Here is a 144,179-nt window from a genome sequence, read left to right on the forward strand (position 1 = left end):
TTTCTACCATAAAGTGCCTCAAACGGCGCCATCTCAATACTAGAATGATAACTGTTGTTGTAGGAAAATTCTGCTAACGGTAGGTGTCCATCCCAACTGTTTTCGAAATCAATAACACATGCTCGTAGCATGTCTTCAAGCGTTTGTATCGTCCTTTCGCTCTGCCCATCAGTTTGTGGATGATAGGCAGTACTCATGTCTAGACGAGTTCCTAATGCTTGCTGTAATGTCTGCCAGAATCTTGAAATAAATCTGCCATCCCTATCAGAGATAATAGAGATTGGTATTCCATGTCTGGAGACGACTTCCTTCAAATACAGTCGTGCTAACTTCTCCATCTTGTCATCTTCTCTTATTGGCAGAAAGTGTGCTGATTTGGTGAGACGATCAACTATTACCCAAATAGTATCAAACCCACTTGCAGTCCTTGGCAATTTAGTGATGAAATCCATGGTAATGTTTTCCCATTTCCATTCCGGGATTTCGGGTTGTTGAAGTAGACCTGATGGTTTCTGATGCTCAGCTTTGACCTTAGAACACGTCAAACATTCTCCTACGTATTTAGCAACATCGGCTTTCATACCCGGCCACCAAAAATGTTTCTTGAGATCCTTGTACATCTTCCCCGTTCCAGGATGTATTGAGTATCTGGTTTTATGAGCTTCTCTAAGTACCATTTCTCTCATATCTCCAAATTTTGGTACCCAAATCCTTTCAGCCCTATACCGGGTTCCATCTTCCCGAATATTAAGATGCTTCTCCAATCCTTTGGGTATTTCATCCTTTAAATTTCCCTCTTTTAAAACTCCTTGTTGCGCCTCCTTTATTTGAGTAGTAAGGTTAGTGTGAATCATATATTCATAGATTTTACTCGAATGGGTTCTCTGTCCTTCCTGCTCAAGGCGTCGACTACCACATTTGCCTTCCCCGGGTGGTAACGAATCTCAAAGTCGTAATCATTCAACAATTCAATCTACCTACGCTGCCTCATATTCAGTTGTTTCTGATTAAATATGTGTTGAAGACTTTTGTGGTCGGTATATATAATACTTTTGACCCCATATAAGTAGTGCCTCTAAGTCTTTAATGCAAAAACAACCGCGCCTAATTCCAAATCATGCGTCGTATAATTTTGTTCGTGAATCTTCAATTGTCTAGACGCATAAGCAATCACCTTCGTTCGTTGCATTAATACACAACCGAGACCTTGCTTTGATGCGTCACAATAAATCACAAAATCATCATTCCCTTCAGGCAATGACAATATAGGTGCCGTAGTTAGCTTTTTCTTCAATAATTGAAACGCCTTCTCTTGTTCATCCTTCCATTCAAATTTCTTCCATTTATGCGTTAATGCAGTCAAGGGTTTTGCTATTTTGGAGAAATCTTGGATGAATCTTCTGTAGTAACCAGCCAATCCTAAAAATTAACGTATATGCTTCGGAGTTTTTGGGGTTTCCCACTTTTCAACGGTTTCGATCTTTGCCGGGTCCACCTGGATACCTTCTTTGTTCACTATGTGACCGAGGAATTGAACTTCTTCCAACCAAAATGCACACTTTGAAAACTTAGCGTACAGTTTTTCTTTCCTCAATACTTCTAGAACTTTTCTCAAATGTTCTTCGTGCTCTTGATCATTCTTTGAGTAAATAAGTATGTCATCGATGAAAACAATGACAAACTTGTCAAGATATGGCCCACACACTTGGTTCATAAGGTCCATGAACACAGCTGGTGCGTTAGTTAATCCAAACGGCATAACCATAAACTCGTAATGACCATAACGCGTCCTAAAAGCAGTTTTTGGAATATCGTCCTCCTTTACTCGCATTTGATGATATCCAGAACGTAAATCGATCTTCGAATAAACCGACGAGCCTTGTAGTTGATCAAATAAGTCGTCAATTCTTGGCAGTGGATAACGGTTTTTGATGGTAAGTTTGTTCAACTCTCTGTAGTCAATACACAACCTAAATGTACCATCCTTCTTCTTGACAAACAAAATAGGAGCTCCCCATGGTGATGTTCTTGGTCAAATGAAACCACGTTCTAATAGTTCTTGCAGTTGGCTTTGCAGTTCTTTCATCTCGCTGGGTGCGAGTCTATAAGGAGCACGAGCTATTGGTGCAGCTCCTGGTACAAGATCTATTTGAAATTCAACAGATCGATGTGGAGGTAGTCCCGGTAATTCTTTCGGAAATACATCGGGAAATTCTTTTGCGACGGGAACATCATTGATGCTCTTTTCTTCAGTTTGTACTTTCTCGACGTGTGCTAGAACAGCATAGCAACCTTTTCTTATTAGTTTTTGTGCCTTCAAATTACTAATAAGATGTAGCTTTGTGTTGCCCTTTTCTCCGTACACCATTAAGGGTTTTCCTTTTTCTCGTATAATGCGAATTGCATTTTTGTAACAAACGATCTCTGCATTCACTTCTTTTAACCAGTCCATACCGATTATCACATCAAAACTCCCTAACTCTACTGGTATCAAGTCAATCTTAAATGTTTCGCTAACCAGTTTAATTTCTCGATTCCGACATATATTATCTGCTGAAATTAATTTACCATTTGCTAATTCGAGTAAAAATTTACTATCCAACGGTGTCAATGGACAAATTAATTTAGCACAAAAATCTCTACTCATATAGCTTCTATCCGAACCCGAATCAAATAAAACGTAAGCAGATTTATTGTCAATAAGAAACGTACCCGTAACAAGCTCCGGGTCTTCCTGTGCCTCTGCCGCATTAATATTGAAAACTCTTTCGCGGCCTTGTCCATTCGTGTTCTCCTGGTTCGGGCAATTTCTAATAATGTGGCCCGGTTTTCCACATTTATAACAAACTACATTGGCATAACTTGCTCCGACACTACTTGCACCGCCATTACTCGTTCCGACACCATTTGTTCCTTTCGTTCTGTTAATCCCTGGTCCGTAGACCTCACACTTCGCCGCGCCATGACCATTTCTTTTACACTTGTTGCAAAATTTGGTGCAGAACCCCGAGTGATACTTTTCACACCTTTGGCATAGCTGCTTCTGATTGTTGTTGTTGTTGCGGTTGTTATTGTTGTTGGGACGATTGTTGTAGTTGCTGTTGTTGTTGTTGTTGTTGTTGTTGGGCCGTTTGTTGTAGTTGCGATTGATGTTGCGATTGTTGGGATAATTGTTGCGATTATTATTGTAATTTCTGTTGTTGTTGTATTGGTGATTCTTATCACCGTTTTCCTCCCACTTTTTTTTTGACTTGCTTCACATTGGCCTCTTCAGCCGTCTGTTCTTTAATTCTTTCCTCAATCTGGTTAACTAGTTTGTGAGCCATTCTACATGCCTGTTGTATGGAGGCGGGCTCGTGTGAACTTATATCTTCTTGGATTCTTTCCGGTAATCCTTTCACAAACGCGTCGATCTTCTCTTCCTCATCTTCGAACGCTCCCGGAAACAATAGGCACAATTCTGTGAATCGTCTTTCGTACGTGGTAATATCAAATCCTTGGGTTGGTAACCCTCTAAGTTCTGTCTTGAGCTTATTGACCTCGGTTCTGGGACGGTACTTCTCGTTCATCAAGTGCTTGAATGCTGACCACGGTAGTGCGTACGCATCATCTTGTCCCACTTGCTCTAGATAGGTATTCCACCATGTTAACGCAGAACCTGTGAAGGTATGCGTAGCGTACTTCACTTTGTCCTCTTCAGTACACTTACTTATGGCAAACACCGATTCGACCTTCTCGGTCCACCGTTTCAATCCGATCGGTCCTTCGGTTCCATCAAATTCCAAAGATTTGCAGGCAGTGAATTCTTTGTAGGTGCATCCTACACGATTTCCTGTACTGCTAGATCAAAGGTTATTGTTGGTATGTAGCGCAGCCTGTACTGCGGTTATGTTTGAAGCTAGAAAAGTACGGAATTCCTCTTCATTCATATTCACGGTGTGTCGAGTAGTCGGTGCCATTTCCTTCAAAATATTCAAATGGAACAAGTTAATCATACAGAATATTAAGAGTAGTTAATAGTATTTCGTAGCATAATATGAACTCATTTATAAAAGCTTTTTCTTCATATTAGTATTTTATAAGTTTAAATTCGGGTAGTACCTACCCGTTAAGTTCATACTTAGTAGCTAATATACAATTCAACTACTACAATTCTATATGAAAAACTGATTGTAATAATATTTCGCGTTCAAACTTTTATACAATATTTTACAAACTTACAATACCGCTTATTTTACATAAAGCATGAAATATAGCACACAATAACTTTGATACAAGATAGTTGTGAAGATAATTCTAGCTAGTACACAAGTCGTTCAGCAAAGGCAATAATTCATACATCCAGAAACAAGTCATGCATTTTGGTTTTACTAGGGCTACTTCCCATCCTTGGTCTTGTGGAACATAACCGTTATGGCCGTTGATAAGACAGCGTGTTGTAACGTCGTCAAAGGGACGAGGGTTACGTAATGACCAACAGTCTCATAATAACCTAAAAACCTCATTTCTTACCCCAATTACCGACTCTGTCACTTGTGGGAACGTTTTGTTTAATAGTTGTAGCCCGATGTTCTTTTTCTCACTTTGGTGAGAAGCGAACATTACTAACCCGTAAGCATAGCATGCTTCTTTATGTTGCATGTTAGCCGCTGATGTTATGCGAGGTGTATATAAAATAGTTATTAATTTTAGCAGGAAATACTATTAAATACGATACAATTTTACACAAGATATTTATTTATTTATAGAATGGATATACTTAAACCTTGCTACAACACTTATAGGCAGTGTACCTAATCGTACAGTAGTGTAGTTTTTAGTAAGTCCGGTTCGTTCCACAGGGAAATCTTTAAACAAAGCTCAACGCTATATTAGTTTACTTTTATTAAAAATACAAATATATATATAAGTAATATTATTATTATAAAGGGGGGTTTTTACCGTTTAATGACCGGTTTGTCGATTTTAAGACTTTAGTCGCAGTTAAAACCTAATGTAAAATATAAAATAAATACAAGACTTAAATTAAAGCGTAAAGTAAATAACGATAATGAAATTGCGAATAATAAAAGTGCGATAAAATAAACTTACGATAATTAAAAAGTACGATAATTAAAAGTGCAATTAAATAACAATAAATAGAAGTGCGATAATTAGAAGTGCAATTAAATATAAAATAAAGGAAATTAAATATGAAATAAAAGAATTATGCTTATTTAAACTTCCGTAATCATGATGTTCGACGTGTTGATTTTAGTTTTATGCCCATGGGTTAATTGTCCTTTGTCCTGGATTATTTAATATGTCCGTCTGGTTTTTGTCCATAACAGTCCATCAGTCATAAATATAAAGTGCGAGTGTCCTCGTCAAATTATTATTATACCCGAAGTTAAATATTCCAATTAATTGGGGATTCGAATTGTAACAAGGTTTTAATACTTTGTTTAATGAATACACCAGGTTATCGACTGCGTGTAAACCAAGGTTTTACTACTTTGTTAACAATTACACCAATTAACCTTGAATGTAATTTCACCCCTGTTTTAATTATTCTAGTGGCTATTAATCCATTCCCGTGTCCGGTTAAATGAACGATTATTCGTACATATAAATACCCCGCCCATCGTGTCCGATCGAGTGTATATGGTAATTTATAGGGACGCCCAATTGTAAATCTTTATAATAACATTAACAAACTATCATTTAGTTAAACAAATATAAAGCCCATTAATAGCCCATAGTCTAATTTCCACAAGTGTCGTTCTTTTGTCCAAACCCCAATTATGGTACAAAGCCCAATTATGGTACAAAGCCCAATTACCCAATTTTAGTAATTAGCCCAACATCATGATTACTTCGTTTTAAATAAGCATAATAATAACTTAGCTACGAGACATTAATATAAAAAGGTTGAACATAACTTACAATGATTAAAAATAGCGTAGCGTTACACGAACAGAATTTCGACTTACACCCTTACAACATTCGCTAACATACCCTTATTATTAGAATTATAATTAAAATTAAAATATAAATTATATATATATATATAAATTTTACGTATGATAAGAGAAGAAAAAGATGATGGTTTTTGATCAGAATTCGGTTGGCTTTATAGGCAGTTTTCAAATTTGGGGCTCCGCGACTCGCGGCAAAATCCTCTTCAAACTCCGCGAGTCGCGGAGAATGAAATTACAGCTCAGTCCTTGGAGTCTTTCTCTGCCGACGGTTTTTTATTTATAAATATAATATATATATATATTTAATATAATTAATTATATATTATATTATATTTATATACATAGTTAACTTGTAATTTTTAGTCCGTTGCGTCGAGCGTTAAGAGTTGACTCTGGTCCCGGTTCCGGATTTTCGAACGTCCTTGCGTACAATTTTATATTTTGTACTTTGCGTTTTGAATCTTGTACTCTTGTAATTTCGAGACGTTTCTTATCAATAATTGGAACCTTTTTGATTGTCTTTTGTACTTTTGAGCTTTTTGGTCGTTTGCGTCTTCAATTCGTCGAATCTGTCTTTTGTCTTCACCTTTTATTATTTAAACGAATATCTCTTGTAAATAGAACAATTGCAACTAAAAGCTTGTCTTTCTTGAGGAATAATGCTATGAAATATATGTTCGTTTTTAGCATTATCAAATATTCCCACACTTGAGCGTTGCTTGTCCTCAAGCAATATCGTCTTGAAATACTAGAATCACTTCTTTATTCTTCACACTTTGTACATCAGTGATTTCTATACGGCGGTATAAACAATGGTAGTAACGATATGGTTTACAGTCCCACATGACTATAAAAATTTAGATCCATTAAGGAAATTGGATCTTTATGAAAACATTTGATCTTTTGAAATCTAGTTTTTACCCTAGATAAGTTTTCCGAAATAACCCTTTACCGGTGTTTGCAAAATATTTTTGTGGGTTTGATGGGTTTCAGATTTGAAAATTTTAGCTCAAAACTTGCGGTTTTGTGTCACCCACTTGCTAACCTTGTATTTGGAAAGCAACACGTCCAGTTTACTTGTCCCGTATATTACCTTTCGGTAAACTACCGTCCGGTTGTAAAGGAAAGCGTTGAACAAGCAACTGTTAAGGCAATGTCCCCTGACATGCTTTTAATTATGGTCTATAACGTGTCGGACGCAATTACTATCCTTGGTAGGAGCAATAGTAAAGCTCACCCTTATAATTTTTTCGGTCTGGCACAAGGTCCTGTCTTTGACCACTATGCAACCACCGTTCTTACGGTTGACACCCGATTTGGTTCAGGTGACCTAATGAATTCCAGGTGAATTCCTAGGATTTTACGTTCAATGGTAATGAACGCATTGAAAATAGGGTTTTCAGAAAACAAATCGGTTTGTAATTTTGATCAAAATATTTTCTCGTTTAAGCTCGAGTTTAGATATCATTGAATTCCATGAGTTTGAATTCTCAATCTTTAAGGTCAATCTCTAGGATTGAGTAATATCAGTCTTAAAAGCTGATTTTTAATCTTTAAGGAGATTATCCTTTCTGGGGATCTGATTCATTAGTCTTATCCAGCTAATTTGCATGGTGCCCCCCCATTGTACGAGATAAATCCTTCTCATGGTTAGGATAAATCTGACCACTTGGCGACCCTGTTTAATGCTGAGGTCCGTGGATTTCCTGCTGATTTTAGTGATGACTTTTCTAGATTTTTCGTCAACCTACAGCTGGTCTGGACGACAACTTCATGACCTAAATCAAGAAGCGCGTTTCTTTTTCGGAAGACTTTACTTCCTTTTAATGATGGAATTGATTCATCATGTAGATCCATCTCTTCTTTTCTTTCATCGGGTAAAACAGTTTAGTTTAGTCCAAAGCAAAAGTATTTTCAGTTATTTGTTACAGATATATGTGACATATGTTTAAAATAACTTGGTAAATTTTCCCACACTTGGTTTTTTATTTTTCTTTTTATCGTCCTCTATTCCATTTTAAATGAATTTTGACATTTTAGTTTGTTTCTTAATTTATGTTCTTTCTGAGATAACAATAATTTCGGTGTTAAAACCTAGTTTTATCGTTCATAAATATGTATAAACATGATTTGAATTCATTTAATTGAAAAATTTTACTAGAATTGGGTAGTCAGTATATAAGACTAGGGCTGTTCTTTTTTATCAGAGAGCACTAGATTCTAATACAACTACTGCTTTACTAGTATTTTTAATGGTAACCAAGTGTATAAAGTAAAAAATTTTAAAATCCGAAAGAATTTAACCCCTTCCCACACTTAAGATCTTGCAATGCCCTCATTTGCAAGAAATCAGTAACAATTTAAATTATTGAGGGTGATTTGTGTGAAAATGATTAAATTTTTACCAAAGTTTCCAAATATATTGGCGTTTGTTTGCTGAATGATAAATGGTGCACATCATTTGTTCATTCCGTCTTGTTGTTATTTCACATATATTTTGCATCTTGTCGTCAAAATTAGTTGCTTTTGCTGAACTTAATGCCAGTCTTTGAAAATGCGTTGTTTTACCCTGTTGTGTACATAAAATAAACTGCAAACATATATACATATTTTTGAAGTTTGGTATATTACCCCACATTCAAAAATTATTAAAATCTAAGAATAAAAGTTAGATAATTATAAAAATGATTACAATATTAACAAAAATATTAAACGTATCAATAATTACAAATTACAAAATAAAAAAAATAATAATAAGTAAACTAAGGATGATATTGGTACCAATAGGGGTTCCAGGCATAACCATAAGTGCTATAGAATGCTTCGGCAGGGTCATACGTAGGATATGGTGGCTGCATCTCTATAGACCAAGGAGGGAAGACGGGTTTCGGTGTAGGAATATAGTTTCTACCTATATGTTGGCAATGAGCTATGATCTGGTTCTGATGAACTTGCCAATCTTCAAATGCTCTCTGTCTAGCATTTTCGTATTCCTGAGAAGCTATAAACCTATGCATTTCTTGCATCTCATTCCCCCCTCCTACATTACCTTGCTGCTGGTTTCTCTCCACCTGTGGATGTCTACCATGGTATCGTACTGCGGCGTTATTTCGCCTCTTCAAAACTTTCGCACCATGGTATACATTTAAACCTATAGTATCGCGGGGTTCTGGTTCTTCTACTAATAATCCCCCCCGACTTATATCCACACCGAGATATTCACCAATCAAAGTAATAAAAATTCCACCTCCTATTATGCTATGTGGTCGCATCCCCCGAACCATAGCTGATAAATAATAACCCACACAATATGGTATACTTACAGCGCTTTGTGGGTCTCGAATACACATATGGTAAAACAAATCCTGTTCATTTACTTTTTCCTTGTTTTTACCCCTTTGTGTAATCGAATTAGCTAAAAACCTATGTATCACTCTTAATTCAGTTCTATCTATATCCAAATAAGAGTAATTTCCCTCTTTGAAACGGTGATGGCTTGTCATTTGACTCCACACACCGTGTGTATCAAAATTCTCATCTATCTTTCTACCGTTTAGTATCAATCCTCTACAATCGGCAGACGCTAACTCCTCAGGCGTATATATACGTAAAGCCTGAGCCATGTCCAGTAAAGACATGTGGCGCATCGAACCGCCTAACAAAAATCTAATAAAAGAACGATCGGTTAAACTAGCTACCCGATCATTCAACTCTATACTACATAACAATTCTTCACACCATACTTTATATACAGGTCTGCGTATGGTGAATAAACATATCCAGTCATTAAAAGAAGAATTACCATACCTCTGTACAAGTAATTCCCTAATTGGCCCGGCCAATTCTACAGCTTCTAAGGGTCCCCATTCTATGACCCTCGGTACCTCAACAACCTTAGAATGAAGAGTATGCAAACCCCGTTGATATTTTGGATAATCTATCCAAAGTCTGTCAAATCTCAGGTTCGGGTGCAACTCTTCCAAGTGCATATCGGAAAAGGTCATGACTGGATGAGGTATATCCTGCTTGTAGTAGTTATCTACCTCCTGTTGTTCCAAATTCTCAGCAGGAGCATTGCGGGCTTGGGATGAAGATTCACCCCTTTCATTCTGCAAAACACATCAAACACAATTTTTGTGCATCCAAATATGCATTAGTGTCAGCAAAATCATCAATCAAAATAATTACAATGACATTATCAATTTATATCAAACTTAAGCTTATTTTCACATTTTTATCAAATCTACACTTTTTCAAATAAGCATATACGAAAATTTTCGCCAAGTTCATAAGCATTCAACTCAAATAACATGTCAAAATAATCATTACTAGCAATCAAACAAGTCTCAAATGGCATTATCTTTCAAAAATCAAGTTCATGAATTTTAGACTTGAAAAAGTCCACTTGAATTCTCAAAATCATGTTTAGGCTCAAAGTTTGGATTATTTAACTACCTAGACATGTTACACTACTCAATTTAGCAACAATTCATGACAAAAATCGGCCATAACCTGTTTATATCAAAAAGCCCCAATTTTGCTCAAGAACACAAACCCTAGATTATTCAAAATTTGAAGTTTAAGGCTTCTAATTATGTTAAACAGCATCAATCTAGGTTATACAAGCATAATACATAAACAATTTAAGTCTAATTACACTAAAAAGCATCAAAATCAAATTGGGGAAAAAATGACTCAAGAACACCAAATTTCGAATTAAATGGTGTTTAGGTGTAGAAATTTACCGTTTTTCTTGAGTAATTCTTAGATAGCATCCTTCTCAACATGATTTTAGCAAAAAATTTGGTGATTAACGGTTAAAAATTGGGATTTTTGGGGGTGTTTTTCGGGTTTTTTCGGAGTATTTCGAGCTGTATTTTTGGGTGTGGAGTGTGAAACTGAGCTGTTGCAGCTCTTATTTTTTTTTCTGTAATCCGGTCCTCCCGCGAGTCGCGGGGATTTACCCTCCAAACTCCGCGACCCGCGGAGTTTTTTTTTTTTTTTTTTTTATAATCATTAATTTTTGAAACAATTAAGTACTTAATTTTAAAATTTTGTTTCCCTTGTTATTTAGGACGAGGTCGTTTCGGATCGATGTCCTAGTCCGTCCTTCGACAAAATTTTAAAATTTGTCTTTTTGTAGCGATTGTTTTAAAAGCTAAGATTTTTGGGTTTTTTAATGTTTTTGGCATACTTTAAATCAATAAGATTAAAAATAATGATAATAAAAGTTCTCGTCCCTCCCTCGGGTAAAGCAATTTCGGTTCAAAGACCTAGTCTTCAACTTACGACGAATTTTAAAAATCATATTCTTAACTTAATGAGATAAAGTAAATTTTTGTTTTTAAATTCACACAACTTAAATATAAAATTCAAAATTAATATTAAAAATTCACACCAAACTTAAAATTTGAAATGCATAAAATTAAAAATTTATATTTTAAAAATTAAAAGTTCACACCAAACTTAATTTAAAAATTTATAAATTCATATCAAACTTATATTAATTTTTCAAATATTTACAATTTTAAATATATTGTTTTTACAGAGTTTACAATATTAATTTAAGATTTAAATATTAAGATTAAAAACATGGTAAAAATAAAATTAAAAATCTTTTTGTCTTTTTATCCCACTTTAATCAATCAAATATTATCAAAAATATGCGCCCCTCTTTTCGGTAAAGTATTTTCGGTTCCAAGACCTAATTTAACTCATGACAAATTTTTGAAATATTTTGGTTTGATTGATTAAAGATATTTATATCTTAAGAATAAACGTTAAATTTCGCAGTGATGTAATAAATTTTTGAATGATATCAATAATTTCGGTCGCCAAACCTAATTTTATTTAATACCAATTTAATACTTTTTAGCGAACAAATTAGCGTTTATTATCAAAAGGTTAAAAATAAAAATAAAAATAAAAACTGTACAGACATACCTGTGAAATAGATTTCTTAGTTATATGATCTATCCCATTCATAAGATAGTCGGTTTAATTGGTTTTCCATGGCTACATAGGCGTAACCTCGAGCATTCAGTATCTTTTCTTCTAAACATATGAACGGTCCGTCTCTGCATAAAGTAACAAATTCGGTATTTGAATAGGTTTGATTATTTGAACATTTACCTCCATGTGACCATTTTCCGCATTTGTGACATCTTTCTAGGTGTCGTGCTCTTCTTTTCGCTGCGGATTTTGATTTTCCTTTACCAAATTGTAACTTATTATCTTCGCATCTGGATTCTTTTCTAACTCCGTCCATTCTTTCTCTGATTACTGATACTATTTCACTCGGGAGTATGTCATTATTACGTTTAGTGATCAAAGCGTGTAGCATTAGACCATGGTTTAGTTCACAGGCAGTCTTCATTTTGTAAAAACCTAAAAAAAAATAAAAATTCAGAATGGGGGGAGAAGACTAGTTCTTTAGGGTCTGCTAGGGAAAGACCATTCGGGTTCCATTTTCGAGAACTACACGAAAACAGACAATCTAACTCTAACAGAAATACATATTATCCTTTAAAGACTTGATTCTCCCCACACTTAGTTAGCTGTGGTGTCGAAATTGTGATTAACTTTGTTGTCGACTTCCATCGGACCATGTATGTAATGTTTAACTCTGTGACCATTAACTTTAAATTCAATCCCATTTGAATTTATCAATTCTATCGTTCCGTATGGGAAAACTCTTTTGACTATGAATGGTCCAGACCATCTTGATTTCAATTTTCCAGGAAATAGCTTGAATCGTGAATTGAAAAGAAGAACTCTGTCTCCTTCTTTAAATTCTTTTGAACTTCTGATTCTTTTATCATGCCATTTCTTCGTTCTTTCTTTATAGATTAACGAATTTTCGTATGCTTCATGTCTTAATTCTTCTAATTCGTTTAGTTGACTTAATCGTAGACGTCCGGCTTCATGTAAATCAAGATTACATGTTTTCAAAGCCCAAAATGCTTTGTGTTCAATTTCTACTGGAAGATGACATGCTTTTCCATAAACAAGTCTAAAAGGTGTGGTTCCAATTGGAGTTTTGTAGGCTGTTCTAAAAGCCCAGAGTGCATCCTCCAATTTAATGGACCATTCCTTCGGATTTGATCCTACGGTTTTCTCTAGAATACGTTTTAAAGCTCGGTTTGTATTTTCAACTTGTCCACTTGTTTGTGGATGATATGCGGTGGAGATTTTATGAGTTACTCCATATCTTTTAAGAACTTTCTCAAGTTGATTATTACAGAAATGAGTACCCCGATCACTTATTAAAGCTTTCGGTGTTCCAAACCTTGCAAAAAGACGTTTTAAAAAGTTGACTACAACTCGTGCATCGTTAGTTGGGAGAGCTTGTGCTTCCGCCCATTTAGATACATAATCAATGGCTACGAGTATATATAGATTATTATGAGATTTTGGAAATGGACCCATAAAGTCAATACCCCAAATGTCAAATACTTCACATACTTGGATGACATTTTGTGGCATTTCATCACGTTGACTTATTTTTCCGGCCCTTTGACATGCATCACAGGATTTTCAAAGAAGGTGTGCGTCTTTGTAAATTGTTGGCCAATAGAATCCAGCATCATAAACTTTTCTTGCTGTTAGTTGAGGCCCATAATGCCCTCCTGTTGGTCCTGTGTGACAATGGTTTAAAATTTTACTAGCTTCATCTCCAAATACACATCGGCGTATTATTCCATCGGGACAACTTTTAAACAGATGTGGATCTTCCCAAAAATAGTGTTTTATATCACTGAAGAATTTCTTTCGTCTTTGGTACGATAATCCTTTTTCAAGGAATCCACAAACTAAGTAGTTTGCATAGTCTGCAAACCATGGGATTTCTTTATAATCTATCTTCAATAGATATTCATCAGGAAAGTTGTCTTGTATGGCTGATTCATTTAGAACTTCTAATTCGGGATTTTCAAGACGAGAAAGATGATCAGCGGCGAGATTTTCTGCTCCTCTTTTATCTCGGATTTCAATATCAAACTCTTGTAAGAGTAAGATCCAACGGATTAATCTTGGTTTAGCATCTTGTTTTGAAAATAGGTATCTAAGAGCAGAATGGTCTGTATAGACCACCGTTTTTACTAGAACGAGATATGATCGAAATTTGTCAAAAGCAAAGACAATAGCAAGGAGTTCTTTTTCCGTAGTTGTATAGTTTGTTTGTGCTCCTTGTAATGTCTTACTAGCATAATATATAGGTTGAAATCGTTTTTCAATCCTTTGTCCTAAAACGGCTCCCATTGCAAAATCACTTGCATCGCACATTAGTTCAAATGGTAGATTCCAATTTGGTGTTATCATGATTGGTGCATTAGTGAGTTTCTCTTTAAGAATATTAAAAGATTTGATACACTCATCTGAAAAGATGAATGGAGCATCCTTTTCTAGGAGTTTATTCATAGGAGTGGCAATTTTAGAAAAATCTTTTATAAAACGTCGGTAAAAACCGGCATGCCCTAGAAAACTCCTAACTCCTCTAACATTGGTGGGATGTGGAAGTTTAGCAATTACATCTACTTTAGCTCTATCCACTTCAATTCCTTCTTTTGAAATTTTATGTCCAAGAACGATGCCTTCTTTAACCATGAAATGGCATTTCTCCCAATTAAGTACTAGATTTGATTTTTCGCATCTAATTAGCATTCGTTCCAGATTAACTAGACATGATTTAAATGTATTACCGAAGACTGAAAAGTCATCCATGAATACTTCCATGCATTCTTCTATCATGTCGTGAAAAATCGCCATCATACACCTTTGAAAGGTTGCAGGGGCGTTACAAAGTCCAAATGGCATGCGTTTGTAAGCAAAAGTACCATAAGGGCACGTGAATGTGGTTTTCTCTTGGTCCTCGGGTGCTATTGGAATTTGAAAATATCCGGAAAATCCATCTAGAAAACAATAGTAACTATTTCCGGCTAATCTTTCCAACATTTGATCTATGAAAGGTAAGGGAAAGTGATCTTTTCTGGTGGCGTCATTTAATTTTCTATAATCAATACATACACGCCATCCTGTTACAGTCCTAGTAGGAATAAGCTCATTTTTCTCATTTGTAATGACAGTCATGCCACCCTTCTTAGGTACGCATTGAACTGGGCTTACCCATGGACTATCAGAAATTGGATATATCAAACCTGCATCTAGCAGTTTAATAATCTCTTTCTTAACTACATCTTGCATATTAGGATTTAGTCTTCGTTGGCGTTGCACATACGTTTTATGACCTTCTTCCATAAGGATTTTATGTGTGCAATACGAAGGACTTATTCCTTTAATATCATGAATCTTCCATGCAATGGCTGGTTTATGAGCTTTCAACACAGAAATGAGTTGTGATTTTTCATTTTCAGTAAGAGAAGACGATATTATTACAGGTAATTCAGATTCACCATGTAAATAAGCGTATTCCAAATGGTTTGGAAGTGGCTTTAACTCTAATTTCGGAGGTTCTTCTATCGATGATTTATATCGATATCTGTCTTCTTCTTTTAGCATTTGAATTTCTTCTGTTGTTGGTTCATATCCATTAGCTATAAGTGTAGCTAACATTTCAGCTTCATCAATTGGTTCATTACCTTCTCCTAAAGAACATTCTCCTGTTCCTTGTAATTCTGGAAATTCTTCTAATAATTCTGCATGTGCATCTATAGTTTGAATATAATAACATGTATCATCTGCAGATTGTGGTTGTTGCATTGCTCTATCAACTGAAAAGGTAACACTCTCATCCTCTATACTTAGGGTCAGTTTCTTACCGAACACGTCTATCATTGCTTTAGCCGTGTTTAAGAATGGTCTTCCTAATATGAGAGGAACTTGAGAATCTTCTTTCATGTCCAAAACAACAAAATCTACTGGAAATACTAAAGTACCAACTTTAACTAGCATGTTCTCCATTATCCCTCTAGGATATTTTATTGATCTATCGGCTAGTTGTATGTTTATTCTGGTTGGTTTTAATTCTCCAAGGTCTAGTTTAGCGTATAGTGAATACGGCATTAGATTTATACTAGCACCTAAGTCTGCCAATGCTTCTATTGAACTAAGACTACCCAGAAAACATGGAATTGTGAAACTTCCTGGATCAGATAGTTTTTCTGGTATCTTATTCAACAGCACTGCTGAACAATTAGCATTCATAGTAACAGCCGAGAGTTCTTCCATTTTCTTTCTATTTGAGATTAGATCTTTCAAGAATTTAGCATATCTGGGCATTCCTGAAATCACATCAATGAAAGGAAGATTTACATTTATCTGTTTAAACATATCCAAGAATTTGGATTGCTCGGCTTCAAGTTTCTCTTTCTTCATTTTACTCGGATAAGGAAGTGGTGGTTGGTATGGTTTAACATAAGGTTTATCCTTAACTGTGTTATCTTCATTAACCTTTTCAACTACCGGTTCTTTTTCCTTATCTTGATCAGGTTGTGGTTCTTGTGGAGTAGGAATGGTTTCATCAGAAGTTACAGGTATTTCAGGTGGTTTAAGTGTTGTACCACTTCTTGTGGTAATAGCTTTAGCTGTTTCATTCCGGGGGTTAGCATTTGTATCGCTAGGTAGACTTCCCGGTTTTCTTTCACCTATTAACCTTGCTAGGTTACTCACTTCTTGTTCCAGATTTTGAATAGAAGCTTGTTGATTTCTAAATGCTTGAGCATTTTGTTCATTAGTTTGTTTTTGAGATGTGAAAAACTGTGTTTGAGTTTCAACTAGCTTCGTCATCATATCTTCTAAATTCGGCTTTTTATCATCGGTTTGTTGTGGTGGTTTGTTTTGAAAATTCGGTCTTTGCTGATTATAAGTATTATTGGATACTTGTTGATTGCTAGGACCTTGTTGGTTGTTGTATGGAATATTTCGGTTATAATTCTGGTTTTGATTGTAAATCGGTCTTGGCGGTTGATAATTATTCTGATAATTATTTCCAGGCCTTTGGTTTATGTATGAAATATTCTCTCTTTGTTCCATTGTTAATTCAATACTGAGACAATCTTTTGTCAAATGTGGTCCTCCACACTGCTCACAACTAATTCGTATTGAGTGAATATCTTTAGTCATCTTTTCCATTCGTCGTTCCACAGCATCTATCTTTGCGGAAATGGAATCTAAGTCATGGCTAGAATCGGCTCTAGCTGCTTTAGATGATCTAATGATATCTTTTTCTTGGTGCCACTCATGTGAGTGGGAAGCAGTGTTATCAATAATTTTGTAAGCATCAGTTTCGGTTTTCTTCATAATAGAACCACCAGCTGCTATATCTATGTCTTTTCTTGTAGTGATGTCGCATCCTTGGTAGAATATTTGTACTATTTGACAGGTGTCTAAACCATGTTGCGGACATCCTCTTAATAACTTTCCATATCTTGTCCATGCCTCATATAGAGTTTCATTTGGTTTCTGTGTAAACGTAACAATTTCTGCTTGAAGTCTTACGGCTTTAGATGCAGGAAAGAATTGTTTAAGAAATTTGTCAACTAAAACGTCCCATGTATCGATCGCCCCTTCAGGTAACGATTCCAACCAATCTTTGGCTTCTCCCTTTAAAGTCCAGGGAAATAACATGAGATATATCTGTTCATCCTCCACTTCTCGAATTTTAAATAGTGTGCAGATCCTATTAAAGGTACGTAGATGTTCATTTGGATCTTCCTTCGGCGCACCACTAAATTGGCATTGATTAGTCACCATGTGTAGAATTTGTCCTTTGATTTCATAATCTGGCGCATTAATGTCTGGATGAGTAATTGCGTGACCTTGGCCAGTGCGTTTAGCTCTCATTCGGTCTTCCATACTTAGAGGTTCTAGATTCTCCATAATTGAATTTGTTGAATCGGAATCACTAGAGGATTCAGATTTAATGGTTCGTTCCTCAACAATCTCTGTTTGAATGATTGGTGGCTCCGGAGGAAAGTTTAGTGGTTCAGGATCTATGAACCGTTCCTGAATATTTTCCGGATTCTCAATTGTGATGTTGGGTTCAAAAAATGGATTATCGGAAATTTGAACTGAAGTACTTGGTCGACTGGATGACGATTCTAAAGAAAAATCAACGGCGGTTATATTTGTTAAACGATGTGTTGATCGAGTTACAGGTGGTGAACGTACAAAAGGTGATGAACGTCTTGCTCGGTGCATTCACTGAATATCCTATTAGTTTTTAAAAGGAAAGAAAAATTATAATAAGTTATCCAATCAATAGACTTTTCTGATTTTGCCCACGTTTCGAATAGCCAAAAGATGCAGCAGAGGGGCAGGATTCGTTTGGTCTCAATATAATTGAGGACTGTTTGGCTCCAATAACCCGGTCCACGTACAAATCCAACTATTACTACGAACCAGAAAATTTTGATGTCTATTAATTTAACCACTTAAAATAAATTTTCGTAATTTTAAGAAAATTTAGATAAGAAGTAGAAAAAATTCTAAGTCCTAAAAACTAGAATGGCGAGAAATAAGAGAGAAAAAGAGTTCGTCGCAAAAGGTCGAAAAAGATAAAAAAAAATGGTTGAAAAATAAAAGGTGACGGAAAAATAAAAGAAACTTATAAAAACTTAAAAATACTTGACTAACCTAACCTTATTACTACAACTAACTTAAAATTATAATCGCAAATTGAGATTACTAATTGGAATGATAATTGATACATAGTAAAAGGTCTAAAATTATTAAAGCTTACAAGGAAAAACTAAATCCCAAATGGAAATAACTTAAAAAGAAACTAAAACTTAAAAAGGCGTCGCAAAATTCTAAAGCACCTAAATCTTAGTCTAAAGAAAAAGCACTTAAGGAATTCTACGGCAAAGCCTAAAAATCTAGGAGTAAAAATAACTATAGCAAAAACTAAGTTTAAAATTAAATATGAGCTAAAAATACAAATATTACGCTACAACGATTAAAAAGGGACAAAATATAAAAATATACAAAAAGTTGTAAAAAGTACAATTTTTATAAAAATATTATTTTTATATTATTTTTTTAATAAAACTACTAATTTTACAATTTAATAAAACTAATTAATACTAAATACATAAATTAAATAAAAAGTAAAAATAAAAATAAAACTAATAATAATAATAATAATAATTAGGTTTAAATAATAATTATAATTAATACTAACCCGTAATTAATGCAGGATTAGGGTTTTTTGTCGCCTGTCAGAAAGGCTCCGCGAGTTGCGGTAATTAATACATCAAACCCCGCGACTCGCGGGGTTCAGAAATTCAGTTGACAGATTTAAATTCGACGCGTTTTCTTTTTTTATTTTTTATTTTTTTTATTAGCGTTGTGCTTCCGGCTTTTAAGATAGTTCCCCGGCAGCGGCGCCAAAAATACTTGATGTTATGCGAGGTGTATATAAAATAGTTATTAATTTTAGCAGGAAATACTATTAAATACGATACAATTTTACACAAGATATTTATTTATTTATAGAATGAATATACTTAAACCTTGCTACAACACTTATAGGCAGTGTACCTAATCGTACAGTAGTGTAGTTTTTAGTAAGTCCGGTTCGGTCCACAGGGAAATCTTTAAACAAAGCTCAACGCTATATTAGTTTACTTTTATTAAAAATACAAATATATATATAAGTAATATTATTATTATAAAGGGGGGGTTTTACCGTTTAATGACCGGTTTGTCGATTTTAAGACTTTAGTCGCAGTTAAAACCTAATGTAAAATATAAAATAAATACAAGACTTAAATTAAAGCGTAAAGTAAATAACGATAATGAAATTGCGAATAATAAAAGTGCGATAAAATAAACTTACGATAATTAAAAAGTACGATAATTAAAAGTGCAATTAAATAACAATAAATAAAAGTGCGATAATTAGAAGTGCAATTAAATATAAAATAAAGGAAATTAAATATGAAATAAAAGAATTATGCTTATTTAAACTTCCGTAATCATGATGTTCGACGTGTTGATTTTAGTTTTATGCCCATGGGTTAATTGTCCTTTGTCCTGGATTATTTAATATGTCCGTCTGGTTTTTGTCCATAACAGTCCATCAGTCATAAATATAAAGTGCGAGTGTCCTCGTCAAATTATTATTATACCCGAAGTTAAATATTCCAATTAATTGGGGATTCGAATTGTAACAAGGTTTTAATACTTTGTTTAATGAATACACCAGGTTATCGACTGCGTGTAAACCAAGGTTTTACTACTTTGTTAACAATTACACCAATTACCCTTGAATGTAATTTCACCCCTGTTTTAATTATTCTAGTGGCTATTAATCCATTCCCGTGTCCGGTTAAATGAACGATTATTCGTACATATAAATACCCCGCCCATCGTGTCCGATCGAGTGTATATGGTAATTTATAGGGACGCCCAATTGTAAATCTTTATATTAACATTAACAAACTATCATTTAGTTAAACAAATATAAAGCCCATTAATAGCCCATAGTCTAATTTCCACAAGTGTCGTTCTTTTGTCCAAACCCCAATTATGGTACAAAGCCCAATTATGGTACAAAGCCCAATTACCCAATTTTAGTAATTAGCCCAACATCATGATTACTTCGTTTTAAATAAGCATAATAATAACTTAGCTACGAGACATTAATATAAAAAGGTTGAACATAACTTACAATGATTAAAAATAGCGTAGCGTTACACGGACAGAATTTCGACTTACACCCTTACAACATTCGCTAACATACCCTTATTATTAGAATTATAATTAAAATTAAAATATAAATTATATATATATATATATATAAATTTTACGTATGATAAGAGAAGAAAAAGATGATGGTTTTTGATCAGAATTCGGTTGGCTTTATAGGCAGTTTTCAAATTTGGGGCTCCGCGACTCGCGGCAAAATCCTCTTCAAACTCCGCGAGTCGCGGAGAATGAAATTACAGCTCAGTCCTTGGAGTCTTTCTCTGCCGACGGTTTTTTATTTATAAATATAATATATATATATTTAATATAATTAATTATATATTATATTATATTTATATACATAGTTAACTTGTAATTTTTAGTCCGTTGCGTCGAGCGTTAAGAGTTGACTCTGGTCCCGGTTCCGGATTTTCGAACGTCCTTGCGTACAATTTTATATTTTGTACTTTGCGTTTTGAATCTTGTACTCTTGTAATTTCGAGACGTTTCTTATCAATAATTGGAACCTTTTTGATTGTCTTTTGTACTTTTGAGCTTTTTGGTCGTTTGCGTCTTCAATTCGTCGAATCTGTCTTTTGTCTTCACCTTTTATTATTTAAACGAATATCTCTTGTAAATAGAACAATTGCAACTAAAAGCTTGTCTTTCTTGAGGAATAATGCTATGAAATATATGTTCGTTTTTAGCATTATCAAATATTCCCACACTTGAGCGTTGCTTATCCTCAAGCAATATCGTCTTGAAATACTAGAATCACTTCTTTATTCTTCACACTTTGTACATCAGTGATTTCTATACGGCGGTATAAACAATGGTAGTAACGATATGGTTTACAGTCCCACATGACTATAAAAATTTAGATCCATTAAGGAAATTGGATCTTTATGAAAACATTTGATCTTTTGAAATCTAGTTTTTACCCTAGATAAGTTTTCCGGAATAACCCTTTACCGGTGTTTGCAAAATATTTTTGTGGGTTTGGTGGGTTTCAGATTTGAAAATTTTAGCTCAAAACTTGCGGTTTTGTGTCACCCACTTGCTAACCTTGTATTTGGAAAGCAACACGTCCAGTTTACTTGTCCCGTATATTACCTTTCGGTAAACTACCGTCCGGTTGTAAAGGAAAGCGTTGAACAAGCAACTGTTAAGGCAATGTCCCCTGACATGCTTTTAATTATGGTCTATAACGTGTCGGACGCAATTACTATCCTTGGTAGGAGCAATAGTAAAGCTCACCCTTATAATTTTTTCGGTCTGGCACAAGGTCCTGTCTTTGACCACTATGCAACCACCGTTCTTACGGTTGACACCCGATTTGGTTCAGGTGACCTAATGAATTCCAGGTGAATTCCTAGGATTTTACGTTCAATGGTAATGAACGCATTGAAAATAGGGTTTTCAGAAAACAAATCGGTTTGTAATTTTGATCAAAATATTTTCTCGTTTAAGCTCGAGTTTAGATATCATTGAATTCCATGAGTTTGAATTCTCAATCTTTAAGGTCAATCTCTAGGATTGAGTAATATCAGTCTTAAAAGCTGATTTTTAATCTTTAAGGAGATTATCCTTTCTGGAGATCTGATTCATTAGTCTTATCCAGCTAATTTGCATGGTGCCCCCCCATTGTACGAGATAAATCCTTCTCATGGTTAGGATAAATCTGACCACTTGGCGACCCTGTTTAATGCTGAGGTCCGTGGATTTCCTGCTGATTTTAGTGATGACTTTTCTAGATTTTTCGTCAACCTACAGCTGGTCTGGACGACAACTTCATGACCTAAATCAAGAAGCGCGTTTCTTTTTCGGAAGACTTTACTTCCTTTTAATGATGGAATTGATTCATCATGTAGATCCATCTCTTCTTTTCTTTCATCGGGTAAAACAGTTTAGTTTAGTCCAAAGCAAAAGTATTTTCAGTTATTTGTTACAGATATATGTGACATATGTTTAAAATAACTTGGTAAATTTTCCCACACTTGGTTTTTTATTTTTCTTTTTATCGTCCTCTATTCCATTTTAAATGAATTTTGACATTTTAGTTTGTTTCTTAATTTATGTTCTTTCTGAGATAACAATAATTTCGGTGTTAAAACCTAGTTTTATCGTTCATAAATATGTATAAACATGATTTGAATTCATTTAATTGAAAAATTTTACTAGAATTGGGTAGTCAGTATATAAGATTAGGGCTGTTCTTTTTTATCAGAGAGCACTAGATTCTAATACAACTACTGCTTTACTAGTATTTTTAATGGTAACCAAGTGTATAAAGTAAAAAATTTTAAAATCCGAAAGAATTTAACCCCTTCCCACACTTAAGATCTTGCAATGCCCTCATTTGCAAGAAATCAGTAACAATTTAAATTATTGAGGGTGATTTGTGTGAAAATGATTAAATTTTTACCAAAGTTTCCAAATATATTGGCGTTTGTTTGCTGAATGATAAATGGTGCACATCATTTGTTCATTCCGTCTTGTTGTTATTTCACATATATTTTGCATCTTGTCGTCAAAATTAGTTGCTTTTGCTGAACTTAATGCCAGTCTTTGAAAATTCGTTGTTTTACCCTGTTGTGTACATAAGATAAACTGCAAACATATATACATATTTTTGAAGTTTGGTATATTACCCCACATTCAAAAATTATTAAAATTTAAGAATAAAAGTTAGATAATTATAAAAATGATTACAATATTAACAAAAATATTAAATGTATCAATAATTACAAATTACAAAATAAAAAAAATAATAATAAGTAAACTAAGGATGATATTGGTACCAATAGGGGTTCCAGGCATAACCATAAGTGCTATAGAATGCTTCGGCAGGGTCATACGTAGGATATGGTGGCTGCATCTCTATAGACCAAGGAGGGAAGACGGGTTTCGGTGTAGGAATATAGTTTCTACCTATATGTTGGCAATGAGCTATGATCTGGTTCTGATGAACTTGCCAATCTTCAAATGCTCTCTGTCTAGCATTTTCGTATTCCTGAGAAGCTATAAACCTATGCATTTCTTGCATCTCATTCCCCCCTCCTACATTACCTTGCTGCTGGTTTCTCTCCACCTGTGGATGTCTACCATGGTATCGTACTGCGGCGTTATTTCGCCTCTTCAAAACTTTCGCACCATGGTATACATTTAAACCTATAGTATCGCGGGGTTCTGGTTCTTCTACTAATAATCCCCCCCGACTTATATCCACACCGAGATATTCACCAATCAAAGTAATAAAAATTCCACCTCCTATTATGCTATGTGGTCGCATCCCCCGAACCATAGCTGATAAATAATAACCCACACAATATGGTATACTTACAGCGCTTTGTGGGTCTCGAATACACATATGGTAAAACAAATCCTGTTCATTTACTTTTTCCTTGTTTTTACCCCTTTGTGTAATCGAATTAGCTAAAAACCTATGTATCACTCTTAATTCGGCTCTATCTATATCCAAATAAGAGTAATTTCCCCCTTTGAAACGGTGATGGCTTGTCATTTGACTCCACACACCGTGTGTATCAAAATTCTCATCTATCTTTCTACCGTTTAGTATCAATCCTCTACAATCGGCAGACGCTAACTCCTCAGGCGTATATATACGTAAAGCCTGAGCCATGTCCAGTAAAGACATGTGGCGCATCGAACCGCCTAACAAAAATCTAATAAAAGAACGATCGGTTAAACTAGCTACCCGATCATTCAACTCTATACTACATAACAATTCTTCACACCATACTTTATATACAGGTCTGCGTATGGTGAATAAACATATCCAGTCATTAAAAGAAGAATTACCATACCTCTGTACAAGTAATTCCCTAATTGGCCCGGCCAATTCTACAGCTTCTAAGGGTCCCCATTCTATGACCCTCGGTACCTCAACAACCTTAGAATGAAGAGTATGCAAACCCCGTTGATATTTTGGATAATCTATTCAAAGTCTGTCAAATCTCAGGTTCGGGTGCAACTCTTCCAAGTGCATATCGGAAAAGGTCATGACTGGATGAGGTATATCCTGCTTGTAGTAGTTATCTACCTCCTGTTGTTCCAAATTCTCAGCAGGAGCATTGCGGGCTTGGGATGAAGATTCACCCCTTTCATTCTGCAAAACACATCAAACACAATTTTTGTGCATCCAAATATGCATTAGTGTCAGCAAAATCATCAATCAAAATAATTACAATGACATTATCAATTTATATCAAACTTAAGCTTATTTTCATATTTTTATCAAATCTACACTTTTTCAAATAAGCATATACGAAAATTTTTGCCAAGTTCATAAGCATTCAACTCAAATAACATGTCAAAATAATCATTACTAGCAATCAAACAAGTCTCAAATGGCATTATCTTTCAAAAATCAAGTTCATGAATTTTAGACTTGAAAAAGTCCACTTTAATTCTCAAAATCATGTTTAGGCTCAAAGTTTGGATTATTTAACTACCTAGACATGTTACACTACTCAATTTAGCAACAATTCATGACAAAAATCGGCCATAACCTGTTTATATCAAAAAGCCCCAAATTTGCTCAAGAACACAAACCCTAGATTATTCAAAATTTGAAGTTTAAGGCTTCTAATTATGTTAAACAGCATCAATCTAGGTTATACAAGCATAATACATAAACAATTTAAGTCTAATTACACTAAAAAGCATCAAAATCAAATTGGGGAAAAAATGACTCAAGAACACCAAATTTCGAATTAAATGGTGTTTAGGTGTAGAAATTTACCGTTTTTCTTGAGTAATTCTTAGATAGCATCCTTCTCAACATGATTTTAGCAAAAAATTTGGTGATTAACGGTTAAAAATTGGGATTTTTGGGGGTGTTTTTCGGAGTATTTCGAGCTGTATTTTTGGGTGTGGAGTGTGAAACTGAGCTGTTGCAGCTCTTATTTTTTTTTCTGTAATCCGGTCCTCCCGCGAGTCGCGGGGATTTACCCTCCAAACTCCGCGACCCGCGGAGTTGTTTTTTTTTTTTTTTTTTTTTTTTATAATCATTAATTTTTGAAACAATTAAGTACTTAATTTTAAAATTTTGTTTCCCTTGTTATTTAGGACGAGGTCGTTTCGGATCGATGTCCTAGTCCGTCCTTCGACAAAATTTTAAAATTTGTCTTTTTGTAGCGATTGTTTTAAAAGCTAAGATTTTTGGGTTTTTTAATGTTTTTGGCATACTTTAAATCAATAAGATTAAAAATAATGATAATAAAAGTTCTCGTCCCTCCCTCGGGTAAAGCAATTTCGGTTCAAAGACCTAGTCTTCAACTTACGACGAATTTTAAAAATCATATTCTTAACTTAATGAGATAAAGTAAATTTTTGTTTTTAAATTCACACAACTTAAATATAAAATTCAAAATTAATATTAAAAATTCACACCAAACTTAAAATTTGAAATGCATAAAATTAAAAATTTATATTTTAAAAATTAAAAGTTCACACCAAACTTAATTTTAAAAATTTATAAATTCATATCAAACTTATATTAATTTTTCAAATATTTACAATTTTAAATATATTGTTTTTACAGAGTTTACAATATTAATTTAAGATTTAAATATTAAGATTAAAAACATGGTAAAAATAAAATTAAAAATCTTTTTGTCTTTTTATCCCACTTTAATCAATCAAATATTATCAAAAATATGCGCCCCTCTTTTTGGTAAAGTATTTTCAGTTCCAAGACCTAATTTAACTCATGACGAATTTTTGAAATATTTTGGTTTGATTGATTAAAGATATTTATATCTTAAGAATAAACGTTAAATTTCGCAGTGATGTAATAAATTTTTGAATGATATCAATAATTTCGGTCGCCAAACCTAATTTTATTTAATACCAATTTAATACTTTTTAGCGAACAAATTAGCGTTTATTATCAAAAGGTTAAAAATAAAAATAAAAATAAAAACTGTACAGACATACCTGTGAAATAGATTTCTTAGTTATATGATCTATCCCATTCATAAGATAGTCGGTTTAATTGGTTTTCCATGGCTACATAGGCGTAACCTCGAGCATTCAGTATCTTTTCTTCTAAACATATGAACGGTCCGTCTCTGCATAAAGTAACAAATTCAGTATTTGAATAGGTTTGATTATTTGAACATTTACCTCCATGTGACCATTTTCCGCATTTGTGACATCTTTCTAGGTGTCGTGCTCTTCTTTTCGCTGCGGATTTTGATTTTCCTTTACCAAATTGTAACTTATTATCTTCGCATCTGGATTCTTTTCTAACTCCGTCCATTCTTTCTCTGATTACTGATACTATTTCACTCGGGAGTATGTCATTATTACGTTTAGTGATCAAAGCGTGTAGCATTAGACCATGGTTTAGTTCACAGGCAGTCTTCATTTTGTAAAAACCTAAAAAAAAATAAAAATTCAGAATGGGGGGAGAAGACTAGTTCTTTAGGGTCTGCTAGGGAAAGACCATTCGGGTTCCATTTTCGAGAACTACACGAAAACAGACAATCTAACTCTAACAGAAATACATATTATCCTTTAAAGACTTGATTCTCCCCACACTTAGTTAGCTGTGGTGTCGAAATTGTGATTAACTTTGTTGTCGACTTCCATCGGACCATGTATGTAATGTTTAACTCTGTGACCATTAACTTTAAATTCAATCCCATTTGAATTTATCAATTCTATCGTTCCGTATGGGAAAACTCTTTTGACTATGAATGGTCCAGACCATCTTGATTTCAATTTTCCAGGAAATAGCTTGAATCGTGAATTGAAAAGAAGAACTCTGTCTCCTTCTTTAAATTCTTTTGAACTTCTGATTCTTTTATCATGCCATTTCTTCGTTCTTTCTTTATAGATTAACGAATTTTCGTATGCTTCATGTCTTAATTCTTCTAATTCGTTTAGTTGACTTAATCGTAGACGTCCGGCTTCATGTAAATCAAGATTACATGTTTTCAAAGCCCAAAATGCTTTGTGTTCAATTTCTACTGGAAGATGACATGCTTTTCCATAAACAAGTCTAAAAGGTGTGGTTCCAATTGGAGTTTTGTAGGCTGTTCTAAAAGCCCAGAGTGCATCCTCCAATTTAATGGACCATTCCTTCAGATTTGATCCTACGGTTTTCTCTAGAATACGTTTTAAAGCTCGGTTTGTATTTTCAACTTGTCCACTTGTTTGTGGATGATATGCGGTGGAGATTTTATGAGTTACTCCATATCTTTTAAGAACTTTCTCAAGTTGATTATTACAGAAATGAGTACCCCGATCACTTATTAAAGCTTTCGGTGTTCCAAACCTTGCAAAAAGACGTTTTAAAAAGTTGACTACAACTCGTGCATCGTTAGTTGGGAGAGCTTGTGCTTCCGCCCATTTAGATACATAATCAATGGCTACGAGTATATATAGATTATTATGAGATTTTGGAAATGGACCCATAAAGTCAATACCCCAAATGTCAAATACTTCACATACTTGGATGACATTTAGTGGCATTTCATCACGTTGACTTATTTTTCCTGCCCTTTGACATGCATCACAGGATTTGCAAAGAAGGTGTGCGTCTTTGTAAATTGTTGGCCAATAGAATCCAGCATCATAAACTTTTCTTGCTGTTAGTTGAGGCCAATAATGCCCTCCTGTTGGTCCTGTGTGACAATGGTTTAAAATTTTACTAGCTTCATCTCCAAATACACATCGGCGTATTATTCCATCGGGACAACTTTTAAACAGATGTGGATCTTCCCAGAAATAGTGTTTTATATCACTGAAGAATTTCTTTCGTCTTTGGTACGATAATCCTTTTTCAAGGAATCCACAAACTAAGTAGTTTGCATAGTCTGCAAACCATGGGATTTCTTTATAATCTATCTTCAATAGATATTCATCAGGAAAGTTGTCTTGTATGGCTGATTCATTTAGAACTTCTAATTCGGGATTTTCAAGACGAGAAAGATGATCAGCGGCGAGATTTTCTGCTCCTCTTTTATCTTGGATTTCAATATCAAACTCTTGTAAGAGTAAGATCCAACGGATTAATCTTGGTTTAGCATCTTGTTTTGAAAATAGGTATCTAAGAGCAGAATGGTCTGTATAGACCACCGTTTTTGCTAGAACGAGATATGATCGAAATTTGTCAAAAGCGAAGACAATAGCAAGGAGTTCTTTTTCCGTAGTTGTATAATTTGTTTGTGCTCCTTGTAATGTCTTACTAGCATAATATATAGGTTGAAATCGTTTTTCAATCCTTTGTCCTAAAACGGCTCCCATTGCAAAATCACTTGCATCGCACATTAGTTCAAATGGTAGATTCCAATTTGGTGTTATCATGATTGGTGCATTAGTGAGTTTCTCTTTAAGAATATTAAAAGATTTGATACACTCATCTGAAAAGATGAATGGAGCATCCTTTTCTAGGAGTTTATTCATAGGAGTGGCAATTTTAGAAAAATCTTTTATAAAACGTCGGTAAAAACCGGCATGCCCTAGAAAACTCCTAACTCCTCTAACATTGGTGGGATGTGGAAGTTTAGCAATTACATCTACTTTAGATCTATCCACTTCAATTCCTTCTTTTGAAATTTTATGTCCAAGAACGATGCCTTCTTTAACCATGAAATGGCATTTCTCCCAATTAAGTACTAGATTTGATTTTTCGCATCTAATTAGCATTCGTTCCAGATTAACTAGACATGATTTAAATGTATTACCGAAGACTGAAAAGTCATCCATGAATACTTCCATGCATTCTTCTATCATGTCGTGAAAAATCGCCATCATACACCTTTGAAAGGTTGCAGGGGCGTTACAAAGTCCAAATGGCATGCGTTTGTAAGCAAAAGTACCATAAGGGCACGTGAATGTGGTTTTCTCTTGGTCCTCGGGTGCTATTGGAATTTGAAAATATCCGGAAAATCCATCTAGAAAACAATAGTAACTATTTCCGGCTAATCTTTCCAACATTTGATCTATGAAAGGTAAGGGAAAGTGATCTTTTCTGGTGGCGTCATTTAATTTTCTATAATCAATACATACACGCCATCCTGTTACAGTCCTAGTAGGAATAAGCTCATTTTTCTCATTTGTAATGACAGTCATGCCACCCTTCTTAGGTACGCATTGAACTGGGCTTACCCATGGACTATCAGAAATTGGATATATCAAACCTGCATCTAGCAGTTTAATAATCTCTTTCTTAACTACATCTTGCATATTAGGATTTAGTCTTCGTTGGCGTTGCACATACGTTTTATGACCTTCTTCCATAAGGATTTTATGTGTGCAATACGAAGGACTTATTCCTTTAATATCATGAATCTTCCATGCAATGGCTGGTTTATGAGCTTTCAACACAGAAATGAGTTGTGATTTTTCATTTTCAGTAAGAGAAGACGATATTATTACAGGTAATTCAGATTCACCATGTAAATAAGCGTATTCCAAATGGTTTGGAAGTGGCTTTAACTCTAATTTCGGAGGTTCTTCTATCGATGATTTATATCGATATCTGTCTTCTTCTTTTAGCATTTGAATTTCTTCTGTTGTTGGTTCATATCCATTAGCTATAAGTGTAGCTAACATTTCAGCTTCATCAATTGGTTCATTACCTTCTCCTAAAGAACATTCTCCTGTTCCTTGTAATTCTGGAAATTCTTCTAATAATTCTGCATGTGCATCTATAGTTTGAATATAATAACATGTATCATCTGCAGATTGTGGTTGTTGCATTGCTCTATCAACTGAAAAGGTAACACTCTCATCCCTTATACTTAGGGTCAGTTTCTTACCGAACACGTCTATCATTGCTTTAGCCGTGTTTAAGAATGGTCTTCCTAATATGAGAGGAACTTGAGAATCTTCTTCCATGTCCAAAACAACAAAATCTACTGGAAATACTAAAGTACCAACTTTAACTAGCATGTTCTCCATTATCCCTCTAGGATATTTTATTGATCTATCGGCTAGTTGTATGCTTATTCTGGTTGGTTTTAATTCTCCAAGGTCTAGTTTAGCGTATAGTGAATACGGCATTAGATTTATACTAGCACCTAAGTCTGCCAATGCTTCTATTGAACTAAGACTACCCAGAAAACATGGAATTGTGAAACTTCCTGGATCAGATAGTTTTTCTGGTATCTTATTCAACAGCACTGCTGAACAATTAGCATTCATAGTAACAGCCGAGAGTTCTTCCATTTTCTTTCTATTTGAGATTAGATCTTTCAAGATTTTAGCATATCTAGGCATTCCTGAAATCACATCAATGAAAGGAAGATTTACATTTATCTGTTTAAACATATCCAAGAATTTGGATTGCTCGGCTTCAAGTTTCTCTTTCTTCATTTTACTCGGATAAGGAAGTGGTGGTTGGTATGGTTTAACATAAGGTTTATCCTTAACTGTGTTATCTTCATTAACCTTTTCAACTACCGGTTCTTTTTCCTTATCTTGATCAGGTTGTGGTTCTTGTGGAGTAGGAATGGTTTCATCAGAAGTTACAGGTATTTCAGGTGGTTTAAGTGTTGTACCACTTCTTGTGGTAATAGCTTTAGCTGTTTCATTCCGGGGGTTAGCATTTGTATCGCTAGGTAGACTTCCCGGTTTTCTTTCACCTATTAACCTTGCTAGGTTACTCACTTCTTGTTCCAGATTTTGAATAGAAGCTTGTTGATTTCTAAATGCTTGAGCATTTTGTTCATTAGTTTGTTTTTGAGATGTGAAAAACTGTGTTTGAGTTTCAACTAGCTTCGTCATCATATCTTCTAAATTCGGCTTTTTATCATCGGTTTGTTGTGGTGGTTTGTTTTGAAAATTCGGTCTTTGCTGATTATAAGTATTATTGGATACTTGTTGATTGCTAGGACCTTGTTGGTTGTTGTATGGAATATTTCGGTTATAATTCTGGTTTTGATTGTAAATCGGTCTTGGCGGTTGATAATTATTCTGATAATTATTTCCAGGCCTTTGGTTTATGTATGAAATATTCTCTCTTTGTTCCATTGTTAATTCAATACTGAGACAATCTTTTGTCAAATGTGGTCCTCCACACTGCTCACAACTAATTCGTATTGAGTGAATATCTTTAGTCATCTTTTCCATTCGTCGTTCCACAGCATCTATCTTTGCGGAAATGGAATCTAAGTCATGGCTAGAATCGGCTCTAGCTGCTTTAGATGATCTAATGATATCTTTTTCTTGGTGCCACTCATGTGAGTGGGAAGCAGTGTTATCAATAATTTTGTAAGCATCAGTTTCGGTTTTCTTCATAATAGAACCACCAGCTGCTATATCTATGTCTTTTCTTGTAGTGATGTCGCATCCTTGGTAGAATATATGTACTATTTGACAGGTGTCTAAACCATGTTGCGGACATCCTCTTAATAACTTTCCATATCTTGTCCACGCCTCATATAGAGTTTCATTTGGTTTCTGTGTAAACGTAACAATTTCTGCTTGAAGTCTTACGGCTTTAGATGCAGGAAAGAATTGTTTAAGAAATTTGTCAACTAAAACGTCCCATGTATCGATCGCCCCTTCAGGTAACGATTCCAACCAATCTTTGGCTTCTCCCTTTAAAGTCCAGGGAAATAACATGAGATATATTTGTTCATCCTCCACTTCTCGGATTTTAAATAGTGTGCAGATCCTATTAAAGGTACGTAGATGTTCATTTGGATCTTCCTTCGGCGCACCACTAAATTGGCATTGATTAGTCACCATGTGTAGAATTTGTCCTTTGATTTCATAATCTGGCGCATTAATGTCTGGATGAGTAATTGCGTGACCTTGGCCAGTGCGTTTAGCTCTCATTCGGTCTTCCATACTTAGAGGTTCTAGATTCTCCATAATTGAATTTGTTGAATCGGAATCACTAGAGGATTCAGATTTAATGGTTCGTTCCTCAACAATCTCTGTTTGAATGATTGGTGGCTCCGGAGGAAAGTTTAGTGGTTCAGGATCTATGAACCGTTCCTGAATATTTTCCGGATTCTCAATTGTGATGTTGGGTTCCAAAAATGGATTATCGGAAATTTGAACTGAAGTACTTGGTCGACTGGATGACGATTCTAAAGAAAAATCAACGGCGGTTATATTTGTTAAACGATGTCTTGATCGAGTTACAGGTGGTGAACGTACAAAAGGTGATGAACGTCTTGCTCGGTGCATTCACTGAATATCCTATTAGTTTTTAAAAGGAAAGAAAAATTATAATAAGTTATCCAATCAATAGACTTTTCTGATTTTGCCCACGTTTCGAATAGCCAAAAGATGCAGCAGAGGGGCAGGATTCGTTTGGTCTCAATATAATTGAGGACTGTTTGTCTCCAATAACCCGGTCCACGTACAAATCCAACTATTACTACGAACCAGAAAATTTTGATGTCTATTAATTTAACCACTTAAAATAAATTTTCGTAATTTTAAGAAAATTTAGATAAGAAGTAGAAAAAATTCTAAGTCCTAAAAACTAGAATGGCGAGAAATAAGAGAGAAAAAGAGTTCGTCGCAAAAGGTCGAAAAAGAAAAAAAAATGGTTGAAAAATAAAAGGTGACGGAAAAATAAAAGAAACTTATAAAAACTTAAAAATACTTGACTAACCTAACCTTATTACTACAACTAACTTAAAATTATAATCGCAAATTGAGATTACTAATTGGAATGATAATTGATACATAGTAAAAGGTCTAAAATTATTAAAGCTTACAAGGAAAAACTAAATCCCAAATGGAAATAACTTAAAAAGAAACTAAAACTTAAAAAGGCGTCGCAAAATTCTAAAGCACCTAAATCTTAGTCTAAAGAAAAAGCACTTAAGGAATTCTACGGCAAAGCCTAAAAATCTAGGAGTAAAAATAACTATAGCAAAAACTAAGTTTAAAATTAAATATGAGCTAAAAATACAAATATTACGCTACAACGATTAAAAAGGGACAAAATATAAAAATATACAAAAAGTTGTAAAAAGTACAATTTTTATAAAAATATTATTTTTATATTATTTTTTTAATAAAACTACTAATTTTACAATTTAATAAAACTAATTAATACTAAATACATAAATTAAATAAAAAGTAAAAATAAAAATAAAACTAATAATAATAATAATAATAATAATAATAATTAGGTTTAAATAATAATTATAATTAATAATAACCCGTAATTAATGCAGGATTAGGGTTTTTTGTCGCCTGTCAGAAAGGCTCCGCGAGTTGCGGTAATTAATACATCAAACCCCGCGACTCGCGGGGTTCAGAAATTCAGTTGACAGATTTAAATTCGACGCGTTTTCTTTTTTTATTTTTTATTTTTTTTATTAGCGTTGTGCTTCCGGCTTTTAAGATAGTTCCCCGGCAGCGGCGCCAAAAATACTTGATGTTATGCGAGGTGTATATAAAATAGTTATTAATTTTAGCAGGAAATACTATTAAATACGATACAATTTTACACAAGATATTTATTTATTTATAGAATGGATATACTTAAACCTTGCTACAACACTTATAGGCAGTGTACCTAATCGTACAGTAGTGTAGTTTTTAGTAAGTCCGGTTCGTTCCACAGGGAAATCTTTAAACAAAGCTCAACGCTATATTAGTTTACTTTTATTAAAAATACAAATATATATATAAGTAATATTATTATTATAAAGGGGGGTTTTTACCGTTTAATGACCGGTTTGTCGATTTTAAGACTTTAGTCGCAGTTAAAACCTAATGTAAAATATAAAATAAATACAAGACTTAAATTAAAGCGTAAAGTAAATAACGATAATGAAATTGCGAATAATAAAAGTGCGATAAAATAAACTTACGATAATTAAAAAGTACGATAATTAAAAGTGCAATTAAATAACAATAAATAAAAGTGCGATAATTAGAAGTGCAATTAAATATAAAATAAAGGAAATTAAATATGAAATAAAAGAATTATGCTTATTTAAACTTCCGTAATCATGATGTTCGACGTGTTGATTTTAGTTTTATGCCCATGGGTTAATTGTCCTTTGTCCTGGATTATTTAATATGTCCGTCTGGTTTTTGTCCATAACAGTCCATCAGTCATAAATATAAAGTGCGAGTGTCCTCGTCAAATTATTATTATACCCGAAGTTAAATATTCCAATTAATTGGGGATTCGAATTGTAACAAGGTTTTAATACTTTGTTTAATGAATACACCAGGTTATCGACTGCGTGTAAACCAAGGTTTTACTACTTTGTTAACAATTACACCAATTAACCTTGAATGTAATTTCACCCCTGTTTTAATTATTCTAGTGGCTATTAATCCATTCCCGTGTCCGGTTAAATGAACAATTATTCGTACATATAAATACCCCGCCCATCGTGTCCGATCGAGTGTATATGGTAATTTATAGGGACGCCCAATTGTAAATCTTTATATTAACATTAACAAACTATCATTTAGTTAAACAAATATAAAGCCCATTAATAGCCCATAGTCTAATTTCCACAAGTGTCGTTCTTTTGTCCAAACCCCAATTATGGTACAAAGCCCAATTATGGTACAAAGCCCAATTACCCAATTTTAGTAATTAGCCCAACATCATGATTACTTCGTTTTAAATAAGCATAATAATAACTTAGCTACGAGACATTAATATAAAAAGGTTGAACATAACTTACAATGATTAAAAATAGCGTAGCGTTACACGGACAGAATTTCGACTTACACCCTTACAACATTCGCTAACATACCCTTATTATTAGAATTATAATTAAAATTAAAATATAAATTATATATATATATATATATAAATTTTACGTATGATAAGAGAAGAAAAAGATGATGGTTTTTGATCAGAATTCGGTTGGCTTTATAGGCAGTTTTCAAATTTGGGGCTCCGCGACTCGCGGCAAAATCCTCTTCAAACTCCGCGAGTCGCGGAGAATGAAATTACAGCTCAGTCCTTGGAGTCTTTCTCTGCCGATGGTTTTTTATTTATAAATATAATATATATATATTTAATATAATTAATTATATATTATATTATATTTATATACATAGTTAACTTGTAATTTTTAGTCCGTTGCGTCGAGCGTTAAGAGTTGACTCTGGTCCCGGTTCCGGATTTTCGAACGTCCTTGCGTACAATTTTATATTTTGTACTTTGCGTTTTGAATCTTGTACTCTTGTAATTTCGAGACGTTTCTTATCAATAATTGGAACCTTTTTGATTGTCTTTTGTACTTTTGAGCTTTTTGGTCGTTTGCGTCTTCAATTCGTCGAATCTGTCTTTTGTCTTCACCTTTTATTATTTAAACGAATATCTCTTGTAAATAGAACAATTGCAACTAAAAGCTTGTCTTTCTTGAGGAATAATGCTATGAAATATATGTTCGTTTTTAGCATTATCAGCCGCTTTTTCTAAATCATGAAGTCCTATATTCGGATACATTGAGTCAAAATAATTTCTTAACCCGTTGCGTAAAATAGCATTTGGGTTCCCCGCAATATATGCGTCAAAGTAAACACATCGTAACTTATGGGTTTCCCAATGTGATATCCCCCATCTTTCAAACGAAAGTCTCTTATAAACCAAGACATTCTTGGAACGTTCTACGAATGTCTTACAAACTGATTTCGCCGTAAATAGTTGTGCCGAAGAATTCTGACCGACTCTAGACAAGATTTCATCAATCATGTCTCCGGGTAGGTCTCTTAAAATATTGGGTTGTCTATCCATTTTGTGTTTTTATACTGTAAAATAGACAAGAGTTAGATTCATAAAAAAAATACTTATTAATACAAGCAATTTTTTCATATATCATAAAGCATAAGCACACTATATTACATATATTACACCACACGAATACAACTATCTTATTCCGACTCGCTCGTTTCTTCTTCTTCGGTTTTGGTTCGTTTTGCCAAGTTTCTAGGGATATATGATGTTCCCCTAATACGAGCTGTCGTTTTCCACAACGGTTTAGAAAAACCTGGTGGTTTAGAGGTTCCCGGGTCATTGTTACAACTTAAGGGCTTCGGGGGTTGACGATACATATAAAGTTCATCGGGGTTGGAATTAGATTTCTCTATTTTTATGCCCTTTCCCTTATTATTTTCTTTTGCCTTTTTAAATTCAGTTGGGGTAATTTCTATAACATCATCGGAATTCTCGTCGGAATCCGATTCATCAGAGAATTGGTAATCCTCCCAATATTTTGCTTCCTTGGCGGAAACACCATTGACCATAATTAACCTTGGTCGGTTGGTTGAGGATTTTCTTTTACTTAATCGTTTTATTATTTCCCCCACCGGTTCTATTTCCTCCTTCGGTTCCTCCTCTTTCGGTTCTGATTCTTCTTCCGGTTCTGATTCTTCTTCCGGTTCTTCTTCGGGAACTTGTGAATCAGTCCAATATATATTCGACTCTTCGTTATTATTAGGTGAGTCAATGAGATTTGTGCTAGAGGTAGACATCTATCACACAATATCAAACATGTTAAGAGATTAATATATCACATAATATATACATGTTAATAATATATAGTTTCCAATAAAAATGTTAAGCAATCATTTTTAAAGAAAACACGGTCGAAGTCCAGACTCACTAATGCATCCTACAAACTCGATAAGACACACTAATGCAAATTTTCTGGTTCTCTAAGACCAACGCTCGGATACCAACTGAAATGTCCCGTTCTTATTGATTAAAAACGTTCCATATTAATTGATTTCGTTGCGAGGTTTTGACCTCTATATGAGACGTTTTTCAAAGACTGCATTCATTTTTAAAACAAACCATAACCTTTATTTCATAAATAAAGGTTTAAAAAGCTTTACGTAGATTATCAAATAATGATAATCTAAAATATCCTGTTTACACACGACCATTACATAATGGTTTACAATACAAATATGTTACATCGAAATCAGTTTCTTGAATGCAGTTTTTACACAATATCATACAAACATGGACTCCAAATCTTGTCCTTATTTTAGTATGCAACAGCGGAAGCTCTTAGTATTCACCTGAGAATAAACATGCTTTAAACGTCAACAAAAAAAATGTTGGTGAGTTATAGGTTTAACCTATATATATTAAATCGTAACAATAGACCACAAGATTTCATATTTCAATACACATCCCATACATAGAGATAAAAATCATTCATATGGTGAACACCTGGTAACCGACATTAACAAGATGCATATATAAGAATATCCCCATCATTCTGGGACACCCTTCGGATATGATATAAATTTCTAAGTACTAAAGCATCCGGTACTTTGGATGGAGTTTGATAGGCCCAATAGATCTATCTTTAGGATTCGCGTCAATTAGGGTGTATGTTCCCTAATTCTTAGATTACCAGACTTAATAAAAAGGGGCATATTCGATTTCAATAATTCAACCATAGAATGTAGTTTCATGTACTTGTGTCTATTTTGTAAATCATTTATAAAACCTGCATGTATTCTCATCCCAAAAATATTAGATTTTAAAAGTGGGACTATAACTCACTTTCACAGATTTTTACTTCGCCAGGAAGTAAGACTTGGCCACTGGTTGATTCACGAACCTATAACAATATATACATATATATCAAAGTATGTTCAAAATATATTTACAACACTTTTAATATATTTTGATGTTTTAAGTTTATTAAGTCAGCTGTCCTCGTTAGTAACCTACAACTAGTTGTCCACAGTTAGATGTACAGAAATAAATCGATAAATATTATCTTGAATCAATCCACGACCCAGTGTATACTTATCTCAGTATTGATCACAACTCAAACTATATATATTTTGGAATCAACCTCAACCGTGTATAGCTAACTCCAACATTCACATATAGAGTGTCTATGGTTGTTCCGAAATATATATAGATGTGCCAACATGATAGGTCGAAACATTGTATACGTGTCTATGGTATCTCAAGATTACATAATATACAATACAAGTTGATTAAGTTATGGTTGGAATAGATTTGTTACCAATTTTCACGTAGCTAAAATGAGAAAAATTATCCAATCTTGTTTTACCCATAACTTCTTCATTTTAAATCCGTTTTGAGTGAATCAAATTGCTATGGTTTCATATTGAACTCTATTTTATGATTCTAAACAGAAAAAGTATAGGTTTATAGTCGGAAAAATAAGTTACAAGTCGTTTTTGTAAAGGTAGTCATTTCAGTCGAAAGAACGACGTCTAGATGACCAATTTAGAAAACATACTTCCACTTTGAGTTTAACCATAATTTTTGGATATAGTTTCATGTTCATAATAAAAATCATTTTACCAGAATAACAACTTTTAAATCAAAGTTTATCATAGTTTTTAATTAACTAACCCAAAACAGCCCGCGGTGTTACTACGACGGCGTAAATCCGGTTTTACGGTGTTTTTCGTGTTTCCAGATTTTAAATCATTAAGTTAGCATATCATATAGATATAGAACATGTGTTTAGTTGATTTTAAAAGTCAAGTTAGAAGGATTAACTTTTATTTGTGAACAAGTTTAGAATTAACTAAACTATGTTCTAGTGATTACAAGTTTAAACCTTCGAATAAGATAGCTTTATATGTATGAATTGAATGATGTTATGAACATCATTACTACCTCAAGTTCCTTGGATAAACCTACTGGAAATAATAAAAATGGATCTAGCTTCAAAGGATATGTAATTTTGTTTTCATGTAAATAAGTCATGAATGATTACTCATATTTTTGTAATTTTATGAGATATTTCATGCTAGTTTCCAAATGATGGTTCCCACATGTGTTAGGTGACTCACATGGGCTGCTAAGAGCTGATCATTGGAGTGTATATACCAATAGTACATACATCTAAAAGCTGTGTATTGTACGAGTACGAATACGGGTGCATACGAGTAGAATTGTTGATGAAACTGAACGAGGATGTAATTGTAAGCATTTTTGTTAAGTAGAAGTATTTTGATAAGTGTCTTGAAGTCTTTCAAAAGTGTATGAATACATATTAAAGCACTACATGTATATACATTTTAACTGAGTCGTTAAGTCATCGTTAGTCGTTACATGTAAATGTTGTTTTGAAACCTTTAGGTTAACGATCTTGTTGAATGTTGTTAACCCATTGTTTATTATAACAAATGAGATGTTAAATTGTTATATTATCATGATATTATGATATATAATATATCTTAGTATGATATATATACAGTTAAATGTTGTTACAACGATAATCGTTACATATATGTCTCGTTTCGAAATCATTAAGTTAGTAGTCTTATTTTTACATATGTATTTCATTGTTAATACACTTAATAATATATTTACTTATCATTTAAAATAATTAACCAAGTGTATCAATATCTTAATATGATTCATATGTACCTAGTAAGACGTTGTTATAACGATAATCGTTATATATATCGTTTTCGAGTTTCTTAAATTAATAGTCTCATTTTTATGTATATAACTCATTGTTAAAATACCTAATGAGATACATACTTATAATAAAATCATGTTAACTATATATATAACCATATATATGTCATCGTATAGTTTTTACAAGTTTTAACGTTCGTGAATCACCGGTCAACTTGGGTGGTCAATTGTCTATATGAAACCTATTTCAATTAATCAAGTCTTAACAAGTTTGATTGCTTAACATGTTGGAAACACTTAATCATGTAAATAACATTTTCATTTAATATATATATAAACATGGAAAAGTTCGGGTCACTACAAGTGTGTTATCAGCTAGACGATTTTTAAGATTCGAGACATGAAATACATCATGCACATTACTAAGATCATCGGGTAATTCTAATCAATATGCCACAGGACCAACTCTTTCAATAATCTTGAAAGGTCCTACATAACGTGGAATTAATTTGCTTCGCTTACCAAAACGAACGACTCCCTTCCAAGGGGATACTTTCTACATGACTTTATCACCAACTTGGAATTCTAAATCTTTCCGACGTTTATCAGCATAGCTCTTTTGTCGGCTGCGGGCATTATCTAATCGTTTCTTAATCTGAACGATCTTTTCAGTCGTTTCATGAATGATTTCAGGACCAGTTAACTGTCTGTCCTCTAATTCATCCCAGCATAACGGGGATCTACATTTTCGTCCGTATAAGGCTTCAAATGGTGCAGCCTTAATACTTGAGTGATAGCTGTTGTTATATGAAAATTCAGCTAAAGGCAAGTGTCTATCCCAACCTTTGCCGAAATCGATAGCACAAGCACGTAGCATATCTTCCAACGTCTGAATAGTTCGTTCACTTTGACCATTAGTTTGCAGATGATAAGCGGTACTCATGTCAAGTTGAGGTTCCAAGAGCAGATTGTAAAGTTTTCCAGAATCTAGAAACAAATCGACTGTCGCGATCAGAAATGATTGAGATAGGAGCTCCATGATATGAGACAATCTCCTTGATGTAAAGTTGTGACAATTTATCCATTTTGTCGGTTTCTTTGATCGGTAAGAAATGTGCAGATTTAGTAAGACGATCAACTATGACCCAAATAGTATTGTTGCCGGTTGAAGTCTTGGGCAACTTAGTGAGGAAATCCATAGTGATACATTCCCACTTCCACTGCGGAATATCCGGCTGTTGAAGTAATCCAGACGGCTTTTGATGTTCGACCTTAACCTTCAGACAAGTAAGGCACTTGCTCACATAATCAGCAATGTCAGACTTTAGATTAGGCCACCAATAGAATTCTTTCACATCGTGATACATTTTACTGGAGCCTGGGTGAATAGGGTATCTAGTCTTATGCACTTCATCCAAGACTAGTTCTCGAAGATTTTCGAAAATTGGGACCCAGATTCAGTTATTAAAATACCTCGTTCCATTTCCCTTGAGTTCAAGTTGCTTTTCGAGACCTTTCAATCCCTCAATTTGGACATTCTCTTCCTTCAATGCCTCAAGTTATGCTTCACGAATTTGAGATGTAAGATTCGTAAGTATACGTATATTTAAAGCTCGGACTCGGATTGGTTTGACATGATCCTTTCTACTAAGGGCATCGGCTACTACATTCGCCTTGCTAGGATGGTATCGAAGTTCACAATCGTAGTCATTTAATAACTCGATTCAACGCCTTTGTCTCATGTTTAATTGCTTCTGGTCAATGATATGTTGAAGACTTTTATGATCGGTATACACCGTGATTCTAACCCCATAGAGGTAATGTCTCCACATCTTTAGCGCAAATACCACGGCTCCTAATTCTAGGTCATGTGTGGTATAGTTCTTTTCATGTTTCTTCAATTGTCTAGATGCATAGGCCCATAACCTTTACACGTTGCATCAGAACACATCCGAAACCCTGATTCGAGGCATCAAAATAGACTACGAAATCTTCAGTACCTTCAGGTAATGATAGGATCGGGGTTGTGGTCAATTTATCCTTCAGAATCTTGAAAGCAGATTCCTGTTCTTCGGACCACTCAAACTTCTTCCCCTTATGAGTTAGCTTGGTAAGAGGTTTGGCTAGAATAGAAAAATCCTTGATGAACCTTCGGTAATAACCAGCAAGTCCCAAAGATTGGCGAATATGCTTCGCATTCTTAGGAACTTCCCAGTTTTGAATAGCGGTGATCTTCGCCGGATCGACATGTATTCCTTCACTATCAACTACATGTCCGAGAAATTGAACGGTTCGTAGCCAAAATTCTGAAACAACCCAACCCATTTTCCATACGATAATTTTTTTTTAAAATAACAAACCATTAGCGCCCAATTAAACGGTTACATGTAACCCATTTAAACGATATCACAATTAAATGTTTACAAACGGCACGAAGGCCCTTTACAAATGTAATACAAGTTGGACCCATTCATAAACAATAGTTTTAATCCAAACAACACCTTGAGCATGGTTTGGGGCTAAACTACCCAAAACACTAGGCCAACTTCAAAAGCTTCAACAAGCATCACCAAGGGACACCTAGTGGCCAACAACCACTTTTCCCTTATCCGCACCTGCATCTAAAAAGATGAACAACGAGAGGGGTAAGCTAATGCTTAGTGAGTGCAACAATTATACGAATACATATACAACCTACTTACTTGCAATCACTTACGCATTTACCGCACACATGCTAGCAATATAAATAATCATACCATCGCAAGTATAATAACTAAACTTCAAATCACACGAGCTAGCATAACGTTAGCATATAACTCGAACGATATAATATGCTACAACACAACGCACAACCATGGTTAACTAATCGAACGAGGGAACGGTAGTTAAAAGACCGTCGGAGTTCATAACAACCATTAGCGCACTTAACACGTCCTACACTAACCCCACGGATGGCATCTTAACACGTCGATACTTCACCCCGGGTGGTGCCTTAACACGTTGACACTTCACCCCTACTGGTGTCTTAACACATCGACACTTCACTCGTTACATCTCTCGGAGTGGCATCTTAACACGTCGATGCTTCACTCCTGAGTGGTGTCTTAACACGTCGACACTTCACTCGCCAAGTAAGAAGTGGTGTCTTAACACGTCGACACTTCACAACTCATACCACACAAATAAATACATCATATATGCACGCATATAATTATTCCACTCACCTTATCACATTGGTGGTGATTAATTACTCCCGAATGCTTCAAGCAAGGTACCTAATACATAAGTACACATTCAATACACAACAAGTGGAATTAACCACCTTACTCACTCTTGAGCATTTAATGTCCTAACCGCATTAAATGACTCACACCCACCAAACCGCCCATTAATGGCTATGACTCATCATAAATCACTAAAAGCTAGTGATTAGAGCCTACTATCACCAATTAAACCAAACTTAGGGTATTTCATACCCATTTCACCCAAATAGGTCAACCATGACTCATTTGACCCATTTTAACACTTATACCCACAAACTTGGTCAAACTTAACCCCTTAACATGCTTTCATCATTTACAAGTGTGTTAGTGACTAGCAACTCAATTTAACACTTACAAAACCCCAATTACATGAACAAACCCTAGGTTAACACCATTTGGGTTTTCTTACATCAAATTAACCCAAATCCACTCATTAAATCCCCAAATGGGTCTTACAAGTCCCAAATGGCCAAATCCTAGCCATAAATTAACTAAAACTCAAAATACGGAGTTAAGACTTACCAACACTATCCACTCGTAGCTAAGAACGAGGAGAACAACTTTAATTCTTGCTCCAAAGATCAACTCTAAATTCTTCACTCTCAAATCTCACTTTGAATCTAAGTGGGTTTTATGTTTTGAGAGTAAATGGAGAAGAAAAATGGAAAAGAAATGAATAATATGGATAAGTGGTGGAGATTAAATGCTCCAATCAGATCTACACGCGAAAAGACCAAATTTCCCTCGAACTACACCTTTTAAAAACTAAATTCGGAACCAGACTGCACAGATGGTCGCAGCGCGACCCTGTTTTGCTGCGGCGCGGCGTTTCACGTAATTCTCGAGCTGTTTTGATCTCCTCCTGACATTGGTTTGCGCCTAGTGTCGCGGCGCGACTCCCTTTACCGCGGCGCGACATTGTAAGTGATTTTTGATCTGAATATCGAGCCTCCTGACTTTGTTTTGTGTCCAACGTCGCGGCGCGACATGGACTTCCGCGGCACGACAAAGGCCTGCGCCTGGTCATTTCGACAACTTAAACTCCATCACCGATTTATTCAACTTGTACATTCCATTCCCGCTTCCTATATTCCTTAGCCTTCACCAAATAGTCTTACAAGACTTACTACACTCCTAACCGCGTATATACTCATGCACATATACGTTCTCATGCGTTATGTATATCTATATATATACATAACGCATACACATCAAATTACCATTTAAATTTATTAATCACATAACAACGAAATATAGACATACTAACGGTTAAGTATATACCTTAAGACATGTAGGGAGAAAACGGGATGTTACAACTCTCCCCCACTTGAATCGGAGTGCGTCCTCGCGATCCAAGCCGCATGACAAGCCGGAAGATAAACCAAAACAAACTCTTCGGATTCCCACGTAAATTCGGAACCCTTTCGATGTCGCCATTGCACTTTGAAAGTTCTAACTTCCTTGTTTCGCAACATCTTAACCTTCTCATCAAGAATTGCAATCGGCTCTTCAACATACTCTAATTTGTTGTTCAACGCAATCTCATCTAACAGCACCCAAGTCGAGTCATCCGCAAGACACCTACGGAGATGGGAAACATGAAACGTGTTATGAATCCCCGCAAGCTCTTAGGGCAACTCTAGTCTATAAGCAACCTCACCAACACGTGCTAAAACCTTGAAAGAACCAATAAACCGAGGAGCTAACTTTCCTCGCTTTCGAAACCGGATAACACCCTTTCATGGAGAAACCTTAAGCATCACCATGTCACCTTCTTGAAATTCGATCATTCGTCTACCTTTATCAGCATAAGATTTTTTATCTATCTTGCGCCGCTTTAAGTCGAGCCCGAATCATCTCAATCTTACTATTCGTCTCTAGGACCAAATCGGTACTCCCGATTTCTCGTTGTCCCACTTCACCCCAACAAATAGGAGTTCGACACCTACGCCCATAAAGCATCTCATAAGGTGGAATTCCAATACTATTGTGGTAACTATTATTGTACGAGAATTCCACCAATGGTAAGTGCTCGTCCCAACTACCACCGAAATCAATAATACACGCCCTTAACATATCCTCCAACATTTGATTCGTACGCTCGGTTTGACCGTCCATTTGAGGATGATACGCCGTGCTCATTTTCAATTGAGTACCCGTATCTTCATAAAACTTATTCCAAAACCTAGACGTGAAACGAGTATCTCGATCCGAAACAATAGATATAGGAACCCCATGCCTTGATATCACCTATTTGATAAACAACTTAGATAAAGTCTCCGATGATATCGTTTCCCGAATGGGAAGAAACAAAGCACTCTTCGTCAATCGATCAACTATCACCCAAATCGTATCATATTAGGTTCTCGCCGTCTTTGGTAACTTTGTAATGAAGTCCATGGTAATGTGCTCCCATTTCCACTTCGGGACTTTCAACGGTTGTAACTTACCGTACGGCTTTTGGTGTTCGACCTTCACTTGCAAACATGTGACGCATTGTTCAACATATTTAACAACATCACGTTTCATGCCCGGCCACCAATAATCCTTCTTTAAATCAAGGTACATTTTCGTCGCGCCCGGATGAATGAAATACTTTGACTTATGTGCTTCATCAAGTAGCACCCGTCGGTAATCACCCATCTTAGGCACCCACACTCTTCCTTGAAAAGACAACAAACCATGCGGGCCTAAAGTAATGAACTCCGTTTGCCCCACGATTCGTTCCTCATGCTTGTTGTGAACATACGCTTCTATTTGAATCTCACCAAGCTTTACAAGGAAATCGTTAGTAATGATCATGCGTAACGATCCTACTCGTATTACCAGATGTTGACTCTTTCGACTTAACGCATCCGCGACCACGTTCGCCTTACCCGGATGATAAAGTATCTCACGATCATAATCCTTTACCACATCCATCCACCTACGTTGACGATAATTTAAATCTCGTTGATCAAAAAGATGTTTTAAGCTCTTGTGATTTGAATAAATTGTGCATTTAACACCGTACAAGTAGTGGCACCAAATTTTCAGCGCATGTACCACCGCCGCCTATTCAAGATCATGAGTCGGGTATCTCTTTTCGTGTTCATTTAATTGTCAAGAGGCGTAAGCGATGACTTTACCTCTTTGCATTAGAACACACCCGATTCCATTTAATGAGGCATCATAATAAACCGTCATATCTTCGATTCCCTCCGGTAATACCAACACCGGAGCTTGACACAATTTCTCCTTTAACAATTGGAAAGCAATTTCTTGCTCGTTTTCCCAATTAAACCTCACGTTCTTCCTCGTCAACTTCGTCAAAGGAGAAGCGATCTTAGAAAAGTCTTGGATAAACCGACGATAATAACCGGCCAATCCGCGAAAACTTCGGATTTTCGTAGGCGTAGTCGGTCGTCCCAACTCTTCACCGTCTCGATCTTCGCCGGATCTACTTGAATACCATCTTTGTTCACAATATGGCCAAGGAATTGAACTTCCCTTAGCCAAAACTCACATTTGGAGAATTTTGCATACAACTTCTCCTTCCACAACGTCTTCAACACTTTACGCAAATGGTGTTCATGTTCCTTCATACTCTTAGAATAAACAAGTATGTCGTCAATGAACACGATTATCGACTTGTCCAACATAGGTTGGCACACTCGGTTCATTAGATCCATGAACGCCGCCGATGCATTCGTGAGACCAAAAGGCATAACTACAAACTCAAAATGCCCGTAACGAGTACGAAAAGCCATTTTCTCTATGTCCTCCTCACGGACCCGCACTTGGTGATAGCCGGACCGTAAGTCAATATTATAAAAATACGTTGCACCTTGGAGTTGGTCAAACAAATTGTCAATCCAAGGCAATGGATAACGATTTTTGATCGTCACTTTGTTCAACTCTCGATAGTCGATGCACATCCGCATACTACCATACTTCTTCTTCACAAATAAAACCGGAGCACCCCATGGCGAGGAACTCGGTCGAATAAAACCCTTTTCAAGCAACTCTTGGGTTTGATTTAACAACTCTTGCATTTCTGTCGGTGCTAAACGATAAGGAGTTTTAGCAATGGGGGTAGCCCCCGGAACCAACTCAATGCGAAATTCAACTTGTCTTTCCACCGGAACACCCGGTAACTCATCCGGAAAAACGTCTTCAAATTCGTTAACCACCGAAATTTCACGAATGGGTGGTGGCTCATCACAAGTATCAACTACATGGGCAAGAAAAGCCATGCCACCACTAATAAGGAAACGACATGCCCGTGCATAAGTGCATATCGGCACAAGTCTTCTTCACTTATCACCATGAATAATTAACTCTCCCCCACTTGGGGTCTTCACACGAATGAATTTATCATGGCATGCAATATCGGCTCTATAACGATCGAGCCAATCCATACCAACAACAATATCAAAATTACCCAAAGTCATCGGAATGAGATCGATCTTAAACGTTTCGGTACCAAACACAACATTACAATCATTACAAACATCAACCCCTAGCACCGTCTTACCATCCGCTATTTTGACTTCTACCGGATGACTTAACTTAGCTAGCGGTTTATTTAACTTAGGCACAAATCTTGGAGACACAAAGTACAAATTAGCACCACTATCAAAAAGTATCCGTGCCGGATTAGAGTTAACCATGAAAGTACCTAAGACAACTTCGTTAGATTGCTTGGCTTCGTCATTCGTCATCAAATAGTTGCGACCCCTAGCCGTACCCGCCGCTTTCTCAAGTCGCTTAACATTATCATTGCGCAAATCGGGACACTCCGGCCTCTTATGCCCTTATTTTCTGCAATTAAAACAAGTGAGCTTGGTTGTGGATGATGGTTTCGGGCACTCACCAGCCATGTGTCCCCTTTGCCCACAATTGTAGCAAGCATAAGTAAAATCTCCGGAAGCCCCCTTTTTCACGCTACCAACACTCTCGGAGCCCCTCTTATGTTTCTTGTTAGAAAAGTTCGAATGACTAGTGGGTTCAAACTTCTTTTTGCCTAAGGTAAAGCCACTCTTTCTCAAAATGAGCGACTCGAAACCTTTGGTCATATCAAACAACTCATCAAAACTCTTCACCACGTTCACACTAATCTTCTCTTGGTAATTGTCATTCAAGATCCGATAGAAGTCTTCCTTCAACATTTTATCATTCCCGACATACTCCGGGCAAAATTAGGTTTTTGACAAGAAAACGGATTTAAGAGTGTTCAAATCCATCGACCCTTGCCTCAAGGAACGCAACTCGTCCTTAAGTCTAGTAAGATCGGCCGAAGTTCGGTACTCTTGGAAAAACTCTGCCTTAAACTCTTCCCAAGTAAAATCCATACATTGTTCTTCACCATAAAGTTGGATTTTCGCATCCCACCACAATTTAGCGTCACCTCTCAACATGCTACAACCATACCTTGTATTTTTATCAAGCGGGCATTCACAAGCACGAAAAGCCCCCTCCATATCGGAGATCCATCGGGCACTCTTAAGTGGATCCTGTTCGCCCTCAAAAGTAGGTGGTTGAACATCTTTGAAATTCTTATAGAAAAAGTCTCGTCTTCCAACATTGTCCTCTTGAAGGACAACTTTAATTTGCTCCTTTACTACATTGACAAATTGCTCGTCAATCATATCTAGGAACATCTTCTTAACATCTTCTAGGAAAGATGCATGATGACTTTTCAAAATGGCCTCAACCTTGGCCGTGAATTCGGGGTCCTCGCTCGTGCCCCCATTTTCGGTGTCGTGTCTGTTTCTCATCTTCATTATATAAAACGGAAGAGATTAAACAACGAAACAAAAGACTTGACACATATATACACGTATACATCGTACCGCCCCATCTTGCTCAACAATCGCCGTACATCGCTTGTTTGACATAATTTGCACCTGTAATAATGATAGCTAGTCATTACTACGAGAGCACATCGCATTAACTCACTAGTACAACGCCCATCTCGCTTGATGATTGCAATTACCACACAAAACAAATAGCGCAAGGCTAGTTCACATAAACCTATGCACTAACCAAACCCGATCTGACCCGAAGTCCTACAAGTCCTGCAATAAGCGCGCACACAATAAAGTCTAAGTCTAGGCACCTATCTCAAGTCGCCTATATCTCTTAGACCATGCTCTGATAACACTTAAAACAACCCAACCCATTTTCCATACGATAATTTTTTTTTTTTAAATAACAAACCATTAGCGCCCAATTAAACGGTTACATGTAACCCATTTAAACGATATCACAATTAAATGTTTACAAACGGCACGAAGGCCCTTAACAAATATAATACAAGTTTGACCTATTCACAAATGATAGTTTTAATCCAAACAACACCTCGAGCATGGTTTGGGGCTAAACTACCCAAAACACTAGGCCAACTTCAAAAGCTTCAACAAGCATCACCAAGGGACACCTAGTGCCCAACAACCACTTTTCCCTTATCCGCACCTGCATCTAAAAAGATGAACAATGAGAGGGGTAAGCTAATGCTTAGTGAGTGCAACAATTATACGAATACATATACAACCTACTTACTTACAATCACTTACACATTTACCGCATACATGCTAGCAATATAAATAATCATACCATCGCAAGTATAATAACTAAACTTCAAATCACATGAGCTAGCATAACGTTAGCATATAACTCGAACAATATAATATGCTACAACACAACGTACAACCATGGTTAACCAATCGAACGAGGCAACGGTAGTTAAAAGACCGTCAGAGTTTATAACAACCATTAGCGCACTTAACACGACGTACACTAACCCCACGGGTGGCATCTTAACACGTCGATACTTCACCCCGGGTGGTGCCTTAACACGTCGACACTTCACCCCGAGTGGTGTCTTAACACATCGACACTTCACTCGTTACATCTCTTGGAGTGGCATCTTAACACGTCGATGCTTCACTCCCGAGTGGTGTTAAGACACGTCGACACTTCACTCGCCAAGTGAGAAGTGGTGTCTTAACACGTCGACACTTCACAACTCATACCACACAAATAAATACATCATATATGCACGCATATAATTATTCCACTCACCTTATCACGTTGGTGGTGATTAATTACTCCCGAATGCTTCAAGCAAGGTACCTAATACATAAGTACACATTCAATACACAACAAGTGGAATTTACCACCTTACTCACTCTTGAGCATTTAATGTCCTAACCGCATTAAATGACTCACACCCACCAAATCGCCCATTAATGGCCATGACTCATCATAAATCACTAAAAGCTAGTGATTAGAGCCTACTATCACCAATTAACACAAACTTAGGGTATTTCATACCCATTTCACCCATACCCATTTCACCCAATTAGGTCAACCATGACTCATTTGACCCATTTTAACACTTATACCCACAAACTTGGTCAAACTTAACCCCTTAACATGCTTTCATCATTTACAAGTGTGTTAGTGACTAGCAACTCAATTTAACACTTACAAAACCCCAATTACATGAACAAACCCTAGGTTAACACCATTTGGGTTTTCTTACATCAAATTAACCCAAATCCACCTATTAAATCCCCAAATGGGTCTTACAAGTCCCAAATGGCCAAACCCTAGCCATAAATTAACTAAAACTCAAAATACGGAGTTAAGACTTACCAACACTATCCACTCGTAGCTAAGAACGGGGAGAACAACTTTAATTCTTGCTCCAAAGATCAACTCTAAATTCTTCACTCTCAAATCTCACTTTGAATCTAAGTGGGTTTTATGTTTTGAGAGTAAATGGAGAAGAAAAATGGAAAAGAAATGAATAATATGGATAAGTGGTGGAGATTAAATGCTCCAATCAGATCTACACGCGAAAAAACCATATTACCCTCGAACTACACCTTTTAAAAACTAAATTCGGAACCAGACTGCACATATGGTTGCGGCGCGGCCCTGTTTTGCCGCGGCGTGGCGTTTCACGTAATTCTCGAGCTGTTTTGATCTCCTCCTGACATTGGTTTGCGCCAAGTGTTGCGGCGCGACTCCCTTTACCGCGTCGCGACATTGCAAGTGATTTTTGATCTGAATATCGAGCCTCCTAACTTTGTTTTGTGTCCAACGTCGCGGCACGACATGGACTTTCCGCGGCGCGGCAAAGGCCTGTGCCTGGTCATTTCGACAACTTAATCTCCATCACCGATTTATTCGACTTGTACATTCCATTCCCGCTTCCTATATTCCCTAGCCTTCACCAAATAGACTTACAAGACTTACTACACTCCTAACCGCGTATATACTCATGCACATATACGTTCTCATGCGTTACGTATATCTATATATACATAACGCATATACATCAAATTACCATTTTTAAATTTATTAATCACATAACAACAAAATATAGACGTACTAACGGTTAAGTATATACCTTAAGACATGTAGGGAGAAAACGGGATGTTACAAATTCACACTTGGAGAACTTAGCATAGAGTTGTTCCTTCTTTAAGAGCTCTAGAATCAATCGCAAATGTTGCTCATGCTCTTCCTCGCTCTTGGAGTAGATTAGAATGTCATCGATAAAGACAATCATGAACTTGTCAAGATTAGGCTTGCATACACGGTTCATAAGATCCATGAATACGGCAGGAGCATTGGTTAAACCAAAAGGCATGACAAGAAACCCATAATGTCCGTATCGAGTTCGGAAAGCAGTCTTAGAAACATCGGTTTCCTTGACTCTCAATTGATGGTAACCGAACCTAAGATCAATCTTTGAATAGACATTGGAACCTTGCAATTGGTCAAACAGGTCATCAAGGCGCGGAAGGGGATAACGATTCTTGATGGTTAACTTATTAAGCTCACGGTAATCAATAGACATTCTCAACGTACCATCTTTCTTCTTGACAAATAGAACGGGTGCTCCCCACGGAGACGAGCTAGGACGAATGAAACCTTTCTCCAAAAGTTCTTGGAGTTGGTTAGATAATTCCTTCATCTCTGGTGAAGCCAAGCGGTATGGTGCCTTTGCAATAGGTTCAGCACTGGGGGTCAAATCAATCTGAAACTCAACCTATCGTTGGGGAGGGAAACCAGGGAGTTCTTCAGGAAACACTTCAGGAAAGTCTCTAACGACCGGCACATCTTCAATGCGTTTTTCTTTCGATTCGACTTCCTTAACATGAGCCAAAATGGCTTGGTATCCCTTCATTAGATACTTGCAGGTCTTGATACAAGAGATGATGTTGAGTTTGGAATCACTCATTTCCCCTTGAACAATTAAGATTTCCCCATTTTCAAGAGGTATGTTAATGGTTTTCTCATAGCACATGATTGTAGCTCTTAATGGGTGTAACCAATCCATCCCTATGACTACATCAAAGCTCCCTAATTCAATTGGCAATAGGTTGATCTTAAAGTGTTTGTAGGCTAAAATCAGATCACAGTTTTTATACACATTGTCTACTTTCATAACCTTACCATTTGCTACTTCTATAAGACGCTTAATTTCTAAGGCTTGTGGTTTTTCAGTGAATAAAGCACAAAACTCAGTAGACACATAACTTCTATCGGCACCAAAATTGAATAAAATAGTAGCATAGAAGTTGTTAACAAGAAACGTACGTTATCACTTCATCATCATCACGGGCTTCCTCAACAGTCATCACAAACGCCCGGCTTTTAGCATTAGCATTTCCCATGTTGCCCTTCTTTTTCGGACACTGGTTGCGGAAATGCCCCTTTTCACCACAGTCATAGCATGTAGGAACTACTACATTGGCTTTGGTTGCAGGTGTATCCGTTGGAGGAACTGCAACTCTACAATTCTTGGCTATATGGCCAATCTTCTTACATTTGTGCACTCAACCTTGCACCACCCAGAATGGTGTTTCTCACAACGCTTACAGAAAGGTTGTTTCCCAGAGTAACCTCTTTTTGAATTATCGGCAACTTTCTTATTTGAACCTTGGTTCGATCCCTGAGCAGATTCAAATTTCCTTTTGCCCTCATTTGCCTTGGCCTCAGCTTGTTTATTTGCCGTGACTTTTCTCCTCTTAGCCATCATGAGGTTTTGAGCCATCAGTATCACTGCATCTAAAGTCTCCTTACTAGCAGCAATGACATTTCCCTGAATCTCTTCAGGAAGGCCTTCTATGTACCTTTCTATCTTTTTCTGCTCAGTTGGTACCATCTCTGGGCACAAAGTAACCAACTCTATAAACCTGTTGGTATAAGCTTCAATGTCGGTTCCTTTTATATAACAACCCTCATTTTTCCATTCCGAAATGACTATTTTACCCATAGGGTTTCTGCATGCTTAATTAATATAGTGGTTAATATGTTATTACAATATAAATTATTCAAGATTGACTAAATATAAATTTTTAGACATCACTATATATCAATTAAAGTTTATATTTATTATATGATTAACTTTAGTTAATATTACAAATTATTAAATAGTAAGGTGCATTTATATAAAATGTAAAACTATAAGGTAACCTAATTAATTAAATGATAAATTATATAATTATATAATTAATTTATTTAAAATCGAATTTATTATTTATATTTAATTAAAAATCGATTTTAATAATAATAAAGAAATCATTTTTCTAGAATTTTCCAAGTGAATATTATGCCAAGAATATGCCAAACTTGTTCTTAAAGAAAAAGATATTATCAAATCTTTAAGATAAGATCAAATCTTTTAAAATAAATAAAAAACATTTTATCCATAAATAAATGGAACATTCTAGAGCATACTCCCTAAGAAACTTCCTAATTAAACCTTAACTTGTTCTTGAAGAAAAAGTTACATAACCCTAATTTTTACCCTATAAATAGACCCTCCAGCTTCTTAGTTTTTCATTCATTCTAAACCCCAAAAACACACACAAAACTATCTCCTCTCCCTCTATTGATTCCGGCCGGTCCCCAACCACCGCCGCCGACCACCGTCGCCCACCACCATCGTCCGCCACCAGCTGCCGCCGTCTGCCACCGCCGGCTGCCCCTGTCGCTGTCCGCCACCGCTATCGGATTTTATCGTTTTTTTTTACGTTCATCTCCTTTTGAGGTAGATCTACTTTTTCAACTTGTTTTACTAAAACATAACATATAAATATGAATATATCAAGTATCTTTCATTATTAAACTTGCTAATCTTGTTTTAAGGATAATTAAATTCGTATTTATTAAAACCTTAATTTTTCAGAAACTGAAAAAGTCTTATTTTCTTATTTTGAGTTCATATTTGGATTCTGAGTTCATATTTGGATTCTTCATTCAAAACCATTAAAAACACATATATGGAACATGATTTTTCAATTTAAAACGAGTTAGTTATGATTAAAACAAGATTTTGAATCCCAAAATTTTATACATACGGGAATTTGTATAATTTTTTATTAAAAATATATTTTTACATCTTTATAAGGTTAGTGGAACATGTTTAATTTATATATTATAACTATCTTGTTTTACAAGATAAACACAAAGATTTTGTATATCTTTTAGATTTAGAAAATATGTATTCCTATATATATATATATATATATATATATATATATATATATATATATATATATATATATATATATATATATATATATATATATATATATATATATATATATATATATATATATTGAATTTATTAAATAAATATGAATACATTTAATAAAATAATAAATATTATGATACTTTAACCATATAATAAACTTATTAATATGTTAACCTATTTAGATAATAAATAATAATTGAATACTTATGTACATTTTTAAAACAATAATTACTATTTATAATAAAACTTATAAATACAAGAACTTATATTATACATAAATAACTTATAAACGTGTCGTACTCATATACGCACAAAACAAGTAAAGGTTATAATCAATAAGATAACGTATGATTTTCGAACTTCACCACTACTTACGGTCGTAAGTGAATGATGTCTAGGTTGCCATTATGGGATAAGGTTGTGGATCTCGAATGTCATGACATAGTTTCTGATCAAGAGTCCTAGTCCCCGGTTACATCTGGTCATTCCTGACTTACTTGATAGCAACGAAGTTTGAGTAAACTTGTACAACATCTTGCTAAAGATTATAACTCGAACTTTCTAAAATTGGGAAGTTACTATAAATGGAGACTTTTCATAAATAGTAACCTTTCAAAATAGATATTCTTTTAGAAAACCATCACTATTACTATAGTTACTATTAGTACGTACTTATGTCTATTAGGTAATTTCTGATCATACGTTCTATCTCTAGGTTGAGATCTCGATCACGTTCTTCCATTCAATTCTTTCATTTGTGGAATAACTCTTCATTTACTACTAAGGTGAACTCATAGCTCCGCTTTTTTACATGTTTTAATGTATTTTAAAATCTTGGGTGAGACACATGCTTGCTTTTAAATGATTTACAATTTAGACACAAGTGCCTAAACTTTTTGATATGCAACTTCGTGAGATTATTGTTAACTTGTATTCTTACATGCAAAATCCCCGCCATAATATCGTTAATTGCTGGAATTGAAATGTTGCAAGCTTAATTATTGTGAGTGGGCCTATTGAGAGTAACGTCTCTACCCATTGACCGATCATCAAGGGGGTACATAATAATGATTACCGACACACGCGCAGTGTCAGGGGTTTATGTTTAGCTCGATATTATTGTGACGACCCGGAAATTTCCGACCAAATTTAAACTTAATCTTTATATTATTTCGACACGATAAGCAAAGTCTATAATGTTGAAGTCTCAAAATTTTTGAACAGTTTACATGGATTCATTTGACCTTTGACTATTTTCGACGATTCACGAACAATTGTTGTAAGTAAATATGTATGTATATATATAAGTTTATATAATAAATTGAAGTAATAAAATACAATTTGATTATAAAGATTTTATATGTAAAATATATATAAAATAATAAAGTGGGTATTAAAATAAAACTATATATAAATATATATAATGTCTATAAATAATTATTATGATATGTATATTGGAATATATATATATATATATATATATATATATATATATATATATATATATATATATATATATATATATATATATATATATATATATATATATATATATATATATATATATCAAAGGTATGGATATTATATGTTACTATATATATATATATATAATTATTAAATAATACATAAATAATAATAGGTAATAGTAATAGTTTAAACATAATTGCAAGTTAGAATATAGTTGTTATTACTTTCATTATTATTAAAATAAACATCTGTATTATAATATTATGATATAAATATGAAATTTGATGTATATAAATTGTTATATTATTATTAATATTATTATTATCATTAATAATATTAATATTATTATAATTAGTAGTATTATTAGTATTATGAATAATATTATTACTATCATTTTTATTATTAATATTATCTAATATTATATAATTATTATTAAAATAATTATTAGTGTTATTATTAATATTTATTAGAAAATAATACAATTTATGATTATTAACATTAATAATATGATTATTATCATTTTTATTATTATTAATATCATTATTATTTATTATTATTATTAAGATAATTATTAATATTAATAATACATTTAATAATTATTAGAAATTGTTTTATAAGCTTTAAATCAAAACAAGAACGTACGAATCTGTTTCCTTTAGCAATCATACTGTATCCAAATTGATTCTTGTCTCTAAAACCAGTACAAATCATGATTTACATCACAATAACCTCCAAAATCAGTTGAACGTCGTGATCTCCTTTTTTCTTATTTTTATTTATTTATTTATTTATTTTCTTCCCAGTTGATCCTTTATGTCGAACACTTCTTCTATAAATCAAGCAGTTAACTCGTGTTATCAAAACAACCCGTTCGATTATTTCACCACTATTATCATATATCAATTATAGTTTCTTTTATTTGATAATTTAAATTGAAATTCAAGAAACCAGTCGATATCCTCTGTTCTCGACTTTTTATTTTAAAACCTTCAATTTCAAATCAATTCCAAAATGTATAAGTGCAGAGTTGTTAGTAATGGTGTAATCAAACTATCTGTAAAGTTTTCAATCCCAATTTTTAGTATCGAGCAAGAATTTTAGAGTCAAAGTATTAAATCCAAAAAGTCAAACATTTTGTTTATGAGGAATTCTAACTTGTTTTGATATTTCCGATTAAATTGATAATTCATAGAGTTTTTAGGAAGGATTTACAATATATTTCATGTATGAATTTGGATCCAAAACAGTCTAAAAATCGAAATTGATGTATGAGTCATGGTGTTCTTCGTGAAGGCTGTTACAGCTATTTTGGTTTTATTTATTATTTTTTTCTGTTAATCAATAATAATGAAAATGGTTTACTTCTGATTCTTTTAAAAAGTAAAAACACATTTTATTGGATTGCTATTATGATCCTTGTTTTTTTGATTGGGTCGTCTGAGAATATAAGAAGAAGAAGAGAAAGAAGTTGAAGCAGAAGGGCAGTTTAAGCATAATTAAAATAGATTTTAATCAGATAAAATGAATTGGTTCATTGGTTTGAGGTGTTCCGGGTTTAGCGAGTGGTCTCGGGTTCAAGCCCGGTTCTGTGCAATTTTTTTTAAAGTGGCCTTGGAAGGTAGTTCTCCATTCTAAAACTTTTATTATTACTACAATTATTATTATTACTAAAATTATAATTTTTATCATTGTTATTATTATGATTTTGGTTATTATTATTATTAGTATTATTGTTATTAATATATGAAAATAATAATAATAATTATTATTATTACTATTATTATTATTATTGCTATTATTATTATTATTATTATTATTATTATTATTATTATTATTATTATTATTATATAATTATAGTTAAGTATTAGTAAGTAATATTATTATCGTTAGTATTATTATAAAGTATTAATGATGTAATTATTATTAATAACTGTACCATTTTAGTGTTTTATCATTATTATGATTATAATTATTATCATTATTATTATTGTGAAAATAATACAAATTATTATTATTTTCATAAATATTAGTATTATTGTCACTTTATAAATATTAGAACCATTATTATTAATATAAGTATATTATTAATATCATTATTTTTATCATTAATGAAATCATAACCATTATTATCTTAATTAGTAATATTAAGTATTATAATTATTATCATTTTTATTATTATTATTATTACTCTAGCATTACTATAACTATTATTTTGTAAATAAAAGATTATGTATATAAAAATAAATATAATAACCATAACTTAAATATATAAATACTTTATTTAAAATATATAAAATGAATATATAATAAAATATATAAGTTATTAATATAAAAATTATCACTAATAATAATATAAATATTTGTTCAATCACGATTATACCTTTTAATATATATACAAATGATATAGGTTCGTGAATCCGAGGTCAACCCTGCATTGTACAAGATACAGTATTGTGAGTTTCATTTGCTCCATTTTTAAATGTTTTTGCAATATATATTTTTGAGACTGAGAATACATGCGCTGCTTTTATAACTGTTTTACGAAATAGACACAAGTACTTGAAATTACATTCTATGGTTGAATTATTATACCGGATATCACCCTTTTTAGCTTGGTAGCCTAAGAATTTGGGAACAGACCCACAAATTGACGCGAATCCTGAAGATAGATCTATTGGGCCTAACAAACCCCATCCAGGCTATGGATGCTTTAGTACTTCGATTTTATATACAGATGAGTGTACCTATGTAATTGGGGATATTCTAGATGCATTTGTTAATGTCGGTTACCAGGTGTTCACCATATGAATGAATTTTAATTCGCAGGTTATGCGTACTATTTTATTACACATGTTATGTGTAATATAAAAATGAAATCTTGTGGTCTATTTAAATTATGGAAATGAATGATTATGATAAATCTATGAACTCACCAACCTTTTGGTTGACACTTTTAAGCATGTTTATTCTCAGGTACGAAAAAAATCTTCCGCTGTGCATTTGCTCAATTTAGCAATATTACTTGGAGTCATTCATGACATATTTCAAAAGACGTTGCATTCAAGTCATTGAGTTCAAAAAGACTGTTATAAAAGATTAGTCATTCATATTAGGAGAATCATATATCATTTGTATCGAAAGGTTATATTTTGAAATGAGTTTTCTTTCAACGAATGTAATGTTTGTAAAATGTATCATATAGAGGTCAATACCTCGCAATGAAATCAATTGAGATGAATCGTTTATAATCGGTATGAACGGGTCCTTTCAATTATAACTCATGGCATATTGATATTTTGATGTTTTGAATTAAATCTTGTGGTCTAAAACTATATTGATTATTAAACCTATGATGTTCACTCAACCATTGTGTTGACATTTTAAGCATGTTTATCTAAGGTGAAGAATAGCGTATGTGTTGCCCTATGTTGCTTTGCTTGCTGATGCATTGGAGTACACATTATTTATATCTTAGCATTTTTTGAACATTTATTACATTTGGATTTACCATGTAAAATGATTACGTTTCTGCTGCAATTGAATTATTGATTTTATTTACCTCTCATTTAGAGTCGTTCTAGTTTATATAATTGTGTGATGATATTAAAATGTCATATTTACCCCCGGCCCTATTTGGGGGTATGACATTTTACCTTCAATTCCCAGAACTCAACTTCTAGCTTTTGAATTTGGTTTCGTGGACATAATTTTTCTGTCATCATTCGCTTCCGAACAGGCCATGGAATAATGTTTGCAGTATCTAGTCCTACAGTTTGGGCATAGCCGTTCTACCATGTTAGAGCTAGGCCACTTAGCATGTGAGTGGCATACTTCACTCGGTCGGCATCCGCACAGTTACAGATGCGAAAAATGGATTCGAGTTTTTCGAACCAACGAGTTAGTTCGATAGCTTCCTCACTCCCCTTAAAAGACGGAGGCTTGCAATTCATAAACTCCTTGCAGCTGCAAGAAGTGAGAGGATTTCCTTGGTTGTTCCCATGATTGTTATGATTGCCTTGTGCAGCGGCCAACAGCCGTTGGAATTGAGCAGGAGTCAAAGAGACATGCGGAATGTTGGTAGCACCTCGAGTTGATTGAGCCATTGTTCTTCAATACATAAATACAGTATTAGTTGAAGAGTTCGTGGTGCTAACGAATAATAAGTTTTATAATGCACAAGGTTCACACAACAAATACAACCAAACAGGTATATCCAAACACATACGAATTGAGGTATGATAAGTGGTAGGAATAAAAAGATGTAATCAAAATACTTGAATTAAACCATAAAAACCACTAGTTTTACATGAATCAAAGAAAACCAATGTAACTTAGGCATATGCCTTTACATAAGCAACTGAAATGGAAATAAATGAGAATCCTAAGATCTAATCTTTCTTAGGCGATGGAGGCTTGAAATGATCCTTAATGTACCCCTTGAAGTACATTACAAACTTCTCTAATTCCACCAGTGCAATATGCTGGCGGTCGAGCTCTCTCTCTTGCCTAGCAAACATCACGGAGAACTTGTCATAGACCCTTTTCACATCGCTGTCTGTATAGTCCAAGCACTTCTCCATCTTAGCCAAATGCTCACGGAACGTATCTCTCAAAGTTACAGTACGACTCTGTAGGTTCATGATATCACACCGAACTAGAGCATGTTCATACTCGGTATAGACAAACTCGGAGGCCTTTGGCTTCTTAGATGAATTAGCATCATCAGTAGCGGGAGTCTCCGGAGCCTTCCTCTTAGGTGAGGGAGTCTTAGTAACAGGAGGTTCAACTTCCTTCTCGAAATCATCTTCTAAACAGCAGATAACTCCAAGACCATCATAAGCCGGATTAGCCTTCTCATTAGCTTGTTCCCAAACCACTTCCTCTTCTTCGGGTTCGGAATCTTCCTTGGGCTCTTCCTCGGAATCATCCTCACCTTCAATGTGTTCTTCAATTTCCTCATCATCACCCTCATCATCCCTATCATAATCATTTTGAGGTTCTTCCTTCACCAATGAGTGTGGTGCAGTGGCAGGCGTGTGGAGCGAAGATGCAGGTGGAGTAGCCGGTCAATAAATTGGAGATGTTGGTGGAGAAATGGGTCCATAAGCTGGAGTGTGAACGGATCTCTCCATATCGGATTCTTCGGAGTCAGAAATAATGATCGGGTTGTGGCTCGACATCCTAAAAGAAAGAAAAGAAGGAAATCAGAATGTTTCTAAGGTAGACGTAAAAGCCAAAAGAAATACACTAAAATCTTAAGTCAGAAAAGGTTATAGTCCTATAGATTGCTAACGCACCCTAACTAACACATAAGGAACACATAAATGCAATACTGGTTCTCTATAACAAACTATGCTCTGATACCACTCTGTCATACCCCCCAAATAGGGTCGGGGGTAAAGATATGACTTTTCCAATATCATCACACAGTTATATAAACGAGAACGAATCTAAATGAGACGTCTAATAAAATCAGTAATTTAATTGCAGCAGAAAACGAATTATTTTATATGGTAAACCCAAATGTAATAAATATTTAACAATTCTAAAATATAAGTAATGTGGACTCCAATGCAACAGCAAGCAAGCAACATAGGGCAGCACATAAGCTATTCATCACCTGAGACAAACATGCTTTAAATGTCAACACAATGGTTGAGTGAACATCATAGGTTTAATAATTAATAAGTTTAGACCACAAGATTTATTTCAAAACATCAAAATATTCAATATGCCATGAGTTATAATATCGAGCTAAACATTAACCCCTGACACGGTACGGGTGTCGGTAAAAATTATTATGTACCCCCTTGACGATCGGTCAATGGGTAGAGACGTCGCTCTCAATAGACCTACTCACAATAATTAAGCTTGCAACATTTCAATTCCAGCAATTAATGATATTATGGCGGGGATTTGCATGTAAGAATACAAGTTAACAAAGTCTCACGAAGTTGCATATCAAAAAGTTTAGGCACTTGTGTCTAAATTGTAAAACAGTTGAAAGTAAGCATGTGTCTCACCCCAAGATTTATAAAATACATTAAAATATGTAAAAAGAGGGGCTATGAGTTCACCTTAATAGCACAGAAGAGTTATTCCACAAGAGAAATGAATTGAACAGAAGAACGTGATCGAGATCTCAACCTAGAGATAGGATGTACGATCAGATATTGCCTAAAAGACTTAAGTATAATAATTATACTAATGATAATGGTTTTCTAAAATAATTTTGATTTTCGAAAAGTTACTATTTATGGAAAGTTTCCACTTACAGTAACTTTCTAATTATAGAAAGTTCGGGTTATAATCTATAACAAGACGTTGTACACCTTTACCCAAATCTCGTTGCTATCATACAAGTCACTCTGATGGTCAGTTATTACCGGGCGCCCAGGATTCTTAACCAGAATCTATGTCATGGCATTCGAAACCACAAGCATTTCCCAAAAGGCAACAAGGACCACCCTAGGCCATATGTAGCGGTGAGGTTTGTATATAGTGCACGTTATCTTAATTATAACCTTCCCATATTATGTATAGACTTTTATTATATAACTAAGTTGATTATATATATATATATATATATATATATATATATATATATATATATATATATATATATATATATATATATATATATATATATATATATAATTACTATTTGTTTTTATATAACTATTAATAGTTTAATAATTATACATGTATTATTATTCAAGCTATAATTTCTATCTTAACTTAGATTAATTAATATTTACAATATACTAATCATTATCTCATACTATATATATAACATAAATGTGTTATATTATTTGTTATTTAATTTACAAGATACTTAATAATATAGTACTTTATTAACCCAATATTATCTATAAATACCTAAATAATTAATTAAATACCTAATAATCATATATATAATTTTTAAAGTCTTAGTTAATTATAAAAATTAGTATAAAAATTTAAGAAAGTAATTTTATTAAAATTTTGTATTTATTTTTGTTTCCATTCTTAATTTAATCACAAAATAAGTTTAATTCTACATAAAATACTAAATAAACATAAATAATTATTTTTAAAATTTTTATAAGTTTATTATAGTTAAATAACCTCTAGAAAAATATTTATAAAAATATTTCTTTATTTTTACAATTATTTCCTTATTTACCTCCTATTTACATATTAATAGAGTTTAATTATGTAATAATTATTAATTCAACCCATAAATTAATTTTTATAATTTTCTTAGACCTAAAAAAAAGTTTATAAACCCAGAAAAATTATTTATTATTTTTTTATTTGCAGTATATATTTTTATTATGAATTTCACCTTGTTTCTATAATTAAATAACACATAATTCGAGTTTAATTTTTATTAATTATTTTCTGGCCAAAATAATTAAGTTAAATATCATACTTTACTGGAAAAATATTTATATAGCTTAAATAGCCTTTTTCCTATTTTTCATAAATATATATATATGTATATCGTATATATATATATATATATATATATATATATATATATATATATATATATATATATATATATATATATATATATATATATATATATATATATATATATATATATATATATTAAAGAAACTGTTTTAATTAAATTAAATATAAAAATGTATTATAAATCAGAAAAATTATTTTTTCTAGATCTTATATTACTTATTAATAATTAACATGTATATATAGTTTAATAAACTCAATACTTAATTATTATTTATTTTTAAATGGTTCGGCCGAAAAATACAAACAAAAATTTTAAAAATACAAAAACGAATTATTTTTTTGAAAATTCAATTTTTATAAAACTCATTCATCATGCTAATAATTATCATGTAGAAAGTTGGATTTAATTAATCTTATAACAATTTAAAAAAATTGTTGTTGTTGTTGTTGTTGTTGTTGTTTTCGGCTGAACAAAAAGACAAGAAAAAGAAAAAAAAAACGAAAAATAAAAAGAAAGGAAAAATCTTACAAATTTTTCTAGGGTTTGAAAGCTCCCAAAAGTTTGATACAAAAATTATGGGGTTTAAGGATGTATTTATAGTTGAATAATACTTGGAAAATAAGAAATACAATTTAAATTAATTAATTAAATCCTTTTTTTTCCTTTTTTAGTTTGGCCGACTTTTAGGCCTTTCCCCCCCTTTTTTTTATTTTTTTTATAGAAACATTCTAGAATTGTTTGCATTTTATTTTCTTTCATTTAATTAACATAATTTATTATATATTTATTTATATATTTCGGTATATATATATATATATATATATATACATATATTTTTATTTTACAAATTTACATATATTACCCATTACTTAATCATTTTATATATATACTCATATTTATATTCTATTTACATTTTATTTATATTAATATAGATTTTATACATTTTAATACATAATATATACATTTAATAATAATAATAATAATAATAATAATAATAATAATAATAATAATAATAATAATAATAATAATAATAATAATAATAATAATATTTTTATTAGGGTTAGGGTTACATTAAATAATTAGGGTTTACACTAAATGATTAGGTTTATTGTTTAGTTCATTATTGATGAGTATTAATTAATTCATTTAATATGTCCGGATAACAACCCTAATATAAAGTACGAATCAACAATGAAACCCTAGAGGCATTATGTAGTGACCCGAACTTTTCCATGTTTATATATATATTAAATGAAATTTTTATTTACATGATTAAGTATTTCCAACATGTTAAGCAATCAAACTTGTTAAGACTTGATTAATTGAAATAGGTTTCATATAGACAATTGACCACCCAACTTGACCGGTGATTCACGAACGTTAAAACTTGTAAAAACTATATGATGACATATATATGGATATATATATATATATATATATATATATATATATATATATATATATATATATATATATATATATATATATATATATATATATATATATATATATATATATATATATATATATATATATATATATATATATATATATATATATATATATAGTTAACATGATATTATGATAAGTAAACATATCATTAAGTATATTAACAATGAACTACATATGTAAAAACAAGACTACTAACTTAATGATTTTGAAACGAGACATATATGTAACGATTATCGTTGTAACGACATTTAATGTATATATATCATATTAAGAGATATTTATACATCATAATATCATGATAATATAATAATTTAAAATCTCATTTGATATTATAAACATTGGGTTAACAACACTTAACAAGATCGTTAACCTAAAGGTTTCAAAACAACACTTACATGTAACGACTAACGATGACTTAACGACTCAGTTAAAATGTATATACATATAGTGTTTTAATATGTATTCATACACTTTTGAAAGACTTCAAGACACTTATCAAAATACTTCTACTTAACAAAAATGCTTACAATTACATCCTCGTTCAGTTTCATCAACAATTTTACTCGTATGCACCCGTATTCGTACTCGTACAATACACAGCTTTTAGATGTATGTATTATTGGTATATACACTCCAATGATCAGCTCTTAGCAGCCCATGTGAGTCACCTAACACATGTGGGAACCATCATTTGGCAACTAGCATGAAATATCTCATAAAATTACAAAAATATGAGTAATCATTCATGACATATTTACATGAAAACAAAATTACATATCCTTTATATCTAATCCATACACCAACGACCAAAAACACCTACAAACACTTTCATTCTTTAATTTTCTTCATCTAATTGATCTCTCTCAAGTTCTATATTCAAGTTCTAAGTGTTCTTCATAAATTCCAAAAGTTCTAGTTTCATAAAATCAAGAATACTTCCAAGATTGCAAGTTTACTTCCAAGTTTTCTAAATCCATTCCAAGTAATCATCCAAGATCAAGAAACCTTTGTTACTTACAGTAGGTTATCTTTCTAATACAAGGTAATAATCATATTCAAACTTTAATTCAATTTCTATAACTATAACAATCTTATTTCGAGTGGAAATCTTACTTGAAATTGTTTTCGTGTCATGATTCTGCTTCAAGAACTTTCAAGCCATCCAAGGATCCTTTGAAGCTAGATCTATTTTTCTCATTTCCAGTAGGTTTATCCAAGGAACTTGAGGTAGTAATGATGTTCATAACATCATTCGATTCATACATATAAAGCTATCTTATTCGAAGGTTTAAACTTGTAATCACTAGAACATAGTTTAGCTAATTCTAAACTTGTTCGCAAATAAAAGTTAATCCTTCTAACTTGACTTTTAAAATCAACTAAACACATGTTCTATATCTATATGATATGCTAACTTAATGATTTAAAACCTGGAAACACGAAAAACACCGTAAAACCGGATTTACGCCGTCGTAGTAACACCGCGGGCTGTTTTGGGTTAGTTAATTAAAAACTATGATAAACTTTGATTTAAAAGTTGTTATTCTGGGAAAATGATTTTTATTATGAACATGAAACTATATTCAAAAATTATGGTTAAACTCAAAGTGGAAGTATGTTTTCTAAAATGGTCATCTAGACGTCGTTCTTTCGACCGAAATGACTACCTTTACAAAAACGACTTGTAACTTATTTTCCGACTATAAACCTATACTTTTTCTATTTAGATTCATAAAATAGAGTTCAATATGAAACCATAGCAATTTGATTCACTCAAAATGGATTTAAAATGAAGAAGTTATGGGTAAAACAAGATTGGATAATTTTTCTCATTTTAGCTACGCGAAAATTGGTAACAAATCTATTCCAACCATAACTTAATCAACTTGTATTGTATATTATGTAATCTTGAGATACCATAGACACGTATACAATGTTTCGACCTATCATGTCGACACATCTATATATATTTCGGAACAACCATAAACACTCTATATGTGAATGTTGGAGTTAGCTATACAGGGTTGAGGTTGATTCCAAAATATATATAGTTTGAGTTGTGATCAATACTGAGATACGTATACAATGGGTCGTGGATTGATTCAAGATAATAATTATCGATTTATTTCTGTACATCTAACTGTGGACAACTAGTTGTACGTTACTAACGAGGACAGCTGACTTAATAAACTTAAAACATCAAAATATATTAAAAGTGTTGTAAATATATTTTGAACATACTTTAATATATATGTATATATTGTTATAGGTTCGTGAATCAACCAGTGGCCAAGTCTTATTTCCCGACGAAGTAAAAATCTGTGAAAGTGAGTTATAGTCCCACTTTTAAAATCTAATATTTTTGGGATGAGAATACATGCAGGTTTTATAAATGATTTACAAAATAGACACAAGTACGTGAAACTACATTCTATGGTTGAATTATCGAAATCGAATATGCCCCTTTTTATTAAGTCTGGTAATCTAAGAATTAGGGAACAGACACCCTAATTGACGCGAATCCTAAAGATAGATCTATTGGGCCTAACAAACCCCATCCAAAGTACCGAATGCTTTAGTACTTCGAAATTTATATCATATCCGAAGGGTGTCCCGGAATGATGGGGATATTCTTATATATGCATCTTGTTAATGTCGGTTACCAGGTGTTCACCATATGAATAATTTTTATCTCTATGTATGGGATGTGTATTGAAATATGAAATCTTGTGGTCTATTATTATGATTTGATATATATAGGTTAAACCTATAACTCACCAACATTTTTGTTGACGTTTTAAGCATGTTTATTCTCAGGTGATTGTTAAGAGCTTCCGCTGTCGCATACTTAAATAAGGACGAGATTTGGAGTCCATGCTTGTATGATATTGTGTAAAAACTGCATTCAAAAAACTTATTTTGTTGTAACATATTTGTATTGTAAACCATTATGTAATGGTCGTGTGTAAACAGGATATTTTAGATTATCATTATTTGATAATCTACGTAAAGCTTTTTAAAACCTTTATCTATGAAATAAAGGTTATGGTTTGTTTTAAAAATGAATGCAGTCTTTGAAAAACGTCTCATATGGAGGTCAAAACCTCGCAATGAAATCAACTAATATGGAACGTTTTTAATCAATAAGAATGGGACATTTCACATTATAGTCATTACAGAGTGGAAAAATGAGGGTTGTTATAAGGGGCACGTTCGGCATCTGTCGGGGGTTCCACAGCCTCTAGTGGACAGAAGAGAAAGAACCCGCCAACTGCGGAAGCCAGGGCCTTTCAGATGACAGTTGAGGCCGCAACTAATAATGATGACGTTATAACTGGCATGTTCTTGATCAACTCAATACCTGCTAGAGTATTGTTTGATTCGGATGCAAATAGGACGTTTATGTCTATAGATTTCTATACTAAGTTAGGGTTACCTGCTAATGTGCTGCCTGAGCCTGTTAGAGTAGAGGTAGCTGATGGTAAGACGGTTCCAGTCACCACGTATATGTCTGGAGCTAGTGTAGAAATTAATGGTAGACCGCTTGCTATGTCCTGTTTAGTGTTGCATATCCCTAGTTTTGATGTAGTGTTAGGGATGAACCGGATGAGCCTACATAAGGCCCACATTAAGTGTGGTAAGAATATTGCGACCTTCCGTTTGACCGACGGAACCCGTATTGTGGCCCGAGGGGAACGAAGTGGGTTTAGTTTTTCGTTGATTTCTATGATGAAGGGGAAGAAGTCACTTTCTAAGGGTGTGAATCATTTATGGCTTATGTTATTGATGTTAAAATAGAGAAGAGATCGGTTACTGATATTCCAGTGGTTTCGAAATTCCCTGAGGTGTTTCCAGATGAGTTATCGGGGTTGCCACCGGTAAGAAAAGTAGAGTATAAGATTGAGTTGGTTCCAGGAACAACTCCAGTGGCTAGGGCTCCTTATAGGTTAGCACCTTCTGAAATTAGAGAGATGATGTCTCAGATACAGGAATTGTTAGACAGGGGGTTTATAAGACCGAGTTCCTCGCCGTGGGGTGCGCCGGTGTTGTTTGTAAAGAAGAAAGACGGTACTCTGAGAATGTGTATAGATTGTCAAGAATTGAATAAGTGAACGGTTAAGAATAAATATCCGTTGCCTAGAATCGATGATCTATTCGATCAGCTTCAGGGTGCATCGTACTTTCCGAAAATAGATCTTAGATCCGGGTATCATCAGGTTCGGGTTGCAGAATCAGATATACCGAAGACAGCATTTAGAACGAGATATGGGCATTACGAGTTCTTGGTTATTCCATTTGGGTTGACGAATGCTCCAGCAGTCTTTATGGATCTGATGAACAGGGTTTGTAAACCGTATTTAGATCAGTTTGTTATTGTGTTTATCGATGATATATTGGTGTATTCAAAGACAGAGACTGATCATGTGACACATCTTTGATTGGTGTTAGAGTTGTTAAAGAAAGAACAGTTATATGCTAAGTTCTCGAAGTGTGAGTTTTGGCTTCGAGAGGTGCAGTTTCTGGGTCATGTTATCTGTGAGGCAGGTATTAAAGTGGATCCGTCAAAAATAGAAGCGGTAATGGGTTGGAATTCGCCGAAGACACCGACAGAAGTTAAGAGTTTCTTGGGTCTTGCGGGTTATTATCGCAGGTTTATCAAAGATTTTTCTATAATAGCGGATCCGTTGACTAAATTGACCAGAAAAGACGTAAGTTTTCGATGGAGTGACCAACAGAAACAGGCTTTTCAGACGCTCAAACAGTTGTTGTGTCAGGCTCCAGTGTTAGCAATGCCAGAGGGTTCAGATGACTTTGTAGTTTATTATGGTGGGTCAATTGCCGGGTTAGGGTGTGTACTGATGCAGAGAGATAAAGTTATTGTGTACGCTTCTCATCAGTTAAAGATACACGAACGTAATTATCCGGTTCATGATTTAGAAATGGCCGCAGTGGTATTTGCGTTGAAGTTATGGAGACACTACTTATACGGTACAAAGTGTGTGATATGTACAGACCATAAGAGCCTCCAATATATTTTCACGCAGAAAGAACTGAATATGCGACAGAGACGATGGATTGAGCTTATAAAAGACTACGATTGTGAAATAAAGTATCACCCGGGTAAAGCAAATGTTGTTGCCGATGCTTTAAGTCGTAAAAAGACCGTAGAGACCATGAAATTTATGAGAACCGAAATAGTTTCAGACCTTATTAAACAGATAAGACAAGTTCAAGCCCAAGCTTTATTGAAGGAGAACTTAAAGACTAAATTGATGACCAAAATCAAGGACCAATTGACTGACGATTCCCGTGGACTTAAGATGTTTAAGAACCGAATTTGGGTGCCTATGCTTGGAGATTTAAGAAAATTGATCTTAAATGAAGTGCACAAATCGAGATTGACTGTCCATCCGGGTAGTACCAAGATGTATAATGATCTAAAGCCGATGTATTGGTGGCCAACGATGAAGAAAGATGTTAATCAATTAGTAGAAAGATGTCATATTTGTTCTCAAGTTAAAGCTGAACACCAAAAACCTTATGGTTCGTTACAACAATTGAAGATTCCAGAGTGGAAATGGGATCATATTACGATGGATTTTGTAACCAAGTTACCTAGATCTCAGAGAGGTAATGATATGATATGGGTAATTGTTGATCGACTGACGAAAAGTGCACATTTCTTAGCTACAAAAGAGACAGCTTCGTTGAGTACTTTGGCAGAATTGTACTTGAAAGAAATAGTTAGTCGACATGGAGTTTCGTTGTCTATCGTATCCGACAGGGATTCTAGATTTGTATCGAATTTCTGGAACAGTTTACAGAAAAGTTTGGGAACGAGGGTAAATCTGAGTACATCGTATCATCCACAGACCGACAGTCAGAGTGAGCCTACAATATAGACACTAGAGGATATGCTTCGATCCGGCGTGTTAGAGTACGGTGGTCCGTGGGATATACATCTACCATTGATCTTGTTCGCTTACAACAATACTTACCATTCGAGTATTGGTATGCCACCTTATGAAATGTTGTATGGTCGCAAGTGTAGAATGCTGACTTGTTGGTTAGAAGCCGGTGATTTAAAGTTTACAGGTCCAGAATTAGTTCAGATAACAACCGACAAGGTAGCGATAGCGCGTGAAAAGCTAAAAGCGGCACGTGACAGACAGAAAATGTACACTGATCCACGTAGACGTCCAGAAAACTTTGAGGTAGGTGATCATGTTTACTTGAAAGTTTCACCGTGGAAGGGTGTTATCAGGTTTGGTAAGCGGGGAAAGTTAGCTCCGAGATACATTGGGCCGTTCAAGATTATTCAGAGGATTAATGATCAGACGATTGTGTTAGAGCTTCCAGTAGAGTTAGCAGGGATACATAACACTTTCAGCGTGTGTTACCTTAGGAAGTGTAAGGTTGATGATGAGATGCAACTGGTTCTGTTAAGTGATTTGAGGGTTGACGTACATAAAAATTTAGTTGAAGAACCGGTTAGGATAGTTGATAGAAAGATAACTAAGTTAAGAAAGAAAGAGATCCATATGGTGCTTGTTGAGTGGAAGCAGAGTTTAGGATCGAACCTTACGTGGGAGACCGAAGAGCTGATGACGGCTCGTTATCTACGACTGTTTGACCATGACCAGATTCCGAGGACGGAATCCTTTTTAAGGGGGGTGGATTTGTAACATCCTCAGATTGGGCCTAGATGTATGATGACCTTTTTGCCCTTAGGCATAATTGTATGGTTAATTATGTTTTTATTTTAATAAAATGTTTAATATTATTTTATTATTTGGTTAAGACCAGTTTGTGACAAGGGTCACAGAACAGGTTCGTTTATTTAATTTGGACTCCGTTAGGGCAGTCAAATTAAGTACGAAAGTTATCAGATAACTGATAAATACCCTTGTGTGATGAGGTATGTTATTTAACCCACATATATAAGCTTGTGACCAGCTCATTTCTTCCATTTTCTGGAAATTTCTCAAACACTCCGTACCTACTTTCTCTCCTACTTGAAACCCTAATTTCTCAATCTTGTTTTTGGATTAAAATTGTGTTGTTAAGATTGTTACTACTGATTTCGTGATCATTTCAAGGTAACAACTTGTGATTTCAGTCTCAAATTGATGGATTTGTATGGTTTTAAGTTAGGTTTTTGTCAAAGTGGGTTTTATGTCAAATTGATTGATTTTAATGTTGTTTGATGTATAAGATTTGTGGGTTTAAGTCCCTAAATGTTTTTCTAACATATTGTGTGTGGATTTTGGGTCAAAAACATGTTTGGAAACGAGATTGAGTGATTTTAGTTCGAAAACCCGTCATTTCTGCTGCTGCTGCTCGATGAACACAATCGTACGGTTGCAGCTTGCAACCGCACGGGTACATGTACGGGTGCATGTGCAACCGTACGAATGTAGTGGTATTGGTGCAACCGGGTAGTATGTGTGCAACCGTACGGATGTATGATGCAACCGTATGGATGGACTTGCAACCCTACAGATGCATTTGCAACCGTACGGATGCAGATCAGATCAGTAGTTGTTGTTTAATTTAGCTATTTCCTAGTCGTTATGCTGTCCGCGTGACTTATGATTATCAGGATGTAAATTCTGAAAATGCATAAGTGTTAAGTGGACTTTTAGCGGCGCTTTTTGTGACTGATTTTCTGTACGTTGCTGTTTTGTGTTAACAGACAGAAACTAACTTGATTTGCCTTATGTTCAGGTGATAAGGATAAGGAAGCCGCTCAGTGATAGATTATCTGAGCTTATTGTTGGTATTCGGTGAGTGGGTCTATCTCCAGATAGAGTATTAAGTAGCTGACACGCTACTTGTTCAGACTCTTTACTCTTATGTTTATGTTTAGTATGAATACCATGTGTAGTTAGATATTGTCATGCTAGTTAGGACGATTACATGACTGAATATCTGTGATATTATATGTGCACTGTTAGTTGGACACCAACCGAGGCGGAAAGGTTGGGAAGCCACCGAGGCGGCAAGGTAGGGTTGATGTGAGGTCGACTGTGGTAGCCTGGTCGGGTCATGGTGTTACTGATTGTTCAGTATAGCATAGAAGGACGTATGTGTTGCGTCTGGACGATTATGCAGTGGAGTCAGTAAAGCGGACTATCGGTAGACTGTAGCTTGATCAACTAATTTGTGTGCTCGTACAAGCCGCTGATCCTCGTATTATCAGTTGTTGTTATATGCTAGTTCAGGATGTTAGCATATCTATGGCCTTTGCATGTTCAGTTGCTTATGCTTGGTCTGTTAGATGGTATCCATTCACTTAGCAGTTGTGCTAATTCCCCCACATTTCCACCCTTAGCAGGTTTAGGTACTGCTGCTTAGGACGGGTGTTGCGGACTGGTTAGAAGACATGTTTGACTATGTGATTAACTCTGATGTTTTTAATTTTAATGATGTTTTCACGTAACACCTATATTTTGAAATATTGTAATAACATTAACTAAGTTGATTTGTTAACTATGGTTTGTAAGTATTAACCTGAAAGGACCCGTTCATATACATTATAAACGATTCACAATAGTTGATTACATCACGAGGTATTTGACCTCTATATAATACATTTTACAAACATTGAATTCATTTTTAAAAGACAAACTTTATTCACATCTAAAGTTAACGGCATGCATACCATTTCATAATACATCCAACTATAATTGACTTAATAATAATCTTGATGAAATCAATGACTCGAATGCAACTTCTTTCGAAATATGCCATGAATGACTCCAAGTAATATCCTTAAAATGAGCTAATGCACAGCGGAAGATTTCTTTCAAACCTGAGAATAAACATGCTTTCGAGTGTCAACCAAAAGGTTGGTGAGTTCATTAGTTTATCATAATCATTCATTTCCATTATTTTAATAAACCACAAGATTTTTATTAAACATAATTCCAATAGCAGAATCCTCTCATCTGCATAAAGGTAAAATCATTTCCAATAATATAATAGACCACAAGATTTTCATTTTTCATAAACATAATCCTCAAGCAGAATCCTCTCGTCTGCATTAAGGTAAAATCATTCATATGGTGAACACCTGGTAACCGACATTAACAAGATGCATATAGAATATCCCCAAAACAGAATCCTCTCATCTGTATAAAAATTGAAGCACTAAAGCATCCGTACCTCGGATGGGGTTTGTTAGGCCCATAGATCTATCTTTAGGATTCGCGTCAATTAGGGGTACTGTTTCCTAATTCTTAGGTTACCAGGCTAAAAGGGTGATATTCGATTTCGATAATCCAACCATAGAATGTAATTTTTGAGTACTTGTGTCTATTTCGTCAAACATTTATAAAATCAGCGCATGTATTCTCAGTCCCAAAAATATATATTGCAAAAGCATTTAAAAAGGGAGTAATGAAACTCACAATACTGTATTTTGTAGTAAAAATACATATGACGTCATTGAACAAGTGCAATGTTGGCCTTGGATTCACGAACCTATATTAATTATATATGTTTATATGTTTGATCAATATCTGTCTAACAATTTAGGTCAAGTCGTAGTGTATCGCAATCCTAATGCTCGAAACTAAATATGCAAAAGTCAACAAAAGTCATATTGACCAAAATGTCTTTCAAAATTTATACATAGTTATTATATAGTTTAAATATAATCATTTTATTTATTTAAATATTTTTAATAGATTTTATTAAAGTAGATAATATAGTTCTTTTATTAATAAATAAAATTTTATATTAAAATTTATATAATAAAAATATACTTTTATATATCTTAAGTAATAAAATTTATAAAGTTCATTTAATATCATAAAAATAATATAATAGGTATTATTAATGTAATTATATTATACGTAGTAAAATATCTTTGTATCATATATTTATTTGATAAAATAATATTAATAATAATAATAATAAGTAAAAGTTGTATTATTTTGTAATAATTATTATTATTCTACTAATAAAAATAACAATAATTATATTTTCTAAAAATGATAAAATGATAATTTTTATTAACAATAGTAATAAAATGATAATAATAATGATGTTTCATATTAACAATGATATTTTTATTAAAAAAATAATTTTAGTAAAAATGATAGTTTTAATATTAATAATACTTTTAATAATAATAATAGTAAAATAATTAAAACGATTTTTTTCCTTTAAATTAATATCTTACAATATCTTAATTTCATCATGATACTCATACTCATTATTTCCTAATCGCTTCGTTTAATAGCTTTTAGTCGTCTTTTATATCGTGTTCATATTAATAATAAGAATAATAATAGTAATCATAATAATTAGATGTTACTAATATTAGTTTTAATTATAATATACTAATAATAATAATATTAATGATAATACTAATAACTATTTGAATGATAATAATAATAATAATAATACTAATTATAAACTTAACGATAATAAGGATAGTAATAGTAATAAAAATAACAATAATATATTTTATTAATAACGACAATGATAATAATAATAATAATAATAATAATAATAATAATAATAATAATAATAATAATAATAATAATAATAATAATAATAATAATAATAATAATAATAATAATAATTAGATTATAACGACGATAATAACGACGATAATAATAATCATTTTTAATAATAATACAAAAATTCAATTGACTATAACTTCTAAACCGTTCATCGAAACCATTCGATATCTAAATGAAAAGTTCTCAAATTTTCGCTAGCTTTCCAACGACATGCATATTATATACCTTATCTTAATAGCATATGTATTTAATTCAAGATTCGACATAACCTATCTAACGACAATAACGAACGTATAAGCATGCATAATCCTATATATATACTCGAGAACTAGTCAGGGATACACTAATAATATATAAAAGTTAAGTTATGAGTGCTCACGTATCAATATTGAGATTCAATATTGCAGGAAAAGTATGTAGACGCAACGGAGATGATAAACACTAGTTTGACTCACGAGCAATACTCCCGAACCATACCCATAACCTCCATAGCTATAATCCATAATTTTCTTTGCTCTATCCCGCTCGAAAAAAAATTCGAAATTACTCGGACAGCACTCCGTCGTAATATTTTATGTATACTAATAATATCTTGAAATAATACGGAGTAAATATATATATGTAAATCGATTGAGAGAGTTTAGAGAAAAATATTTTCAAGTTTCTATGAAATAATTAAACCTATTGAATTCTATTTATAATAGATTTTTGAATTATTAAAGTGAATTATTAAAGTATAAATTATTAAAGTGAATTATTAAAGTATGAATTATTAAAGTGAATTATTAAAGTATGAATTATTAAAGTGAATTATTAAAGTTAAAGTAAAGTAAAAATAAAATAAAGGTAAAGTTTAAGTATAGTAAAAGTAGAAAACTATGTACGTATAATACGCGTATAAATATATATAATATTAATTTAAATCATTATATATATTTAATAAAATAAAATATAAATATCGTTATCTTTATCATACTGGTTAAGTAATGAGTTGTCAAAAGTGGTTCTAGATATTTATAAAAGTTATATACGTTTTAATAATAAAGTTCTTTTTAAACTGAAAACGTTTTTGTACGTTTGAAACTAAATCAAATAAATATGATAATTTTGTTTTCCAAAACTAAATATATTTAAGAATCATTTTGTTTAAAGGTTAAAATAATGGAAATCGTTATATCATAAAATGTTTTAGAAAAGTAGAATCATATATATTCATAATAGGTTTCAAGTTTTTTAAATTACAGTCTGTTGGTGAAGCATGCGATAAAGTTTAAAGGTTAAATAAACGTATTAAATCATCTTAATGAAAAATATCGAGTTACTTAACTTGTCGATATCCAACATCTAAGTTATTTACACTCCACGTTCTTACTTATAAATCACTTTACCATTTTCCGAATGTTGTCAAAAAGAATAGATTTCTTAAATCACAGTAGACCTCATAACATAGACCCGTAATCATATCACAATGTATCTGATAAATCAATCATTTGATATTATCTTCTAATTCCATCGATAAATATATTGAAACAAATACATTCATGTAAAGTATTTTACGTTTAATACTTTATTAATATTTTCAAGTTATAATATATATATATACATATATATACATATTTATTTATATATAACGGTTCGTGAATCGTCAGAATTTGGTCGAGGTTATAATGAATGTATGAACACAATTTAAAATTCTTGAGATTTAACTTAACAAACTTTGCTTATCGTGTCGGAATAATATAAAGATAAAGTTTAAATTTGGTTGGAAATTTCCGGGTTATCACAGTACCTACCCGTTAAAGAAATTTCGTCCCGAAATTTGAATAGGATGGTCATGGCTGACAATAAGTATGTTTTCATGATGTATACGAGTTGAAAATTAGAGTTTTATTATCATCAAGTAATATAGATAAAGCAATTTGATTTTTGTAAAGAGTACGAGTGAAGTTATCACAAAAGAATGAAATGAGTAAATGCACGTTCTTTTTAACCAATGACATAGTTACGGTTGATTTTCAGAATTCAAGGAATTTAGAGAAAATCTTCGTAATAAGATTTGGTTCTTTGTAATTAAGGAAGTTAGGATCCGCTTTGATTAAATGCGATATTCTGTTTTGATTTCTCTGTCGGATATTTTACTATATATCCACCCCATTCATTTCCTTATTTCCACAACTCACACCTTTTATTCTTTCTCCCTCAATTCATACTTTATAGCATTCGCTAATATGCTCCATCCAGTTCTGATTCTTGATATACTCCTAACTTTCATATCTGTCATTCTTCTTTTTCATCTACCGTCGGAAGAATCTATTTACTTCTACTATACTCTTGGTTTTATAGTGTTTTTAGTTCTCCCGTGTCTTTATATTGCTATATGCATCGATATATATGGTTTGTAATTTCTGGGTTGTTGTTGGGTTTTATATCTTCCCTTATACTTCAAAGTCCCTGCTTCTGTCTTCTATAATCATTGTCATCTACAGTTAATACTCCCTCCTATTTGCTGCAATTTATACTCCAATTTCTATTTTGGAGCTTTGTCCTTTCGTTTCTTCTTTTTGTGATTAAGCATCGCTTGTAATGGTCCATAATTTGCAGATATAAATTTTGGAATGAACATTGTTAATGTTCTAAGAAGGAAATGGTAATGGCACGGTCTTGATTTGTTAAATTACAAGAATACCCTGGAAAAGACCGAATCATCAAGAAATATTTTCTTAATACTTTAGAGGTTAAATAGAATACAAGAGTCGTGTAACATGGCACATGATGGTGTTATGATTTGTGAATCATCACGTTCCATTTAAAAACTCAGCATGACTTACTGTAATATAATCACGTTGATCAAGTGTCATTATATTATACTAACTCATGCTTCAGTTCCCAACATTACTTCAATAGTATACATATTTTAAATTCGAATTTTTCAGAATTTAGAAACTAAAATAGTTTCTTTTATGATGTAACACATATAGCGCAAAGAGATAAATGATTTCGAATAACAATAGTTATGAAGATATCTTCAGAAACATTGAAGATATTTATAATGAAAGATATGATGATATCTTAGAATATCTAAGATTAGAGGATGATGAAGAATATTATTCATAAAGGTTTAGAGTCAGGAGTAAGGTATTTGATAATAATTTTGACAGACACTGAATCATTTGGATTCTTTGAAGGCAGGTTTAGTCTTTGTGATTTGTCCACAGCCTCCTTCATGGTTTTCTTAATCCATTTTCCAGTTCCAAACCTTCTCTTTTTCTGAGCTTTTCCAACACACTATCCTTTATTATCAAACTTTTGACTGTTAAGGTCATTTACAGTTTTTGCTGCTTCATCAGCATTTTCCAAACTTCGGAGAACTAGTTCGCAGTTTAGGGTGTTTTTCAGAAACTTCACATTCAAAGTATATAAGTCTAGGAGATAGACGTTATATATACACCTATAACCGTTGGCGGAGACATGCTGCAAGATTTTAAAATACTGATTGTTGATTCCCAGTAATTGGCATGACAATTCTTGTTACAAGATGCGGATGAGTAAATGATGGGGTTTCGATAAATATAATGACTTTTCGGAAAGTCAAAGATCAGTGAAGTTGTTGGTAAGTTTATTTCTAATGTGGTGAGACATAAAAGGTTCTCCGGTAACGATGACGAAAGGGCAACGTCTATATCAAGGTTATAATAAGACTGTTTCAACTGAAAAGTCGAAGTTGACTTGCTGAAGCTGTGACAAAACTGACGAATTTGAAAAGGAATCGCAAAGTTATTTTTGCTAATAAATGCCAAAGGGTCTGACACGGATACATGTTAAATTATGACTCTGGTTTCGAGAGCTTTTCAGATGCAAGACTGTGGTTAATATGTGGTTGGATCATCATCTCGATTGTTCATTATTTGAAGTGTCTTCAGGAATTTCGAAGGGTTTTGAACACAGATTGTAATCGTTAATATACATATGATGTTCTAACACAGTTTTGAAGTCAAAGATAGCTTATGAAAGATGTAAGGATCTAAGAGTGATGATTTTGGTCATATCTCGAGTTGAATTCTGAGATTTCAAAATCGGAATATGTAATTAAATTTTGAATGAGTATGGTTGTTTTGATTTCTATAAAAGAATGTATATTGTTGTGAAAGTAGGGAGTATAATGGATGATTTGCTGAATCAGATTCTAAGAATGTAACATATTAATTGTGAATTTATATATCTCTCGGGTATTACCTACCCGTTAAAAAAATTTCACAATTAATATTTTGTACAAAAGAAATTTATTACAGTCTTTATGAAAATATATATATATGTATAATTTCTTCAAATGTAACATAGATTTAATGAGTTAATGTTAAATTAAACTCATTTGATTTACGGTTGAAACTAGAATTGAATAATCCCTAAAGGCTTTAAAAATTACATAACTTTTACGGAGTATTTCTTTAATGACATTGAAATTATGAATCAATACTTCGTTATTTGTTGATGTATGATGTTCGGTTCGTGGAATTCTTGTGAATTTCGCAAAGTACGAATGATGTTATTTGAAAGTTTTGAGTACATCGATGATGAAAGTGTAAAATCAAACATATATTTGAATAATACACTTGATTTATTATGAGATGGAATTTATTGAATTAAAACAGAGATTGTAGTTAATGATGGTTAAGTTGTTAAGGAAGGATGTACATCTTAGCATATTAGTAATATGAATTTAATCGAGTAGTATTTACCCTTATTTAATTCATACATAATAGCTTAGTACGAAAGATTTATTTTGATCTCAAAATATATATATATATATATATATATATATATATATATATATATATATATATATATATATATATATATATATATATATATATATATATATATATATATATATATAATATACATATAATTTCTTCAGAGGGAATGAGTTAATACTTCATAACTCGTTGATACAATATACGCGTTATTGATTCGTAATGATGTCCACGGTGATTCTTGAACTGACGGAGTTTGTGATGTTATAGGTGCTGCTGATTCTGATGACACTAACGGTACTGACTGTGATGGTGATGCTACGGTACTGTTGATGTTGTTGGTAAAACAAGCCTAGCTTATAAATCACGCATCATTCTTGTCAGGGTTTCTACTCTTCCTTCTATCATTTCGATTCACTCATCTGATTTATGGTTAGGGTTAGAATAGATAATCTCTAAGACTTTAGAGATTACATAATCGCCGCGGAGTGTTTCTCCAATGAAGTTATGAATCAACACTTCATCGTTTGTTGTTGTTGGTATTCCTTGGTATCTACAGGGCGTATGACATTGGTGCTCGTGGGACAGATTGTAAAGTTGAGGTTTATGACGCGGTTGTGGTTGGGGGTGGTAATGGTACTGTTGGCGTTGATGATGGTAGTACTGGTTATGTTGCTGGTGTTGCTGCTGGTGTGTGTAACCTTTGCATCATATTCTCCAAAGCCACTACCCGAGCGCGAAGCTCGTTGACTTCTTTTATTACACCGGGGTGATTGTCGGTTCGGACGAGCGGATAAATAAAATCTAGAATTTGATGTAGTATATAATCGTGACGAGATACTCTGGAAATGAGAGAGAAAATGGTGTTTCGGACAGGTTCGCCGGTAAGTGCTTCAGGTTCTTCGCCAAGAGGGCAATGTGGTGGATGGAAAAGATCGCCTTCTTCTTGTCTCCAATGATTGAGGAGGCTATGAACCCATCCCCAATTCATCCAAAATAGATGATGGCTGATTGGTTGATCCATTCCAGTCACACTGCTTTCGGAGCTTGAGTGGGATTCCATATCGAAATTCGAGGGACTTGAACTAATGACGAATTCCATTTCGTTCGATTGAATAAAGGATTTTTCGATATGAAATGATTTTCCGGCTATCGGGTGGTATTCTAATTACATAGAATATCTATATATATATAGCGCAAAAGATTTCGTAGATTACGGAGGAATTTACGGGATATGCCAGGCAAAGTTTACAGTAATAGAAATGCTAAGATATGAATTTTGTCTATACACTATTCATGCAATCAATGCAGTAAGACGTGTCTAGACTAAGAATGATAAGCAGGCAATTTCCGACAAAAATGATAAGCAAAACTTTTGACAATGCAGACACGGTCGAAGTCTATACTCACTAATGCATCTTAACGACTATCAGTTAGACACACTAATGCGGACTTGGTTCGCTAAGACCACCGCTCTGATACCAACTGAAAGGACCCGTTCATATACATTATAAACGATTCACAATAGTTGATTACATCGCGAGTTATTTGACCTCAATATGATACATTTTACAAACATTGCATTCTTTTTTAAAAGACAAACTTTATTCACATCTAAAGTTGACGGCATGCATACCATTTCATAATACATCCAACTATAATTGACTTAATAATAATCTTGATGAAATCAATGACTCGGATGCAACGTCTTTCGAAATATGCCATGAATGACTCCAAGTAATATCCTTAAAATGAGCTAATGTACAGTGGAAGATTTCTTTCAACCCTGAGAATAAACATGCTTTCAAGTGTCAACCAAAAGGTTGGTGAGTTCATTAGTTTATCATAATCATTCATTTCCATTATTTTAATAAACTACAAGATTTTTATTAAACATAATTCCAATAGCAGAATCCTCTCGTCTGCATAAAGGTAAAATCATTTCCAATATTATAATAGACCACAAGATTTTCATTTTTCATAAACATAATCCTCAAGCATAATCTTCTCGTCTGCATTAAGGAAAAATCATTCATATAGTGAACACCTGGTAACCGACATTAACAAGATGCATATAGAATATCCCCAAAACAGAATCCTCTTGTCTGTATAACAGAATCCTCTCGTCTGTATAAAAATCGAAGTACTAAAGCATCCGTACCTCGGATGGGGTTTGTTAGGCCCATAGATCTATCTTTAGGATTCGCGTCAATTAAGGGTACTGTTCCCTAATTCTTAGGTTACCAAGCTAAAAGGGTGATATTCGATTTCGATAATCCAACGATAGAATGTAATTTTTGAGTACTTGTGTCTATTTCGTCAAACATTTATAAAATCAGCGCATGTATTCTCAGTCCCAAAAATATATATTGCAAAAGCATTTAAAAAGGGAGTAATGAAACTCACAATACTGTATTTTGTAGTAAAAATACATATGACGTCATTGAACAAGTGCAATGTTGGCCTTGGATTCACGAACCTATATTAATTATATATATTTATATGTTTGATCAATATCTGTCTAACAATTTAGGTCAAGTCGTAGTGTATCACAATCCTAATGCTCGAGACTAAATATCCAAAAGTCAACAAAAGTCATATTGACCAAAATGTCTTCTAAAATTTATACATAGTTATTATATAGTTTAAATATAGTCGTTTTATTTATTTAAATATTTTTAATAGATTTTATTAAAGTAAATAATATAGTTCTTTTATTAATAAATAAAATTTTATATTAAAATTTATATAATAAGAATATACTTTTATATATCTTAAGTAATAAAATTTATAAAGTTCATTTAATATCATAATAATAATATAATAGGTATTATTAATGTAATTATATTATACGTAGTAAAATATCTTTGTATCACATATTTATTTGATAAAATAATATTGATAATAATAATAATAATAAGTAGAAGTTGTATTATTTTGTAATAGTTATTATTATTCTACTAATAAAAATAACAATAATTATATTTTCTAAAAATCATAAAATGATAATTTTTATTAACAATAGTACTAAAATGATAATAATAATGATGTTTCATATTAACAATGATATTTTTATTAAAAATAATAATTTTAGTAAAAATGATAGTTTTAATATTAATAATACTTTTAATAATAATAATAGTAAAATAATTAAAACGATTTTTTTTTAAATCAATATCTTACAATATCTTAATTTCATCATGATACTCATACTCATTATTTCCTAATCGCTTCGTTTAATAGCTTTTAGTCATCTTTTATATCGCGTTCATATTAATAATAATAATAATAGTAATCATAATAATTAGATGTTACTAATATTAGTTTTAATTATAATATACTAATAATAATAATATTAATGATAATACTAATAACTATTTGAATGATAATAATAATAATAATAATAATAATAATAATAATAATAATAATAATAATAATAATAATAATTATAACCTTAACGATAATAACGATAGTAATAGTAATAAAAATAACAATAATATCTTTTATTAATAACGACAATGATAATAATAATAATAATAATAATAATAATAATAATAATAATAATAATAATAATAATAATAATAATAATAATAATAATAATAATAATAATAATAAGATTATAACGACGATAATAACGACGATAATAATAATCATTTTTAATAATAATACAAAAATTCAATTGACTATAAATTCTAAACCGTTCATCGAAACCATTCGATATCTAAATGAAAAGTTCTCAAATTTTCGCTAGCTTTCCAACGACATGCATATCATATACCTTATCTTAATAGCATATGTATTTAATTCAAGATTCGACATAACCTATCTAACGATAATAACGAACGTATAAGTATGCATAATCCTATATATATACTCGAGCACTAGTCAGGGATACACTAATAATATATAAAAGTTAAGTTATGAGTGCTCACGTATCAATATTGAGATTCAATATTGCAGGAAAAGTATGTAGACGCAACGGAGATGATAAACACTAGTTTGACTCACGAGCAATACTCCTGAACCATACCCATAACCTCCATAGCTATAACCCATAATTTTCTTAGCTCTATCCCGCTCGAAAAACAATTTCGAAATCACTCGGACAGCACTCCATCGTAATATTTTATGTATACTAAAAATATCTTGAAATAATACGGAGTAAATATATATATGTAAATCGATTGAGAGAGTTTAGAGAAAAATATTTTCAAGTTTCTATGAAATAATGAAACCTATTGAATTCTATTTATAATAGACTTTTGAATTATTAAAGTGAATTATTAAAGTATGAATTATTAAAGTGAATTATTAAAGTATGAATTATTAAAGTGAATTATTAAAGTTAAAGTAAAGTAAAAATAAAGTAAAGGTAAAGTTTAAGTATAGTAAAAGTAGAAAACTATGTACGTATAATACGCGTATAAATATATATAATATTAATTTAAATCGTTATATATATTTAATAAAATAAAATATAAATATCGTTATCTTTATCATACTGGTTAAGTAATGAGTTGTCAAAAGTGGTTCTAGATATTTATAAAAGTTATATACGTTTTAATAATAAAGTTCTTTTTAAACTGAAAACGTTTTTGTACGTTTGAAACTAAATCAAATAAATATGATAATTTTGTATTTCAAAACTAAATATATTTAAGAATCATTTTGTTTAAAGGTTAAAATAATGGAAATCGTTATATCATAAAACGTTTTAGAAAAGTAGAATCATATATATTCATAATAGGTTTCAAGTTTTTTAAATTACATGCGATAAAGTTCAAAGATTAAATAAACGTATGAAATCATCTTAATGAAAAATGTCGAGTTACTTAACTTGTCGATATCCAACATCTAAGTTATTTACACTCCACGTTCTTACTTATAAATCACTTTACCATTTTCCGAATGTTGTCAAAAGAATAGATTTTTTAAATCACAGTGGACCTCATAACATAGACCCGTAATCATATCACAATGTATCTGATAAATCAATCATTTGATATTATCTTCTAATTCCATCGATAAACACATTGAAACAAATACATTCATGTAAAGTATTATACGTTTAATACTTTATTAATATTTTCAGGTTATAATATATATATATATATATATATATATATATATATACATACATATATATATACATATATATATATATATATATAACGGTTCGTGAATCTTCGGAATTTGGTCGAGGTTATAATGAATGTATGAACACAATTTAAAATTCTTGAGATTTAACTTAACAAACTTTGCTTATCGTGTCGGAATAATATAAAGATAAAGTTTAAATTTGGTTGGAAATTTTCGGGTTGTCACATAACCAGGGTTATTTTAGTAACTAAATGTACTTCCGATGTGATTAAAAAAAAATAGGGTGTTACATTGTACTTGTTGAATATGTTATTTATTCGAACACGTTTTCCGTTATTATATAAGTTTCGTTATTTTTGCCAAAAAAAAATTCAATGCATAATCTCGTGAAAGTACGTGCCTTAGTGCCAGGAATTATTACTACACCCTCCCTATTACAACTCACTTACTTTTACACAGTTTTGGAAAATTTTACTAACTTCATTCTTCCTCTATCAGAAATATTATTGTCGAAAATAATCTCTTTTAATTGGTTGAAATGAAAATTGAACACTTGAAATTAACATAATTAAATAGTCATGTGGATATTTATAATGTAATGTAATGTAATCTAATTTAATCTAATCTAATCTATGTAATGTAATATAATTATATATATATATATATATATATATATATATATATATATATATATATATTATATATATATATATAATAATAATAATAATAATAATAATAATAATAATAATAATAATAATAATAATAATAACTATATATAAAAATTGAGTCCTATCATTATAAATATGGTTTACCTCATAATATTTACCCTAACATTGATGGTAAAAAGAGTTCACTCATAATCATGATGTTTTAACTCTACAATTAATTATAACTATAATTATAATTATAATTATAATATAACAAAAAAGAATGCTAAATATAACCAAATGGAGGCAATCAATAAATACTAATTCATAGATATATCATTTAGCATTCTTCAATATGTGTTAGTGTAATTTGCCGATTAATATTATTAGCATCTATATACGATATGTGGTGAATCAGACATTCATTTGCTGGATCATCTAAAACAATCTAATCAATTCACTGCAAAAAAGATATATCAAATATTAATATGTTAGAGAATGTTATGATACTTAACTATCGTTCAAGTTACAACAATAACATAAATAATATCTACAATCTATCTTTTTTTTTCTTTCTATATAATACTTAAAAATTGATACAATTGTATAATTGTAGTAAATGTGGTGTAATTATTTTCAACACACTTAAAATAGTTACAATTTGTGATACTTTAAATATAGTGATAGATATTTGAATAAAAAACTTGCATTTGTTTTACAAATGTATTATGTAACGAAAATAACTAATGACATTTTGTTTTCTTATTTTTAACGCCTTTGATTAAGTTAAGTGCTCAATTTTCTCATCAATGTAATAGAATATAAAGCCTACATAACAAATTAAAAAACTCTTCATTTTCGTAACTCAAATTTAATAATAAAAATTAAAGACACTTACTCCATATGATTCACTATATATACCTCATTATATGTTCTTCGTTAAACACTTTTTTCAAACAATCCTCAATTGAGCATTTCATGGTAATAAGTTACACGAAGTGGTACTTTAAAGAAGCGAGACCCATTTTTTTTGATTAGGAAAAGGAATGTCTTGATAGCTAATACTATTCACCACATGACGTGAGTAGATGCCGACAATATTCATTGAAAACTACACTCACACTCATATTGGAGAATGCAAGTTGATTTATTTTGTTATTGACTTATGAGTATGTTATGTTTATTATTGTCTTTTGTTATATTTTCTAATCTAATTCCGTGCATTTCATTTCGATGTGTATTATCAATAGTTTTGTTTTGAAAATCATTTGCGTCGTTGATCATGCATATTTTTACCATTGGGTTTAACATGTCTGCTCAATGCGTTAGTGGGGTTTAAGGATCTTAGAACAAGGCTCTCTGGTCCGGCTACCATGAATAACCCTGGCCGACATGATGATGTCGGCGGGGTGGCCAAGTGATTAAGTCCACCTTCGATAGCGGTCGCTGATCGGAAGGCCCCAAATAAGGTTGTAGGTGCTAGCTTAATGAAGAACTAACCTGTTAACCTTGAAGAGACGAAGAATGATGCTCAATTACGTAAGGTGTGTGGCAGATGGTAGTTACGTAATGTGACGATGTTTAGAATGATAGTTAGGGTTTGTATATATAGGCAAACCCTAATTCTAGAACCATCCGAGATAATGGCAATCCTTTCCATAACAAATTCCCCCGAATCACGGATGTAATTATGGAAAAGATATTTACTTGATAGCCAAGTAATCGCTGTTACGGGAACAAAGGCATTATATACGAATCCGCATACCGCATAACGCACATGAGCACACGCATACGCACCCTAGAGGGTGCCCTCATAGATTTGCAGGTGCGCATGCGGATTGCGGTATCATTAGTCGTATAGTGCCCTTATTATATAATTCACAATTGAACATATAATTTGTGGATGTAAACATATTTTTGCCAATGGTATGAACATTAGATAACAGTTATATGCAATTTGTTGAATATAATATTTTCATATAAACCATCTAATTAAAGAATTCTTGTAGTTCTCGCCCTTTTTGTGATTCTTTTTGAACCTGTCTATATATTATATTCATGGTTTATATGCAAATATTATAATATTATATTCAACAAATTGCATATAACTGTTATCTAATGTTCAAACCATTGGCAAAAAAATGTTTACAATCACAAATTATATGTTCAATTGTGAATTATATAAAATGTTCGCATGTTGCACAAACGCATCTGCACATGTGAACGAGAAATTATATAGTTTAATTATTGGTTTTTTCAAACTATTTTTGTTTAATCTTACTCTCCATCAACATTTATATGTGTTTCAACCTACTCACATGTGAAAATCCCTATAATTTAATGGTTCTCAGTTCTTGCTTTTTTTTTGTTCTCGTTTGAACTTTTGACTATATATATTTAGATATATACACGTGTTACGTAATATTAGTGGAAAAGCTGAACCCTTGTCTAGTTATTATTACAAATTTTGTTACTAAAATGAGAATAGAAGAATGGAATAAAAAAAATGGCACAATTTATATTTTATGAGAATAATTATTTGCAATTTGAAAATAAATATTGGGCCAATAGTAAATGGGCTGGAGCTAAAAAATATTGTACTCCTTATTGCATTGCATTGCATTGCATAGACTATTAAAATGGACGTAGAGTATTAAATGGGACCCATATGATGAGGAGGCCCTATTCCAGTACACTTGTAGAACATGCCAGTCGCCGGCCCTGAACACATTATATTATATATATTTCATACTAAGTTCAATATATTCGTTCTCTTTAAATACTGCTCTTTCTTTTTGCTTCACATACAATTTGAATTCTCAAATGATATAAAGTACAATAGATGTTGAGAATGTCAAAAGGACAATAAAGCTCAAAGATAATAATAGGCTCAAAGATACTTAGCTTGATTTCAACATAACATCCAAAACAATCAAATGTACATCTAGACCAATTCATATATTGATACACAATTTTACTTGAATCTACCAAGTATTCAACATAAGCTTCTTTTTGTTGCATATACGTAAGATTAAGGTAATTTTACGAGGAAGTTGAAGAAATTAATTAATATTATAAGAATACAATTGTTGTCCACCAGATTATTTGTCTAAGTATTGCACTTAAGAAATTATGTTATATGGTATGGGTCCAACTAAGAATTTAGTTTTACATAATGGTGATCGGTATAAATTAAAACATTATATGTTAACACAATACATATTTTCATACCTTAACTAACAAAAGTAGTTTCTGAAACATACGAAAGTTAATGTGTTAATTCACTGGAATTACATATTCATGTACACTTTAAGTTGATGGTGTGATGTTCATATTAGATACGTTTAAAGAGTTTTGGAAGGGTTCAAGGCAAACAAAGTTATGTTATTTTATGTGATGTTGTATATAATGAGAATGGAAGTATTTTTTTATATAACTAAATTGATGTGAACTAGATGTATAATCATGGTAAAGTTTTAATGGAAGTAGTTTTCGATATTCCAATGCTTATGTAGAAATGAGAATATTATTAGAGTTGATGTATTGAGAAACTAATATATTGTTGGTGTTTTTAGTGGCATCGACCGTTTGGTGTGATATTACTTGATACAAATGGATTTCGAGTTAAGCTTATTACAAGTTAGGAGAGTGTGAAATACACGCTTGTTTAAGCTAACTTAGAGTCATTAAAATGAAAGGTAATGTTTAGTAGTTTGTGTCTTTTTGACCAAAAGACATAACTAATCGTGAAATGGTTTGAATCTTAGTGAAATGGTGTTACTATTCATGGTGCATTTTCATTAAAAGTTAAGTTTTCATGGACACCTCTTAGCCAAAAGGTGTGACCATTCATGGTACCCTTTAGTCAAAAGGTGTAACCTTTCATACTTTATATTTAGAGAGTATTTGTCTTACATTCAAGATTGATGAAAATATGAACATTCACAATATATAAATTATTTTGTTCATGACTTTCAATTTTAATTGTTTATATTGGAGTTGTGTCTTTGTCTTATTTCGAATAAAGATATCGTGTAACCCTAAGACAATATACGTATAGGGTCGAAATATTTTATCGCGAAAGTAATTACATAATTCAAAGGTTTATCCGGGCATTCAAAGTCTATAACCAACATATATTTATGAAATGCCTTTGACTTGATTCGATCAGAATTTAAACACAAAATCGTGTATCGCACGGGCTTTGCCCACTAGGTAGGTGAATGAGTAGGGTCATGGGTGGAGCTTATTAGAGGAAGGAGGGGGCCCTCGCCCCTCCAAAAGTTTCAGTAAGTTACGGACGTTTGAGCTTTTGAATCAACTAAATCGGAGTCTGTATGCAGAAGATATGACGAAAATGGTGAAGGCGCGCATATTTTGTTTTCATCAACAATCTACTTCATTTTTTCATATATCTTCGGCATTTTTGCCTTGAAAATTAGCCCCTCCAACCGCAATGTTCAACCGCAACGTTCAAACATATCACACATTAGACAAAATTGACCCCTCCAACCGCAACGTTCAAGCTCCGCCACTGTAGGGTTAAAATGTATGTCTATGTTTTGTGATGCTGAAAGCCTATCAATGTTGCTGTTAGTTATTTTTAGTTAAAATCAAGTAACCTCATTTTAATCACGAGTTACACACACTTGAGAAGTCCAGGTTAACAAGGACAGTAACACGTGTGAACATAAAAATATCTACCACACCCAAAAAAATATCTTTCTAACACTAGTTACTTTTATGGCTAACCGTAGTCATATTTAACCAAACAAACTCAAACCCATAGTTAACCTAATCAACAGGAGCGGCAATGAGTGCACTGCGCCCTCGGAACAACCTAACAAACCCTAAAATAGTGCCTATAAATCGACGCCAATTATCCCTCATTTTTACACAAGCTCTCTCTCTTAATTTTCACATTTCTAATAATTATCTCAAAAATGGCTTCTGCTGATGTTGAGTACAGATGTTTCGTCGGTGGACTGGCGTGGGCCACATCCGATCGATCGCTCGAAGAAGCGTTTTCTCAATATGGCGAGGTCGTTGATTCGAAGGTCCGTTTGTTGTCTCCGTGATTCGATCCGGTTTCTGTTACTTTACTTGATCTGTTTCTGTTCTGTTACTCGTTTACATTTTGTTACTGTGTATTTATATAACGGTACGTTATTAGACCACGAGTTTTTATTTTAATTCGAAATCGAAATAATTTGTTAATTGTATAAACGTGTGAAATGTCAAATAGTTATTGATTGATTTCTCGTGCAGATTATTAATGATCGCGAGACTGGAAGATCAAGAGGATTTGGATTTGTGACTTTTAAGGACGAACAAGCATTGAAAGATGCAATTGAAGGAATGAACGGTCAAAGCCTTGACGGACGTAACATCACGGTGAACGAGGCTCAGTCTCGCAGCGGCGGAGGCGGTGGCGGTGGCGGTGGTTATGGAGGACGTCGTGAAGGAGGCGGTGGTGGTGGTTACGGAGGTGGTGGTGGTGGTGGTTATGGTGGACGTCGTGAAGGTGGAGGTGGATATGGAGGAGGAGGTGGTGGTTATGGTGGTCGCCGTGAAGGTGGTGGTGGATATGGTGGTGGTGATGGTGGTTATTCAAGGGGAGGTGGTGGATCTGGTGGTAACTGGAGGGATTAGAGTATGAAAATAATTAATTAGGTGTTTAGAATTATCTGGATCACCTTATTATTATTATTATATTATTCTGTTGGTGTTTTATGGTGATCGTGTTTTCGTTTTTGATCTGTTTGTGGTTATGAAAATGGTTCCGATGTATTGATCTATGGATAAATACTATTGTTGGATCTGTATGGGTGATAAGTGCCATTGCAAATGTGATTCGTCTCTTGTTTTATGATTGGTATTATCAGTTAACACCAATTAGCAAACTTAGAAAATGGAATAGCTAACATATACGGAGTAATATGTTAGATATGAATACCCAACATGTACATTAGGAGATTCAAATCAATGCGAAGTTGCAAGCAACATACCAATGGACCCTAAATAGATGGTCTAACAAAATAAATAACACTTTACTATTGAAAATAAAATTTCTAAACACACCAAAGGAAAACCAACCTAACAATTGAATGCACTAAAATTGAAAAAAAAAAGCGTTGATTGTGGGAGAACAACAATCCGATATCAATCTTCAGAAGCTGCAAGAAAACCTGATCATCAAAGATCTTTGATAGGGGAGATCGTCATTTGGAAACACCCCTGTAGACGCAACCAGACAAAGATGAGGCCTATGAGACAGCACGGCAGGCCGGCAGCACACTTCTTTCGACACCCATGACCCACCATAGACACACTTACCAGAATCGTCTACTGACCTCCACCAAAAGGGTGGAGGTTGGGTGTTGATGTTTATGTGTGAATTGTGATTTTAGCGTTAATAGGTTTGTTGCTTTATAGTCGTAGTTTTTGATCCGTGGTTCGTTATGTTTAGGTAATTATATGAAGAAATTGTGATTGAATTTGAGCCTGTTTTATTAGCTTGTTGCAAACAATCAATCTTTTACTAAAATTCACATAGCAAATATCTTTTGTTAATCTAACTAGCTTACTGATCTGTTTTGCGTAGTAAGGTCAATTAAGACCAGAAAACAATGTTGGCAATGGCTTGCATATTTCAGTCATAAGTTAGCATAGTTATAAGCATAAGCATCAACATGGTAAGAAAGTTATTTATATGTTGTTAGTCTTCTAGGCTTTTTTAGTGAAATTGTTGCACATTAGTCAGCTGTAGGCCATTTGGTATTATTACTAGTGTATATTCAAAAGATTTGAAACAAATTTTGGAAACACTTTTTTGGCACCAAAACTAGCATAATATTTTTGGTAGCAATTAAGATGGAAAGAGTATTTCTCGTAACTTTTGGTTGCGGGTAGATCTGAGCGGAACAATGAGCTTGTGATACCTTGTTTAGATTAGTTAAATTGTATATACTATGACACACGGGTTTATCCATGTGTCATGGGTATCTGCTGGCTACGGCATGGGCGAAAATTATTTTCCACTGAAAGCTACGCGGGCTCTGACGGGTAAACAAAATTACTGGCTATCTAAAGTATATGCGCCTGTCGCCTGCGGGTGCCATCCCTTAGTATTCGACATTTAAAGCCAGCCGTGCTGATACCCATTTGCCTACAAATGGGTCGATTTTTGCTCCTTTTTAAGTCGAATGGGTCAAACACATTTTGCTGAAATGGAAATAAGTCAAGTCGGTTAAACGGGTTATAAATAAAATAATGGCTTAGTCTTGATGTATGAGCATTTAAGTGTAACCGGTCTTGTAAAAATGGAAACATGTACGCCGATAGAATGATGATGACTTGCAACTTATTGGTTTTGTTGAGTTCATTTCTGGAAATAAATGTGATACCATAAGAATAAGTTAGTGTTGCCTTTTATCTTGCGATTTTGCAAGCAAATGCCATTTGTGCATCCATAATCGAAAAAGACCAGTGGGGCAACTAATTTCTCATAGAAGACAATAATTAAATGAGTTTGAGAGTTGGATCGTATTGCTGTCTTAAAGGCTGCTAAGATATGGGGTTAATTTGGCCGGGTCAACATTTAACTGCAAGTTGGCTAGCTTGATAATGTGTTTAGCTTGCGGTTAACGAGTAATGATAGATGGAACTGCTTATCGTAAGCTCTACTTGCTGTTTAGAATTTATTAATTCGTTCCGTTAGTTGTAGAACAGTACAGTTATGTGTTCTTCAGTTGCTTATATCAGTGGCGGTACCAGGATTCCAAGTCACCGGGGGCAAAAAAAAAATTAAAAACCGTGACAATTTTTTGGGCAAAATATGGAGATTTTGGGGCAAAAAATGGAGGTTTTTAAGCAAATTAAAGAGGTTTTGGGACAAAATTTTAACATTTGTGGACAAAATTTGAAGGTTTTGGGGTAAAATTTGGAGATTTTTGGGTAAAATTTGGAGATTTTTGGGCAAAATTTAAAGGTTTTGGGGCAAAATATATAGGTTTTGGGGCAAAAAAAAAATCCACTGGGGCAAAGTCGAAAAATTCAAAAATTTTACACTGAAAATTGCAAATCCACTGGGGGCGGCTGCCCCGCCTGTCCCCATTAAAAACCGCCCCTGGCTTATATAGACACTGAATTTTCTGTTACATAGGGTTGTATTTGAAAACTTTAATTAAAACTTTTTCTTTGAAAAATAAATCAAAAAGTAAGATTTTGAATAAAATGATCAAGAACAAATTACTGCTATAGATCGATATCAAATAATCTCATGAATGTTGTCTCATGCGTTGATTCACATATACTTTAGTTTACTAGCTATATAATGGATCTCATTATTACTTTTGAATTTTGTAACATATAGATAGAATGTGCAAATATATTATGAACCGGCCACTGCTACATTTCAATTTCCTGAAAACCATAGTACCGATAACGAAAATCCAGTTTTCTTGAACATTTTTAAAACTTCATGTGCTGATCCGACCTGTAACCCACAACACTCGAATTAAAGCTGGCTCGGTCCTGGGAAATGTCGAATAAAGCATTAGAAGTGGTGAATGTGTAACGGTAAAGAAGTGTATCATCGAGGCATTGCCTGAATGGTTTCCAAGCCTTAGTAGAGGACCCGCGATTAGTTGCCAAGCAACCCGGGGTCAATTCCGATAAGGGGGAGGTTTGCTCAAGGATTTTTCCGCGATTAGTTGTCAAGCAACCCGGAACCCGCGATTAGTTGCCAATCAACCCGGGTCAATCCTTGGAGTTGCCTACCTAGCGTGTGTGGGTCGCAAATGAGAGTATTTGATGCGAAAATTTGCCGTTAAAAATAAAAAAAAAAGTAAATAAGTGTAGACAAATATTAGACCATGTATAACCCAGCCTGTGACGTCACAGGTGGATTGTACACTTTTTGGTCAAAAATTACAATATGCCTGTGACGTGGCAGATGTCAGTTTTTAACACAAAATAACCCTGACGCCTCATTTCTGTGTCATCCAAATGTGGGTCCTACTAGTTTTCTTTTTTCTTTTCTATTTTATATTAAAATTAAATATGAATACAAAGTATATTTTATAAAATAAAATGCATATAAAATATAAGAAACATCACAAATTAATATTTCATAAAATTCAACCATAACATAAATTAATATAATTCAAAAATACTTAAAATCTAATCATTACATAAATTAAATTATAAAATAAACTAGTTCGTAGTGTTAATAATTATATAAATAATTTGAATTGAATGAAAGTGTTAAAATGAGAGAAAATATGGAGTTTGATGTGTTAAAATTAGTGTTGTAAATCTCCTTGTTTCTTCCCGAGATCTCCCCGAGATCTCGTTTTTGGAAGGCAACCGAGTCGAGATGTCCATCTCCCGAGATTTCCCGGTTAACGAGGTCAAATTTGGTCAAAGCCACTATTTATCTGATTTTCTTGCTCATTTCTCAGATTTTCTTTTAAATCTTGTAATTTCTCAAATTTTCTCACGCGTTTCTCGAATTTTCTTGTAAAATCTGGTAAAAATTTATAAAAATATACTTATATTTATTTATATATATGAATTTATACTAAAAAACCTAAAAAGTCAATGTAAGTCAACGTCCGAGATCTCCCCGAGATTTTTCCGAGATGCCGATATCTCCTCAAAAATGTCCAAACGAGATCTCCCCGAGATCCGAGTTCTCCAACCTTGGTTAAAATTAATAGGTTTTGATGGGTTTATATAGAAAAGAATATAAATTAATATAAATAAAAAATAAAAACAAAAATTTGAAAAAGACCCATTGTCAAACGGCTAAAAAATGGACCAATCAGAAACAACCACGAATTCTGACGTGCTTTTTTCCGTGAAATTTTCAACTGACGCCCCGGGGGCGTTACCACTAACGCCGCGTTAGGGGCGTCAAAGGGCGCCAAAGAGCCTGACAGGACCCCTCTGACGCCGCGTTAAAAATGGCCTTAGATACAGGAGATACTTTTTAGGACAAATAAGCCAAAAAGGGTAACATAAAATTCATTTTTTTCCCGATAAGTGAATATCAAATTTTCATTTTCCTATCAAGGATTTGATTCGAACTTAATGCTAAAAAACGATTTTAATTTGAAAAAAAAATCAATAAAGGTAATATTCGTCCATATGTGAATCCACATAGGCGCCACGTCATCGAATCTGATGAGGTGGCGCCCCATCACTAATTTTTCGGTGCCATGTCATCCAAATTTTCGGCCAATTCTGTCATCAACTACATTAAGGATTCCTCTATAAACGGAGCTAAATCCACCTTTACCAATCAAATTCGCTTCAGAGAAGCCATTGGTGGCGTTGAGAAGTTGATTATACGAAACTTTTAAGAATCGATCATTCATTGATGATTGAGATGGTTGTCCGTTGCTTTTCTTCTTGAACCAAACATACACGACACATAATATGACAAAAATTGTGGACGAACACAAGATGACTATTAGGATCAACTTTCTCTCATGTTTTTTTGTCTCCTTACATTTAGGTAATCCAAGTCCAATCAAGCCACCACAAAGCCTTATATTTCCTACAAGAGAGAATTCACTTGCATTGGCAAAAATTCCACTTATTGGTACTTCACCCTCAAAATCATTAAAGGATAGGTTTAAAAACTTTAATGATAACTGACCCGATAATTGCATAATCTGGCCTGATAAATTATTCGGTGAGACATCAAGCACCTCCAATCCTTTGATGGAAGTTAATGAAGATGGAATTGTGCCCTGCAATAGGTTGCCTCCGAGGGATAGATATGTGAGGCCAGTGCACCTATGAACGCCATTCGGAATACTACCGGATAAATTATTATTAGATAAATCCATATGATCCAACATAATTAGGTCTCCAACCTCTAATGGTATTGAACCTTGCAGTTGGTTTTGAGAAAGAATGCTATGGACAGAGATGGAAGTTGAAGAAGTTCTCTTGGTATTTTGCCGCTCAGTTTATTATGATTGAGGGCCAAGGCCAGTAGACTATGACAATTCCCCCAAATTGATGGAATATGACCTTCTAACCTATTGGAATGTAAATCAAGCCTACTTAACATTGATAAGTTTGCGATGGAATTTGGTAAAGGCCTTGAAATTTTGTTTTCAAATAAATCAATTTGTTGTATATTTTGAAGCATACCAATTGTATCTGGGATTTTTCCTGTGAACTGGTTTTCTGGTAAACTTAAACCATTTAAACCAACAAGATTACCAATGCTCGAAGGCAGGTTCCCATATAATTGATTACCTCCCAATAATAAAAGTTGGAGCTGATTGGAAAGATTACCAAATGATCTTGGGAGTACTCCTTGCAAACTGCAATTAGTAAGTTCCAAAATCTCTAACATGCTACAGTTTTTCAGAGAATCGATGAACTTCAAGTCATTATCTTCTCCATGCCTATGGAAGTTGTTACCATATAACTCAATTCTAGTTATATTTGTTAGTTTCGCAAAATCTATTGACAACATCCCACTAAAACTGTTCTCACCCATTGCAAGAATACCTAGTTTAGAACAATTTGAAATAGAGGGTGGAACAAGCCCATTTAGTTGGTTATTATTTAGCTGGATGTATTCGAGGTTTGTGTAACATCCCGACTTCAATTCACCAAAAACACACTAAAAAAAAATTTCTGCTGTAGCACAACTGGACGGCGTCCAGCACTTAAGACCGGGACGGCGTCCAGCATATCTGGACGGCGTCCAGATTGCCTGAAAGCTGCTGTCCCCCGGGTCCAACTCACGTGAGCGGAAATCCCACTTCCCGACACTTTTAAACGAAAACCTTTTTACAACGTATCACAATATAATAAAATAAGAGGTTTCCATCATCAAAACAAGTTTTACAACATCGGGCCCACATCGGCCCGTCTTACGCGTTTCGATCAAAAATACAAGTTTCGACCAAAACAAGTTTAATTTTCAAACGACACTAGAGCATGGTGTTTGGGGTTAAACTACCCAAATCTTGGCCGAACTTCCAAATGCTAACCAAAAGCATCCCCTATCAAAATAAGCGGGAGACCACTAATCCAACCGAATACCTTTGCCTTTGTCCACGCCGGAGCCTAAAAAGGTAAACAACGAGAGGGTAAGCTAACGCTTAGTGAATGCAATAGTTATACACGTACATATATAAAATACCTACTTGCACACTTACACAATACCGCATATATGCTAGCAACACAAAAGGGCTTAACATCCCAAGTACAAGGCTATCAACCTTCTATATCACAAGCTAGCAGAACAAGGCATATATATATGTATATAACTCGAACCATATAATATGCTTACAACTCAACACAATAACCATGGTTAACCAATCGTACAAGGGAATGGCGCCCGCGAAAGGCCATCGGAGTTCACAACATCCATTAGTATACTTAACACCTCGTATAACTAACCCCCGGGTGGCATCTTAACACCTCGATACTTCACCCTCGGGTGGCGTCTTAACACCTCGACACTTCACCCTTATTTATGGAGTGGCGTCTTAACACCTCGACACTTCACTCCTAGGTGGCATCTTAACACCTCGATGCTTCACCTCGAGTGGCATCTTAACACTTCGATGCTTCACTCGTCACGTGAAACATGGTGTCTTAACACCTCGACACTTCACATCTCACGCTACAACAAATAAATACATTATATACCTACGCATATAATTATTCCACTCACCTTAGAGTCTTTTGCGAAAGATAACCGAGCTTGCAACTTCAATGTAACGTACCTATCACATATAGCACATAATCAATCACAACACAAGTTGGTCAACCAACTTACTCCCCATTCTAGTGCCATTTTGACCCAAGATGCAATTCTGACCCATTTGCACCCCTAACCCTAATGTTTGGGTCAACACCAACAAAACCCTAACACTAGCCAAATATGGTCTTAAACACTTTATAATCGCAAGTTTAGTGTGTTCTCATACACATTTAACAACCTAGGTCGCCCAAGACCCATTTCGAGGTCAACACGCCCATTTGGGTCACCCACAACCCAAATGACACCCACTAATATTAACTACAATTGTGCTTGTGATTTACTAAGCCTTTAAGACTCATTTACACACTTTAACATTTCAAAACCCTAGGTTAGTTATCTTTTGGGTCTTCATGACCCAAACTTACCCAAAACCCCCAAATCACTAACAAATGGGTTTTAAGTGCAACACTAACCCAAACCCTAACCCTTAACACAATTTAAGTAAAGAAAATAGTTTTTATAACTTACCAACACAATCACCACGTAGCTAGCGACTAGATGAACAACTTTAGAACCTGCGCTAAGACCCGATTCAACCTCTTTCTTCCTTTAATGGAGCTCTCTCACTCTAGAACCTCCTCTCTCTCTAGGATTTAATGGAATATGATAAAGTAGATGGAAAAGGAGTAATGAGGCTCACCAAAACTGAGCTAGGGCCTTAAAGTCGTCCACCAAGTGAAATTACCAAACTACCCCTTTTTAAATAACAAAATGCCAAAGCTGGCTCGTCAGGCCATCTGGACGGCGTCCAGATTTCTGGACGGCGTCCAGCCCTTCAAAACTGGACGGCATCCCACCAAGTTGGACGACGTCCAACTCAACTGATAAAACTGGATCTTACAACTCTCCCCCACTTGAACCGGATTGCGCCCTTGCAATCCACGCCGCATGACAAGCCGGAAGATAGACCAAAACAAACTCTTCGGACTCCCAAGTGAACTCGGAACCTTTACTTCGACGCCATTGAACCTTATAAGTTCTTACCTCTTTATTTCTCAATCTTTTCACCTTTTCGTCAAGTATTGCAACCGGCTCCTCAACATACTCTAACTTATTGTTTAGCTCAATTTCGTCTAATGACACCCATGAAGAATCATCCGCAAGACACTTACGGAGATGGGAAACATGAAATGTATTATGAATCCCCGCAAGTTCCTCGGGTAATTCCAAGCGATATGCGACTTCGCCCACACGAGCTAAGACTTTAAATGGCCCAATAAACCGAGGAGCTAACTTTCCCCGTTTTTGAAATCGAATAATACCTTTCCATGGTGAAACCTTAAGCATCACCATGTCGCCTTCTTGGAATTCGATCATTCGCCTACGTTTATCGGCATACGACTTTTGTCTATCTTGCGCCTTTTTCAAATGATCCCGAATCACATCAATCTTGCTATTCGTCTCTAGAACCAAATCGGTACTCCCGATTTCCTTTTGTCCCACTTCACCCCAACAAATTGGAGTTCGACATCTTCGCCCATAAAGCATCTCATAAGGTGGCATTCCGATACTAGTATGATAACTATTATTGTACGAGAATTCCACCAAAGGTAAGTGCTCGTCCCAACTACCACCGAAATCAATAATACACGCCCGTAACATATCCTCTAATGTTTGATTCGTACGTTCGGTTTGACCGTCCGTTTGAGGATGATACGCCGTGTTCAATTTTAATTGTGTACCCATATCGTCATGAAACTTTTCCCAAAACCGAGATGTAAAACGAGTATCTCGATCCGAAATAATAGATATAGGAACCCCATGTCGAGCGACTACTTCCTTGATAAACAATTTAGCCAAGGTCTCCGACGATATCGCTTCTCGAATGGGAAGAAACAAAACACTTTTTGTCAATCGGTCAACTATCACCCAAATTGAATCAAATTGGGTTCTCGCCGTTTTAGGTAACTTTGTGATGAAATCCATGGTCATGTGCTCCCATTTCCACTTCAGGATTTCTAAAGGTTGCAACTTACCATACGGCTTTTGGTGTTCGGCTTTAACTTGCAAACACGTGACGCATTGCTCAACATACTTAACAACATCACGTTTCATGCCCGACCACCAATACTCCTTCCTTAAATCATGATACATTTTAATCGCGCCCGGATGAATGGAATACCTTGACTTATGTGCTTCATCAAGTAGCACTTGTCGATAATCACCCATCTTAGGCACCCACACTCTTCCTTGAAAAGACAACAAACCACGCGAACCCATAGTAATGAATTCCGATTGCCCCACAATTCGTTCCGCATGCTTGTTGTGAACGTAAGCCTCTATTTGGATCACACCAAGTTTTTCAAGAAAATCGTTAGTAATAATCATACGTAACAATCCCAATCGTAACGCTGGGTGATGACTCTTTTGACTTAACGCATCCGCGACCACATTCGCCTTGCTCGGATGATAAAGTATCTCACAATCATAGTCTTTTACCACATCCATCCACCTACGATGACGATAATTCAAATCTCGTTGATTAAAGAGATGTTTCAAACTTTTATGATCCGAATAAATCGTACTCTTGACACCATACAAGTAATGGCGCCAAATTTTCAATGCATGCACAACCACCGCCAACTCAAGATCATGAGTCGGATATCTCGTCCCGTGTTCCTTTAATTGTCGAGAGGCGTAAGCGATGACTTTACCTCTTTGCATTAGAACACACCCGAGCCCATTTAGCGAAGCATCACAATACACCGTCATGTCTTCTACACCTTCCGGCAACACTAACACCGGAGCTTGACATAATTTCTCTTTTAGCAATTGAAAAGCAATTTTTTGCTCGTTCTCCCAAATAAACCTCGCGTTCTTCCTCGTCAATTTTGTCAACGAAGAAGCGATCTTAGAAAAGTCTTGGATAAACCGACGATAATAACTGGCCAATCCGAGAAAACTTCGGATTTCCGTAGGCGTAGTCGGTCGTCTCCAACTCTTCACCGTCTCTATCTTCCCCAGATCTACTTGAATACCGTCTTTGTTCACAATGTGACCAAGGAATTGAACTTCCCTTAGCCAAAATTCACATTTGGAGAATTTAGCATACAACTTCTCCTTCCGCAACGTCTTTAACACACTACGCAAATGATGCTCATGTTCCTTCATACTCTTCGAATAGACAAGTATGTCGTCGATGAACACAATTACCGACTTGTCCAACATAGGTTGGCACACTCGGTTCATAAGATCCATGAATGCCACCGGTGCATTCGTAAGACCAAAAGGCATAACTACAAACTCAAAATGCCCATAACGCGTTCGATAAGCCATTTTCTCGATATATTCCTCACGGACCCGCATTTGGTGATAGCCGGACCGTAGGTCGATTTTGGAGAAATACGTTGCACCTTGGAGTTGGTCAAACAAATCGTCAATCCGAGGCTATGGATAAAGATTCTTGATCGTCACTTTATTCAACTCCCGGTAATCGATGCACATCCGCATACTACCATCGTTCTTCTTCACAAATAAAATTGGAGCGCCCCAAGGCGAAGCACTCTGTCGGATAAAACCCTTCTCAAGCAACTCTTGGGTTTGATTTAACAACTATTGCATTTCCATTGGCGCTAAACGATAAGGAGTCTTAGCAATGGGGTAGCCCCCGGAACCAACTCAATGCGAAATTCAACTTGTCTTTCCGCCGGAACACCCGGTAACTCGTCCGGAAAAACGTCTTCGAATTCACTAACCACCGGAATTTCACGAATGGGTGGTGGCTCATCACGAGTATCAACAACATGGGCAAGAAAAACCATGCCACCACTAACAAGGAAACGATGTGCCCGTGCAAAGGTGCATATCGGCACAAGTCTTCTACGCTTATCACCGTGAATGATTAACTCTCCCCCACTTGGGGTCTTCACACGAATAAATTTTTCATGGCATGCAATATCGGCTCTATTATGATCGAGCCAATCCATACAAACAATGATATCAAAATCACCCAAAGTCATCGGGATAAGATCAATCTTAAAGTTTTCGGCACCAAAAACGACATCACAATTCTTACACACATCAACCACTAGCACCGTCTTGCCGTCCGCTATTTCGACTTCTACCGAACGACTTAACTTAGCTAACGGTCTATTAAGTTTAGGCACAAATTTTGAAGACACAAACGAAAAATTTGCACCGCTATTAAATAGAATCCTTGCCGGATTAGAATTAACCATGAAAGTACCTGGGACAACTTCGTTGGATTGTTTGGCTTCATCATTGTTCATCAAATAGTTGCGACCCCTGGCCTTACCCGCCGCCTTCTCTAGACGCTTAACATTATCGTTTCGCAAATCGGGACACTCCAGCTTCTTATGCCCTTCTTTACCGCAATTAAAACAAGTGATCTTGTTTCCGGAAGATGGTTTCGGACAATCATGAGCCATATGACCCGCTTGCCCACAATTGTAGCACGAAAAGGAAAAACCACCGGAAGCGCCCTTCTTCATGCTATTGACACTTTCGGAACCCTTCTTGTTCTTGTTCTTCTTGTTTGAAAAGTTAGAATGACTAGAACCTTCAAACTTTCTTTTAGAAAAAGTGAAATCACTTCTCCTTGGAACCTCCAGCTCAAAACCCTGAGCCAATTCAAATAACTCTTCAAAAGACTTAGCCGCTCCTCGACTAATCTTACCCTTATACTCATCATTCATGGTACGGTAGATCTCTTTCATTAGCTGGTGATCGTCACCAACATATTTCGGACAAAAACGAGTCTTTGCCAAGAAGGTAGACTTGAGAGTAACCAAGTCCATTGAACCTTGTTGAAAATTGTGCAACTCATCCCGGATTCTATCAAGATCGGAAGAAGTTCGATATTCTTTGAAAAATTCCTTCTTGAACTCTTCCCACGTCAAACTCATACATTGCTCCTCACCGTACAAGTTGATTTTATCATCCCACCACAACTTAGCTTCTTCCCGCAACATACTAGAACCATACCTCGCCTTCTTCTCGGGAGGACATTCCGCGGTACGGAAAGCTCCCACGATATTGGAAATCCAACATGTACTTTTTAACGGATCTCGCACCCCATTAAACATCGGGGGTTGAGCATCCTTAAAATTTTTGAAATGGAAGTCCCACCTTCCATTCCCACCGTTAGCATCACCCCCTTCACCACGAGGACGAATGTTTCTAGCTTCTAATGCCTCCTCGATCGCGGCATTCTGAAGGTTTTTCGTATGCCCGAGAGACATATTAAATTAATGTGGCTAATATGTTTTGATCCAAGTCGGGTCATACCCAATAATAAGCTTACCGACACCTTATTTGTATTTGATCTTAACGATTGGATCATTGATTAAATACGCGACACTTGAACTTTAAGAAAAATGGTTTTCTTAAATATTACTTGATGTGTGTATATATATATATATATATATTATGGAATAATCTATATAATTTGGATTTAATTATTTATAGGTTAAATAATTAATAATTTATGTTACATTTTATATAAATGGGTTTTATATAATAAAAATGTACATAAAAATTATATAGAAGTTTTATAAATTAGTTTTTATAAAATCTAACTTTTATAAAACTAATAACATAAAACAAAATTGGAAGTGGCATTGGAGTCTTAACTAGCATGCATTTGACTAGGCTTTAAGTGGTTACTTCCATATATTCCATGGGCATATGTACCAAGACTTCTTGGAGAAAAACACACATTCAAATACATCAAATACACTTAAAAAAAAACTGCACAAAAGAGTCCATTCTGCAGCAGCTTGGCCGTGGCCTTTTGGAAGGTCTAAAGGGATTCTAAAGTTTGATTTTGAAGCTCATTTCAAGTGTTAATAAATCCTAACTAAAGTACAAAGGTTTGGTGTTAAAGGCTTGGGGTATTACTTGCTTGAGGCTTCAAGTTAGAAGCTCTATTCTTCATCATCTTCATCATCATCTTGCTCACTTGAAAACAACCCTCAACTAGCTTGAGGAGGTAAAAACTCTAAACCCACTTTTAGTTTGTAAGCATAAGTTCATGACTTGATATTACATGGAATTCAATTAAATGGTTAAACACATAAACATGCTTTCTTAATATTATGCTTCCGCTTGTAATAACTCTAAATGAATTGGTTTCATGAATAAGTTAAAATTAAGAGCTTGTTGAAATGTTGAATTCCATCAATGGTATCTAGAGCCGAGGTCTATGGATTATGCTTCTTATATTGTCTTTAAACCCACTATATTTGCATTCCAAGTACATGCATGAAAATGGAATACAAAAATTGTCGGGTTTGGGTGGGTTCTATATTTGGCCGAAATTTTGGAGACCCAAAATGGGTTTTGGGTGCTTCCATTTTTTCATATTTTATTGTATGTTAAAGTTCACAATCAAGCCTTGACCTTATGTTTGAATGCATGCATGTTTGGTTGATTTATTCATTCATTTGGTTTGTAATAATTATTTATTTGGTTATGTAATTTATTTTATATTTGGTATGTAAAATAGATTAGGTTGTATTTTCATTTTTAGAAAAATGTATTAGGATATATTTTGTAAAATGATGAAGATAATGAAGACTTGAAGAACACAAGAAGAAGCATTTGGATGCAAGATTAAGTGGGAGATTTAAAATCTCCTACTTTGTGTTATAACCCTTACCGGTGGCATTTGTTTTCGGCTAAACAAATGTCTACCTAATTGGCTTGATTGTGAACATATTTATTTTGCATGCATGGTTGTTTTGTATGATTGTGGATTGTATGTTTGTATGCTACAAGTTAATCACACAAGTTAACAACAAGAAAAATGACAATTTAATTGGTTAAATTAAACATTATTAACGACATGCAAAACGTCAATTTAAATGGTTAAATTAAAAACGGCTAAAAGGACATTAATAAACAGTTATTAACAACATGATAAGGATCATATATATAAAATGGTTTATATCAAGTAATTGGCTAAAATTACAAGACTTGAAAATGGATTTCAAATGAACCATACACTAAATGCATGTTGGTGTATGGCAGGATAGTTTTCTCAAACTAGAATTAATGAAAACTTAAAATCCCTTATTAACAAGGTAAACAAGTTAAACGCCATCCTTTTGTGCAACACTTAAAAATATTAGGGAACTCATAATGGGATAAAGGTCACCTAACCGTTATGAGCAAACTAATATGATTAAGGTGAATTTCGCACACTTATGGGATAAAGGTCACCTAACCACTTGTATGTTAAATTTACACGTTTACACAAGTAAGACGACTTGATTTGGGAATCATGAACTTAGGGTCACCGAAGCATGAGAAACAAATAGGCGTTGATGGGATAAATATGCCATGCAAAAGGATTGCATGATCCCATAACTTAGAAGTTGCAAAAGGATTGCAATTGTCATGCAATGACTACCTAGCTAAATCAAATGACGGGATAAAGGTCACCTAACCAAAATTTGGTTTACCGTTGGATTCTAAAATTTAATAAATATCAATTGAATTTAAAGGGTATTGATTGTTAAATTAAAATTAATACTTAAACAACTTTGTTAAATTTTGTAGATGGCCGCCAATAATAACAACAACATTCCAAACGCACCTATCAACTTTAACAACCTATCGTTGAGGTCAATCCTCGAAAAGGAAAAACTCAACCATACGAACTTCATGGATTGGTTCCGCAATCTAAGAATTGTCCTCAAACTTGAGGATATGGCGTATGTGTTGGAAGACCCCATTCCCGATCAACTGGACGAGGATGATATGGAAGACATGGCTTATTGGGAGAAATATTGCACGGATTCGGTGCAAGTTTCTTGCCTCATGCTTGGGACTATGATACCAGAACTCCAAAAGGATTTCGAGCATCATAGTGCATATGACATGATCACACCGTTGAAGGAGATGTTCCTTCAACAAGCTCGTGTCGAGCGCTTTGAAACGGTCTGAGCGCTTCTTGCATGTCGGATGGACGACTCCCAATCCGTTTCATCTTATGTCCTTAAGATGAAAAGCCTAATTGATCGAGCGAACCGTCTAAACTGCAACGTGTCTAATGAATTAGCCACGGACCTTATCCTTAATTCCTTGTCAAAGAGGTTTGACACATTTGTAATGAATTACAACATGAATGAATGGGATAAAAGCATTGGCGAATTACATGCCATGCTTAAGACGGCAGAGGCAAGCATGGGTAAAAGGGCTTCACCTGTGTTTACGATCAATGAAGGCGGGTCCAAAAACATTAACACTTCTAAGCCGAAGGCGGCTAAGAGGAAAGGACCCACCTACCTAGGCAAGGGCAAGGGAAAGGGGAAGGTGGTTACCCCAACCAACAACAACAAAAAGCAAAAGGTTGTCGGAAAGGCTAACCCCAAGGAAGATCCGTGCTTCGGTTGCGGTGAAATGGGTTACTGGAAAGGAAACTGCCCGGTCTACCTCAAGGAGTTGAAGGAAAAGAGGGATGCAGGGCAAACCTCAGGTAATGTATATATGGTATACATTAAGCTTAGTATTACTTCTTCTAATACATGGGTATTAGACACAGGATGTGGAACTCATATTTGCAATACTTTGCAGGGGTTCAAAAGAAGTGATCAAGATGCGGGAACAACAAGTCTCTTCATGGAAATGGAGAAAGGGTGCAAGTGAAAGCTCAAGGAGACTTTGTTTTAAAGCTACCAAGTGGTTTGGAGCTTGTTTTGAAAAATGTTTTGTATGCACCCGATTTATCTCGAAACATTATTTCTGTATCCCGTTTGAAACAATATGGTTTTAATCTTAATTTCATTAATGATGATATCCATGTTTCTTTAGATAATGTGTTCTATTTTAAGGCTTCGCCTTCGAATGGTATTTATGAATTGATTCATGATGACACATCATACAATAACTCAATGTTCCATGCAAACACCAAGAAACTCAAAAGGGATTTGAGTGATTCCTACTTATGGCATTGTCGCCTTGGTCATATAAACAAGAATCGAATGCATACACTTCAAAGGAATGGACTTTTGAAATCAAATGAACTAGACTCGTTTGATGTATGTGAATCTTGTTTACAAGGCAAAATGACTAAAGCACCTTTCAAAGGGACCTATGAAAGGGCTAAGGACTTATTGGGATTAATACATTCGGATGTATGTGGACCCTTTAAGCCCATGACTAGGAAAGGTGAAAGATACTTCATCACTTTCATTGATGACTTTAGTCGTTTCAGATATGTCTACTTGTTAAGACATAAGGACGAAACTTTTGAAGCATTCAAGGAATATCAAAACGAAGTACAAAATCAACTCAACAAGACAATAAAGGTACTTCGTACCAATAGAGGAGGTGAATACCTAAGTGATGCTTTCCAAGATCATCTTAGAAGTTGTGGGATTATCTCGCAACTTACTCCACCCGGGACACCACAACTTAATGGTGTATCCGAAATGAGGAACCGAACCCTAATGGATATGGTTTGATCTATGATGGCTAGAAGCTTGTTACCTCTATCATTCTGAGGTTATTGTCTATGCTCCGCGGCTCGTATTCTAAATATGGCCCCAACCAAGAAAGTGGAACGAACTCCTCATGAGATGTGGTTTGGAAAACCTCCATCTCTATCATACTTAAAGGTATGGGGATGTGAAGCTTATCCTAAGCGTTACGTCCCTAATAAGTTGAATGCTGGATCCACGAAGTGTATCTTCATAGGATATCCCAAGGATGATATGGGATATTATTTCTATGATCCATCCGAGCAGAATGTAATTGTTGCTCGGAAGGCGGAATTTCTTGAAACTAAGTTCCTAATGGAAGGAAATAGTGAAAGGAAGATAGATCTTGAAAAGGTTCAAGATCAAGTAGATGATACACAATTGGCTGATACTAGCACTCAACATGAAAATGTTGAGAGTGATCAAATGGATGATCAAAATACACAAGACGTTCACAGATCTGGTAGGATTAGTAATCCTCCTGAGAGATATGGGTTTCTCATGGATGGTTGCTATATGGTTGATTTGGATGAACCAACAAACTACCAAGATTCTTTATCAAGGATTGATAAGGATAAATGGCAGGAAGCCATGAACGCTGAGATGCAATCCATGTATGACAACCAAGTTTGGGAACTTGTTGAACAACCTACTGGCTCAAGGCTAGTTGATTGTAAATGGCTTTTCAAAATGAAAACCGACATACATGTAAACTTGGATACATATAAAGCTAGACTTGTAACAAAAGGTTTCACTCAAACACAAGGGGTTGACTATGATGAAACTTTTTCGCCTGTGGCAATGCTAAAGTCTATTAGGATATTACTTGCCATTGCTGAAATGTCCCGTTCTTATTGATTAAAAACGTTCCATATTAATTGATTTCGTTGCGAGGTTTTGACCTCTATATGAGACGTTTTTCAAAGACTGCATTCATTTTAAAACAAACCATAACCTTTATTTCATCAATAAAGGTTTAAAAAGCTTTACGTAGATTATCAAATAATGATAATCTTAAATATCCTGTTTACACGCGACCATTACATAATGGTTTACAATACAAATATGTTACAACGAAATAAGTTTCTTGAATGCAGTTTTTACACAATATCATACAAGCATGGACTCCAAATCTCGTCCTTATTTAAGTATGCGACAGCGGAAGCTCTTAATCATCACCTGAGAATAAACATGCTTAAAACGTCAACAAAAATGTTGGTGAGTTATAGGTTTAACCTATATATTATCAAATCATAATAATAGACCACAAGATTTCATATTTCATTACACATCCCATACATAGAGATAAAAATCATTCATATGGTGAACACCTGGTAACCGACATTAACAAGATGCATATTTAAGAATATCCCCATCATTCCGGGACACCCTTCGGATATGATATAAATTTCGAAGTACTAAAGCATCCGGTACTTTGGATGGGGTTTGTTAGGCCCAATAGATCTATCTTTAGGATTCGCGTCAATTAGGGTGTCTGTTCCCTAATTCTTAGATTACCAGACTTAATAAAAAGGGGCATATTCGATTTCGATAATTCAACCATAGAATGTAGTTTCACGTACTTGTGTCTATTTTGTAAATCATTTATAAAACTTGCATGTATTCTCATCCCAAAATATTAGATTTTAAAAGTGGGACTATAACTCACTTTCACAGATTTTTACTTCGTCGGGAAGTAAGACTTGGCCACTGGTCAATTCACGAACATATAACAAATATGTACATATATATCAAAGTATGTTCAAAATATATTTACAACACTTTTAATACATTTTGATGTTTTAAGTTTATTAAGTCAGCTGTCCTCGTTAGTAACCTACAACTAGTTGTCCACAGTTAGATGTACAGAAATAAATCGATATATAATATCTTGAATCAATCCACGACCCAGTGTATACATATCTCAGTATTGATCACAACTCAAACTATATATATTTTGGAATCAACCTCAACCCTGTATAGCTAACTCCAACATTCACATATAGAGTGTCTATGGTTGTTCCGAAATATATATAGATGTGTCGACATGATAGGTCGAAACATTGTATACGTGTCTATGGTATCTCAAGATTACATAATATACAATACAAGTTGATTAAGTTATGGTTGGAATAGATTTGTTACCAATTTTCACGTAGCTAAAATGAGAAAAATTATCCAATCTTGTTTTACCCATAACTTCTTCATTTTAAATCCGTTTTGAGTGAATCAAATTGCTATGGTTTCATAATGAACTCTATTTTGTGAATCTAAACAGAAAAAGTATAGGTTTATAGTCAAAAATATAAGTTACAAGTCGTTTTTGTAAAGGTAGTCATTTCAGTCGAAAGAACGACGTCTAGATGACCGTTTTAGAAAACATACTTCCACTTTGAGTTTAACCATGATTTTTGGATATAGTTTCATGTTCATAAGAAAAATCATTTTCCCAGAAGAACAACTTTTAAATCAAAGTTTATCATAGTTTTTAATTAACTAACCCAAAACAGCCCGCGGTGTTACTACGACGGCGTATGTCCGGTTTTACAGTGTTCTTCGTGTTTTCAGGTTTTAAATCATTAAGTTAGCATATCATATAGATATAGAACATGTGTTTAGTTGATTTTAAAAGTCAAGTTAGAAGGATTAACTTTTGTTTGCGAACAAGTTTAGAATTAACTAAACTATGTTCTAGTGATTACAAGTTTAAACCTTCGAATAAGATAGCTTTATATGTATGAATCGAATGATGTTATGAATATCATTACTACCTCAAGTTCCTTGGATAAACCTACTGGAAATGAGAAAAATGGATCTAGCTTCAAAGGATCCTTGGATGGCTTGAAAGTTCTTGAAGCAGAATCATGACACGAAAACAATTTCAAGTAAGATTTCCACTCGAAATAAGATTGTTATAGTTATAGAAATTGAATTAAAGTTTAATATGATTATTACCTTGTATTAGAAAGATAACCTACTGTAAATAACAAAGGTTTATTAATCTTGGATGATTACTTGGAATGGATTTAGAAAACTTGGAAGTAAACTTGCAATCTTGGAAGTATTCTTGATTTTATGAAACTGGAACATTTGGAATTTATGAAGAACACTTAGAACTTGAAGATAGAACTTGAGAGAGATCAATTAGATGAAGAAAATTGAAGAATGAAAGTGTTTGTAGGTGTTTTTGGTCATTGGTGTATTGTTTAGATATAAAGGATATGTAATTTTGTTTTCATTTAAATAAGTCATGAATGATTACTCATATTTTTGTAATTTTATGAGATATTTCATGCTAGTTGCCAAATGATGGTTCTCACATGTGTTAGGTGACTCACATGGGCTACTAAGAGCTGATCATTGGAGTGTATATACCAATTGTACATACATCTAAAAGCTGTGTATTGTACGAGTACGAATACGGGTGCATACGAGTAGAATTGTTGATGAAACTAAACGAGGATGTAATTGTAAGCATTTTTGTTAAGTAGAAGTATTTTGATAAGTGTCTTGAAGTCTTTAAAAAGTGTATGAATACATATTAAAACACTACATGTATATACATTTTAACTGAGTCGTTAAGTCATCGTTAGTCGTTACATGTAAGTGTTGTTTTGAAACCTTTAGGTTAACGATCTTGTTAAATGTTGTTAACCCAATGTTTATAATATCAAATGAGATTTTAAATTTTTATATTATCATGATATTATGATGTATGAATATCTCTTAATATGAAATATATACATTAAATGTCGTTACAACGATAATTGTTACATATATGTCTCGTTTCAAAATCATTAAGTTAGTAGTCTTGCTTTTGCATATGTAGTTCATTGTTAATATACTTAATGATATGTTTACTTATCATAATATCATGTTAACTATATATATAACCATATATATGTCATCATATAGTTTTTACAAGTTTTAACGTTCGTGAATCACCGGTCAACTTGGGTGGTCAATTGTCTATATGAAACATGTTTCAATTAATCAAGTCTTAACAAGTTTGATTTATTAACATGTTGGAAACATTTAATCATGTAAATAACAATTTCATTTAATATAATTATAAACATGGAAAAGTTCGGGTCACTACAGTACCTACCCGTTAAATAAATTTCGTCGCGAAATTTTAAACATTTGGAGGTGTTGACGTATCTTCTGGAAATAAATGCGGGTATTTCTTCTTCATCTGATCTTCTCGTTCCCAGGTGAACTCGGGTCCTCTACGAGCATTCCATTGAACCTTAACAATCGGTATCTTGTTTTTTTAAGTCTCTTAACCTCACGATCCATTATTTCGACGAGTTCTTTAATGAATTGAAGTTTTTCATTGATTTGGATTTCGTCCAATGGAATAGTGAGATCTTCTTTAGCAAAACATTTCTTCAAATTTGAGACGTGGAAAGTGTTATGTACAGCCGTGAGTTGTTGAGGTAGCTCCAGTTGGTAAGCTACTGGTCCGACACGATCTATAATCTTGAATGGTCCAATGTACCTTGGATTTAGTTTCCCCCGTTTACCAAATCGAACAATGCCTTTCCAAGGTGAAACCTTAAGCATGACCATTTCTCCAATTTCAAACTCTATATCTTTTCTTTTACTGTCCGCGTAGCTCTTTTGTCGACTCTGGGCGGTTTTCAATCTTTGTTGAATTTGGATGATTTTCTCGGTAGTTTCTTGTATTATCTCTGGACCCGTAATCTGTCTATCCCCCACTTCACTCCAAAAAATCGGAGACCTGCACTTTCTACCATAAAGTGCTTCAAACGGCGCCATCTCAATGCTTGAATGGTAGCTGTTGTTGTAGGAAAATTCTGCTAACGGTAGATGTCGATCCCAACTGTTTCCGAAATCAATAACACAAGCTTGTAGCATGTCTTCAAGCGTTTGTATCGTCCTTTCGCTCTGCCCATCAGTTTGTGGATGATAGGCAGTACTCATGTCTAGACGAGTTCCCAATGCTTGCTGTAATGTCTGCCAGAATCTTGAAATAAATCTGCCATCCCTATCAGAGATAATAGAGATTGGTATTCCATGTCTGGAGACGACTTCCTTCAAATACAGTCGTGCTAACTTCTCCATCTTGTCATCTTCTCTTATTGGCAGGAAGTGTGCTGACTTGGTGAGACGATCAACTATTACCCAAATAGTATCATAACCACTTGCAGTCCTTGGCAATTTAGTAATGAAATCCATGGTAATATTTTCCCATTTCCATTCCGGGATTTCAGGTTGTTGTAGTAGACCTGATGGTTTCTGATGTTCAGCTTTGACCTTAGAACACGTCAAACATTCTCCTACATATTTAGCAATATCGGCTTTCATACCTGGCCACCAAAAATGTTTCTTAAGATCCTTGTACATCTTCCCCGTTCCAGGATGTATTGAATATCTGGTTTTATGAGCTTCTCTAAGTACCATTTCTCTCATATCTCCAAATTTTGGTACCCAAATTCTTTCAGCCCTATACCGGGTTCCATTTTCCCAAATATTAAGATGCTTCTCTGATCCTTTGGGTATTTCATCCTTTAAATTTCCCTCTTTTAAAACTCCTTGTTGCGCCTCCTTTATTTGAGTAGTAAGGTTAGTGTGAATCATTATATTCATAGATTTTACTCAATGGGTTCTCTGTCCTTCCTGCTCAAGGCATCGGCTACCACATTTGCCTTCCTCGGGTGGTAACGAATTTCAAAGTCGTAATCATTCAACAATTCAATCCACCTACGCTGCCTCATATTCAGTTGTTTCTGATTAAATATGTGTTGAAGACTTTTGTGGTCGGTATATATAATACTTTTGACCCCATATAAGTAGTGCCTCCAAGTCTTTAACGCAAAAACAACCGCGCCTAATTCCAAATCATGCGTCGTATAATTTTGCTCGTGAATCTTCAATTGTCTAGACGCATAAGCAATCACCTTCGTCCGTTGCATTAATACACAACCGAGACCTTGCTTTGATGCATCACAATAAATCACAAAATCATCATTCCCTTCAGGCAATGACAATATAGGTGCCGTAGTTAGCTTTTTCTTCAATAATTGAAACGCCTTCTCTTGTTCATCCTTCCATTCAAATTTCTTCCCTTTATGCGTTAATGCAGTCAAGGGTTTTGCTATTTTGGAGAAATCTTGGATGAATCTTCTGTAGTAACCAGCCAATCCTAAAAATTAGCGTATATGCTTCGGAGTTTTTGGGTTTTCCCACTTTTCAACGGTTTCGATCTTTGCCGGGTCCACCTGGATACCTTCTTTGTTCACTATGTGACCGAGGAATTGAACTTCTTCCAACTAAAATGCACACTTTGAAAACTTAGCGTACAGTTTTTCTTTCCTCAATACTTCTAACACTTTTCTCAAATGTTCTTTGTGCTCTTGATCATTCTTTGAGTAAATAAGTATGTCATCGATGAAAACAATGACAAACTTGTCAAGATATGGCCCACACACTCGGTTCATAAGGTCCATGAACACAGCTGGTGCGTTAGTCAATCCAAACGGCATAACCATAAACTCGTAATGACCATAACGCGTCCTAAAAGCAGTTTTTGGAATATCATCCTCCTTTACTTGCATTTGATGATATCCAGAACATAAATCGATCTTCGAATAAACCGACGAGCCTTGTAGTTGATCAAATAAGTCGTCAATTCTCGGCAGTGGATAACGGTTTTTGATGGTAAGTTTGTTCAACTCTCTGTAGTCAATACACAACCTAAATGTACCATCTTTCTTCTTGACAAACAAAACAGGAGCTCCCCATGGTGATGTGCTTGGTCGAATGAAACCACGTTCTAATAGTTCTTGCAGTTGGCTTTACAGTTCTTTCATCTCACTGGGTGCGAGTCTGTAAGGAGCACGAGCTATTGGTGCAGCTCCTGGTACAAGATCTATTTGAAATTCAATAGATCGATGTGGAGGTAGTCCCGGTAATTCTTTCGGAAATACATCGGGAAATTCTTTTGCGACAAAAACATCATTGATGCTCTTTTCTTCAGTTTGTACTTTATCGACATGTGCTAGAACAGCATAGCAATCTTTTCTTATTAGTTTTTGTGCCTTCAAATTACTAATAAGATGTAGCTTCGTGTTGCCCTTTTCTCCGTACACCATTAAGGGTTCTCCTTCTTCTCGTACAATGTGAATTGCATTTTTATAACATACGATCTCTGCTTTCACCTTCTTCAGCCAGTCCATGCCAACTATTACATCAAAACTCCCTAACTCTACTGGTATCAAATCAATCTTAAATATTTCGCTACCCAGTTTAATTTCTCGATTCCGGCATATATAATCTGCTGAAATTAATTTACCGTTTGCTAATTCGAGTAAAAATTTACTATCCAACTGTGTCAATGGACAACTTAATTTAGCACAAAAATCTCTACTCATATAGCTTCTATCCGCACCCGAATCAAATAAAACGTAAGCAGATTTATTGTCAATAAGAAACGTACCCGTAACAAGCTCCGGGTCTTCCTGTGCCTCTGCCGCATTAATATTGAAAACTCTTCCGCGGCCTTGTCCATTCGTGTTCTCCTGGTTCGGGCAATTTCTAATAATGTGGCCCGGTTTTCCACATTTATAACAAACTACATTGGCATAACTTGCTCCGTCACTACTTGCTCCACCATTACTCGTTCTGACACCATTTATTCCTTTCATTCTGTTAACCCCTGGTCCGTAGACCTCACACTTCGCCGCGCTATGACCATTTCTTTTACACTTGTTGCAAAATTTGGTGCAGAACCCCGAGTGATACTTTTCACACCTTTGACATAGCTGCTTCTGATTATTGTTGTTGTTGCGGTTGTTATTGTTGTTGGGATGATTGTTGTAGTTGCTATTGTTGTTGTTGTTGTTGTTGTTGTTGTTGTTGTTGGGCCGTTTGTTATAGTTGTGATTGATGTTGCGATTGTTGGGATAATTGTTGCGATTATTATTGTAATTACTGTTGTTGTTGTATTGGTGATTCTTATCACCGTTTTCCTCCCACTTTCTTTTGACTTGCTTCACATTGACCTCTTCAGCCGTCTGTTCTTTAATTCTTTCCTAAATCTGGTTCACTAGTTTGTGAGCCATTCTACATGCCTGTTGTATGGAGGTGGGCTCGTGTGAACTTATATCTTCTTGGATTCTTTCCGGTAATCCTTTCATAAACGTGTCGATCTTCTCTTCCTCATCTTCGAACGCTCCCGGACACAATAGGTACAATTCTGTGAATCATCTTTCGTACGTGGTAATATCAAATCCTTGGGTTCGTAACCCTCTAAGTTCTGTCTTGAGCTTATTGACCTCGGTTCTGGGACGGTACTTCTCGTTCATCAAGTGCTTGAATGCTGACCACGGTAGTGCGTACTCATCATCTTGTCCCACTTGCTCTAGATAGGTATTCCACCATGTTAACGCAGAACCTGTGAAGGTATGCGTAGCGTACTTCACTTTGTCCTCTTCAGTACACTTACTTATGGCAAACACCGATTCGACCTTCTCGGTCCATCGTTTCAATCTGATTGGTCCTTCGGTTCCATCAAATTCCAAAGGTTTGCAGGCAGTGAATTCTTTGTAGGTGCATCCTACACGATTTCCTGTACTGCTAGATCCAAGGTTATTGTTGGTATATAGCGCAGCCTGTATTGCGGCTATGTTTGAAGCTATAAAAGTACGGAATTCCTCTTCATTCATATTCACGGTGTGTCGAGTAGTCGGTGCCGTTTCCTTCAAAATAGTCAAATGGAACAAGTTAATCATACAGAATATTAAGAGTAGTCAATAGTATCTCGTAGCATAATATGAACTCATTTATAAAAGCTTTTTCTTCATATTAGCGTTTTATAAGTTTAAATTCAGGTAGTACCTACCCGTTAAGTTCATACTTAGTAGCTAATATACAATTCAACTACTACAATTCTATATGAAAAACAGATCATAATATTATTTCGCGTTCAAACTTTTACACAATATTTTACAAACTTACAATACCTCTTATTTTACATATAGCATGAAATTATAGCACACAATAACTTTGATAAAAAATAGTTGTGAAGATAATTCTAGCTAGTACACAAGTCGTTCAGCAAAGGCAATAAAGACATGCAATTCATACGTCCAGAAACAAGTCATGCATTCTGGTTTTACTAGGACTACTTCCCATCCTTGGTCTTGTGGAACATAACCGTTATGGCCGTTGATAAGACAGCGTGTTGTAACGTCGTCAAAGGGACGAGGGTTACGTAATGACCAACAGTCTCGTAATAACCTAAAAACCTCATTTCTTACCCCAATTACCGACTCCGTCACTTGTGGGAACGTTTTGTTTAATATTTGTAGCCCGATGTTCTTTTTCTCACTTTGGTGAGAAGCGAACATTACTAAGCCGTAAGCATAACATGCTTCTTTATGTTGCATGTTAGCCGCTTTTTCTAAATCACGAAGTCCTATATTCGGATATATTGAGTCAAAATAATTTCTTAACCCGTTGCGTAAAATATCATTTGGGTTCCTCACAATATATGCGTCAAAGTAAACACATCGTAACTTATGGATTTCCCAATGTGATATCCCCCATCTTTCGAACGAAAGCCTTTTATAAACCAAGGAATTCTTGGAACGTTCTTCGAATGTCTTACAAACTGATCTCGCCTTAAATAGTTGTGCCGAGGAATTCTGACAGACTCTAGACAAGATTTCATCAATCATGTCTCCGGGTAGGTCTCTTAAAATATTGGGTTGTCTATCCATTTTGTGTTTTTATACTGTAAAATAGACAAGAGTTAGATTCATAAAAAAAATACTTATTAATACAAGCAATTTTTACATATATCATAAAGCATAAGCACACTATATTACATATATTACACCACACGAATACAACTATCTTATTCCGACTCGTTCGTTTCTTCTTCTTCGGTTTTGGTCCGTTTTGACAAGTTTCTAGGGATATATGATGTTCCCCTAATACGAGCCGTCATTTTCCACATTGGTTTAGAAAAACTTGGTGGTTTAGAGGTTCCCGGGTTATTGTCACAACTTAAGAAATACGGGTGTTGATGATACATATAAAGTTCATCGGGTTTGGAATCAAATTTCTCTATTTTTATGCCCTTTCCCTTATTGTTCTCTTTTGCCTTATTAAATTGTGTTGGGGTAATTTCTATAACATCATCGGATTCCTTGTCGGGATCCAATTCATCGGAGAATTGGTAATCCTCCCAATACTTTGCTTCCTTGGAGGAAACACCATTGACCATAATTAACTTTGGTCGGTTGGTTGAGGATTTTCTTCTACTTAACCGTTTTATTATTTCCCCCACTGGTTCTATTTCTTCTTCCGGTTCCGATTCTTCTTCCGGTTCCGATTCTTCTTCCGGTTCTGACTCTTCTTCCGGTTCCTCTTCGGGAACTTGTGAATCAGTCCACGAATTATTCCAATTTACATTTGACTCTTCATTATTATTAGGTGAGTCAATGGGACTTGTTCTAGAGGTAGACATCTATCACATAATATCAAATACGTTAAGAGATTAATATATCACATAATATTTACATGTTAATAATATATAGTTTCCAACAAAAATGTTAAGCAATCATTTTTAAAGAAAACACGGTCGAAGTTCAGACTCACTAATGCATCCTAACAAACTCGATAAGACACACTAATGCAAATTTTTCTGGTTCTCTAAGACCAACGCTCGGATACCAACTGAAATGTCCCATTCTTATTGATTAAAAATGTTCCATATTAATTGATTTCGTTGCGAGGTTTTGACCTCTATATGAGACGTTTTTCAAAGACTGCATTCATTTTAAAACAAACCATAACCTTTATTTCATCAATAAAGGTTTAAAAAGCTTTACGTAGATTATCAAATAATGATAATCTAAAATATCCTGTTTACACGCGACCATTACATAATGGTTTACAATACAAATATGTTACAACGAAATAAGTTTCTTGAATGCAGTTTTTACACAATATCATACAAGCATGGACTCCAAATCTCGTCCTTATTTAAGTATGCGACAGCGGAAGCTCTTAATAATCACCTGAGAATAAACATGCTTAAAACGTCAACAAAAATGTTGGTGAGTTATAGGTTTAACCTATATATTATTAAATCATAATAATAGACCACAAGATTTCATATTTCATTACACATCCCATACATAGAGATAAAAATCATTCATATGGTGAACACCTGGTAACCGACATTAACAAGATGCATATTTAAGAATATCCCCATCATTCCGGGGCACCCTTCGGATATGATATAAATTTCGAAGTACTAAAGCATCTGGTACTTTAGATGGGGTTTGTTAGGCCCAATAGATCTATCTTTAGGATTCGCTTCAATTAGGGTGTCTGTTTCCTAATTCTTAGATTACCAGACTTAATAAAAAGGGGAATATTCGATTTCGATAATTCAACCATAGAATGTAGTTTCACGTACTTGTGTCTATTTTGTAAATCATTTATAAAACCTGCATGTATTCTCATCCCAAAATATTAGATTTTAAAAGTGGGACTATAACTCACTTTCACAGATTTTTACTTCGTCGGGAAGTAAGACTTGGCCACTGGTCAATTCACGAACCTATAACAAATATGTACATATATATCAAAGTATGTTCAAAATATATTTACAACACTTTTAATACATTTTGATATTTTAAGTTTATTAAGTCAGCTGTCCTCGTTAGTAACCTACAACTAGTTGTCCACAGTTAGATGTACAGAAATAAATCGATATATAATATCTTGAATCAATCCACGACCCAGTGTATTCATATCTCAATACCGATCACAACTCAAACTATATATATTTTGGAATCAACCTCAACCCTGTATAGCTAACTCCAACATTCACATATAGAGTGTCTATGGTTGTTCCGAAATATATATAGATGTGTCGACATGATAGGTTGAAACATTGTATACATGTCTATGGTATCTCAAGATTACATAATATACAATACAAGTTGATTAAGTTATGGTTGGAATAGATTTGTTACCAATTTTCACGTAGCTAAAATGAGAAAAATTATCCAATCTTGTTTTACCCATAACTTCTTCATTTTAAATCCGTTTTGAGTGAATCAAATTGCTATGGTTTCATAATGAACTCTATTTTGTGAATCTAAACAGAAAAAGTATAGGTTTATAGTCGAAAATATAATTTACAAGTCGTTTTTGTAAAGGTAGTCATTTCAGTCGAAAGAACGACGTCTAGATGACCGTTTTAGAAAACATACTTCCACTTTGAGTTTAACCATGATTTTTGGATATAGTTTCATGTTCATAATAAAAATCATTTTCCCAGAAGAACAACTTTTAAATCAAAGTTTATCATAGTTTTTAATTAACTAACCCAAAACAGCCCGCGGTGTTACTATGACGGCGTATGTCCGGTTTTACAGTGTTCTTCGTGTTTCCAGGTTTTAAATCATTAAGTTAGCATATCATATAGATATAGAACATGTGTTTAGTTGATTTTAAAAGTCAAGTTAGAAGGATTAACTTTTGTTTGCGAACAAGTTTAGAATTAACTAAACTATGTTCTAGTGATTACAAGTTTAAACCTTCGAATAAGATAGCTTTATATGTATGAATCGAATGATGTTATGAACATCATTACTACCTCAAGTTCCTTGGATAAACCTACTGTAAATAAGAAAAATGGATCTAGCTTCAAAGGATCCTTGGATGGCTTGAAAGTTCTTGAAGCAGAATCATGACACGAAAACAATTTCAAGTAAGATTTCCACTCGAAATAAGATTGTTATAGTTATAGAAATTGAATTAAAGTTTAAATATGATTATTACCTTGTATTAGAAAGATAACCTACTGTAAATAACAAAGGTTTCTTGATCTTGGATGATTACTTGGAATGGATTTAGAAAACTTGGAAGTAAACTTGCAATCTTGGAAGTATTCTTGATTTTATGAAACTAGAACTTTTGGAATTTATGAAGAACACTTAGAACTTGAAGATAGAACTTGAGAGAGATCAATTAGATGAAGAAAATTGAAGAATGAAAGTGTTTGTAGGTGTTTTTGGTCGTTGGTGTATGGATTAGATATAAAGGATATGTAATTTTGTTTTCATGTAAATAAGTCATGAATGATTACTCATATTTTTGTAATTTTACGAGATATTTCATGCTAGTTGCCAAATGATGGTTCTCACATGTGTTAGGTGACTCAAATGGGCTGCTAAGAGATGATCATTGGAGTGTATATACCAATAGTACATACATCTAAAAGCTGTGTATTGTACGAGTACGAATACGGGTGCATACGAGTAGAATTGTTGATGAAACTAAACGAGGATGTAATTGTAAGCATTTTTGTTAAGTAGAAGTATTTTGATAAGTGTCTTGAAGTCTTTCAAAAGTGTATGAATACATATTAAAACACTACATGTATATACATTTTAACTGAGTCGTTAAGTCATCGTTAGTCGTTACATGTAAGTGTTGTTTTGAAACCTTTAGGTTAACGATCTTGTTAAATGTTGTTAACCCAATGTTTATAATATCAAATGAGATTTTAAATTATTATATTATCATGATATTATGATGTATGAATATCTCTTAATATGATATATATACATTAAATTTCGTTACAACGATAATTGTTACATATATGTCTCGTTTCAAAATCATTAAGTTAGTAGTCTTGCTTTTACATATGTAGTTCATTGTTAATATACTTAATGATATGTTTACTTATCATAATATCATGTTAACTATATATATAACCATATATATGTCATCATATAGTTTTTACAAGTTTTAACATTCGTGAATCACCGGTCAACTTGGGTGGTCAATTGTCTATATGAAACATGTTTCAATTAATCAAGTCTTAACAAGTTTGATTGCTTAAAATGTTGGAAACACTTAATCATGTAAATAACAATTTCATTTAATATAATTATAAACATGGAAAAGTTCGGGTCACTACAATTGCTGCTCATTATGATTATGAAATATGGCAAATGGATGTCAAGACCGCTTTCCTAAATGGACATCTTGAGGAAGATGTCTATATGGTTCAGCTTGAAGGTTTTGTTGATCCGAAGTGTCCTAAAAAGGTATGCAAGTTAAAGAAGTCAATCTACGGATTGAAACAAGCATCTAGAATGTGGAATCATCGTTTTAATGAGGAAGCCAAGAAATTTGGCTTCATTAAAAATGGTGACGAAGCTTGTGTATACAAGAAGGCTAGTTGGAGCACAATCATGTTCCTTGTACTATATGTGGATGATATATTGTTATTTGGAAATGATATTCCGGCAATGCAAAGTGTTAAAACTTGGCTAAGTAAATGCTTCTCCATTAAGGATCTTGGAGAAGCACAATATGTTTTGGGGATTGGGATCTACAGGGATAGATCCAAGAAACTGATAGGTTTAAATCAAAGTGCATACATTGAAAAGATCTTGAAAAGGTTCAAGATGGAGAACTCTAAGAAAGGTTTGGTACCTATTCAAAAGGGAGCACTTCTCAGTTCATCTCAGTGCCCTACCACAAAAGATGAACAGGAGAGAATGAAGAAAGTCCCATATGCGTCTTCCATTGGGTCAATCATGTATGCAATGATATGCACTAGACCGGATGTGTCATGCGCTCTTAGCCTGACAAGTAGATACCAGAATAACCCAGGAAACAATCATTGGATTGCTGTCAAAAGTATATTGAAATACCTTACGAGGACTAAGGATATGTTTCTAATATATGGGTCTGGTGAGGAGGAACTCGCTGTAAAAGGTTACGTGGATGCGAGTTTCCAAACTGATCGAGATGATTCTCGATCACAATCCGGTTATGTCTTCACGTTAAATGGTGGTGCAGTCTCTTGGAAGAGTTCAAAATAGGATGTTGTTGCATTATCCACTACAGAGTCAGAGTACATTGCCGCCTCATTGGTAGCTCAGGAAGCTGCATGGATGAAGAAATTCATCGACGACTTAGGAGTAGTCCCTTCCATTCAGGACCCTCTTGAGATCTTTTGTGACAACGAGGGTGCGATTGCTCAAATCAAGGAACCTCGTGCTCACCAAAAGACCCGTCACATTGAGCGGAGATTCAACTACATAAGGGATGAAGTTGAAAAGGGAAAGATATGTATTTGTAAAGTTCACACAGATCTTAATATAGTGGATCCACTCACGAAACTCTTACATGGTGCAAAACATCAAGGGCATGTTAGTGCATTAGGGCTTCGATATTCTAGTGATTGGTTGTGATCTGTTTTAAGTATTGTAACGGAACGAAATTGTTCAAACTCATTAATATAATTATGGTATTAATTTATTTTGAGTCAAGTTCCTATTTTGCATATTTTATCCATGAATAAGTAATTATTCTAAATTCCGTAGTCGATTACATTTGTGGGAACAAGTGTGAGGTTTAGACTATTATGAACTTGGATTGGTATACATTCACGGGATGAATGTGGGGCAAGATTGAAACCAAGGTTCATAGATATTTGTGGGATACAAATATTGGAAGACCCGCCCTCAAGATTTACTAAATGGAGCCTTTGTGGTTGATCACATGTAATTTTGAGTAAAGGCGAATATCATTGTATCCTCTGAGCTGAGATACATATTGGGTTCGGATATTCACTAAGTATTGTGCCTTGATTCTTTCCTTCGCTATTTTGAAATATGGTAGTTCATAAGGAAGAGCTCAGGTGTGATACAAAGTGTATACCTAGGATGTATGTAGTCAAGATGGGATTTGTCCCTCTTATTCGTTGAGAGTCAGATGTCTAAGGCCTGATAAAGTTAAATCTAAAAGAGAGCGATCACTCTGTATCTCTTGGATTTAACATGACATCTAGGACGAAGGGATATTATGAAAGATTCACCTATTCATGTTCGAGATGGGAACTCGAAAGGGATGATGTTATTGAATGGCACAAAGTCATAACATATTGGGGGTGATGGACGGTCGTTAGGTGGTATCCATCACTTGCATTAATTTCTTATGTTTCTCATGTAAGTGGGAGATTGAAGGTTTTTCGTATGCTCGAGAGACATATTAAATTAATGTGGCTAATATGTTTTGATCCAAGTCGGGTCATACCCAATAACAAGCTTACCGACACCTTATTTGTATTTGATCTTAACGATTGGATCATTGATTAAATACGCGACACTTGAACTTTAAGAAAAATGGTTTTCTTAAATATTACTTGATGTGTGTGTGTGTGTATATATATATATATATATATATATATATATATATATATTATGGAATAATCTATATAATTTGGATTTAATTATTTATAGGTTAAATAATTAATAATTTATGTTACATTTTATATAAATGGGTTTTATATAATAAAAATGTACATAAAAATTATATAGAAGTTTTATAAATTAGTTTTTATAAAATCTAACTTTTATAAAACTAATAATATAAAACAAAATTGGAAGTGGCATTGGAGTCTTAACTAGCATGCATTTGACTAGGCTTTAAGTGGTTACTTCCATATATTCCATGGGCATATGTACCAAGACTTCTTGGAGAAAAACACACATTCAAATACATCAAATACACTTCAAAAAGACTGCACAAAAGAGTCCATTCTGCAGCAGCTTGGCCGTGGCCTTTTGGAAGGTCTAAAGGGATTCTAAAATTTGATTTTGAAGCTCATTTCAAGTGTTAATAAATCCTAACTAAAGTACAAAGGTTTGGTGTTAAAGGCTTGGGGTATTACTTGATTGAGGCTTCAAGTTAGAAGCTCTATTCTTCATCATCTTCATCATCATCTTGCTCACTTGAAAACAACCCCCAACTAGCTTGAGGAGGTAAAAACTCTAAACTCACTTTTAGTTTGTAAGCATAAGTTCATGACTTAATATTACATGGAATTCAATTAAATGGTTAAACATATAAACATGCTTTCTTAATATTATGCTTCCGCTTGTAATAACTCTAAATGAATTGGTTTCATGAATAAGTTAAAATTAAGAGCTTGTTGAAATGTTGAATTCCATCACATTCATTCGCTCATTTATCATTTCGGTCACTTGCCCATCAACCGACTCTTGGAAAACCTTTTGAACATCGTCGAGAAAATCCTTCTTTAGCCTCTTAAAGATGGCCTCAACCTTGGCCGTGAGTTCAACGTCCTCACTCGTACTTCCGTCATTGGTGTCGTGTCCATTTCTCATCTTCATTCTATAAAATGAAGTAAATTAAATAACGAAACGAAAGGACTTAACACATATGAATATACATATATACTACACTATCCCATCTTGCTCAACAATCTTCGTACATCGCTCGTTTGACACAATTTGAACCCGTAACAATGGTAGCTAATCATTGTTACGTGAGCACGTCGCATTAACTTGCTAGTACAACACCTATCTCGCTTGATGATTGCTAAAACAACACACAACAATTAGTGCAAGGTTAATTCACATAAACCCTAGCACTAACAATTCCCGTTCTGACCCAAAGTCCTACAAGTCCCGCATAAAGCTCACATACAATAAAGTCTAAGTCTAGGCACCTATCTCAAGTCGTTTAAATCCCTTAGACCATGCTCTGATACCACTTGTAACATCCCGACTTCAATTCACCAAAAACACACTAAAAAAAAATTCTGCTGTAGCACAACTGGACGGCGTCCAGATTTCTGGACGGCGTCCAGCACTTAAGACCGGGACGGCGTCCAGATTTCCTGGAAGCTGCTGTCCCCCGGGTCCAACTCACATGAGCGGAAATCCCGCTTCCCGACACTTTTAAACGAAAACCTTTTTACAACGTATCATAATATAATAAAATAAGAGGTTTCCATCATCAAAACAAGTTTTACAACATCGGGACCACATCGGCCCATCTTACGCGTTTCGATCAAAAATACAAGTTTCGACCAATACAAGTTTAATTTCCAAACGGCACTAGAGCATGGTGTTTGGGGTTAAACTACCCAAATCTTGGCCGAACTTCCAAATGCTAACCAAAAGCATCCCCTATCAAAATAAGCGGGAGACCACTAACCCAACCGAATACCTTTGCCTTTGTCCACGCCGAAGTCTAAAAAGGTAAACAACGAGAGGGTAAGCTAACGCTTAGTGAATGCAATAGTTATACACGTACATATATAAAATACCTACTTGCACACTTACACAATACCGCATATATGCAAGCAACACAAAAGGGCTTAACATCCCAAGTACAAGGCTATCAACCTCCTATATCACAAGCTAGCATAACAAGGCATATATATATGTATATAACTCGAACCATATAATATGCTTACAACTCAACACAATAACCATGGTTAACCAATCGTACAAGGGAATGGCGCCCGCGAAAGGCCATCGGAGTTCACAACATCCATTAGTATACTTAGCACCTCATATAACTAACCCCCGGGTGGCATCTTAACACCTCGATACTTCACCCTCGGGTGGCGTCTTAACACCTCGACACTTCACCCTTATTTATGGAGTGGCGTCTTAACACCTCGACACTTCACTCCTAGGTGGCATCTTAACACCTCGATGCTTCACCTCGAGTGGCATCTTAACACATCGATGCTTCACTCGTCACGTGAAACGTGGTGTCTTAACACCTCGACACTTCACATCTCACGCTACAACAAATAAATACATTATATACCTATGCATATAATTATTCCACTCACCTTAGAGTCTTTTGCGAAAGATAACCGAGCTTGCAACTTCAATGTAACGTACCTATCACATTTAGCACATAATCAATCACAACACAAGTTGGTCAACCAACTTACTCCCCATTCTAGTGCCATTTTGACCCAAGATGCAATTCCGACCCATTTGCACCCCTAACCCTAATGTTTGGGTCAACACCAACAAAACCCTAACACTAGCCAAATATGGTCTTAAACACTTTATAATCGCAAGTTTAGTGTGTTCTCATACACATTTAACAACCTAGGTCGCCCAAGACCCATTTCGAGGTCAACACGCCCATTTGGGTCACCCACAACCCAAATGACACCCACTAATATTAACTACAATTGTGCTTGTGATTTACTAAGCCTTTAAGACTCATTTACACACTTTAACATTTCAAAACCCTAGGTTAGTTATCTTTTGGGTCTTCATGACCCAAACTTACCCAAAACCCCCAAATCACTAACAAATGGGTTTTAAGTGCAACACTAACCCAAACCCTAACCCTTAACACAATTTAAGTAAAGAAAATAGTTTTTATAACTTACCAACACAATCACCACGTAGCTAGCGACTAGATGAACAACTTTAGAACTCGCGCTAAGACCCGATTCAACCTCTTTCTTCCTTTAATGGAGCTCTCTCACTCTAGAACCTCCTCTCTCTCTAGGATTTAATGGAATATGATAAAGTAGATGGAAAAGGAGTAATGAGGCTCACCAAAACTGAGCTAGGGCCTTAAAGTCGTCCATCAAGTGAAATAACCAAACTACCCCTTTTTAAATAACAAAATGCCAAAGCTGGCTCGTCAGGCCATCTGGACGGCGTCCAGATTTCTGGACGGCGTCCAGCCCTTCAAAACTGGACGGCGTCCCACCAAGTTGGACGACGTCCAACTCAACTGATAAAACTGGATCTTACAGTTATGGAGCATCGCACCAAATTCTATAGGAAGACTACCAGTAAGATTATTGCGAGGCATGGAATAAATAACTAGAAGGGAAAGGTTATAAATGGAACGAGGGATGTCTCCATAAAAGAAACATGCACCTAAATCAATTTCTGTTAAGCTTTTCAAGTTGCCGAAGGTGTCGGGAATTCTTCCACCAAACGGATTTTTGGGCGCAGATAATATTTGCAGCGACGTGATATTTCCCGAGCATGGCAGGATTCCACCCGTTAACTTATTATCATCAAAAGTTAACATAGTTAGTTTTCCTAGGAAACAAATGTCCTTGGGTATGCTTCCAACTAGATAATTGAGCCCAAGCCTCAGTTTTTGCAAGTTATTTAAAGCTGACAAGTTACTTGGAATGACTCCACTGATATTGTTACGGTGAAGATCAAGGATACGTAGTCTAAATAGTCGAGTGACTTCTTTAGGGATGGATCCTTGAACACTATTGTTAAAGATAGAAAAATTTTGGAGGAAGGTTAGGTTCCCAATATGTGGAGACAAAGAGCCTTCCAATCCTCATGACTCTGGTATTATACTAGTCACTCATTTGTGACGCTTTCCACATGTAATGTCGCTCCAATCACATAAATCAAATGAATCATTCCAGGAGCTTAGACCTCCGTATGGATCGCTTATCATTGACTTGAATGACAACAAAGCTTGAAGATCGGTCTCATTGTAAGAAGTACATGAGATGGTAGCGGTAATCACAAATATAACAACGACATAAAAAGGGAAACATGTACGTCGATAGAAAGACGACATTGGTTTGAAAATTATTGGTTGTACTCTTGACTTCACTTTTGGAAATAAATGTGAAACCATAAGAATAAGTTAGCTCTGCCTTTTATCTTACAATTTTGCAAACAAATGCCATCTGTGGATCCATCATTGAAAGGGACCAGTGGGGCAACTAATTTATCAAGGAAAGAAAAATTTTAATGAGTTTGAGAGTTATATCATATTGTTGTCTTAAAGGCTGCTGAGATATGGGGTTATAATGGTCGGGTCAACATTCAACTGCAAGTAGGTTAGCTTGATTGTGTGTTTAGCTTGCGTATAACAAGTAATGAAAGATGAAACTGCTTAACGAGTCATGGGTCGAACGGATCTCAAAATTTAAACGGATCAAATGGGTCGGGTCCAAACGGTTTGGGTCGGGTCGAGACCCATTTTTTTCTTATAACATTTTTCTTAAAATAAAATTTTTTTAAAAATTATTTTTTATAAAAAAGTGGTTTTTTTTATTTTTTTATTACGCTTTTTAAAGAAGAGTTTAGTTTTTTTTTTAAAATAATTTTTTTTTGTTTTTATTTTTTTGATTTTCTAAGTTTGTTTTTGATTTTTTTTTTTGTTTTTATTTTATTTTTTATTCTTTGGATAATGGGTTGAAAATGAGTGGACCTTCTAACATATTGAATGACTAAAGATGGGTTCATTGATCAATCATATATTAAAGAGTTACTTAATTAAGGATCGAGTGCAATGATATTAAGATGGAGAATGGGATGTTTGATGATTATTTTGGGCCCTGGTGATCATCTTTCACTTTTCAATCAAGTGATCAACCACCCCGACCCGGTCTTGATTGTTAATTAGCATGATTCACCTTAACTCAATGTAAATATTCCTTGGGCAAAATCACAAGTGAAAATTACAAAGGTCAGGGCAAATGGCAAAGAATCAATAACCTATAAATGAGAAGCCAAACTCTCTATTTATAGTATTCAAAATATTCGCGGTGTACGGATTTAACTGCTATCCGCGATAACTTAGCGAAGATAATCCGCAGTCTTTTATTAATGCGCCATAATTCGCAGACTTAACTTTCAGCGGAAATGTCAAGTCTTTTGAATATACTTCACATAACTTCTTCTTTTAGCCTTTAGCAATTGAAATATACATATACAATACTATGTATATGATCAAGTCCCCCAGTTTATTATGATACATGTTGTATAACGAATGTATCATAATAAACTATAAAATTAAAATTCGCAGTTTTTTATGGTTGCTGAAACGACCCGTCAAAGTACACTTGTCGACCATCATTATCTTGGTCCCACAGCTTGATCATAACTCTATATGAATTTGATAAATAACCTTGCATTCTTTATTTAAAAATGATTTCCTATAAAGAAAACCTACCAAATGTGTAAGTTTAAAAAAACCATACATTATTACTTAACCAAAAGTTGACCAAAACAAGTCAACAACATCCACTATTAAATGTATCAAAATAGAATGCAAGTTAATGTTTAACAAAAGCTGCCATTATAAATATGCAGACTCTCTAAGCATAGCGGAAGCAATCAATCATGAACCTGAGAATAAAACATGCGAGTAACTGTCAACAAAAATGTTGAGTGAATTATAGGTTTAATATTGCAAACAATATTTAATTTAAACCATAAAAATTTATGTTTGAAAACATAAAAACTCCTTTTTGGACCACAAAATTACATGCTAGAAAACATATAAAAACATTATTCCATTTTCCGTGAGCCACCTGGTAACCACTTAACCATTTATTTACCCTTGCCAAATACAATAATAATATACACCGAACAAGTGTATCTTCAACTAAATACGAAGTACTAAACATTCCGCTTATAAATTGTTAGCGCGACTAGCTCGAAATGGGGTTGTCAAACCCGATAGATCTATCCGTAGGATTCGCGTTCACCAGTAGAAACCAGTGATTACAATTACCAGATTAGGGAATATTTTTGTTCGACTCACAATGAATAATTTAAGCCAACTTCCACTTGTGTCCAATACGTAAAAATAAAATGCAGGTATTCTTATCCCAAAAGATTTAAAATAGAAAAATGGGACTATAACTCACCTTAAAGCAAATGAAGTAACCACACAAAAATGCGAACAGCAAACGAAGTAAGTGATCAGGAATGATCACAATGCCGACCTATAAATAAAGCAGGTCGATATAAATAACTAACTTAGGTCAAGTCTTAGTATGATAGCTATTATACATGTTGCAAGTAGACATAGAACAACACTCAACATGTATCAGTTTGATCGAAACAGCGTACGGACACACACTTTCTATTTTTAGAAAGTTTCTATTTTTAGCAGGTTTCCATTTTTGAAAAGTTTCTATTTTTCGAAAGTTTCTATTTTAGGAAAGTTTCTATTTTAGAAAAGTTTCTATTTTTGGAAAGTTTCTATTTTTGGAAAGTTTCCATATTTAGAAAGTTTCCATATTTAGAAAGTTTCTATTTTTGGAAAGTTTATAAGTTAGGAAAGTTTCCTTAATTAGAAAGTCAACAAAAGTTAACTGAAAGTCAAAGTCAACCTAAAGTCAACTCAAAAGTCAACCTTGGTCAAACATAGTCAACATAAATTTTTAAAGTACAAGTTATATTAATAATATTAGTTATAACTAGCGAAATGACCCGTGGAATCACGGGTTTGTTTAAATAATACAGTTTAACGATATGTTTTATGTATTAAGTGAACGTAAATGCTAAAATCATTTAGTTTAATGACCCGTGGAACCACATATTTCAACTAAGAAACTTGTCATTGTTTTTACAAACATATTGAGGAAACGTGATTTATAGTATTCGTAGCCTATCAATTAAGAGAAATTAACAACACTAAAAAAAATTCCAGTCAGCTAAAGATATATAAAGATAACTAATAGTGATCACATTATGTATTCTCACGTTATAATAGCTTTATACCGTTGAGGATTAGATGATTAGCATGTATTGATTATGGTAGTTAATGTCATAGTACATAGTTCGGAAAAGAAAAAAAAGCAAACATGAATAATTGTCGCTAAAAAAATTAGGGCATAAAGACGTATCACATTAAAGTTGAATAAATGAGTAAATATGATGAGTTTATATGTTTAAAATGGGCTCATACGATATAATCATATTTAAGTGGGTAAATATGTTATTATTAAAGTTAAGAAGGGTATATATGATAAAAACCTTAAATAAATAATAAAATATTTAATTAATGTTAATGACATCATCAAGATTGCTTAGATTTTTTCCTTTTTATTTTTGATTTTTTGTTAATAAAGAAAATAGCCTAATAATGACATCATCATTATAGGATTTTAAAAGAAACTATAGATGTTATTTAAAGTCATATGTGTATAATTATGTCATAACATAAGTTTAATTAAATTAAAATGAATTATTAAAGTTAACACAAGTTTAAATGATATAATTAATATAACATAAGTATTTAATTAATTAATTAAATATTAATCATAATATAAGTATTATTAATTAATAATAAATTTTAAATCATATCATAAGTATTATTAATTAATAATGAATTATTAATCATATCATAAGTTTCTAATTATAATTATTAAATCATAAGTATTTAATAATTAATTATAATTAAATAATAACTAAGCCTTATAATAATTAAATAATTAATTAATCCTTATTATAAGTCTTATTATAATAATCTCATAATATAAGTTTAATACTTACCATAAGTATTTTTCATTAATAATAAAAGTATTATTAATCATAAGTTTAATTAAATGTTTAATTAAATCATAAGTAATTAATAAATGATATAATAAATATATATATATATATATATATATATATATATATATATATATATATATATATATATATATATATATATATATATATATATCATAAGTCTTAAATTAAATTAATTACTTTTTATATCATAAGTAATTTATTAATAATGAAATTCATTATTTATATCATAAGTCATAATTAATAACCGTAAGTTTTAATTAAAAGTTCATCGAGTCATAACTTGAGCTCCGGGAATCAGTTTTATGCGAGTCTTGTATATATCTTCGCCTAACCAACCCACCCGACACATTAGTATGCTCAAGAACACCCCAAGAACAGCCACCAAGTCGTGACCTACAGCCATTAATCAACTTGGAGCTTTAATCCGTTCAAAAACATGTTTTAGTCATACCGGGTGATCCGTGGCTAGGATTTCGATGACCCGAACATGAAAGTTCATCCAATCATCAATCTTAATACACTAGTACACCCTAAAGACTCCAAAAGTGTTCAAAAAGTCGGACTACACCTGTACCAATTCGTTCTTACATTTTAATTTCAATTAAACACCATTTTAATCATATCTAGAGCTCCGGGAATCGAAATAACATGAATTCGGAGTCTAAACTTAATGTCTTAATGAGAGGAGCTCATATAAATACTTTAATTTCAGTTTTATAACAGTTAAGTTTACATAAATAAACAAACAAGCTGCTGTCCCAAAACAATCAAACCGAAAACATGAATTAACGAGCATTTCTACGCATACTATCAACAATACAATAATATATAATCATCATACCATCAATATAACATGTAAAATTAGTAAAATATAAGAAAAATCAAAAAGCTAGGGTTATGGTTTATACCCTAATCAAGAAACGAATGGTATGATCGTGTAGAGATCGAAGAGATGAATCCGTTGATGCAAGAATCCCTAAATCTTCAAGGCAAAATCAAAAAGATGATGATGATTGTTGGTGTGTAGGTGACAGCCACCAAAAAAGAAAAGAGGAAGGGAGGAAGTTTTGAGAGAGTTTAGGTTTAGAAATAAAATGGGATGAAATAAAATGGATTTTGAAAAATGAAAAGTGAAAATGGGTTAAGGGAGGGTTTTGGCCAAATTTTTGAGAGGGGTGGGCCCCTCATGGCCCACTTTGGCCAAATGGAAGAATATTGTGGCCCGATCGCCCGAACGAAGCCCGAAACACGATAACACCGCTACGCGATTAAATATTCGGAGAGATAACATATACGCGATAAATAAAATATATAAACACTATATATAATCATATGACATCAAAATGTCATATTTAAAATAATATGGATTTAAAAATCTCAAAAGCTTGACCGTTGGTTTGAAAACCGAAAAGATTCGCCGGATAGAAATCCGCGACACGTAGAAACGTATAACTTAAAATATGAATACAAATATTCACATAGCACATAATAATTAATATATTATTAAAAAATAATAATATAGGTAATAGAAATGATGTGGCACGAATTGTCATAACCCGTCCTTAACCATAAGAACGTGTTAGATAACGTATGATTTCATTGCGAGGTATTGACCTCTATATGCGACATTTTTAAAAAGGAAAACTGCATATATTATACATTACAAACCAAACCATTATTTTTGTTACAAGCTTTAGACAATAAAAAGATGATTATCGCTTAACGATAATCTTCGACTTACAAACTTTACAAATGATAATAACAACACGATTTCTAGCATATTTTACAACACACGTCCTCGGATATGCAGTTTTATTTTTGACACAAATATGAGTACGCATGATCCTGCTTAGATTCAACATAATGCAGCGGAAGCTTTAATTATCACCTGAGAATAAACATGTTTAAAAACGTCAACATAAAGTTGGTGAGATATAGGTTTAGTGCGCAGCAATATATATATATAGACCACAAGATTTCGTATATAAACATTTTAATAAAAATATTCTAAGTGGTTGAGCACTTGGTAACCATACTTAACATTTAATCACGTCGCATATTCCCTTTATTATGAAATCTTACTACACCGTACCAAGGTGTAGTCACGAAACGAAGTACTGTGCAACCGTTGAATACTGGTCGTCCAGTCCGGTTGGGGTTGTCAGGCCCGATAGATCTATCAACAGGATTCGCGTTTACAATACCGCTGTAAATATTAGTTACCAAGCTACAGGGAAGTATGCCAGTGGTACAACTCAACGTAGAATATATTTTTCAGTTACTTGTGTCCATAATGTAAAACATAAAATACATGTATTCTCATCCCGAAATATTTAGAGTTTAAAAGTGGGACTATATACTCACTCTTGTCTTGATGATATATATATTTTGACTCGGTCTTCCGGTTGATATCACGAACCTATCCATATATAATATATCAATATGTTTTCATTTTAAAACAAACGTTATATATATATATATACTTGTTATACTTTTAATATTTTGAATATTTCCTTAGTCCGTAGTTAGCATTCCGATGTTAGTAATTCAATTTTTAATGGTTCATTTTTAGATGTTTAATATACCCGCAATAAACAAAACCCCCAACGAAATAAATAAAACCCCATCGTATATGTATTGGTCGAGATTAATCTTGACCCATGGTACCGGTGTTGTCAAATGACGTGTTGCGTACATAAAGTACCGGTGTTGTCAAATGACGTGTTGCGTACAATCATGGGATCTTATGATTAATCTTCTCGTGTTGTTTACGGGTGATCCTGAACCATATAAAATTGAATTATAAGTACATATATATAAAATATCATGTTATCTTAGAAATATGTGATTTATATCATTTTTTTCCAATTGATCCCGTAGTTGAAATGATCTAGGATAACCAATTTTGTTTCGGTCATAGTTTCTTCGTTACAAATCCGTTTTCGTTGATTCAAATTGCCATCTTCTTGGATCGAGTTCTTCATTAAGACTATGAACTGTAAATACCTTGGTTTGTATTCAAAATCATACGGCATAAGTGAAACATTAGTGAAACATATGAAGTTAAACATTTTTGTTACAACAAAATCATTTAATGACCATTTTTCTAAAAATACTTATACTTTGAAAAACCAAGTTTTACCTTGTTAAATTAGCATATACATAAGTTATATTACAGGTCTTGAAGTATTTTAAAAGTTAAGTTAGAAGGATCTATTTAGTTTGCAAACAAGTTTGAAAACATTCAAACTATGTTCTTGTTGTTAAACTTTTGTACCACAAAATAAGATATCTATATATATATGAATCGAATAAGGTTATGAACATAGATTCTACCTCAAGTTCCTTGGATAAGTTTGCTGTAAAAGAGGAGTAAGAAGCTAGAATCAAAAGGGTGATAGAAGTGGATGAAAGTTTGGAAGTAAGTTGGTGTTCTTGGAAGGTTTTCTTGAAGTGTTTTTGTATGGTTTTCTTATGGTGTTTATGTAAGGTTTTTGAAGCTAGATCTTCTTGGTAAGTTACTGAATTGTTATGGAGTTCAAAGATGAAGAAAGAGTGTGTGTTTTTAGCTAGAGAATTGAAGTGAAAATGAATCAAAGTGAGGATACATGATGATCCTTTAAAAACGTGGCCAAGGAGTATCAAGACAAAATTTCAAGTGATAATTTTATGTATCTAGTCCTAATTGCTTCCAAGTTCAATTACCTAGCCCTCATGGCATGAATAATGGCTGGTTAGGTGGTGATTTTGATGTGTATTTACTATTAGTAAATACGTATAGAAGCTAGGTATGATACGAGTACAAATACTCTAAATATACGTATAGAAATTTTGTGAAAAATGGAATGAGGATTCAAATATAGCTATCTTTTGTGAATACACTTATATGGTTTTATGTATTTAAGTCTTTAAAAGTGATTAAATACATTACTTATACAATATATGTATAACATTATAAGTCTTAAGTATTTATGTCAAATAACGTTACGTATAGTTATCGTTTTGAAAACTTAAGTTAGTAGTTTCAAAATATACTTGTAACTTATTGTTATTAATACAAAATGAGATATTAAAACATTCTTTAATCATGTTAAATATGTATATATAATTATCATATATTGTATAGTTCGTGATATCATCGGTCAAACTAGACGGTCAAACGTTGTGTAAAACTCTTTTCAAAAACATAAATCTTAACAATTTGGATTGCTTATCATGTTGGTAAGGTTTAATTTATATAAATATTAATCTTATAAGTATAGAACGATCGAAAAAGTGCGGGTCATTACAGTACCTACCCGTTAAATAAATTTCGTCCCGAAATTTTAAAATTATACCTATTTTGCGTCTTCGGAAAACAAGTGTGGATATTTTTGTTTCATTTGATCCTCTCGTTCCCAAGTAAACTCGGGACCCCTTCGAGCATTCCAACGAACCTTAACGATCGGTATGTTGCTCTGCTTGAGCCGTTTAACTTCACGATCCATGATTTCGATTGGTTCTTCGATGAATTGTAGTTTCTCGTCGACATGGATTTCTTCAAGAGGAATGGTGAGGTCTTCCTTTGCAAGACACTTCTTAAGGTTTGAGACGTGAAAGGTATTATGTACTCCGGCGAGTTGTTGCGGTAACTCGAGTCGATAAGCTACCGGTCCAATGCGTTCGATGATCTTGAACGGGCCTACATACCTTGGGTTTAGTTTACCCCTTTTTCCAAAACGTATTACACCTTTCCAAGGTGACACCTTTAACATAACCATGTCACCGATCTGAAACTCTAATGGTTTCCTTCGAACATCGGCGTAGCTCTTTTGGCGACTACGGGCTGTTTTCAATCTCTCCTTGATTTGTACTATCTTCTCAGTCGTTTCATGTATGATCTCGGGACCAGTTAATTGTCGATCTCCTACTTCATTCCAACAAATAGGAGATCTACACTTCCTTCCGTACAATGCTTCGAATGGCGCAGCTTTAATGCTCGCATGATAACTATTATTATACGAGAATTCTGCTAATGGTAGATATTTATCCCATCCGTTTCCAAAATCGATCACACATGCCCTGAGCATGTCTTCAAGAGTCTGAATCGTTCTTTCACTCTGCCCGTCGGTTTGCGGATGATACGCGGTACTCATATCCAAACGAGTTCCTAGGGCCTCCTGTAGTGATTGCCAGAACTTTGATGTAAATCTACTATCACGATCGGATATAATGGAAATAGGTATTCCATGCCTTGAAACAACTTCCTTTATATACAATCGTAATAGTTTCTCCATTCTATCCGTTTCCTTTATAGGCAAGAAGTGTGCAGACTTGGTGAGACGATCAACAATCACCCAAATGGTGTCGTATCCCCAGGCAGTCTTTGGTAACTTCGTGATGAAATCCATGGTAATACCATCCCATTTCCATTCTGGGATTTCTGGTTGTTGAAGTAACCCTGACGGCTTCTGGTGTTCAGCTTTGACTTTGGAACAAGTTAAACATTCCCCAACATATGTTGCAACATCTGTCTTTAAATTAGGCCACCAATAATGTGTCTTAAGATCTTGGTACATCTTTCCAACTCCAGGATGTATCGAGTATCTTGTCTTATGTGCCTCATTTAATATCAACTTCCTTAATCCACCCAACTTCGGTACCCAAATACGATTTGCAAAATATCGAATTCCATCTTCCCGCATAACGAGTTGCTTCTCATACTTCTTCATTATTTCATTTCCTATATTTTCTTTTGTAAGTGCTTCTCGTTGAACTTCTTTGATTTGTGAGTTGAGATTCATGCGAATTTTTATGTTCATCGCTCGTACTCGAATTGGTTCTCGTTCCTTTCTGCTTAAAGCATCGGCCACCACGTTCGCCTTCCCGGGATGATAACGAATTTCACAATCATAGTCGTTTATTAACTCGACCCACCTACGTTGTCTCATGTTCAGCTGTTTCTGATCAAAAATATGTTGAAGGCTTTTATGATCAGTAAACACAGTGCATTTAACCCCATACAAGTAGTGTCTCCATATCTTCAATGCAAACACGACTGCTCCCAGTTCTAGATCATGCGTCGTATAATTCCGCTCGTGAATCTTCAATTGTCGGGATGCGTATGCAATAACTTTCTTTCGTTGCATAAGAACGCAACCAAAACCTTGTCGCGAAGCGTCACAATATATTTCAAAATCATCGTTCCCTTCTGGTAACGATAAAATAGGCGCCGTAGTTAACTTCTTCTTCAGTATTTGAAATGCGTTCTCCTGCTCCGAGGTCCATTCGTATTTCTTCCCTTTTTGCGTTAACGCTGTCAACGGCTTAGCTATTCGGGAAAAATCTTGAATAAACCTTCTATAATAACCGGCTAAACCCAAAAATTGGCGTATCTGCATTGGTGTCTTAGGAGTCTCCCATTTTTCAATGGCTTCAATTTTTGCTGGATCAACCTGAATTCCTTTGCTACTAACAACGTGGCCAAGAAATTGTACTTCTTTCAACCAGAAAGCACACTTAGAAAATTTAGCATAAAGTTGTTCTTTTCTCAACAACTCCAGTATCAACCTTAAATGCTCTTCATGCTCTTGCTCACTCTTGGAATAGATAAGAATATCATCAATGAAAACGATAACAAACTTATCTAAATACGGACTACAAACTCGATTCATGAGGTCCATGAATACAGCTGGCGCATTCGTCAATCCAAACGGCATAACCAAAAATTCGTAATGACCATAACGTGTCCGAAAAGCAGTTTTCGGAATGTCCTCTTCTTTGACGCGTAGTTGATGATAGCCCGATCTTAAGTCGATTTTCGAATAAACACATGATCCTTGCAATTGATCAAATAAGTCATCAATTCTCGGTAGTGGATACCGATTCTTGATAGTTAACTTATTTAATTCACGATAATCTATACACATCCTGAAAGATCCATCTTTCTTCTTAACAAACAAAATTGGAGCTCCCCACGGTGAAGTACTCGGTCGTATGAATCCACGGTCCAGTAATTCTTTTAACTGACTTTGAAGTTCTTTTAACTCGGACGGTGCAAGTCTATATGGAGCACGAGCCACTGGTGCAGCTCCTGGTACTAAATCTATTTGAAATTCTACCGATCTAAATGGAGGTAATCCCGGCAACTTTTCCGGAAAGACTTCAGGAAAATCTCTTGCCACAGGCACGTCATTGATGCACTTTTCTTTCTTTTCGACTTTATTAACATGTGCTAAAATAGCGTAACATCCCTTTTCTAAACACTTCTTGGCTTTCAAACAGCTAATGAGTTTTAGCTTTGAATTACCCTTCTCTCCATAAATCATCACTGGCATTTTATCCTTACCAGGAATACGAATTGCCTTCTTGGCACAAACAACTTCCGCTCCTATTTTGGACATCCAGTCCATGCCGACTATTACATCAAAACCTCCTAATTCTACGGGTATTAAGTCGATTTTAAACGTTTCTCCAGCTAGATTTATTTCACAATCACGACAAATTTTATCGGCTTTAATTAGCTTACCATTAGCTAACTCAATCAAGTACTTAGCATCTAGAGGTAATGATGAACAATTCAATTTAGTGTAAAAATTTATACACACGTAACTTCTATCGGCGCCAGTATCAAATAAAATAGATGCTGATAAGTTATTAATGGTAAACGTACCCGTAACAAGTTCCGGGTCTTCTCGTGCCTCTCTAGCATTAATAACAAACGCTCTTCCACGTGCAGGTCCGCCATTCTGATTCGGGCACTGGCTCTTATAATGACCTTGTTTTCCACACCCAAAACAAGTAATGTTAGCCAAAGCAGTTCTATTTGCGTTGGTGGCAGGAGTCTTGTTGCCATTTGTAACGAGAGCCTTACAATCTTCCGCAAGATGACCTTGTCGATTACACTTGGTGCATAACACACTACAGTAACCAAAGTGATGTTTGTGGCAACGGTTGCATAAAGGATTTTGTCCTTTATAACCAAAGCTTAAACCACTACCCGCACCTTGCGTGTTTTCTTGTTTCTTAAAAGATTGTTGTTGGTTACCTCGATCATAATTTCCATTCCACTTTCTTTTGTTACCTGATACCTTCACATCAGTATTGGATACTTTCTTATCCATGATGACCTGATCCATTAGCTCGTTTGCCATGGTTATAGCTTCATGAATTGTCTTAGGTTTCGATGCTGTAACATTTGCCTTGACCTTTTTGGGCAAACCAGCTTTGTACATTTCAATCTTCCGTTCTTCGGTTGGAACCAATTCAGGACATAGCAAAACTAATTCCATGAATCGCTGATTGTAGTTGGTGATTTCAGTACCAATAACCTTCAGACTTCGTAACTCATCTTCTAACTTAATAACCTCATTCCTTGGACAATACTCGGTGATTATCATTGCTTTGAATTCTTCCCATGGAGTATCATAAGCTACATCTCCTCCTACCGCCTTCACATAATTCTTCCACCATGTGAGTGCACTATCTTGTAAAGTGCACGATGCAAACTTGGTCATGTCTTTTTCATCACAACCGCTGATTTTGAACACCGTCTCCATCTTTTCTATCCATCGGGTTAAACCGATAGGTCCTTCCGTTCCACTGAATGATGATGGCTTGCAAGCTTGGAACGTCTTGTAGGAGCATCCTACACGAGGATTTGGATTAACTGCAGCAGCTCTTGCAGCCTCAACCCATAACATTCTGTCGTTCACTCGCTGGTTGATGAGTTCCTCGAGTTCTTGTTCCGTCATTCGATTCAATCGCGCCATTTCCTAATGAAAGAAAATAATTATTCACATGGATTATTATAGATGTAGTGTGTATTTATAGTACATTATAGCTTATTAATAATATGAACTAGGTATTATTATAAAAGCCTTTTCTTCTTATTAGCGTTTTATAATTATATCTTGGGTAGTACCTACCCGTTAATGTTCATACTTAATAGCTTAGTACAGAATCAATTACTACAATCTAAATAATACTTAACCATGGAAAATTATTGCATTTCATACTTCAATATTTTACATATGCTTATCTTACATCGAACATTAAGCAAACCACACTATTAATATTATACAAAACATTATTCGGTTCCATGGTTTGACACAGCAGCGCATCGTTTGATCTATTTTCTAGGACGTTTAGACACAAAGATTTGCTTAACGCTTATCCTAACTGTCTGCCTATATTTTGGCTGTGGGACTGAAGAACTGGATGCCGGGACAGAACGAATAGGAATAGCGGGGATAGGGGTGGTAGTGTTGAGTGGAATTGGTGCCACATCATTCTCATTAAACTCGGGATTTGGATTTTCTAATTCATTAGCCTTTCGTTTCTTTCCTAGTTCGAACTCGTCTTTTGTAATTTCCTGTATTTCTTCCTCGGGTTCACTTTCCTCCTCGGGTTCACTTTCCTCCTCGGGTTCACTTTCCTCCTCGGGTTCACTTTCCGGGTTCTCTATAGTTGGTTCATCCGGAATTTGTGAGTCTTCCCCAAGGATATCATTTTCGTCATCGGACAGGTTAATGACTGGAACGCCATCTGAAGATTCTGATTCGGAGTCGTTGATTGTGATAACAATTTTTGAGCTCGACATCTATCACACAACAACTAACCCATTAGTACTTATATAATATTTACATATAAATTTTAACCAACAGTGATAAGCAATGGTTTTTTTTTTTTTTTTTTTTTAAATCAGACCCGGTCAAAGTCCAGACTTACTAATGTATCCTAACGGCTTCTCGGTTAGACACACTAATGCAGACCTGGTTCGCTAAGACCAACGCTCTGATACCACATGTCATAACCCGTCCTTAACCATAAGAACGTGTTAGATAACGTATGATTTCATTGCGAGGTATTGACCTCTATATGCGACATTTTTAAAAAGGAAAACTGCATATATTATACATTACAAACCAAACCATTATTTTTGTTACAAGCTTTAGACAATAAAAAGATGATTATCGCTTAACGATAATCTTCGACTTACAAACTTTACAAATGATAATAACAACACGATTTCTAGCATATTTTACAACACACGTCCTCGGATATGCAGTTTTATTTTTGACACAAATATGAGTACGCATGATCCTGCTTAGATTCAACATAATGCAGCGGAAGCTTTAATTATCACCTGAGAATAAACATGTTTAAAAACGTCAACATAAAGTTGGTGAGATATAGGTTTAGTGCGCAGCAATATATATATATAGACCACAAGATTTCGTATATAAACATTTTAATAAAAATATTCTAAGTGGTTGAGCACTTGGTAACCATACTTAACATTTAATCACGTCGCATATTCCCTTTATTATGAAATCTTACTACACCGTACCAAGGTGTAGTCACGAAACGAAGTACTGTGCAACCGTTGAATACTGGTCGTCCAGTCCGGTTGGGGTTGTCGGGCCCGATAGATCTATCAACAGGATTCGCGTTTACAATACCGCTGTAAATATTAGTTACCAAGCTACAGGGAAGTATGCCAGTGGTACAACTCAACGTAGAATATATTTTTCAGTTACTTGTGTCCATAATGTAAAACATAAAATACATGTATTCTCATCCCGAAATATTTAGAGTTTAAAAGTGGGACTATATACTCACTCTTGTCTTGATGATATATATATTTTGACTCGGTCTTCCGGTTGATATCACGAACCTATCCATATATAATATATCAATATGTTTTCATTTTAAAACAAACGTTATATATATATATACTTGTTATACTTTTAATATTTTGAATATTTCCTTAGTCCGTAGTTAGCATTCCGATGTTAGTAATTCAATTTTTAATGGTTCATTTTTAGATGTTTAATATACCCGCAATAAACAAAACCCCCAACGAAATAAATAAAACCCCATCGTATATGTATTGGTCGAGATTAATCTTGACCCATGGTACCGGTGTTGTCAAATGACGTGTTGCGTACATAAAGTACCGGTGTTGTCAAATGACGTGTTGCGTACAATCATGGGATCTTATGATTAATCTTCTCGTGTTGTTTACGGGTGATCCTGAACCATATAAAATTGAATTATAAGTACATATATATAAAATATCATGTTATCTTAGAAATATGTGATTTATATCATTTTTTTCCAATTGATCCCGTAGTTGAAATGATCTAGGATAACCAATTTTGTTTCGGTCATAGTTTCTTCGTTACAAATCCGTTTTCGTTGATTCAAATTGCCATCTTCTTGGATCGAGTTCTTCTTTAAGACTATGAACTGTAAATACCTTGGTTTGTATTCAAAATCATACGGCATAAGTGAAACATTAGTGAAACATATGAAGTTAAACATTTTTGTTACAACAAAATCATTTAATGACCATTTTTCTAAAAATACTTATACTTTGAAAAACCAAGTTTTACCTTGTTAAATTAGCATATACATAAGTTATATTACAGGTCTTGAAGTATTTTAAAAGTTAAGTTAGAAGGATCTATTTAGTTTGCAAACAAGTTTGAAAACATTCAAACTATGTTCTTGTTGTTAAACTTTTGTACCACAAAATAAGATATCTATATATATATGAATCGAATAAGGTTATGAACATAGATTCTACCTCAAGTTCCTTGGATAAGTTTGCTGTAAAAGAGGAGTAA

The 144,179-nt window shown here is 34.1% G+C and overlaps 1 protein-coding gene across 1 annotated transcript; it reads left to right on the forward strand.

Annotated features, from left to right (window-relative positions):
- Positions 1–90,988: 90,988 nt before the first annotated feature.
- LOC139856033 (glycine-rich RNA-binding protein-like) lies at positions 90,989–91,989 on the forward strand. The gene is made up of 2 exons (XM_071845268.1): positions 90,989–91,227; positions 91,439–91,989. Exons 1-2 carry the CDS (start codon positions 91,114–91,116, stop codon positions 91,820–91,822), a joined length of 498 nt encoding a protein of 165 aa, XP_071701369.1. The 5' UTR covers positions 90,989–91,113; the 3' UTR covers positions 91,823–91,989.
- The last annotated feature ends 52,190 nt before the right edge of the window (positions 91,990–144,179 follow it).

The sequence above is a fragment of the Rutidosis leptorrhynchoides genome, chromosome 6, assembly GCF_046630445.1.
Source record: "Rutidosis leptorrhynchoides isolate AG116_Rl617_1_P2 chromosome 6, CSIRO_AGI_Rlap_v1, whole genome shotgun sequence".
NCBI classification, from domain to species: Eukaryota; Viridiplantae; Streptophyta; class Magnoliopsida; order Asterales; family Asteraceae; genus Rutidosis; species Rutidosis leptorrhynchoides.

Coding starts and splice junctions, on each gene's coding strand:
- LOC139856033 (XM_071845268.1), top strand. CDS start 91,114: ATGGCTTCTGCTGATGTTGAGTACAGATGTTTCGTCGGTGGACTGGCG. Junction 91,228..91,438: donor GCGAGGTCGTTGATTCGAAG/GTCCGTTTGTTG, acceptor TTTCTCGTGCAG/ATTATTAATGATCGCGAGAC.